At 37.0% G+C, this 142337-nt stretch overlaps 8 protein-coding genes across 10 annotated transcripts; 1 reads left to right on the forward strand and 7 right to left on the reverse strand.

Annotated features, from left to right (window-relative positions):
- Window positions 1-63366: 63366 nt before the first annotated feature.
- LOC131607399 (homeobox-leucine zipper protein HOX3-like) lies at window positions 63367-67213 on the reverse strand. The gene is made up of 4 exons (XM_058879407.1): window positions 67003-67213; window positions 66652-66812; window positions 66475-66554; window positions 63367-63928 (listed from the first exon to the last, which is right to left on the reverse strand). The coding sequence occupies exons 1-4, from the start codon at window positions 67202-67204 to the stop codon at window positions 63622-63624; spliced, it is 750 nt and encodes a 249-aa protein (XP_058735390.1). The 5' UTR covers window positions 67205-67213; the 3' UTR covers window positions 63367-63621.
- Window positions 67214-75079: 7866 nt separating this feature from the next.
- On the reverse strand, window positions 75080-75634 carry LOC131605475 (uncharacterized). The gene has a single exon (XM_058877823.1). The coding sequence runs from the start codon at window positions 75632-75634 to the stop codon at window positions 75080-75082; it is 555 nt and encodes a 184-aa protein (XP_058733806.1).
- Window positions 75635-79438: 3804 nt separating this feature from the next.
- LOC131602549 (uncharacterized) lies at window positions 79439-84318 on the forward strand. Of its 3 annotated transcripts, XM_058874694.1 has the most exons (7): window positions 79455-79593; window positions 80121-80206; window positions 81744-82171; window positions 82317-82462; window positions 82835-83111; window positions 83256-83528; window positions 83680-84318. In XM_058874694.1, exons 3-7 carry the CDS (start codon window positions 81863-81865, stop codon window positions 84169-84171), a joined length of 1497 nt encoding a protein of 498 aa, XP_058730677.1. In that variant the 5' UTR covers window positions 79455-79593; window positions 80121-80206; window positions 81744-81862; the 3' UTR covers window positions 84172-84318. The 3 variants fall into 3 exon arrangements, with proteins under 3 accessions (XP_058730676.1, XP_058730677.1, XP_058730678.1); XM_058874693.1 differs by lacking the exon at window positions 80121-80206 and having other exon boundaries at window positions 79439-79593; XM_058874695.1 differs by lacking the exon at window positions 80121-80206 and having other exon boundaries at window positions 79530-79554.
- A 2763-nt stretch (window positions 84319-87081) lies between these two features.
- On the reverse strand, window positions 87082-88260 carry LOC131605476 (uncharacterized). Its single transcript, XM_058877824.1, has 2 exons — window positions 88012-88260; window positions 87082-87891 (listed from the first exon to the last, which is right to left on the reverse strand). Exons 1-2 carry the CDS (start codon window positions 88258-88260, stop codon window positions 87082-87084), a joined length of 1059 nt encoding a protein of 352 aa, XP_058733807.1.
- Window positions 88261-88350: 90 nt separating this feature from the next.
- On the reverse strand, window positions 88351-88854 carry LOC131605477 (uncharacterized). The gene has a single exon (XM_058877825.1). It carries the CDS (start codon window positions 88852-88854, stop codon window positions 88351-88353), a length of 504 nt encoding a protein of 167 aa, XP_058733808.1.
- A 988-nt stretch (window positions 88855-89842) lies between these two features.
- On the reverse strand, window positions 89843-91322 carry LOC131607400 (serine carboxypeptidase-like 50). The gene has a single exon (XM_058879408.1). The coding sequence runs from the start codon at window positions 91265-91267 to the stop codon at window positions 89918-89920; it is 1350 nt and encodes a 449-aa protein (XP_058735391.1). The 5' UTR covers window positions 91268-91322; the 3' UTR covers window positions 89843-89917.
- Window positions 91323-92646: 1324 nt separating this feature from the next.
- Window positions 92647-93174, reverse strand: LOC131605478 (probable protein phosphatase 2C 8). Its single transcript, XM_058877826.1, has 2 exons — window positions 93051-93174; window positions 92647-92946 (listed from the first exon to the last, which is right to left on the reverse strand). Exons 1-2 carry the CDS (start codon window positions 93172-93174, stop codon window positions 92672-92674), a joined length of 399 nt encoding a protein of 132 aa, XP_058733809.1. The 3' UTR covers window positions 92647-92671.
- A 6087-nt stretch (window positions 93175-99261) lies between these two features.
- LOC131607401 (uncharacterized) lies at window positions 99262-101910 on the reverse strand. The gene is made up of 3 exons (XM_058879409.1): window positions 101570-101910; window positions 101036-101461; window positions 99262-100230 (listed from the first exon to the last, which is right to left on the reverse strand). Exons 1-3 carry the CDS (start codon window positions 101795-101797, stop codon window positions 99523-99525), a joined length of 1362 nt encoding a protein of 453 aa, XP_058735392.1. The 5' UTR covers window positions 101798-101910; the 3' UTR covers window positions 99262-99522.
- Between the last annotated feature and the right edge of the window lie 40427 nt (window positions 101911-142337).

A 142337-nucleotide genomic window follows, 5' to 3' on the forward strand; every position in this document is an offset into this window, starting at 1 on the left:
TTTGAATCCGTCTATGAAGGAAGTGGTTAGGAAAGAGGTGATTAAACTATTGGAAGCCGGGATGATCTATCCCATTTCTGATAGCGCATGGGTGAGTCCGGTTCAAGTGGTACCAAAGAAAGGTGGGATGACGGTCATTCGAAATGATAAGAACGAGTTGATTCCTACAAGAACGGTGACCAGGTGGAGAATGTGTATCGACTATAGGCGGTTGAACCAAGCCACAAGAAAAGATCATTTTCCACTACCATTTATGGATCAAATGCTAGAGAGATTGGCCGGTAAAAACTTTTATTGCTTCTTGGATGGTTATTCGGGATATAACCAAATCACGGTAAACCCGGCGGATCATGAAAAAACGGCTTTTATGTAACACCCTTCTAATACCCCGCATAATAATAGAAAATAATCAGAGTTAACATGAAAAAGGGCATTACAACTTCCAATTAATTCAAACAATAATACTCATGTCATGCCATAAAGGAGAACGTCAACCAAATTTATTCAGATTCATCATGTTAACACAGCGGAATTATCTTTAACATCTGAATAACAAACAGCCAAGTCACAGACTTAAAGCATCAACATACAAATCCATCCAAAATAAAAAGTTCAACAAATAATTCTAAACGACGCCCCCAGTGTTACACGACCAGAGCATGACACGGACCCAACTGACTCTAACGAACTACTTGACGAGCTAATCCTCACCAAGTACGAGAGCTACTCCTCAATCTGAAAAATAACAACAGTAAGGGTGAGTCTCATTCACATTTAACTAATGTTATAAGATATAAATAATAAAATATCATTTCACATGCCATACACCCAATCACAGTTATGATCAGATTCAAACCATACAATCAGTAAACCAACAATCAACAACACATATTATAACATTGGACAACCTTCCATTCATGTTATAATATCACAAACAACCTAATGCAATGCAACTACATGCATGTGGTACCAAAATCTGGGATATAACCCAACTCACCGATCCACCATCGTCAAGGATACGGTAACACCCACTCACTAATTCCTCACAATGGGAATTAGCTACTACTGATCCACCATCGTCAAGGACCAGCCACATAATGATTATGAATGCATGCATCAACCATAACATGCTCATCGCCCACATACATAGATTAATGTCATAATCATCAATAAGACACATATTTCATACCAACAATACATGTACAATAAACACCAGTTACAACCACAACATCATACAGGTAAACATTCATTAGTGTACCTATAAACATATCCTACCACAAACAATTAAGCTCGGTGTTTTAAAAATAGTTCGAGCCATAACTCAAAACACCATTTGATTATATAAATTATCTGATTAGCCTCACTGTACTCGAAACGGCACCAAAATCCGGTTTACGGTTTAAAAGTTACACCTCTTTAAAACTTTTCAAAATGGACAGTCGCAACAACTAACAGCACGCGGCGCCACACACGGTTCGCGGCGCGGAACGAATAGGAACTACGCCTTCGCGGCGCAAACAAAGGTTCGCGGCGCGGAACGAATAAAAACTACGCCCTCGCGGCGCGGTCATATGCTCGCGGCGCGTACTGAGCGCAACAAAGCTTCCTGGCCTTCTGCCAAGCTGTTCGCGGCGCCAACTCCTGGACGCGGCGCGAACTGGCGAATCCCAGCGCTCCGAATAGCAGAAAACAGCCTGCGATTTTACCCTTCCTTCACCAAATCATTACCAATTCAACCCATTCCAATCAGATTTCGCATACAGTACAACAAACACATATTATAGCACATTATAATACATTCAAACCATTCAAATAACATCATTACACGAATCAACATATTCATTACGTGTAAATCCTCCCAAAACCTAACATTTCTACAACCTAAGCACAACCCAATTGGTACGGATAACACGATCAATTCTATCATATTATCTATAATCCCATAATAGAAGATAAACGGAAGAGACCCCCTTACCTGAAGGTTGATTCTTCGTTCTTCCTCGGTCGCACTTCTCCGTTCCTCTTCTCTTTTCACGTTCAAACTTCTTTTCCCAATACTGTAACCTTCTCTATTCTACCACTCCTTCTATTTTATTAAGAATAAAATAAAATTATTTTAATTAGTACTAGGGCCTACCAATGCACCCCCTCCCTTACTAACCACAACTCAAGCCCAATTGCTTAATTCCTCATAATTCAATTAATTTAATTAAATTAAATTATGAAAATAAATGGAGTGTTACAACTCTCCCCCACTAAATAGTTTTCGTCCTCGAAAACATACCTTAGGCAAATAACTCTGGATAGGAATCCTTCATCTGACTCTCCAATTCCCAAGTCACATTCCCACCTGCTGGTCCTCCCCAAGCTACTTTGACCAGTGCTATCTCCTTGCCACGCAATTGTTTCAGCCTTCGGTCTTCAATCCTCATAGGCAAAGTTTCAACTGTCAGATTATCCTTTACCTGTACATCATCGACTTGGATCACATGAGATGGATCAGCAATGTATTTCCTCAACTGTGATACGTGGAATACATCATGCAGATTTGCAAGCGTCGGTGGCAACGCAATACGATACGCCACTTCTCCCACCCTCTCCGTGATCTGGAACGGACCAATGAATCGCGGAGTCAACTTCCTTGATTTCAGTGCTCTACCAACACCAGTTGTGGGGGTCACCCTCAAGAACACATGATCTCCTGCTTGAAATTCAAGTGTCCTCCTCCTTTTATCATGATAACTCTTCTGACGACTCTGAGAAGTCTTCATCTTCTCCTGAATCATCTTGATCCTTTCTGTTGTCTCCTGAACAATTTCCGGTCCAATCACGGCACTTTCGCCAGATTCATACCAACATAAAGGCGTTCTACACCTCCGACCATACAAAGCTTCAAACGGAGCCATACCAATGCTCGAGTGAAAACTATTATTGTAAGTAAATTCGATCAAGGGTAGATAACTATCCCAAACACCGCCTCTTTCCAACACACAAGCACGCAACAAATCTTCTAGTGATTGAATAGTTCTTTCCGTCTGTCCATCCGTCTGCGGGTGATAAGCAGAACTCAATCTCAGCTTAGTACCCAAAGCCCTCTGCAAACCTTCCCAGAATCTGGATGTAAACCTTGGATCTCTATCCGACACGATACTCGAAGGAATACCATGTAAACTCACTATCCTGTCAATATACAATTGAGCCAGCTTCTCCATTGGGTAATCCATTCTCATTGGTATAAAGTGAGCAGACTTTGTCAACCTGTCTACAATAACCCAAATAGCTTCACAATTCTTCACCGTCCTCGGCAAACCTGAAACAAAATCCATAGATATACTATCCCACTTCCATTCTGGAATAAATAACGGTTGCATAGCTCCATACGGTTTCTGATGCTCAATCTTCGACTTCTGGCAAGTCAGACAAGCATAGACAAATTCAGCTATTTCCTTTTTCATTCCAGGCCACCAAAACAGCTTCTTTAAGTCATGATACATCTTGGTAGCACCAGGATGAATACTCAATCCGCTATGATGTCCTTCTTCAAGAATACTCTTCCTCAATTCGGCAACATCAGGAACACAAACACGATTACCAAACCTCATTATACCATTCTCGTCGATTCTGAATTCACCTCCTTTATCTTGATTAATCAGAGTCAACTTATCAACCAACTCTACATCAGTCTTCTGACCTTCTCGGATTTCCTCAAGAATACTACTAGTCAGCTTCAGCATACCCAATTTAACACTGGTAGGAGTGTCTTCACATACTAAACTCAAATCTCGGAATTGCTCAATTAAATCCAATTCTCTCGCCATAAGCATAGACATATGCAAGGACTTCCTACTCAATGCATCGGCAACAACATTTGCTTTACCCGGATGATAATTCAGTTCAAAATCATAATCCTTGAGAAATTCTAACCATCTTCTTTGTCTCATATTCAACTCTTTTTGGTCAAAGAGGTACTTCAAACTCTTGTGATCACTAAATACTTCAAACCTTGAACCATATAGGTAATGCCTCCACAACTTCAACACAAATACCACTGCTGCCAACTCTAAGTCATGAGTCGGATAGTTTCTCTCATGCACCTTGAGTTGTCTCGACGCATAAGCGACTACCTGTTGATTCTGCATCAGTACACCTCCTAATCCTGACAACGAAGCATCACAATAAACAACAAAAGATTCCGCCGGATTCGGCAAAATTAAGATCGGCGCACTAGTCAACCTCTTCTTCAACTCTTGGAATCCTTCTTCACATTTCGAATCCCAAACAAACGCTTGACCCTTCCTAGTCAACTTAGTTAACGGTAATGCTAACTTTGAAAAACCTTCAATGAACTTTCTATAGTAACCCGCCAGACCAAGGAAACTACGGATTTCGGAAACTGACCTCGGAGCTTCCCACTGAGACACTGCTTCTACTTTCGTTGGGTCAACGACAATACCATCCTTAGAAATTACATGCCCAAGAAAGCTCACTTCGTTTAACCAGAACTCACACTTTGACAGTTTTGCAAAAAGTTTCTTTTCCTTCAATAGTTCCAATACCACTCTAAGATGATCCGCATGCTCTTCTTCATTCTTAGAATATATTAAAATATCATCAATAAATACTACTACGAACTGATCCAGATAAGGATGGAAGATCCTATTCATATACTCCATGAAAACCCCCGGCGCATTGGTTACTCCAAATGGCATCACTGTATATTCGTAATGACCATACCTCGTTCTAAATGCTGTTTTCTGAATATCGTCCGTCTTCACCCGAATCTGATGATATCCCGACCTCAAGTCAATTTTGCTGAACACACATGCTCCAACTAGTTGATCCATCAAGTCGTCAATCCTCGGCAAGGGATACCGATTCTTGATAGTAACCTTGTTGAGTTGTCTGTAATCCACACACAACCTCATTGAACCTTCTTTCTTCTTCACTAGTAACACCGGTGCACCCCACGGTGAGACACTAGGACGAATAAATTTCTTCTCAAGTAAATCTTCCAATTGACTCTTCAACTCATTCAATTCCGATGCCGACATACGATAAGGTGCCATCGACACAGGATTAGTTCCAGGAATTAGTTCAATAGCAAATTCTACCTCCCTCTCTGGCGGCAATTCTCTTACATCTTCTGGAAAGACTTCTGGAAATTCACACACTACCGGTAAGTCACTACTCACCGCTTTCTTTTTCACTTCCATGGATGCAATCAACATGAACACGACAGCCCCGTCCTTCATTGCTTCATCCACTTGTCTAGCCGTCATCGCTAAATCCTCAACACTGACATCTTCAGGAAAAATAACCGTCTTCGTGAAACAATTGATATGAACCCGATTAAATTGCAACCAATTCATACCCAAGATAACATCAAGTTGTTCCAACGGAAGGCACACTAAGTCCATTCCGAATTCTCTACCAAAAATATCAATTGGACAGTTCAAACAAGCGAACGAAGTAGTCACTGAACCCGACGCAGGAGTGTCAATGACCATACTTCCATTAATCTCAGATATTTCCAAATTCAGTCGTTTAGCACAATCCAATGAAATAAACGAGTGAGTTGCCCCAGTATCTATTATTGCAATTAAAGGAGTGCCATGGATAAAACATGTACCTTTAATCAACCGACCCTCTGGAGTAGTCTCTGAACCAGATAAGGCGAACACTTTACCACCAGCTTGATTCTTCCTCGGCTTAGGACACTTAGGACTGATATGACCTTCTTCCCCGCAGTTGAAACAAGTTACAGTGTTCCCTTTGCACTCAATAGCAATGTGACCTGCCTTTCCACATCTATAGCACTTCTTTTCCTCACTTTTGCATTCGTGAATGCGATGTCCAGGTTCTCCACACTTGAAGCACTTAATAGGGGCACTAGAGTCTCCCCCACTAGGCTTCTTCCAGCCTCCAGCTTTCTGGTTACCCTTACCATAAGGCTTACCACGATCCATATGCTTTTTCCCTTTCCTGTCGACTAACTCGCGAGAGTGCGACGACTTCAGTTTAATATTGTCCTCTTCAAAGATTCGGCTGCAGTCAACCAAATCGACAAACCTGCGAATCCTCTGGTATCTGATACCCTGTTTAATCTCATCGCGGAGACCATTCTCAAACTTAACACACTTCGAGAATTCACTAGCCTCATCATTATTGTAGTGGACATAATACTTTGCTAGCTCCACAAACTTGGACGCATACTCTGGCACAGTCATGTTACCTTGTGTCAGCTCCAAAAATTCAATCTCTTTCCTGCCTCTAACATCCTCAGGAAAGTACCTCCGCAAGAATTCTCTCTTGAACACAGCCCAAGTGATTGCAACACCTGCAGCTTGCAGTTCGTCCCTACTAGCCATCCACCAATCATCAGCTTCTTCAGACAGCATGTGAGTCCCATATCTCACCTTCAGATTTTCGTCACAATCAATCACCCGGAAGATCCTTTCAATCTCTTTCAGCCACTTCTGGGTGCCTTCGGGATCGTGAGTGCCTTTGAACAACGGAGGGTTGTTCCTCTGAAAACTATTCAGCTGCCTGTCAGCACCAATTCCAGCTCCATTGGCATTCCCTCCCAGCACACCAGCAATCATGCCCAGAGCCTCAGCGATAGCATCATCGTTTCTTCCTCCTCTTCCAGCCATTGTTCTGCTAAATATCAAACAATATCTATTAGAACAAGAAGTATCGACAGTGTCAACCTTACACTAATCGCATACGAGGGATTAACCGACACTAAGACTCTGACTCAAACGACCGACAATGCTCTGATACCACTATTGTAACACCCTTCTAATACCCCGCATAATAATAGAAAATAATCAGAGTTAACATGAAAAAGGGCATTACAACTTCCAATTAATTCAAACAATAATACTCATGTCATGCCATAAAGGAGAACGTCAACCAAATTTATTCAGATTCATCATGTTAACACAGCGGAATTATCTTTAACATCTGAATAACAAACAGCCAAGTCACAGACTTAAAGCATCAACATACAAATCCATCCAAAATAAAAAGTTCAACAAATAATTCTAAACGACGCCCCCAGTGTTACACGACCAGAGCATGACACGGACCCAACTGACTCTAACGAACTACTTGACGAGCTAATCCTCACCAAGTACGAGAGCTACTCCTCAATCTGAAAAATAACAACAGTAAGGGTGAGTCTCATTCACATTTAACTAATGTTATAAGATATAAATAATAAAATATCATTTCACATGCCATACACCCAATCACAGTTATGATCAGATTCAAACCATACAATCAGTAAACCAACAATCAACAGCACATATTATAACATTGGACAACCTTCCATTCATGTTATAATATCACAAACAACCTAATGCAATGCAACTACATGCATGTGGTACCAAAATCTGGGATATAACCCAACTCACCGATCCACCATCGTCAAGGATACGATAACACCCACTCACTAATTCCTCACAATGGGAATTAGCTACTACTGATCCACCATCGTCAAGGACCAGCCACATAATGATTATGAATGCATGCATCAACCATAACATGCTCATCGCCCACATACATAGATTAATGTCATAATCATCAATAAGACACATATTTCATACCAACAATACATGTACAATAAACACCAGTTACAACCACAACATCATACAGGTAAACATTCATTAGTGTACCTATAAACATATCCTACCACAAACAATTAAGCTCGGTGTTTTAAAAATAGTTCGAGCCACAACTCAAAACACCATTTGATTATATAAATTATCTGATTAGCCTCACTGTACTCGAAACGGCACCAAAATCCGGTTTACGGTTTAAAAGTTACACCTCTTTAAAACTTTTCAAAATGGACAGTCGCAACAACTAACAGCACGCGGCGCCACACACGGTTCGCGGCGCGGAACGAATAGGAACTACGCCTTCGCGGCGCAAACAAAGGTTCGCGGCGCGGAACGAATAAAAACTACGCCCTCGCGGCGCGGTCATATGCTCGCGGCGCGTACTGAGCGCAACAAAGCTTCCTGGCCTTCTGCCAAGCTGTTCGCGGCGCCAACTCCTGGACGCGGCGCGAACTGGCGAATCCCAGCGCTCCGAATAGCAGAAAACAGCCTGCAATTTTACCCTTCCTTCACCAAATCATTACCAATTCAACCCATTCCAATCAGATTTCGCATACAGTACAACAAACACATATTATAGCACATTATAATACATTCAAACCATTCAAATAACATCATTACACGAATCAGCATATTCATTACGTGTAAATCCTCCCAAAACCTAACATTTCTACAACCTAAGCACAACCCAATTGGTACGGATAACACGATCAATTCTATCATATTATCTATAATCCCATAATAGAAGATAAACGGAAGAGTCCCCCCTTACCTGAAGGTTGATTCTTCGTTCTTCCTCGGTCGCACTTCTCCGTTCCTCTTCTCTTTTCACGTTCAAACTTCTTTTCCCAATACTGTAACCTTCTCTATTCTACCACTCCTTCTATTTTATTAAGAATAAAATAAAATTATTTTAATTAGTACTAGGGCCTACCAATGCACCCCCTCCCTTACTAACCACAACTCAAGCCCAATTGCTTAATTCCTCATAATTCAATTAATTTAATTAAATTAAATTATGAAAATAAATGGAGTGTTACATTTTACATGCCCATTTGGTGTCTTTGCCTATCGAAGGATGCCATTCGGTTTATGTAATGCACCGGCAACATTTCAACGGTGTATGCAAGCTATTTTCTCGGACTTGATTGAAGAATGCATTGAAGTCTTTATGGACGATTTTTCCGTTTATGGTGCTTCTTTTGATCTATGCTTGAAGAATCTAGATGTGGTGTTAGGAAGATGTGTGGAAACCAACATTGTGCTTAATTGGGAGAAATGCCACTTCATGGTTACCGAGGGATTGGTTCTTGGTCATAAGATCTCATCAAGGGGCTTGGAAGTTGACAAGGCCAAAGTAGAGGTGATCGAGAGGCTGCCCCCTCCAGTCAACATCAAGGGAGTACGAAGCTTCCTTGGTCATGCGAGTTTCTATAGGAGGTTCATTAAAGACTTTTCAAAGATAGCCAAGCCATTGAGCAACTTGCTCAACAAAGGTATGACATTTAACTTTGATGAATCATGTTTAAAAGCTTTTCAAGAGCTAAAAGAAAAGTTGGTCACCTCACCCGTAATCGTTGCACCAAATTGGAAAATTGATTTTGAACTTATGTGTGGTGCTAGCGATTACGCGGTCGGGGCTGTTTTGGGTCAAAGAAGGTCCAAAGTTTTTCATGCTATTCACTATGCTAGTAAGGTTTTGAACGAAGCACAAGTAAACTATGCCACAACGGAAAAAGAATTACTAGCCATAGTGTACGCATTGGAAAAATTTAGGGCTTATTTGATCGGTTCAAAAGTTGTTGTCTACACGGACCATTCGGCTATCAAATTTTTGTTGACTAAACCGAATTCTAAGCAAAGATTAATTCGATGGATTCTTTTGTTGCAAGAATTTGACTTAGAGATCCGTGATAAAAAAGGGTCCGAAAATTTGGTAGCGGACCATTTGTCTCGTTTGGTCAATATAGATGTGACAATGAACGAAAGTGAGGTGAGAGAGGAGTTCCCGGACGAGAAACTCTATGCGATACAAGTGAGGCCTTGGTTTGCCGATTTTGCAAATTTTAAGGCAACCGGTTTGATATCGGAAGACCTCACTAGTAATCAAAAGAAGAAGTTCTTGTCCGATGCCAAGCAATATGTGTGGGATGACCCATATCTTTTCAAGGTGGGAGTGGACAACATTTTGAGAAGATGTGTCACGAGTGAAGAGTCCAAAGACATTCTTTGGCATTGTCACAACTCTCCATACGGAGGACATTATAGCGGTTTACGTACAGCCACGAAAGTCCTTCAATCGGGATTTTATTGGCCGCCATTATTTAAAGATGCCCATGAACACGCTAAAAGTTGTGATCAATGTCAAAGAAGTGGGGGAATAGGCAAACGAGATGAAATGCCACTAACCAACATGCTAGAAGTTAAAGTATTTGATTGTTGGGGTATTGATTTTGTTGGCCCGTTTCCTCCGTCTCTTGGTAATGAATACATTCTAGTTGCGATTGACTATGTGTCCAAATGGGTTGAAGCAAGTGCTTCACCTAAGGCCGACTCCAAAACGGTAATCAAATTTTTAAAGAAAAACATATTTTCCCGTTGTGGTGCGCCTAGAGTTTTGGTAAGTGATGGTGGTTCTCATTTTTGTAATGCACCACTGAAAAAAGTGTTAGAACATTATGGTGTCAAGAACAAAACCACCACTCCTTACCATCCTCAAGCTAATGGTCAAACCGAAGTCTCTAATAGGGAAATTAAACGGATTCTTGAGAAAACCGTTTCAAGTGCGCGGAAAGATTGGTCTACAAAGTTGGATGAAGCTTTGTGGGCATATCGCACTGCACTTAAGGCTCCAATAGGTTTGACACCATTCCAAATGGTCTATGGTAAGACTTGCCATTTGCTGGTTGAATTGGAACATAGAGCACTTTGGGCTCTCAAATTTTTAAACTTTGATTCCAAATTAGCCGGGTTAAAACGGAAAGATCAGCTTCATAGAGTTGAAGAATTAAGAGACACCGCTTACCACTCGAATAAACTTTACAAAGAAAAAGTGAAAAAGTATCATGATGGTAAAGTGAGGTCAAAAGAATTTCATGAAGGACAAATGGTACTCCTCTTCAACTCTAGGCTTAAACTTTTTCTGGGCAAATTAAAATTGAAATGGTCGGGACCATTTGTAGTAAGGGAATTTCGGAATTATGGAGCAATTGTTGTGGAGGACCCAAAGACTAAGGCCAACTAGACGGTAAATGGGCAAAGATTGAAGGTGTATCATGGTGGTGATTTCAATCGAGATGTAAGCGTAATTTCGCTTATCGAACCTTGAATCATCATGGACCGTCGAGCTCAAACGACGTTAAACAAAGCGCTTGTTGGGAGGCAACCCAACGTTATGTCTAAGCGTACTAAGACTTCAGCCCCCAGTAGAATGATGAGCAAATTTCTCAATGACAAATGTGAAGAGCGGTACAATGACCTGGTTCAGAGAACAATTGTGGCCGAAAGGTTGGTCCAATTCAACCCGAATGGCAAGTTCAGCATGATTGCCAGTATCATCGAAGGGCGTAAGTGGGGGAAATTGTGTGAGCCGGTGAGAGATATCAACTATGATATTGTGCGTGAATTTTACGCCAATGCCTTGCAAGTGGAAGAAGGAAGAGCATACCACTACAGGACCAAAGTGAGGGGTAAAATTATCGTCTTCAACAGAGACGCAATCAACAATTTTTTAGGAAACCCCCTACAGTTGGGAGAGGGAGAAAAATACGCTTACCGCATGAAGAACGATGCCGCCGATTGGGATTATGATTGGGTGAGCAACAAGTTGTGTCAAGAAGGTAGAACTTATGTGCTGAACGAGCAGGGGCATCCTAAAAATTGGAGAAGGGAAGACTTCACTTTGGAGGCTCGAGCTCTCCTTGTCTTAATTTTGAACAATTTCAGGCCACGTTCTCACACCACCATCATCCCAATAGAAGTGGCATGCTTGATGTCATTTATTATGGACGGACAATCGGTCGACATCGCCTCCATCATAGCCAATGAGTTGCGGAAAGTGGCAACAAGTGGAACAAAATTTGGTGGAAAGGCCGGAAATCTCATCTATCCAGGATTGATTATGGGGCTGTGCAAGAAAGCCAATGTACCAATCCCACAGGAAGTGCACTTCAATATTACCTCTGTGATTAATGATTATTTTTGTGAGCAAATTTTGTGAGGGGGCAACAAACAGGGCTGAAAAAGCAGGAACCTCCACTTCTAGGCAGCGTGCACACCGTGCGTCTGCTTTCAATCAAATGGAGTTTGCATCTTACTGCTGCGAGAACTTTGAGGCTTCAAGGAGGTCTCAAACTTTTCTTTTCGATGCCATGCAACAACAATTTCAGAACACCTTTTTGGCACCGGAGGCTCGCACCTTCCCTTCCCAAGCGGATTATGTGGCATATGCTAATTGGCCTGAGAGCAGACCAGCTTTTATGGGGGGAGGCAGTGGTCAGGCTAGTGGAAGTGGTGCTGCAAATGTGGATGCTCAAATGGAGGATGTCATAGGTCCGGTCGGGGGTGGTGATGAAGACGATGCTTGAAGAGGAGTTGGTAGCTTTAGAGTAGTTTTTTTTTAAATTTCAACAATTTTAATTCCTAGTATTTTAATTCTAGTACTTTAGTTAAAGTTAGTTTATTGTATTTTGATAGTGGTACTTTTGAAGACTATTTTGCATGTTTTACTTGTGTGTGATTTAAATGTGATTTGTGAACTTGAAATTTGATTTGCCCTACTTGCTAAAATTTTTTGTTGTTCATTGTAGTAAAGGAACAAAGTTGCAAGAGATTGAGTGCTTAATGGATGCAATTGGAGTGGTGATGATAAGAGTGGTATGAGGCAATTTCATGGTACATTTTTTATCGCTTACTAAACTTGGCAATAGTTGTGTGATGGTTTGTGCAATAATACATAGCATAAGTTCTTTGAATTACATGTCTTTTTTGAATCAATTAGAACTTAGCCATGTGTGAGGTAGCTTTCCATTGTATACTAAATTGCGGGATACCGAACATTATTTTGACACACTCTTATTATGTTTAATCATGCATTAATCCTTGTTGTGGACAATTGTGAAAATGATAGAGGCATTGATTGTTGAGAGGAACCACTTGGCCAAAATGTTGAATCAATCAACCTTGTGAGGAAAAATCTCTAGTTCCCCCTTTGAGCTTGTTGGGATTCATTTAAATTTATAATTGCATAAACCTTTTAATGAATGAGTCCTATTCTTTTGTGTGAGTGAACCTTCAACCAATTTGGTTGCAATTAATTTTCCTTAGGGAGCATTCTTGTTTATCAATGTTGGTGTAAAAAGAGCTAAGTTGGGGAGAAACACAAGTGTTGCGAGAAAAATAAATAAAGAAGTAAGTGGTCCATAAAAGAAATAAACATTCCTTGTGAAAAAGAACAAGTGAGTGTTTTTGAACCAAAATGGAGTCAAAGAAAAAAAAAGAAGAAGTAACACTTGTCACGAGTAATAAGAAAAGACTCCCGGTCGTGTGTTGTGAAAAAGTAAAGAAAATTGGATTACAAGGAGGTGTTATCGAGTGAATTGAGAAGAAAATGCTCCCTTAGGGTTTTGTTCGATTTTCCGAAATATTATCCCTTTTTTGTAACCCAAGCCACGCTATAACCTTTGAAAGACCTCTTGATTCTCATTTTGTTCACATAATTGGTGTTGTTTTGATGAATGCATAATTGGACTTGTTGTTGATTTAATTGTTCGGATGAGTGAAAGAAACCTTCATATCTTCATTGTTCACAAATTGTGTTTAGGTGATTCAAACTTGACATGTACTTGTTGGAACTTTTTTATGTGTATTTTTGTGCACAACCATTATGCCATAGTTGTTTTGTCTAGCTCGAGGTAAATGTATCGGGAAGAAGCCATGTACTTTTGAACCATCCAATTAGTTGAAAATTTGGTGAAATAGTCTCTTGCTATACTTTGTTTCCTTGATGATGTCATACCCCAAAATTTGCCTTCCATATTCCATTCACAATGATTCAGAGTTCGAGTTTCAAATCCAAAGCCTTGCTCACTCAATGGTCCAGATAACCCACAGTCAGCTGGTTTGACCTAAAAAGTCAACCATGATCAAAGCACAGTAAAAAATTCTCAATTGTGGGTCAACATAAAGTGAATAAGAATATAAACATCATTTGATCAAAGGTTGATCATGATCCATCAATAGAAACTCAGAAATGAACAAATGCAAAAGGTTCAAATTAGGGTTTCTTTAGGAGAAAGTCAACGCAACTTTGACTGACCATAACTTTCACATGGAGCATCAAAAATTCCCCACTCAAAGCCTATTATCAAGGAAATTTCATCCTCTACAATTTTTATGTTGGGTCCAAGGTCAAGAAATGCACCATTTAGGAGATATGGACAAAAACATTACAGGTCCTCCAAAAAGTCAACAAAAGACACCTTCTGGGTCAAAGCTCATAACTCGAGCATGGAAGCTTCAACTGAAACGAAACCAAAAAGGTCACTTAGAGGACTCTTTTAGCTTTCTAAAGAGTCCTGGAATGCATTCATATGATTAAAATTGAGAGGGATACACATTGCACAAGTTGGATTATTTTTGAGAAAACGCGGAAAGGCAAAGTGAAGAATTTCAAATTTTGAATAGTGGGCTTTAATATTTTGAGCCATTCACGAAATTTTGAGCCCAAAGGAGGTCCATTGGTCATTAAAACTATTACTATGACATTTATTTCATTTATATTGATTTTTATCAATTTAAATTTAATTATAATCAAATAAAGTCATAAAATATTATATGACTAAGGGTTCCAATATATTTGATCACTCAGAATTAATCCAATGGCCAAGAATGAGTGAGAAAGGTGCATGAAATAGCTTGAGGCTTAAAATAGAAAGATTTGATACAAAGACCATATCAAATTTTTCTTACAATAATTGGGTGATTTTCTTTTAAAAGATTTAACCCTAATTCCATCATATATATATATATATATATATATATATCTCATATGGCTGCAGCAAAGGGGGGACGAAAATTGGGGAGACAAAGAACTAGGGTTCACTTTGCAAAAGATAGAAAAAACTAGGGCTTGCGTGAATTTCTCTTGCAGGTGGTTTTAATCAATTCCAATCGTCCACTCAGGTTCTTGAAGGTGCCAGGTACGATTCCCAGTTATTTTTGGAGTGTGCAACATAGCAGATCGCTCTTACTCGTGTTGCACCATAGGTGAGAGTTTCCATAGTTACAAACTCGCATATCACGCGTTATGCTTCAGATTGAGCCCCATATTTACGCTCACAATAACGTTTAAAATCAATTGCAATCATTGTTTTTAAGTTCTAACGCAAAAACCCGGTTGTGCCATTGTTGAGACCTTGAGCTTCGGCTTCTTCGTTCTCATAGTTACAGACCGTTTTAATCGAAACTAATTGCACCAATGGATCCGTAGCACCCAAATCAGTGGATCTGGGCTATTTGTTTGCATGTTTTGGTTAATTCTCGCAGGGTTTAATCAAGGGTTCGCCGGAGAAGAAAAGGAAATCCGGCGCCGGCGGTGGTGTGATGTTTGCAGGGGTGATCAATGCTGGCGTGGCACGTTTGTGCATTCCGGTTGGGTGGTCAACGAAGCCAAGTTCTCTCTCTTCTTTTGATTCGTCTGTCCAATAACTCGTGGGCCCAGCTGACTCACGGTTGACTTCCCTCCAATGATTATTATTTTCCCTTTTATTTAACGCTGCCCATTGTTTTATCAGTAAATCCAGGTGGCTCGGTTGGTTAAGCATTGCAACTGATAAGCGTGAGGGTATGGGTTCGAACCCTACCCTCAACGCTAATTATTTTTATGAATTCAAAACGTATGTTCAGCTCTTGGATCCCACGCGCATGCATTCATCTGGCCCACCATACACCTTCACATCCAGGCCACAGGATCTCCTATATACCTAATCTAACGTCCAGGAGATGTATGTGTACCATGGACACTTCAAGGCCAACAACATGTGATCATAGCCAGGTTCTTTATATAATTTTTATTATTATTATTTAATTATTTAGAATTAGATGATTAGATGATAATTAAACATGGTTTAATTTAATTTATTTAAATTAGGATTAGGAAAATAGGATTAGACTTAGGTATTTAGCCAAACAATTTAATTTATTATTCGCTTCGATTAAATCAATTGATCGCGGTGGGTAATAATCAAATAATTATTTAATTCTTAAATATAAATTAAAATAACATTTATTTTGCTAAACGGTTTTAACCAAATCTATTGGTTACGATGATTAGCATACCTTTTAAAACTCGTTATTATTTGTAATCGAATCTATCGATTATGAGGGATAACGATAAATTAATAAATTAATAATTAAAATACATCAATTTGCTAAAAGTGATAATCGAATCAATCGATTAGAATTGCCAGCAATCCTTTACTAATCTGTTAACTATGGCGATCGAATCTATTGATCGTTGCGGTTAATAGTGCCATATTAAATCAGGGTTGTACGCCCAAAACACTTAAAATACATCTAAACCACGATACTACGGATTTTCATCCCTTCAAACACTGCGATGTTCACAACTACGATAAGGTAACTCAAAATACCTTCGAACATTCGCATTTCAAAACAAATTCAAATACATTCAATTAAATTCTAAGGCGTACAATCCTGTGCCCCGAACTACGTAGACTCTGATCCTCCATAAGGAGGTACGTAGGCACTTGGCAACAAGGCGAGTCCCCCTCTTCCAAACTCTAATCATGTTCAAATAATTAGCCTTTAACTTTATTTACTGTCTGTCATCTTTCTTTATCTTTTGCCACAAACCTTCATCTTTGCAATATTAACCTTTAGGAAAGGGTTTTGGGTGCCTAACACCTTCCCTTAACCCGAATATAGTATCTTACCCGATCTCTATACTGCGTAGGGTTTCCTATTCGCCCTTCAGAATAGGTGGCGACTCTCTAAGTTATTATTTTTAGGGCAGGTTGCTACAGCTGGCGACTCTGCTGGGGATATCAATTATGGTGAATACTATGCTCCTATAGGTTTTGGCAGGGTTTAGGTTTGACAACTTTTTAGGGTTTGGCTAATTCGCCTTTTTCAGGGTTTGCAATTTTTTTTTTGTCTAAAAAAATATTTAATTGTTTATAATATATTTATATTTAATTATTTATGTTAATATATTTATATCTAATTGCCTGTTGTTATATTTTTATATGCACTGCTGACATATTATGTTGTGTTAAACCCTAAGTGTGGGAGTTAACTTTGAGATCAATAGGGGAGTATGAATCGCCTACGAGTCTCATTGATAACTCCACTCGGAGTGGGTTGAATATTCGGAAATGTCCAAAACGAGGCTTGACTTTGTTGAGGGCAGGACGGGATATTTGGCTGATCTTTCCGGGAACCTATCCCAAAAATTCGAACCTCATGGATGAAATGAGTTGTTCTAAAATCCGAAGAGACAAAAAGTCTCGGAGGCTACGAACGACCCCATGAGACCTTCTAGAACCCCCCCTATAATAAGGTTGGCTCCCAAGAGCCGCTACGTCGGACCTATGAACCTATGTGATTATGTGCTATATGTATATATATATGTGTTGATCATTTTTTCTTATTATTTCTTTTTCCATTCATCATACATCAGGGGCATTCTTGCATCATATCTTATTCAAAAAAAAAAGAAGGAAAAAAAGATATCATACATATCATGCATGGCATACACATCATTTTCATGACATTAAGAGAAGATTCCTCTTCTATTTCCAGAACAAGGGACCATTGGGAAGGATAACCTAACATCCCGACCATATCATCCAACAAGATTTCAGCAGAAGAGATCAATGGATCAGCAAAAGCAACAGGGTGGCCAACGCACCTGGAGGTCCAAGCCAAAACGATCATTCACTCCGTTGTACACGCCATTGTCTCAAGCTTTGCAACGTTTGCTCAGTCAGAACTTGGTAACTTTGCTACCTCCATACTCAGCTCCAGCTAACCCCGCTCCTGGATACAAACATCATGCTAGGTGCGCTTATTATTCAGACAGTCCTGGCCATGATACAGAGGACTGTGGGCCGTTAAAGCACAAGATCCAAGATTTGATTGAAAAAGGGCTCATTGAGTTCGAAGATCCTCGGAAGTCTAATACCATAGGTGGCTAGAAGGAGGATTTCTTAGATCATTAGTTTTGTTTTCATTCGCAATTTCTTTCCGTTTGTTTAAACATTAGTCTTACGACATATACTGTGTACTTTACAACAATCATTAATGCATTGCTTACGTTTGTCTTGATTCATTCCTAGTGTTCTCACTATATTCAAAACTGTGTTTTTACTTGGTTTTCTCCTTTGTGATATTCAACTCTCGATTAAAGTCATACACCTTTAGAGGGAGAATGACGAAAACGATACCACAATTTCATACACTACGCTTTCGAACAGACCGTGTTGGCGATGTACAGGCATTTGTTCAATTCCTAAATAATGGAGATATAAGGATGTTAATCCCTCGTCAACCCCTTTGAGCCTAAAGAAGTAGGAGTTTTCCTTCATATAAAATAAAACCCTTCATATATAACCTGGGGTAGGGTAGCTGCTCAGTTAACTTAATCATTCCAAGTCGTTCCTTTGAACATAATCACCGATGGTTCCCCGTCATCATTAAGTCTGGCAGTCAGTATCCGCAAAGAAAAAAGAGAAAGCAATGCAAGGGCCTGCTAAGTCAAAACCTATTAAGGAGACTTAGGCAAAATTGGGGCATCCCGCTGGCTGTAGTTTTAAAATGAACAGTTCAGGCAAAAGTTAGGGATAACAAAGTCGAAAAGAGGTCACCACATACCCTCGACAAAAGAAAGATATTACAAAAAAGGAGAATGACTGCCTTTGCAGATAAACCTTTGGTTTTTGAACCATCAAAAATATCAATATCCCCAAAGTCTTTTTGGAGCTTAAACACATAGCTAACTGAGCATAGGACTGGAGAACATCACGAAGATTGGGATGGGTACAAATAAACTTTGAGCCTCTATCTTTTGTTTCTTTAAACCGTGAACCAGGCCACATTACAACCCTTAAAAGTCCTAACTCAAGCATGGTTAGTTCGAAAGCATACTGTTACCGAAGGTATCCCGACTCCTTAAGGTCTACTATAACTTTTGAGTTGATATCACTTTGTTACAAAAAAAAACTTCGTTTTATTCAAAAAAAAATGTTTTTAATCTTTCAAGACAGACATATTGTGGACCTCCGATTTTTTTTAATACCGGGCCATACCTCTGATCTGTAGAGATACGTGAACTGACTCTTTTTTGTCGCTTAATGCTTTCGCATTTTTTTGAAAATTCACAGAGTCGCCACCGACCTTTTATTTTATCCAATTAAGGAAAGGTTTATAAAAGAAACAGAAAAAAGACCTTTAAGAAATTCTGGGTAAGGGGGTAGGTTATACAAAGGGAAGGTGTTAGCACCCTTTGTATCCATGGTTATCCATGGGCTCTTAAGTTTGCTTAGCTCACTTGTTTTTCGATCACTTTTCAATTGCTCTGAAATTGCTCATATGTGGTTTCAAATACCTTTGTAAATTGAATTTTGTAATGATCCGTGTGTGGATGTATACAAAATGCTTGTTTATCTTTCGAAAGATGTTTTGAAAAGAACGTTAACTTTGTAATAACCCGTGTTTGGATGTATACAAAGTATTGTCTTTTTTGAAAGTTTTGAAAAATCAACAGTGTATGAGAATTTTGTTTGTTTTGATTTGAGCAAGCAAACTAGGAGGTCTACCCTGAGTTGTAAGGTCTTTATCCTATTTCCTTTAAAAATCTATCCTTTCATCGGATATAAAAGCAAGGTTCGATTTTGTACTCAAAACAGTGGAATTTGACTTTGATTTTGAAAGAATGAAAAGGATTACCTGAAGAGGTGCAAGTGTGATTGTGATTGGATTCAGATATTTATCTTTGAAGTTAGTGATCTAACGGTTCAATTTTATCTTTGACATACACGCAGTTTATATGTGCTGGAAATTAAAGTGCGGAAATGTAAAGTGCGGAAAGTAAATCTACGCTATTACATCGATTGTGCGGGAAATGTAAACTAGCCTATTTACATGAATTTGACATCCTATACATTTATCTAGGAATTTTAAATTGCAAGAAAAATAAAAAGCATGTTTTTGGATTTTTTTATGATTGGTTTTAATTATAATTAATGCATAATTAATTAAATTAAAATGAAGAAAAAAGATGAAAATAGATTTAAACCTAGAAATAAGTTCAAAAATATGTACAAAAATATTTGTCAATTAATTTTAAAACAAAACTAATTTTTTTGGGTTTTTTGAAATTGATTTAAGTTAATTAAAACATAATTATGCAAATAATTATACAAATAATTAAAACTTAAAAAGAAAATTATTCAAAATATGTACAAAATTAGTTTATAATATATAAACAATATTTAATATAAAGAACAATTTTTTTTATGATTTTTTGATTGGTTAGAATAATTAAAAAGCAAATATATAAATATATACTAATTAATTATGTAAAATATTGAAATTTTGAAGAAAAATAAAATATTTTTATTTCATAAAATAGTATATTATTTTAGAAGTCTAAAAATATTTTTTGTGTATTTTTTGGATTTTTAAAACTATTTTTAATTAATTTAACAAAGAAATTAAAATAAAATAGAAAATAAAATAGAAAATAAAAAGGATACTGATCCTGTGTGGTAATTTGTGAGGGAGCATGGTGTGGTGAGAGATCTGGCACGTTGGATCTGATTGGAAGTGAATCAGAGGGCTCAGATTTTGAGGAGCATGACAAAAGCATAGACAGCGCAACACAGGATCCAAGAATTTGAATAAAAGCTGGCGCGCGCATTCTGGCCAACCAGAGCCTGCCACGCCTTCATCTTCTTCCTCTCTCCGTTGCTATAGGCTCTGCAACTGTAGGTAAAGCCTTTAGTGACGGTTTTCGTCCGTAGCTACAAGACCTGCACATGTCAAAATTTCATACAAGCAATATAAATTACTTAGGAGACCATGGTTAAGCTTAAAATCGTCCCCTGAGTTCAAATATGTCATTGGTTTCTCCTAATTTTGCCTAAATCAGAGGATCCCAAATTTTAGCTTAAGAACCCTAAAATGGTATCTTCGTGTGTAAGCATCTAAAACTCAATTAAAGCTCCAGAAATGATCTACACACCACACCAAGTGCAAATATATGTCTACATCGTGTTAGATATGCTTAGGTTATGAGACACGAGTCAGTTTTAGTTTGGATGAATCGAGACCTGTAGCGTTCGATTCAAGGAGTTTCAGAGCTTGCAAATGATCTGGATATGTTCAGTGAAGCTCAAGGAACGTGTTTGAGTGTTTAGTTTGAATGGAAAGTGACTTAAATTTGGAATTCGAATTTCAAAATTCTTTGAATATTTTGAGAGATTACAAGTGTGTTACAAGCAAGAGTTTTGCTCTCTATCTCTGTCTCTATTTGTTACTGAAGTGCTATAGCCTATTTATAAGCATTAGAGTGCTTAGAAACTAAGCCAAAAGCATTGATGAGTTTTTTGGAATCTTGACTTTTCAAGCTTAAAACTTAAGCCACCATTGCTTGATCTCCACACCTTTGCTCTAGGCTTTCCTTGCAGCTTCCTTGCTGCATAATTGGAGTGATTATTTGATGAGTCATGCTTGGAAAATAAGCTACCCATTATTCTTCCATTTTCCTTTTTAAATTTAATCTTATATGTGATAAAATTAAATCAAAAATGGATAAAAATGATGTGGGCTTTGTCTTGGTCGTGAGAGGCCCATAATAACATGGAAATGATGTTTGAATGCTGAAAACTTGGCCCCATTTGGAAAAAATGCCATTTTGAACAATGTTGATTTCATGTATTTTCCCAAAATTTAGCCAACTTCAACAAGGTGTAAATCCTTCAATTTTTGTCATATGAAGGAGATCTTGCACTTTTTGGAAACCTCAAAGAGTCCTCTAACCAATGCCTTTGGTCTCATGTCAAAATGATTTTTGAAGCTCCTTGTGTGTCCTTTTGAAAAAAGTGTCTTTTTGTTGACTTTGAAAATGACCTGTAATGTCTTTGATCATATTTTTCAAATGGTGAATCCAATGACCATGGGATCAATGGCATTTGAAAGATAATTGAATTTCCTTCAAAACAAGCTTTGGTTTGAATTTTTTGGATGAAGGATGAGAGAGTTATGATCAGTCAAAGTTGAGTTGACTTTTCAGGCAAAAACCCTAATTTTGAATCTTAGGGTTTTGTTGATTTTTGATCTTTCCTTGATGAATTATGATCATCCAATGATCAAATGATGAATCCTTTGACAAAATATGGACTTTGACAAAAAATTTCATTTTTGACTGTCTGTTGACTTTTTTGGTCAAACGGGTCGTCTGTTGACTGTTTGAGCTGCTGACGGTGCGTCTGAGTGAATTGAAGTTTGAAAATTTGTATGATGGTACTTTGAGATATATGGATGTGTACGAAATCCATTTGAGCTCTCAAAAACTTGTTGCTCCTGTAAAAACAAGAAAAACCCTGATTAGGGACTGTTTGTGTAGGAGACAGTTAAGCGTACCTGATTTTTGTGCAATGTTGAGTCTCTGCTAATCGCGTGATATTCAGAAGACTTCTTGAACAAAAATCTTGGAATTTTGAATTGTGAAAGATTGATTTGATTGATGGTACAAAACACTGAGAATTGTACTGCCAGCAGTTTGGCTGTCAACTGACTGTTCAGGTATTGATGTAGCAGTTAGAGTGAAAAATCAACAGTCAAAGTTAATTTTCTTTTTTGTTGTTTTTGTTTTATGTTTTATGAGAAAGATGAAAGTTTATTTACATGACTTGTTAAAAACACAGACATAATAAATAACTAATATTTACGGTATGCGGGCAAAATTACCGATAATAACCCTGAAAATCATTTAATGCACAGAAATAGGAATATTTGACTGGCAGAAAACACACAAAATATTATCTTAGTAATTAAGCAATATTATGACAAATAGTACAACATTTAATACTGACAGTACAAATATTACATACTATATTGAACAGTACGACGAATAAACGGTACATTTAAGAAATAAGAAATACGACAAATTTTAAGAATGACGATTAATGACCCATGCTATGAACAATAACATGTAGATGATTGGGAGCATAACCATTGCAGGTCCACACTCCTCAGGACTATGCAGGCAGAAGAAAGTCATGATCACCGTAGCAATGGTGATGACTGCAAGAGACAGTGTCTCTATCCATTTTGCCATTCTTGTTAGGGAAGAAGAGAAGATGGATTATGAAGTAGAAATTTGAGAAAGGAATTAGAATTTGATGTGAGATTTTATGGAAGAATGAGAGGTATTTATTGAATGGAAAGAAGGATAGAGACGTTGGGGAATAGTGTGATTCCGTACAAAAGGAAAATTTGAGTGGAAGTAAGATTTGAAAGAAAGTGTATGATAGTGTTGGAAAAAAAGAGAGATTTGATTTTTGAAAAAGAGATTTGAAAAGATTTTTGCAAATAATGGAATATAGTACAAAAATTAGTGGGAAACAAAAGATAATAATAATCTACTTGTTACCAGTACAGTCTGAGTTTCCTGATTCTGCGCCTGCAAAAAGATTTAACTCTGTACCAATTGTGTCAGTACCATTTATCTGTAAATAAATAAATAGCATGTGTGAAGTAATAAACAGTATTTGGCGTTTGCGTAAGAATAAATTCAACTGCAAGCCAAATTACTGTATACGAAAAAATTCTAAAAACTAAGTGTTTCATATGTTAGGATATTTGTTGAAATAATCCATGATTATATGAGACCCTTAATTTTCAGATTGGAGTTTTCTTGAAAAATATGTGGGCAAATTTTGGGGTATAACAGTTGCCCCTATTCAATCTTCTTAAACCTGAAGAGATTGTCTGAAATCTGAAGGTAGAAGATGATTGAATATTTAGATGCCCTGAAAATTTGCACTTACCTTGATCAGAAGAGATGTTGGAAGATGCATTTGAATGTCGTCTGCGAAATGTTGTTGGCAGATTGAAACATTACCTGAGATGGGCTTTCAGATGCCACCTGGTAAATGGGTTGAGGGTTTGTTTATCAGAATGAATCCATTGATTATATCTTGATGAAGGATTTGAAAGTCTTTGTGTTGACTGTTTCGGAACCGTCCAAGGTTACCGCTTTAAGTCTTGGAAGATAATCGTTACGGAATTTGTCCAAAGTTTTTCCGATTTAGATTTTGGAAGTTGATCATTGTGGAACCGTCTGAGGTATCGCTTTAGATCTGCAACGTTAGATCGTTTTGGAACCGTCTGAGGTATCGCTTTAGATCTGCAATATTAGATCGTTCTGGAACCGTCTGAGGTATCGCTTTAGATCTGCAATGTTAGATCGTTCTGGAACCGTCTGAGGTATCGCTTTAGATCTGTGATGCTAGATCGTTTTGGGAACCGTCTGAGGTATCGACTTTGATCTGTGATGCTTGTTTTTGAGTTGGTAAGTGATCAGAATGAATCTTCGGCTTGATTATATCTGAGAGAACCGTTCATGGAATTCAGGTGAACACGGCATGTGATTGAGAACATCTTTGTTGAAGATATCTGCCTACCTGAAAAATCAAGTTAGTGATATGCAATGTTTATGATGCATGTAAATGTGAGATATTCCCGGAGAAATATGCATGTTATGTTGTGTATGAATATGCGCATGATGCATGATGTATGATGTATGATGTATGAATATGTGAATGTATGAATGTATGAATGTATGAATGTATGAATGTATGAATGTATGAATGTATGAATGTATGAATGTGATGTCAAGCTTCTAATTGGAAAAATAAATTCCCACTAGTCAGCTGGACATGAATGTATTGTGATCGTTGATGATCTTTTGTCTTGCTTGAGTACCCTCGTCTGGGGAAATTCTTTGAGAACCCGGGTATCCCGTTGAAGGATCTTTGACTACTGCTTGGGGAACCAAAGGTAACTGGAAGTTCTGATGCCCTTTCAAATGGGAATGAGGAAGATGCATAATCCTCCGATGCACTATCTGACCAAGTCCGGGTGCGGGGATCACATCTTCTGAAGATAGTAATCTGGAACAACCCTGCTGGGGAATAAGACTTCTTTTGAAGAGAAAATCTTTTTGAGGAATTTGCTGAGAAATGCGTTTCTCTTGGTGATTTCCTTCTGATGGAATGATGTCCAGATGATCGGGACATTTCCTGAATGCCATTCCTGTTTTTCCTGGTAAACATCAATCACATTCAAATGCATATGTTCATTCAAAATTATCATTGGGACGCTTACGTATTTAAAACAGAAAAAGTGAAAATAGTGATTTTTGAAAGAGCTGCATTGAAAAGAGCCATGATAGGCGGGTTAGCACAGGGAGACAACAATCCTAGAAGTAGGAAACTGTCAGAAAGTTTTGAAAAATATTTATGAAGATAAATAGCTATGTGAAAATGATCCAGTCAAGTTTCAACTCTGCTATTGCCAATCTGTCTTCGAGCATCTCATCCCTCACTTGTTGGAAGAAAGTGATTAGACTGATCGGTGTCTTTGAGGTGTTGAATCTTGATGGTGAGTAGGCAGCTGAACGGAACATAGTTGTATGCTTCATTCCCTAACTTTTGCCTAGGCCGCCCTTTCAGGTTTTCAGCCTACCGGGATAGTATTTGTTTAGTCTCTAATTTTTGCCTGGACCGCCCTTTCGGGTTTTCAATCCACCGAGACGCTCATTTTTGCCTAAGTTGCCCTTTCAGGTTTTCAACTTAGCGAGCTGTTTTTTTTTCTTTTTAAGAGAAGTATTTTTTGACTATGTCAGCATTCACAGGGTGTGGGAAATCCTCGCCATCCATGGTGGTAAGCAACATGGCGCCGCCGGAGAATATTTTCTTGATTATGAATGGTCCCTCGTAGGTGGGAGTCCATTTGCCTCTGGGATCACCTTGTGGTAAGATGATGCGTTTGACAACCAAGCCACCAGTTTGGTATGCTTGACTTTTGACTTTTTTGTTGAAGGCTTTGATCATACGCTTTTGGTATAGCTGACCATGACAAATAGCTGCGAGCCTTTTCTCATCAATCAAGTTTATCTGGTCCAACCGTGTTTGAATCCAATCGTCTTCGTCTAGATTGGCTTCTTTCATAATCCTTAGGGAAGGAATCTGAATTTCAATTGGAAGAACTGCCTCCATACCATAGACTAAGGAAAATGGAGTTGCCCCTGTTGAAGTACGCGCTGATGTGCGATAACCATGAAGAGCAAAAGGCAACATCTCATGCCAGTCTTTGTAGGTTACTGTCATTTTTTGTATGATTTTCTTGATGTTCTTGTTGGCAGCTTCCACCGCGCCGTTCATCTTTGGTCGATATGGAGAGGAATTATGATGTTTGATCTTGAACTGTGTGCAAAGTTCAGTAATCATTCTGTTGTTCAGATTTGTGCCATTGTCCGTGATAATCCGTTCAGGGATGCCATACCGACAAATGAGATTGTATTTGATGAACCGGGCCACCACATTTTTGGTGACAGAAGCAAATGAAGCTGCTTCTACCCACTTTGTGAAGTAGTCAATAGCGACCAAGATAAAGCGATGTCCGTTGGAGGCAGTAGGTTTGATTTCTCCAATCATATCAATACCCCACATTGCAAAAGGCCAAGGAGCCGTCAGGACGCTTAATGGAACTGGAGGTACATGTACTTTGTCAGCGTATATCTGGCATTTGTGACATGTTCGGGAGTGACGATGGCAGTCTGTTTCCATGGTAGACCAGTAATAACCTGCTCTCAGGATCTTTTTAGCCATTGTATGTCCACTGGAATGAGTACCGAAGGCACCATTGTGTATTTCTTCCATGATCTGTTCTGCTTCCTTCTTGTTTACACAGCGAAGTAAAGTCGAGTCATGGTTGCGTTTGTATAGGGTTCCATTGCTTAGAAAGAATTTGGCAGCAAATCTCCTTAGAAACTTTCTGTCGTTAATGGATGCCCCTTCAGGGTACTCCTGAGCTTCGAGATATCTTTTTACCTCATGGAACCATGGTTTTTCCTCGATTCCTTCGGTATTGATCTCATTGCAATAGGATGGTTCATCTTGCCTGTAGATGGTGATCATAGGCGCCTCGTTGTCCCACCTGACTTTGAACATGGATGACATGGTAGCTAAAGCATCAGCTAGTTGATTTTCCTCGCGTGGGATGTGTTCGAAAGTGATTTCTTCGAAGTAAAGAATCAAACTCAGCACATATTCTTTGTAAGGAATTAGATTTGGGTGCTTCGTGTCCCATTCCCCTTTGACTTGGTAGATTACCAAGGCCGAGTCTCCGTAGACTTCTAGGAATTTGATTCTTAGATCAATTGCAGCTTTGAGACCCAGAATACATGCTTCGTATTCGGCTATATTGTTAGTGCAATTGAAGCATAACCTGGCAGTGAATGGTGTATGACCTCCTGCGGGGGAAATGATCACAGCTCCGATGCCATTGCCAAGTGCATTAGAAGCTCCGTCAAAAACCATAGTCCACCGGGCTCCTGGCCCGGGTCCTTCTGCTGGTCCTGGTTGTTTGTAGTCATTGACTAGCATAACGTCTTCGTCCGGGAAGTCAAAGTTTAATGCTTGATAATCATCTACTGCTTGATGAGCCAGATGATCAGCCACCACACTTCCTTTGATTGCTTTTTGTGAAGTGTATTGAATGTCATATTCTGTTAAGATCATTTGCCATCTCGCTATTCTTCCAGAGAGAGCAGGTTTTTCGAACACGTATTTGATGGGATCCATCTTGGAGATTAGGAAAGTGGTGTGATTTAGCATGTACTGTCTTAGTCGGCGAGCTGCCCAAGCTAAGGCACAACAAGTTTTTTCGAGTAGTGAGTATCTTGTTTCACAATCGGTAAAATTTTTGCTAAGATAGTAAATTGCGTGCTCCTTTCGGCCGGATTCGTCATGTTGTCCTAGTACACACCCCATTGAGTCTTCTAACACAGTTAGGTACATTATCAGAGGTCTGCCTTCCACAGGTGGCAACAAGATTGGAGGTTTTTGGAGATATTCTTTGATTTTGTCAAAGGCTAACTGGCATTTGTCATTCCACCTTTCTACTTGATCTTTCTTCAACAGTTTGAAGATCGGCACACAAGTAGTAGTCATGTGGGCAATAAATCGGGCGATGTAATTCAGACGTCCCAAGAATCCTCTGACTTGTTTCTCAGTACGAGGTATAGGCATTTCTTGAATGGCTTTAACCTTGGCGGGATCAACCTCAATACCTTTGCTGCTGACGATGAAACCTAAGAGTTTGCCGGATCTTACTCCAAAGGTACACTTATTTGGGTTCAGTCGCAACTTGTATTTCTTGAGTCTGTCAAACAACTTGTGTAAATGACCCAAATGTTCTTCCTCGGTGTTGGATTTTGCAATCATGTCATCGACATACACCTCTATTTCTTGATGAATCATATCATGAAATAGTGCTACCATTGCACGTTGATAGGTTGCTCCGGCGTTTTTCAGACCAAAGGGCATTACTTTGTAACAAAAGGTTCCCCAGGGTGTTGTGAAGGTGGTTTTTTCCATGTCTTCGGGTGCCATCTTGATTTGATTGTACCCTGAGAATCCGTCCATAAAGGAGAATACCTTGCATTGTTCGGTATTGTCAACCAGTACATCGATGTGTGGTAAAGGGAAATCATCTTTGGGGCTTGCCCGGTTCAGATCTCTGTAGTCTACGCACATTCTGACTTTCCCGTCTTTTTTAGGTACAGGGACGATGTTAGCTATCCAAGGAGGATAACTTACAACTTTTAGGAATCCGGCATTGAACTGTTTTTCAACCTCGTCTTTGATCTTTTTTGACATATCAGGCCTACTTCTTCGTAGTTTTTGTTTGACTGGAATGCTACCTTCTTTGATTGGTAGGCGATGAACTACAATGTCCGTGTCAAGGCCTGGCATATCCTCATAGGACCAGGCGAATATCTCGACGTAGTCTCGCAGCATTTGAATCAGTCTTTGCTTGACGCTGTGTTCTAAATCAGCCCCTATTTTGACTTCTTTCATTTCTTCGTTGCTGCCCAAGTTGATGACCTCAATTGGCTCCTCATGAGGCTGTATGGCCTTGTTTTCTTGTTCTAGCAGCCTTGCAAGTTCTCTTGGCACTTCACAATCTTCCTCACTTTCGTCCTCAGTTTGGTAGATCGGATTTTCAAAGTCATGACGGGCAATAGCAGAATCGTTGTTGACTGGATCCAGAGTGTATGTGAATCTGCATGTTAATTATGTGAGTATGTGTGAAGAAAAAACATAGCTATTAGAAAGCGAAGAAAGAAGGAAAAAGGATCACAAAATTTAAATATGCAAGCGTCCCATGATTTTATTGAATGCACATGATCATGATATGATAAGCCCTTATAGAAGGACCGGTGTGCTAAGGCACACGGCTTTCAAGCTCATGGTTCGATTGTTCAGGAACCACTTTTATCTTTGCACATTATACACAAAGAAAACAGGAAATGGCATTTACTCCTGGTCAAAGGAGATCACATCCTCAGCTTTCCAGTTGTTCAATCCACTGTTGTGAGCAGGGGGTACCCAGCTGTTCCAGTTGCAGTTGTCTTTTTCATCTTCCACAGCATTGATTTCATTAGTGGGAAAATGAGCCGGTGATCCTTCGGGATAAGGGATATACTCTGCTGGATACGAGAGCCCAGGCTGAGATATCTCTGTTGGCTGAGCGAGATGCTCGATAAGGCCGTCCCATGAAGTCGGGATGATGTCTTGAATAGAGACTTGTGCATCTTGGTGAGGAGTGTATGCTGACAGAAAGCAACCCTCGTTATTTGGTATTTCCCTGGCTTTTTCAAGAGCGAAATTGTCATCGTAATGTTCATCCCATCCAGTTGGGACAATGTCCTCCATGGCAATTTGTGAGCTCGGAGGAGCGGAATATTTCACCATATAGTCATATTTGCCGCTGGGTTCTCCTAGCGTGTCCCATACTTCTTTGGGTGGATTTTGATATAGCTCAGTGACGGGATTTGTGAAAATTTGATCATTTCCAACTTCATCACCCCATCCAGTCGGGGTAAGGTCCTCCATAGCAATATAAGAATTCTGAGGTGTGGCATACTGATAATTATACCCGCCGTTTGGTTCTCCCACAGCATCCCACATTCCCATGGAAATGGGTGGAATTTCATCTGGATATGGCTGAATGATATGGTTCAAGAACACTCCTTCATCTTCAATAGCGTTTACTTCTTGGCTGACGAAGTGTGACATTAATCCTCCAGAACGAGGACTTTGATCATTCTTTTGATTTTCACTATCATAGCCCAGACCTAGCTTGTCAGATTTGTAGGGTATATCGGGAAGCTGTCCCCATACTGTGCAATCACCCTGTTCAATCATGGCTTTGGCATCTTTGAGAGAAGCCATAGTTGTAGTTGGAGTAGCAGGAATATGCTTGGTGGTAGAGACATCTGGAGAGACCACCTCAAATGATTGGTATGGAGTTTCGATGAATTCGTCCTCCAACTCAACATATTTGGAATTGCTTAGGTGACTAACCACATATTCCTCTTCGCCATAGACTGTGACAATCTTTCCTTTTACTGGATATTTTAACTTCTGATGCAGGGTAGAAGTTACAGCGTTTGCCCCATGTATCCAAGGGCGTCCAAGTAAACAGGAGTAGGCTGGGTGAATTTCCATTACGTAAAAGATAGAATCAAAGATTTGAGAACCCACTCTGATTGGGAGATTCACTTTTCCGTATACTGTTCTGGTTGACCCGTCAAAGGCTCTTACCACAACATCGCTTGGTTGTAACACAATTCCTTCGAAGTCAAGCTTTTCTAGTACTGTTTTCGGTAACACGTTCAGAGAAGAACCGTTATCTACTAGCACATGAGATAGAGTGGTGCCATTACATTCAATGGAGATATGTAAGGCTTTGTTGTGATTTTTTCCAGCAGGGGTTAGATCCACATCAGAGAAACCGAGACCATTGCTCACGGTTAGATTGGCAACACAATTCTCAAATTGGTCGACTGAGATCTCTTGAGGCACGTGCGCAGCTTTTAGGAACTTCATCAGAGCTTTGGCATGAGCTTCTGAATATTTTAGCAGAGATAGCATTGAGATTTTTGAAGCAGTGTGCCCCAGTTGCTCAATAATATTGTAATCACTCTTGCAGATGATTTTCAATATTTCCTCCATTTCTTGCTTTGATGGATCCTCAGCAGTGATCTCCACCGGGGTTTGAATTTGTTCAACTTGTGGCTCTTTGCCTCGAGCGTTGACATTTTGATTAGGAACTGGGACTCGGACTGGACCAGCAGCAACATTTGGAGAAATTTCTGGTGAAAAGATTCTTCCACTTCTCGTGATCTTGCTGGTACCCACAATATTACCCACAGTTGGAGTAGATAACTTTGCGGTCTCTTCAGTCGAGGTACCCTGCTTAACTCCATGAATGTAAACATTAGTGTCATATCCCCATGGGACAGCTTTGTCTGAGGAGTATGGAAATGGAGTTGGACTAGCAATGACTACTGTAACACGGTGAACTGACTTTTTATTAATCGAAATGTCGCGGTAAGCAAGAGTCGCCACCGACTTTTATTTTATCCAAACAATATTCGGAAAGGCAAAAAGAAACAGAAAAAAACCTTTTAAGAAATCTAAGTTCGGGGGGTAATTTATGCAAAGGGAAGGTGTAAGGCACCCTTTGCATCCATGGTTTTCCATGGGCTCTTAATTGCTTTGCTTGCTCGTTTGTTTAGAAAATGTAGATGAAAGAGATAGGGACTTTAGCTCGTAAATGAGCGTAGCCCTTTTGAAAAATTATGAGAAAGAATATAATGAAAGTTTGAGCATTGCAAGGCAATTAGGGGCAATTACCTTAAACTCAGATGATAGGTCTCTTTTTAGCCTTTCAGAATGAAAGGGTCTATCCTTGCCATAAGAGGGCAGGAAGCCTTTCGTTTGGAGGTTGAAGGGTCGTCGAAGCATCCTTTGCCATAAGACTGTCCCATGCCATAGAAGGGCAGGTAGTCTAAGGCAAGGATCAGAATAAGCCATTTCGTAGGCAGCCAGAAGATACCTCAGCCTTTTTCCGTAGGCAACTTCCGAGGGTCGAGGTCATTTTTGTGTATCGAAGGCAGCATCATTTAGGGTCGTATGACCTTTAGTATTCGAGGCAGCATGGCTGAGGTATCCTCGAATTCGAGGGACGTGGCTTATTCTGCAAAAACACAAAGGCAACAGGCAACAAGGCAACAGGCAACAGGCAACAGAGAGGGTTACCCAAAAAGCGTGCGTGTTTGCATCAATCACGTGATTCAATTCGGATATTTATCTTTTAATTAATTATTCTAAGTCAGTTTAAGGTTGCCACTCCCTATTTTACTAACCACGCAGTACGTAATAATATAAAGCAATAAAGGGAAGGGGAAAATGAAACCAGCGGAGGAGAGGGGAATTGTAACCAGCGGATCCCTTAATAGGGTTTGGCATAAGTAATAAGAAAATAAAAAAGAAGAAAAGATTTAGGGTTACCAATGACGTAGCTTTGGCATTTGACAAACCCTGAAAGAAAGAAAAATGGCAAATAAAAGAGAGTGAGTGCATTATCGGTTCGGGGACAATTAGGGCTAACCCTAATAAAATAAAAGATAAATAAATTAATAATGAATAATAAATAATACTTAGCTTTGATTTGGATTTGATCTGATATGGTTAATAGGGCGCTAGGCAAGGCAGAAAAGGGATGAAATGCAGGGCAAACCCTAGATTTAACGGAAACCAAATAGACTTTAAGAAAAAGAATAAATAAGGTACTTAGCTTCGAGTCTTGATCGGGCGCGTTGTCGGAGTGAACCATGTTGGTAACCCTGAAAAGACATAGAAAACAGAAGTATCTAGTGTATGGCATGACCTTCGTAAACCCTAATTAGGGTACGAAAAATGAGAAAATAATTTAATTAATTATTGGTCTGACGACCTAATTAATTAAATCGAGTTGAAAAAAAAGAATAAAATTGAATGTGAAATATATTTTTAGGAATTTTGTGGAGCTTAAATAAAATAAATATGAATTTAAAAAGTATTTTAATAATTAAATTAAATTAAATAACTATTATTATAAATAATATATATATAAATATCTATTAAATGTTATCAAATATAAATATACTTATAAATTTTTTATATAATTTACATATATGTATGTATAGAATAAAACAAATTATTTATATATATTAAAAAGAAAATAAGAAAAGGGGCTATATAATTAAAAGTAAAAAAATTATGAAAATCTTAACTTTTGATTCGGTGCTGCTCATCCATGATGGTTCATGATGCACCCTCGTTTTAGTACGCGTTGGATTGGAAAGGAGGACGATCGGACGGCTGCGATGATGAGGGCATACGACAATACGTGGATAGAGGCGCATAGGATTCATCATCTCCACTTACACGCGCGCGCGCCAAAACCTGTTTGAAACCGGCCAATGGAGTGCTGCCACGGTATCATCTTCTTCGCTGAAAAATCTGAAACACGTAGCTACGAATTTGCTACGACTCGGTTTCGTAGCGAATCAAATCTGCAAAACGAAAATCTTGTACACACAATATAAACTTGGCGCGACCTCATGGGCGTGATCGTCCAGGTCTCAGGAGTTCAGTAGTGCTAATTATTAGCCCTAATTTTACCTAATATGGGAAACCCCAATTTCGAGCTTGAAGAACCCTACAATGGCGTTAGGCTCAGATCGACACATAAACACAATTCAGTTTCCAGAATCCATCAGAACATCATTCTAAACACAGATATGCAATTAAAAACTATGAATGATGCATATATTTGGTGAATCGAGTTAAAAGAAAACTGAACAAACCGAGGGCCTTGGGGGTTGATTCTGGAGGTGTTTCTTGCGTGCACCTTTTGGAAAAGCTTCAGTGAGCTTCAAGGAATGTATTGAGGACAATAGAAAACCTTGAATCGGCCTCCAACCCCGAATTGGTATTTGAAACTTTCTTGAGTTTTTGTGCTCGGATTTTGTTCTCTTGAGGCTGCAAAACGTGAACCCTTGTGCTATGGCCTTGTTCAGAATATATAGAGGAGGATTAGGTTAACAAAATATGATCAAATCCTTATTGAATCTTTGATTGAATGTGGAGAAAATTGGATTGGAAATATGCCATGAAATCTTTCTAATTTTGCCTTAATTGAATCAATCTCTTCCCAATTTTAATATGCACGAAATTATATTGGTTTTGGGATATTATTGACAATTGAATTGACCCAAATTGATTCTATAAACCAAATCTTTGATTTTCTATTGAATTACTTAATTTTAATCATTTTTTAAATGAATAAAAATTAATAATAAATCAAATAGATCACACAATTTCGTGGCCATAGGTTTATGGGCTCTCAATGTCATGAGGAACAAGTTTGGATCTTAACAATATAGGCCCATTAGCAAGAAATTCAAAATTCCTCCACACTTTTCCCTCCAAAATAGTCCAACTTCGACAAGATGTATCTCCCTCAATTTTTGAGGTATGGAGGTGTTCTAGGACTTTTTAGAAACCTCAGAGAGTCCTCTAACCAGTGTCTTTGGTCTCATATCAAAATCATTTTCCATGTTCATTTTATGTTCTTTTGAAAAAAGTGTCTTTTTGTTGACTTTTGAGAAGGACCTATAATGTATGAAGCCATATCTCTTAGATTATTGACCTATGAGCTTTGATTCTTGGACCATTGGATAGAGGAATGAATTCCCTTCACAATGAGCTTTGGTGGGAATTTTTCTGATGAAGTATGAATATTTGGTGAATTTTCAAAGTTCGGTTGACTTTTTCAGTTCATGCCCAAAATAGTAACTTTTGACTTTTGACTTTTCTGATCTTTCTTTGCATCATCATGATCAACCCTTGCTCAAATGATGATTTTAGGATTATGAGGATGTTGTTGACCAAATATCTTGAATTTTGACTGTATATTGACTTGAAATGACTGTTTTGCCCTTGGGAGTCTACTGTTGACCTAATCAGGATTTGAGGGACTAAATTTGCTCTGTTTGACTTGAAACTTTATATGGAGATACTTTGGGATGTTAGTGACCCTATGGAACCACCTTGAGCCCTTGATTCAATGATTTTCCTCTGAATTATTCAAACCCTAGTTTAGAACTTCTGTGTGGGAGACTGTGTTTTGGAGCTTTGTCTTTTGATTTGGTTTTGTGTATGAAAAATAGCATGGGCAAATTTTGGGGTATGACAGCTGCCCCTGTTCAATTATCTTAAACCTGAAGATGTAGAGTGGTTTGCGCGCCAGTCGGTATCTGAAGGTGGAAGATGATTGAACATAAGAATACCAAGAAATTTGCCCTATTTGAAGTAGGGACCTTTGTCGGAGATGGGCTTGTGGATGCCATCTGGTAGTTGAATTTTGAGAAGATGTTGTTTGCGCGTTGACCGTGTCATCACCGTTCGTGGTAGATGAATTAGATCCTTGGGAATTGATCGTGTCAGTATCGTTCGTGATACTTGAATTAGATCTTGGAAGGATGATCGTGTCTTCATCGTTCGTGATGATAGAATTAGATCTGAGGAGATAATCGTGTCTTCATCGTTCGTGATGATAGAATTAGATTCTCTTGTCGTGTCAGCACCGTTCGTAGTGACTGAATTAGACTGGGAAGGCCAGTGATCGTGTCCACACCGTTCGTGATGATAGACTTAGACCTCTGAAATTTGATCGTGTCAGTACCGTTCGTAGTATCTGAATTAGATCTTCTGTCGTGTCAGTACCGTTCGTAGTAGCTGAATTAGACTGAGAAGGTCAGTGACCGTGTCTACACCGTTCGTGATGATAGAATTAGATCTCTGAGAGTTGACCGTGTCAGTACCGTTCGTAGTAACCGAATTAGATCTTTTGTCGTGTCAGTACTGTTCGTGGTAGCTGAATTAGACTTTGAAAGTGATCGTGTCATTACCGTTCGTGGTAAATGAATTAGATCTTCGAGCGTTGATCGTGTCAGTACCATTCGTAGTAGCTGAATTAGATCTTGGAAAGTTGGAGATTTCGTTCATTTGTCTGTACCTGTATTCTGAAAAAGGTAAGGTTAATTTTTATGCAATGTTATGATGTATGTATGATGAGTTTCTCAAAATAAATGAGAAACTTGTGTGTTATGTATGAATTCGTTATGAGGCGATGTATGCGATGTATGAATATGTTTATGCCATATGATATGTGAATATGATTTATGTTGCTTTGATCGAGAAAATAAATCTCTACGCCTTTGTGATTTTGATGTCTAATCTTGTTTTGAATATGCTCAGCTGGGGATTTGTGATTTCTGCTTGGAGATGATCGGTGACTTGATGTGCCTTGATTGGGAATAAAAGATATTAGTAAACTTTGTTGAGGAGGAGCGGAGTGTTGGAGAAACGATTGTGTTGAAGATGTAAACTCTATTGGGGAGCCATGTCTTTGTCGGGACACGAGTATTTGAAGATGTCTTCTTAATGATTACTCTGTGGGGATATGATCTTGTGAACCCGACTTTGTGGGGAGACATGGGTGAAAGTTGCCCCCAGTATTATAGTAACTATTACTTGATTTAGGACACGTCACTTAAAATGTCAAACTGGACATGTATAGATTTGCCCCAGTTAACAGGAACTTTGGAAAGATTCGCCTTGCGAGGACTTCATAAGATGTGCACTTTAGGAGACATGCCCCTAGTAATCATATGCTCAATATGATGTCCCATGTTGGTTGAGAAGTAGCTTCAGATCTTCTTGGATGCGTGCCCCTGATTATTTTGGCATCCTTGAGAGATTCTCGGAATCTTGGCTTGATTGCCCCAGATTGATTGGGCAAAGCATGCCATGCCCCTTGTATACGTACGAGACATTGCTTCTCGGAGTAATCTTGTCTGTTGGGATAACTTTTAGTCATTAGTTGTGCCATGTGCAAGTTCTTTCTGATGCTAGCTTTTGAAATTATGTAGCAGAATATGTTTAATAATGAATTCATGAGATGCAATGCATACGTTTGTCTTGAGTTTTTTGAAAAAACATTAAAGCAAGAGATGTAAAAGTGTGATGTTTGTAAAAAACATGATATTTGTAACGAAGTGATGTTTGTAAAACGTGCTATTTGTAATAACGTGATGTTTGTAAAAAAGAAATATCAACTCAGCATTTTTGGTAAACCTTAAGGAGTCAGGATACCTTTTCGGTGACAGTATGCTTTCGAACTAACCATGCTTCAATTAGGACTTTCAAGGGTTGTAACGTGGCTTGGTTCACGGTTTAAGAAACAAAAGATAATGGCTCAAAATTTATTTATACCCATACCCTTCTTCGTGGTGTTCTTCAGTCCTAAGCTCAGTTAATTCCACTTATGCATTCAGGTTCCAAGAGACTTTTGGATTTGCACCTTTGATGGTTCACAAGCAAAGAGAACTTTTTGAGATGGCAGTCACTTCTTCCTTTTGGTAGTCACAACATTGTGTTGTTCAGGAATTTATTGACTTCTCTGTTTTCATCTTTTTGATATCCCTATCTTTTGCCTGAACTGTTTATTTTTGAGATTACAGTCAGCGGGATGCCTTGATTTTTGCCTAAGTCACCTTTTTGATTTTTGACTTAGCAGGCTTTTCTTTGTATATATGTTTTTTTCCATCATTTTTTTTTGGAAGATATTGACTGCGTTGCTTAATGATTGATGAACCATCATTGTTTTTTGATTGACATCTCCAACACTTCTTTGAGGTGTATGATTGAACGTTTATGATTGAAAACCTTTGTTGAAAGGTGTACTGAATGATTCTCTTAAAATAGAATGCACAGCCAAATTAATTGAGAACTACCCTGCCCCAGGTTATGATCAAGAGTTTTTAATTAGTACAAGAAAGAAAACTTCTACTTCTTAGGCTCAAAGGGGTTAACGAGGGATTAACATCCTTATATCTCCACTGTTTAGGAATTGAAACAATGCCTGTACATCGTCAGCATAGTCTGTTCAAAAGCATACTATATGAGGTTGTGGTATCGTTCTCGTCATCCTCCCTTAAAAGGCTTACAGCTTAGCAGGAGTTGAGTACAAAACATATGCAGAGTAACGACATAATTTAAAATGAGTGATAGCGAAATAATTTATTCAAGACAAAAATATGCGATGCACTGATGATGATTATTAAAACATATAATGTCTATCATGATTCAAATGTTTAAACAAACAGAAGAGAAATATGCAAATGAAAGTAGATCTAATGTTCCAGAAGTTCGTCCGTCTAGACCTCAATCAGTCTTGTCATGGCTAGGCATAAGAGCGGTGATCACCACAGGTGTTTCAGGAGGGTTGAATTTGATTTCTCCGTCATTCATCAGATCTTGAATCTTATTCTTCAATGTCCAGCAATTGTTTTTTTTTTTGTAATGTCCAGGCATGTTGGAATGGTACGCGCACCTTGTATTGAGATTTATAGTATGAGTGGATTTTGTTGGCTCGATTGCCCTGAGCGTATGGATCATATGAGTGAATTGTTTGTTGTGACTCAATTGTCATGATTCCTTTATCGTGACTCAATTGTCATGATTCCATTATCGTGACTCAATTGTCGTGACTCAGTTGTCGTGGTTCGGTTATCGTGACTCAGTTGTCGTGACTCAGTTGTCGTGACTCAGTTGTCGTGAATCCATTGTCGTGGTCTTTTGAGTGGCATGATTAACTCTTTAATGGCACGCTTCAACGGTCTATCATCCTTTACACCATAACCAGGATTGTTCGAATCATAAGCACATCTCGCATTGTAATTGTACCCCAAGAATAGGAGTGCCTTTAATTCTTCTTTCCCCTTGGCCGGGTTAAGGATCATCCCTCGGAACTGGTTATTCTGAGCCTGAAGATTTATGACTGATTGCTCGAGATCTATTTGTGCTGAAATAAACAGCGAGGAAGGACGAGAGACCTGTTATGCTATGTTATGAATGCAAATGTAATGTTTTCAAGGATCTATAGGAAATTTAGATTGGTTGCATTTTCGTCTGAAGAATTCTGAATTCCGTTTTTGAACATCCTTCTTTGAGAATCGAGCTCACCATATCGAGTGGGTCATCGCCTCTGATTCGGGATACTTCTGAATTTGAAGATACATGGCCAGAGGAAAGTAAATCCTCTTGCCCCTTGATAGGTACTGAGTCTTTGAATTGGAAGGTATGTGGCTAGAGGAAAATAAATCCTCTTGCCCCTTGATAGGAATTTAGTCTTTGATAAGGGCACCTGAAATTATGCGCCCTAAATTCCTAAGATCCTTGAAAGGGTTAGTTAAATCATGTTATGCTTATGATGTCATGATGTCATGCACATGTGATGCATTAAGTAAGGCATAAGGTGATAAGGACGAGATGTCCCACAAGCAAATCCTGCAAGGAAATAGAAGGGTTAGTAGCACACACAAATAAGTCACACAAGTCACACAATTTTTGGCTTAAGGCTTGCATGGAGTCTGATCAGGTGTCCTTCCCAAGGGTATTTCTATGGATAAGGAGATTTCAGCAACGGGTTCTACCAAGTGACTCAGAATTGTCAGCCCCCTCTAAAGCACCCTCGAACATGGTAAATGCATACCACGCAATGATACTTTAGGAAGAAACCTATCTGAGCTGTAGTATCGGGTAGCGACCATAACTTGGCATGCACCAAGAATAGCCCTCCCACTACGTTCCTAAAAGCCAAGATGGGTTAAGGGTAACTAAAGGTCCTTGAGCTCCGACGCACCCAAAGATACATGCATAAACCTCTCTCATGCAAAAGAGGTACACAATAACCAGTGGAGGCCTAACTCAAGTGTGAACTTCATTTTGACCAACCCCAAGCATGCACAAGGGGGGTCTCCATGACTATGCCACTCCTAATCTTAAGTGTTCTTGAATCCGGGAATAGGATTCGTCCTTCAATTTTCCCAAAACAGCCCTGAAAAATAAAACAAGCAAAGCAAACAGTAGAAAACATTTAAGTGATTCCTAAACTTTTAAGGTAACCCCTCTTTTATAAGAAAATTCTCCCCAGCAGAGTCGCCAGTTCTGTAACACGGTGAACTGACTTTTTATTAATCGAAATGTCGCGGTAAGCAAGAGTCGCCACCGACTTTTATTTTATCCAAACAATATTCGGAAAGGCAAAAAGAAACAGAAAAAAACCTTTTAAGAAATCTAAGTTCGGGGGGTAATTTATGCAAAGGGAAGGTGTAAGGCACCCTTTGCATCCATGGTTTTCCATGGGCTCTTAATTGCTTTGCTTGCTCGTTTGTTTAGAAAATGTAGATGAAAGAGATAGGGACTTTAGCTCGTAAATGAGCGTAGCCCTTTTGAAAAATTATGAGAAAGAATATAATGAAAGTTTGAGCATTGCAAGGCAATTAGGGGCAATTACCTTAAACTCAGATGATAGGTCTCTTTTTAGCCTTTCAGAATGAAAGGGTCTATCCTTGCCATAAGAGGGCAGGAAGCCTTTCGTTTGGAGGTTGAAGGGTCGTCGAAGCATCCTTTGCCATAAGACTGTCCCATGCCATAGAAGGGCAGGTAGTCTAAGGCAAGGATCAGAATAAGCCATTTCGTAGGCAGCCAGAAGATACCTCAGCCTTTTTCCGTAGGCAACTTCCGAGGGTCGAGGTCATTTTTGTGTATCGAAGGCAACATCATTTAGGGTCGTATGACCTTTAGTATTCGAGGCAGCATGGCTGAGGTATCCTCGAATTCGAGGGACGTGGCTTATTCTGCAAAAACACAAAGGCAACAGGCAACAAGGCAACAGGCAACAGGCAACAGAGAGGGTTACCCAAAAAGCGTGCGTGTGTGCATCAATCACGTGATTCAATTCGGATATTTATCTTTTAATTAATTATTCTAAGTCAGTTTAAGGTTGCCACTCCCTATTTTACTAACCACGCAGTACGTAATAATATAAAGCAATAAAGGGAAGGGGAAAATGAAACCAGCGGAGGAGAGGGGAATTGTAACCAGCGGATCCCTTAATAGGGTTTGGCATAAGTAATAAGAAAATAAAAAAGAAGAAAAGATTTAGGGTTACCAATGACGTAGCTTTGGCATTTGACAAACCCTGAAAGAAAGAAAAATGGCAAATAAAAGAGAGTGAGTGCATTATCGGTTCGGGGACAATTAGGGCTAACCCTAATAAAATAAAAGATAAATAAATTAATAATGAATAATAAATAATACTTAGCTTTGATTTGGATTTGATCTGATATGGTTAATAGGGCGCTAGGCAAGGCAGAAAAGGGATGAAATGCAGGGCAAACCCTAGATTTAACGGAAACCAAATAGACTTTAAGAAAAAGAATAAATAAGGTACTTAGCTTCGAGTCTTGATCGGGCGCGTTGTCGGAGTGAACCATGTTGGTAACCCTGAAAAGACATAGAAAACAGAAGTATCTAGTGTATGGCATGACCTTCGTAAACCCTAATTAGGGTACGAAAAATGAGAAAATAATTTAATTAATTATTGGTCTGACGACCTAATTAATTAAATCGAGTTGAAAAAAAAGAATAAAATTGAATGTGAAATATATTTTTTAGGAATTTTGTGGAGCTTAAATAAAATAAATATGAATTTAAAAAGTATTTTAATAATTAAATTAAATTAAATAACTATTATTATAAATAATATATATATAAATATCTATTAAATGTTATCAAATATAAATATACTTATAAATTTTTTATATAATGTACATATATGTATGTATAGAATAAAACAAATTATTTATATATATTAAAAAGAAAATAAGAAAAGGGGCTATATAATTAAAAGTAAAAAAAATTATGAAAATCTTAACTTTTGATTCGGTGCTGCTCATCCATGATGGTTCATGATGCACCCTCGTTTTAGTACGCGTTGGATTGGAAAGGAGGACGATCGGACGGCTGCGATGATGAGGGCATACGACAATACGTGGATAGAGGCGCATAGGATTCATCATCTCCACTTACACGCGCGCGCGCCAAAACCTGTTTGAAACCGGCCAATGGAGTGCTGCCACGGTATCATCTTATTCGCTGAAAAATCTGAAACACGTAGCTACGAATTTGCTACGACTCGGTTTCGTAGCGAATCAAATCTGCAAAACGAAAATCTTGTACACACAATATAAACTTGGCGCGACCTCATGGGCGTGATCGTCCAGGTCTCAGGAGTTCAGTAGTGCTAATTATTAGCCCTAATTTTACCTAATATGGGAAACCCCAATTTCGAGCTTGAAGAACCCTACAATGGCGTTAGGCTCAGATCGACACATAAACACAATTCAGTTTCCAGAATCCATCAGAACATCATTCTAAACACAGATATGCAATTAAAAACTATGAATGATGCATATATTTGGTGAATCGAGTTAAAAGAAAACTGAACAAACCGAGGGCCTTGGGGGTTGATTCTGGAGGTGTTTCTTGCGTGCACCTTTTGGAAAAGCTTCAGTGAGCTTCAAGGAATGTATTGAGGACAATAGAAAACCTTGAATCGGCCTCCAACCCCGAATTGGTATTTGAAACTTTCTTGAGTTTTTGTGCTCGGATTTTGTTCTCTTGAGGCTGCAAAACGTGAACCCTTGTGCTATGGCCTTGTTCAGAATATATAGAGGAGGATTAGGTTAACAAAATATGATCAAATCCTTATTGAATCTTTGATTGAATGTGGAGAAAATTGGATTGGAAATATGCCATGAAATCTTTCTAATTTTGCCTTAATTGAATCAATCTCTTCCCAATTTTAATATGCACGAAATTATATTGGTTTTGGGATATTATTGACAATTGAATTGACCCAAATTGATTCTATAAACCAAATCTTTGATTTTCTATTGAATTACTTAATTTTAATCATTTTTTAAATGAATAAAAATTAATAATAAATCAAATAGATCACACAATTTCGTGGCCATAGGTTTATGGGCTCTCAATGTCATGAGGAACAAGTTTGGATCTTAACAATATAGGCCCATTAGCAAGAAATTCAAAATTCCTCCACACTTTTCCCTCCAAAATAGTCCAACTTCGACAAGATGTATCTCCCTCAATTTTTGAGGTATGGAGGTGTTCTAGGACTTTTTAGAAACCTCAGAGAGTCCTCTAACCAGTGTCTTTGGTCTCATATCAAAATCATTTTCCATGTTCATTTTATGTTCTTTTGAAAAAAGTGTCTTTTTGTTGACTTTTGAGAAGGACCTATAATGTATGAAGCCATATCTCTTAGATTATTGACCTATGAGCTTTGATTCTTGGACCATTGGATAGAGGAATGAATTCCCTTCACAATGAGCTTTGGTGGGAATTTTTCTGATGAAGTATGAATATTTGGTGAATTTTCAAAGTTCGGTTGACTTTTTCAGTTCATGCCCAAAATAGTAACTTTTGACTTTTGACTTTTCTGATCTTTCTTTGCATCATCATGATCAACCCTTGCTCAAATGATGATTTTAGGATTATGAGGATGTTGTTGACCAAATATCTTGAATTTTGACTGTATATTGACTTGAAATGACTGTTTTGCCCTTGGGAGTCTACTGTTGACCTAATCAGGATTTGAGGGACTAAATTTGCTCTGTTTGACTTGAAACTTTATATGGAGATACTTTGGGATGTTAGTGACCCTATGGAACCACCTTGAGCCCTTGATTCAATGATTTTCCTCTGAATTATTCAAACCCTAGTTTAGAACTTCTGTGTGGGAGACTGTGTTTTGGAGCTTTGTCTTTTGATTTGGTTTTGTGTATGAAAAATAGCATGGGCAAATTTTGGGGTATGACAACTACTGATGCCACTTTGAGTGTAGCAGAAATTTTGAATGGAGCCTTGGCAGAGATTTTGAATGGTAAGCTGGATATCACTGAGGCATCCTCTATTCTCATCCCGTTTGTAAAGACTTCGCATAGCACGTCCATAGAAGGGAGCCTCTCAAACATAATGATACGGCGATCCATCCATTTTTGAATTCCCATTCTTAGATTTTCACAACCATTGGGCAGGCAGGAGCAATAAAAGCAGTCGGGGTCACACCCTGGGAAGTAACCAGCTCGGATTAGCTTTCCTTTGACTTCGCATAGTGGAGTTGATAATTCGTTCACATCATAGATGTAAACAGTGTCCAGGATAGCGTTGACAGTTTTGTCATGCTTTGGCATAGGTGCTGTGATGACATTTGGAGTTTCTGGAGGATCGAACTCAATTTCACCAGCATCTATCATATCTTGTATTTTATTTTTCAGGGCCCAGCAGTGATCTGCGTCATGTCCTGGACAGTTTGAGTGATAGGCACATGTCGCATCAGGGCGATAATTCAGAGAGGAAGTGTTGACATTCCTTGGAGGACCTCTTAAGGTGATCAGATCTGCTTTTAGCAAGTGCTGCAATGCCTGAGAAATTGGCATGTTGATTTTGGTGAAATTTCTTCTTGGTGCATCTGGTCGATGCGTATATTTTGGCTGTTGATCTTTTTGAGGTGCAGATGCGGAGATCAGAACTGCCCCTACAGATTGATGCTGCTCACTTTTGCGACTTTTTTGAATTTGAGTTGCATTGACCTCATTTCTCCCACTGATGGGCCTTTTTGTAGTACCAGAGGTGGAACCTATTTGAATTTTTCCATTTTGAATGCCACTTTCGACACGTTCTCCGGTCAGTATCAGGTCAGTGAAACCTGATGATGAACTTCCCAGCAAATGGCTATAGAAAGGGCCAGTTAAAGTGCCCATGAACATGTCAACTAGTTCGCGATCAGATAAGGGTGGTTGAACCCTTCCAGCCATATCTCTCCACTTTTGTGCATATCCTTTAAAACTTTCTTTTGGTCCCATAGACATGCCCCTTAGTTGAGTACGGGTTGGCGCAAGATCAGCATTGTATTGGTACTGTTTGTAAAAAGCAGCAGCTAATTCTTCCCAAGTATGAACCTTGGTATTTTCCAGCTGGTAGTACCACTCGAGTTGTGTACCCGACAGACTTTCTTGGAAGAAGTGAATCCACAATTTGTTATCTGTTGTATGAGGTTGTATCTTCCTCACATAGGATCTCAGATGTAGTTTCGGGCAAGAAACTCCATCATATTTTGCAAAGACAGGAACTTTGAATTTTGGAGGGATAACAACATCCGAGATGAGCCCCAGATCATTGAAATCTAAGCCAGGTATTTTTTGTATCTCCATAGCTTTCATACGGTCTTCCAGCTGTTGGTATTTTTCATCATCCGGTTCGTCCCCAGAATGATCATTTTCTTCATTTGAAGAGAGAGAGGGTTTAGCAGAACCCTGGTTGCTTTGATTGTCTTCTTGTTCATCATCACCGACTGTTTCAGGGATCGGTGGCTTTGTGAACTTTTTGACTGGAATTTTGATCTTTCTTCTCAGGTGACTCACACCTACAGATCCTTTGGGCTTCTTTTTCTTCTTGATTATCAGGGCTTTCAGTTCTTGCTGCCCCTTTGCCAGTTCTAGAATTGCCACTTGAACTTGGGCATTCTGTGCTTCGAGATTCTTGATGCTCATTTCAGATTCCATCTCTTCTGACTGAAATAAACAGCGAGAAGATGAGAAATCCGTCATGTGAACCTGTTATGCAATGTGTATGACTGGATGCCATGTGTATGCAATGTATGAAGTGTATATGCAATGTATATGAATGCAATGTATGAAATGTATATGCAATACATGAAGTGAAATGTGTGTGCAATGTTTCAAGGATCTTAGAGTTTAGATTTGTTAAAGAAGAAACAAACGTTAGTTAATCAATTTATTTCTTTTTTTTGCTTCTTTTTTCTTTTTTCTTTGCCTCATTTGGGCTTACAAGACAGAAATAAAATAAATGATCCTTCAGGTCTCCCGTGGACGCTTTCTCTTTGCCCCCAGGAATGTGTTGATCTGCTGTTCTTCTTGAAGCTGTCCGGTGAGCTCCAATATCCTTCTCTCATAGTCCTGACAGTATGATTTGAAGGTGTCTCTTTCCTCTTTGAGTTGAACCCAAGATTTTTGCAACTCTTCTAGGTCAGTTGGCATCTCCGGGTGTAGAATAACTTGAGGTTCATATCCTTCGACCTCTGGTTCAATAGTCACAGGTAGAACAGCAGGATATGGCATAAGGAGTTTCTGAGCATGAGTGCGGACCCATCTGAGGTAGGGTTCCATAGGAATAGAATTCCATTGTCCCAGAGTTTTGCTTTCTATTCTATAGACACTGTCCCATGCATGTATGAACCTTCGTCGGTGTCTATGAGAATCACTCTCGTGATCAAACACAATGCCATGGATAATCATGTCATGAGGACCGTTGCTCCTTGCATATCCGAATTTGCGTAGAGCTAAAGAGGGATTGTAAGTGATGCCTCCTTTGATGCCAAGGAGTGGCACATTAGGGTACTCTCCACAATGATCAATGATAGTAATGTCTCTTTGAAAGAAGTTGTTCCACCGGATATCTGAATGAGACAAAGACATAATCCTGCGAGACCAATGCATTCTTTGTTCATTTCTCAACACTGATCGGGGAAGATGAAATGTAAACCACCTAGCCAGTAGTGGTATACAGCACATGAGAGTTCCTCGTTTCTTCATGGTACGAGTGTGTAGAGAATGTAGAATGTCTCCCAGCAATGTTGGTACCGGGTTACGGATTAGGAAAAGGTTGATGATGTGTACACTTATGAACTGGTCGGGATTTGGGAATAAAACCAACCCATAGATCAAAAGTGCCATAACTTCCTCAAAAGCTGGATAACTTTTGTTTTCTAGCAGTAGTCGAGCTTTTTCCAATAAGAATTTGGCAAGTAAACCCTTAACTCCACTCTTTGTTTCCCAATTGGACTCGATTTCTGATTTCCGCAGATGTAAAGCAGCAGCATTGACTTCAGGTTTTGGAATCCTTTCTAAACCAGTGAAAAGTAATTGATTTCGAACAGGCAATCCCATTAGTTCAGAGAATTCTTCCAAAGTGGGTACCAACTGGTAATCAGGAAAGGTAAAGCAATGATGTTCAGGGTCAAAGAACTGGAACAGGACCCGTATCATGTCTTCTTCAAATTTTGAGGTAACCAAATGGAGTAGGTGACCATGCCTTTCAGTGAATTGAACATTCCTGGGGAATTCTGACACTAAGTCTTTTAGTTCAGATGGTACCGTTGAGATGTTGATTCGGATGTAATCTTTGGTGGCGGGAGCCATTACCTGCAAAAACAAAGGTAAACTCTTTGATCCTTGAAGTGTTTGGTGCAAAAATGATATGCTTATGATGCAAACATGTGGCACACAAAAACAAATCAAACAATAGCCTTAGGTTTAAAGGCTTGCATGGAGCTGATAGGTGATACCCTCCCCACTGAAGTTGAGTTGGTTAAAACCTGTCCTAGAATTGGATTCGGGTTCTATGATCCTTGGAAGTAACATCTCAAAACGGCACTCGAGCGGCCGATCAAAAATATTCCTCGAGGATAACTAACTTCGATCAATTTCAAAGCTAGCCACTTAATAGGCCACAAGTCAAGTTCAACTAAAAAGGTTCTAAGACAAATTAGTGTTTAATGACATTTCGGAAGCCTAATATACTCCTTGATCGTTTTCAAGGGACATCAGTATAAACCAAAGTGTCGCACTAACGATGACTACCAGCTCAACCGTATCGGTACATGCCGTACAATTTCCTTGGTCTATTGTCATATACTTAAGGTATCTCGAGATTCGGGTTAGAATCTTTCACACAAGCAAAATACCCAAACAAACCTTTGAAAAATAGAGCAATCAAGTCAAACAATTGAAAACATCGGCCTATTCTCTTAAGGTAACCCCTTTTGAAAACATTTTGTTTTTGAAATTGATTTCCCCAGCAGAGTCGCCAGTTCTGTGGACCTCCGATTTTTTTTAATACCGGGCCATACCTCTGATCTGTAGAGATACGTGAACTGACTCTTTTTTGTCGCTTAATGCTTTCGCATTTTTTTGAAAATTCACAGAGTCGCCACCGACCTTTTATTTTATCCAATTAAGGAAAGGTTTATAAAAGAAACAGAAAAAAGACCTTTAAGAAATTCTGGGTAAGGGGGTAGGTTATACAAAGGGAAGGTGTTAGCACCCTTTGTATCCATGGTTATCCATGGGCTCTTAAGTTTGCTTAGCTCACTTGTTTTTCGATCACTTTTCAATTGCTCTGAAATTGCTCATATGTGGTTTCAAATACCTTTGTAAATTGAATTTTGTAATGATCCGTGTGTGGATGTATACAAAATGCTTGTTTATCTTTCGAAAGATGTTTTGAAAAGAACGTTAACTTTGTAATAACCCGTGTTTGGATGTATACAAAGTATTGTCTTTTTTGAAAGTTTTGAAAAATCAACAGTGTATGAGAATTTTGTTTGTTTTGATTTGAGCAAGCAAACTAGGAGGTCTACCCTGAGTTGTAAGGTCTTTATCCTATTTCCTTTAAAAATCTATCCTTTCATCGGATATAAAAGCAAGGTTCGATTTTGTACTCAAAACAGTGGAATTTGACTTTGATTTTGAAAGAATGAAAAGGATTACCTGAAGAGGTGCAAGTGTGATTGTGATTGGATTCAGATATTTATCTTTGAAGTTAGTGATCTAACGGTTCAATTTTATCTTTGACATACACGCAGTTTATATGTGCTGGAAATTAAAGTGCGGAAATGTAAAGTGCGGAAAGTAAATCTACGCTATTACATCGATTGTGCGGGAAATGTAAACTAGCCTATTTACATGAATTTGACATCCTATACATTTATCTAGGAATTTTAAATTGCAAGAAAAATAAAAGGCATGTTTTTGGATTTTTTTATGATTGGTTTTAATTATAATTAATGCATAATTAATTAAATTAAAATGAAGAAAAAAGATGAAAATAGATTTAAACCTAGAAATAAGTTCAAAAATATGTACAAAAATATTTGTCAATTAATTTTAAAACAAAACTAATTTTTTTGGGTTTTTTGAAATTGATTTGAAATTGATTTAAGTTAATTAAAACATAATTATGCAAATAATTATACAAATAATTAAAACTTAAAAAGAAAATTATTCAAAATATGTACAAAATTAGTTTATAATATATAAACAATATTTAATATAAAGAACAATTTTTTTTATGATTTTTTGATTGGTTAGAATAATTAAAAAGCAAATATATAAATATATACTAATTAATTATGTAAAATATTGAAATTTTGAAGAAAAATAAAATATTTTTATTTCATAAAATAGTATATTATTTTAGAAGTCTAAAAATATTTTTTGTGTATTTTTTGGATTTTTAAAACTATTTTTAATTAATTTAACAAAGAAATTAAAATAAAATAGAAAATAAAATAGAAAATAAAAAGGATACTGATCCTGTGTGGTAATTTGTGAGGGAGCATGGTGTGGTGAGAGATCTGGCACGTTGGATCTGATTGGAAGTGAATCAGAGGGCTCAGATTTTGAGGAGCATGACAAAAGCATAGACAGCGCAACACAGGATCCAAGAATTTGAATAAAAGCTGGCGCGCGCATTCTGGCCAACCAGAGCCTGCCACGCCTTCATCTTCTTCCTCTCTCCGTTGCTATAGGCTCTGCAACTGTAGGTAAAGCCTTTAGTGACGGTTTTCGTCCGTAGCTACAAGACCTGCACATGTCAAAATTTCATACAAGCAATATAAATTACTTAGGAGACCATGGTTAAGCTTAAAATCGTCCCCTGAGTTCAAATATGTCATTGGTTTCTCCTAATTTTGCCTAAATCAGAGGATCCCAAATTTTAGCTTAAGAACCCTAAAATGGTATCTTCGTGTGTAAGCATCTAAAACTCAATTAAAGCTCCAGAAATGATCTACACACCACACCAAGTGCAAATATATGTCTACATCGTGTTAGATATGCTTAGGTTATGAGACACGAGTCAGTTTTAGTTTGGATGAATCGAGACCTGTAGCGTTCGATTCAAGGAGTTTCAGAGCTTGCAAATGATCTGGATATGTTCAGTGAAGCTCAAGGAACGTGTTTGAGTGTTTAGTTTGAATGGAAAGTGACTTAAATTTGGAATTCGAATTTCAAAATTCTTTGAATATTTTGAGAGATTACAAGTGTGTTACAAGCAAGAGTTTTGCTCTCTATCTCTGTCTCTATTTGTTACTGAAGTGCTATAGCCTATTTATAAGCATTAGAGTGCTTAGAAACTAAGCCAAAAGCATTGATGAGTTTTTTGGAATCTTGACTTTTCAAGCTTAAAACTTAAGCCACCATTGCTTGATCTCCACACCTTTGCTCTAGGCTTTCCTTGCAGCTTCCTTGCTGCATAATTGGAGTGATTATTTGATGAGTCATGCTTGGAAAATAAGCTACCCATTATTCTTCCATTTTCCTTTTTAAATTTAATCTTATATGTGATAAAATTAAATCAAAAATGGATAAAAATGATGTGGGCTTTGTCTTGGTCGTGAGAGGCCCATAATAACATGGAAATGATGTTTGAATGCTGAAAACTTGGCCCCATTTGGAAAAAATGCCATTTTGAACAATGTTGATTTCATGTATTTTCCCAAAATTTAGCCAACTTCAACAAGGTGTAAATCCTTCAATTTTTGTCATATGAAGGAGATCTTGCACTTTTTGGAAACCTCAAAGAGTCCTCTAACCAATGCCTTTGGTCTCATGTCAAAATGATTTTTGAAGCTCCTTGTGTGTCCTTTTGAAAAAAGTGTCTTTTTGTTGACTTTGAAAATGACCTGTAATGTCTTTGATCATATTTTTCAAATGGTGAATCCAATGACCATGGGATCAATGGCATTTGAAAGATAATTGAATTTACTTCAAAACAAGCTTTGGTTTGAATTTTTTGGATGAAGGATGAGAGAGTTATGATCAGTCAAAGTTGAGTTGACTTTTCAGGCAAAAACCCTAATTTTGAATCTTAGGGTTTTGTTGATTTTTGATCTTTCCTTGATGAATTATGATCATCCAATGATCAAATGATGAATCCTTTGACAAAATATGGACTTTGACAAAAAATTTCATTTTTGACTGTCTGTTGACTTTTTTGGTCAAACGGGTCGTCTGTTGACTGTTTGAGCTGCTGACGGTGCGTCTGAGTGAATTGAAGTTTGAAAATTTGTATGATGGTACTTTGAGATATATGGATGTGTACGAAATCCATTTGAGCTCTCAAAAACTTGTTGCTCCTGTAAAAACAAGAAAAACCCTGATTAGGGACTGTTTGTGTAGGAGACAGTTAAGCGTACCTGATTTTTGTGCAGTGTTGAGTCTCTGCTAATCGCGTGATATTCAGAAGACTTCTTGAACAAAAATCTTGGAATTTTGAATTGTGAAAGATTGATTTGATTGATGGTACAAAACACTGAGAATTGTACTGCCAGCAGTTTGGCTGTCAACTGACTGTTCAGGTATTGATGTAGCAGTTAGAGTGAAAAATCAACAGTCAAAGTTAATTTTCTTTTTTGTTGTTTTTGTTTTATGTTTTATGAGAAAGATGAAAGTTTATTTACATGACTTGTTAAAAACACAGACATAATAAATAACTAATATTTACGGTATGCGGGCAAAATTACCGATAATAACCCTGAAAATCATTTAATGCACAGAAATAGGAATATTTGACTGGCAGAAAACACACAAAATATTATCTTAGTAATTAAGCAATATTATGACAAATAGTACAACATTTAGTACTGACAGTACAAATATTACATACTATATTGAACAGTACGACGAATAAACGGTACATTTAAGAAATAAGAAATACGGCAAATTTTAAGAATGACGATTAATGACCCATGCTATGAACAATAACATGTAGATGATTGGGAGCATAACCATTGCAGGTCCACACTCCTCAGGACTATGCAGGCAGAAGAAAGTCATGATCACCGTAGCAATGGTGATGACTGCAAGAGACAGTGTCTCTATCCATTTTGCCATTCTTGTTAGGGAAGAAGAGAAGATGGATTATGAAGTAGAAATTTGAGAAAGGAATTAGAATTTGATGTGAGATTTTATGGAAGAATGAGAGGTATTTATTGAATGGAAAGAAGGATAGAGACGTTGGGGAATAGTGTGATTCCGTACAAAAGGAAAATTTGAGTGGAAGTAAGATTTGAAAGAAAGTGTATGATAGTGTTGGAAAAAAAGAGAGATTTGATTTTTGAAAAAGAGATTTGAAAAGATTTTTGCAAATAATGGAATATAGTACAAAAATTAGTGGGAAACAAAAGATAATAATAATCTACTTGTTACCAGTACAGTCTGAGTTTCCTGATTCTGCGCCTGCAAAAAGATTTAACTCTGTACCAATTGTGTCAGTACCATTTATCTGTAAATAAATAAATAGCATGTGTGAAGTAATAAACAGTATTTGGCGTTTGCGTAAGAATAAATTCAACTGCAAGCCAAATTACTGTATACGAAAAAATTCTAAAAACTAAGTGTTTCATATGTTAGGATATTTGTTGAAATAATCCATGATTATATGAGACCCTTAATTTTCAGATTGGAGTTTTCTTGAAAAATATGTGGGCAAATTTTGGGGTATAACACATATGCATTCGCATTTCATTATAAAGTACACTTGTCTATATAGATTTAAATGTTAACATCAGGGAGAAGTTGCATGGGGCATGGCTAATGGCTAAAAAAAATCCTACTGACTGACGAAGTAGCTTTAAAAACTCGTCAAAAGAGAAAACATCCCTTACGCATGACTGGGATGGCTAATGTGTACACGGGGCATAACCCGTCATTATCCCATTTACATGGGGCAATCTGATCAAGATTCATAGAATCTCTCAAGGACGCTGAATAGCCCGTGGGGCAAGCCCATTACCTGGGGGCATGTTGCAAAGGTCACTCAGTATCAGATGGCATTAATACCACTCTCACATCCTTTCAGGAACCTTTATAGGATGTTTCTAAATCTGTCCATATAGTCTTCTCTAAGACATGTTCAAATACTTTTTACCCTTTCCAGGAGCCTTTTTCAGACAGTCTTTTAAAGACCCACCTTCTTATCCTTTCTATTTTCAAACCCTTTCAGACAGTCTTCTCTAAGACATATTCATTTCCAAGAACCTTTTCTAGGTAGTCTTCTGTAAGACATCTCTTAACTTTTTTTAGTTAGTCTTTTAAGACATATTCAAACTTCTCTTATGCTTTCAAGAACCTTGTCAAACTTTGTTTAAAGTACAGAGTCTTTTCTAAGACAGTTCACCATCCTTTTTAGGGTGATCTTCTTCAAGATGTTTTTCCTAAGTTTTGTTTAAAACCCCACATTCCTTAAAACAGTCTTTATCCTCTATAGGAATATTTTTGACCCTCTGTACAAACATATCCCTTCGAGCTTTGTTTAAAGCGCAGTCTTGTTTAAGACAATTTCCCATTCTTCCCAAGGACCTCTTCAGGTAATCTTATAGAAGACATCATCTCATTCTGAGTACTCAGCAAAATCACTGTCTGTCGGGCGCAACCGAAACGCAGGACTCATCCAGAAAAGCATCTGCTTCACATTTAAATCAACACTTACAATCAAGGATCCTATTGACTAGGGGCATATCTTTCAAAAAATCAAACACTGGGGCAATGCATATCAGACAAGACATGGTGAAGCTTGAGTTCCCTCTAAAGATCCCTCTTTCGGATTAAGGGGCACGTCTCTCAAAATTTCTGATATTCGGGAAGTCACACTAGTATCACATAAGGAGCATTGTTGCGTAATTGATCTTCCCACGCCTGTACTATTTACGTCCCGCAGTGTGGGACCGGCATACATGCATAATTCTCATTTATTTTGAGGATCTCATTACATGACACATGTATCATGACATTGCATAAAACTAACGCTGCCTTTTCAGGTCATTTCATAATCGAAAAGGATGTTATCATCCAATTACAGTGCAAATACGGTCGTATCAACGATTCAATCTTAACAGATACAATTCCAATACCTCATTCCAAGTCTTTCTTCAAAGACAATCCAGAAGCAATCAAAGAATTTCTTACCTCTCCAGGTAGTCTTGTCCAAGACAATTATCCTAACCTTTCCAAGCAGTCTTGTTTAAGACGTATCCTAACCTTTCTAGGCAATCTTGTTTAAGATGTATCCTGTCCTTTCTAGGTAGTTTTGTCTAAAACGTTTCATGTCCTTTATAGGAACCTTTCTAGGTGGTTTTGTTTAAAACGTCTTATGTCCTTTATAGGAACCTTTCTAGGTAGTTTTGTTTAAAACGTCTTATGTCCTTTATAGGAACCTTTCTAGGTAGTTTTGTTTAAAACGTCCCATGTCCTTTATAGGAACCTTTCTAGGTAGTTTTGTTTAAAACATCTTATGTCCTTTATAGGAACCTTTCTAGGTAGTTTTGTTTAAAACGTATTGTGCCCTTTATAGGAACCTTTCTAGGTAGTTTTGTTTAAAACGTCTTATGTCCTTTATAGGAACCTTTCTAGGTAGTTTTGTTTAAAACGTTTCATGTCCTTTGTAGTAACCTTTCTAGGAAGTTTTGTTTAAAACATGTCGTTCTCTTTATAGGAACCTGTCTAGGTAGTTTTGTTTAAAACCTATCGTTCCCTTTATAGGAACCTTTCTAAGTAGTTTTGTTTAAAACGTTTCATGTCCTTTATAGGAACCTTTCTAGGTAGTTTTGTTTAAAACGTCTTATGACCTTTATAGGAATCTTTTTAGGTAGTTTTGTTTAAAATGTTTCATGTCCTTTATAGGAACCTTTCTAGGTAGTTTTGTTTGAAACGTATCATGCCCTCTATAGGAACCTTTCTAGGTAGTTTTGTTTAAAACACGCCATATCCTTTATAGGAACTTTCCCAGATAGTTTTATCTAAAATATGCCATGTCCTTTATAGGAGCTTTCCCAGATAGTTGGGTCTAAAAACATTTCATACCCTTTATAGGAACCTCTATAGGTAGTTTTGTTTAAAACATATTGTATCCTCTATAGGAATCTTTCTAGATAGTTTTGTTTAAAACGTATCATATCCTATCTAAGAGCCTTTCTAGGTGAGTCTTATTTAAGACATATCATGCCTCTATAGGTAGCCTTCTTAAAATACTTATCCAATCTTTTCTAAGACACACTTAGTTCTTTTAAAGAACTCCTCAGTTAGTCTTCTCCAAGACATTCTTCCTAAGCATTGTTCAAAGCCTAAGCTCCTTCGCATCAACCTTCGACATACCCTATTCAGGAACCTCTTCAGGTAGTCTTATGTAAGACATTACTTCCTCTCTCCTCAGATACAATCAAATGATCCAAGTATGAAAAGCATGTGCTTTAGACAAATATCCTGCCAGGTAAATGAGTGGCATCTATAAGCCCATCTCCCGCGGAACTCCTTCCCTACGCAAGCAAATTTCAGGGCATTTCAGTGTCCAATCATCTTCTACCTCTTCAGGTTCAAGAAGATTGAACAGGGGCAGCTGTCATACCCCAAAATTTGCCTTCCATATTCCATTCACAATGATTCAGAGTTCGAGATTCAAATCCAAAGCCTTGCTCACTCAATGGTCCAGATAACCCACAGTCAGCTGGTTTGACCTAAAAAGTCAACCATGATCAAAGCACAGTAAAAAATTCTCAATTGTGGGTCAACATAAAGTGAATAAGAATATAACCATCATTTGATCAAAGGTTGATCATGATCCATCAATAGAAACTCAGAAATGAACAAATGCAAAAGGTTCAAATTAGGGTTTCTTTAGGAGAAAGTCAACGCAACTTTGACTGACCATAACTTTCACATGGAGCATCAAAAATTCCCCGCTCAAAGCCTATTATCAAGGAAATTTCATCCTCTACAATTTTTATGTTGGGTCCAAGATCAAGAAATGCACCATTTAGGAGATATGGACAAAAACATTACAGGTCCTCCAAAAAGTCAACAAAAGACACCTTCTGGGTCAAAGCTCATAACTCGAGCATGGAAGCTTCAACTGAAACGAAACCAAAAAGGTCACTTAGAGGACTCTTTTAGCTTTCTAAAGAGTCTTGGAATGCATTCATATGATTAAAATTGATAGGGATACACATTGCACAAGTTAGATTATTTTTGAGAAAACGCGGAAAGGCAAAGTGAAGAATTTCAAATTTTGAATAGTGGGCTTTAATATTTTGAGCCATTCACGAAATTTTGAGCCCAAAGGAGGTCCATTGGTCATTAAAACTATTACTATGACATTTATTTCATTTATATTGATTTTTATCAATTTAAATTTAATTATAATCAAATAAAGTCATAAAATATTATATGACTAAGGGTTCCAATATATTTGATCACTCAGAATTAATCCAATGGCCAAGAATGAGTGAGAAAGGTGCATGAAATAGCTTGAGGCTTAAAATAGAAAGATTTGATACAAAGACCATATCAAATTTTTCTTACAATAATTGGGTGATTTTCTTTTAAAAGATTTAACCCTAATTCCATCATATATATATATATATATATATATATATATCTCATATGGCTGCAGCAAAGGGGGGACGAAAATTGGGGAGACAAAGAACTAGGGTTCACTTTGCAAAAGATAGAAAAAACTAGGGCTTGCGTGAATTTCTCTTGCAGGTGGTTTTAATCAATTCCAATCGTCCACTCAGGTTCTTGAAGGTGCCAGGTACGATTCCCAGTTATTTTTGGAGTGTGCAACATAGCAGATCGCTCTTACTCGTGTTGCACCATAGGTGAGAGTTTCCATAGTTACAAACTCGCATATCACGCGTTATGCTTCAGATTGAGCCCCATATTTACGCTCACAATAACGTTTAAAATCAATTGCAATCATTGTTTTTAAGTTCTAACGCAAAAACCCGGTTGTGCCATTGTTGAGACCTTGAGCTTCGGCTTCTTCGTTCTCATAGTTACAGACCGTTTTAATCGAAACTAATTGCACCAATGGATCCGTAGCACCCAAATCAGTGGATCTGGGCTATTTGTTTGCATGTTTTGGTTAATTCTCGCAGGGTTTAATCAAGGGTTCGCCGGAGAAGAAAAGGAAATCCGGCGCCGGCGGTGGTGTGATGTTTGCAGGGGTGATCAATGCTGGCGTGGCACGTTTGTGCATTCCGGTTGGGTGGTCAACGAAGCCAAGTTCTCTCTCTTCTTTTGATTCGTCTGTCCAATAACTCGTGGGCCCAGCTGACTCACGGTTGACTTCCCTCCAATGATTATTATTTTCCCTTTTATTTAACGCTGCCCATTGTTTTATCAGTAAATCCAGGTGGCTCGGTTGGTTAAGCATTGCAACTGATAAGCGTGAGGGTATGGGTTCGAACCCTACCCTCAACGCTAATTATTTTTATGAATTCAAAACGTATGTTCAGCTCTTGGATCCCACGCGCATGCATTCATCTGGCCCACCATACACCTTCACATCCAGGCCACAGGATCTCCTATATACCTAATCTAACGTCCAGGAGATGTATGTGTACCATGGACACTTCAAGGCCAACAACATGTGATCATAGCCAGGTTCTTTATATAATTTTTATTATTATTATTTAATTATTTAGAATTAGATGATTAGATGATAATTAAACATGGTTTAATTTAATTTATTTAAATTAGGATTAGGAAAATAGGATTAGACTTAGGTATTTAGCCAAACAATTTAATTTATTATTCGCTTCGATTAAATCAATTGATCGCGGTGGGTAATAATCAAATAATTATTTAATTCTTAAATATAAATTAAAATAACATTTATTTTGCTAAACGGTTTTAACCAAATCTATTGGTTACGATGATTAGCATACCTTTTAAAACTCGTTATTATTTGTAATCGAATCTATCGATTATGAGGGATAACGATAAATTAATAAATTAATAATTAAAATACATCAATTTGCTAAAAGTGATAATCGAATCAATCGATTAGAATTGCCAGCAATCCTTTACTAATCTGTTAACTATGGCGATCGAATCTATTGATCGTTGCGGTTAATAGTGCCATATTAAATCAGGGTTGTACGCCCAAAACACTTAAAATACATCTAAACCACGATACTACGGATTTTCATCCCTTCAAACACTGCGATGTTCACAACTACGATAAGGTAACTCAAAATACCTTCGAACATTCGCATTTCAAAACAACTTCAAAACAAATTCAAATACATTCAATTAAATTCTAAGGCGTACAATCCTGTGCCCCGAACTACGTAGACTCTGATCCTCCATAAGGAGGTACGTAGGCACTTGGCAACAAGGCGAGTCCCCCTCTTCCAAACTCTAATCATGTTCAAATAATTAGCCTTTAACTTTATTTACTGTCTGTCATCTTTCTTTATCTTTTGCCACAAACCTTCATCTTTGCAATATTAACCTTTAGGAAAGGGTTTTGGGTGCCTAACACCTTCCCTTAACCCGAATATAGTATCTTACCCGATCTCTATACTGCTTAGGGTTTCCTATTCGCCCTTCAGAATAGGTGGCGACTCTCTAAGTTATTATTTTTAGGGCAGGTTGCTACAGATGAAAACTTTTGTTTAGGGACAAACAAAATGGCAAGTTGGGGAGAGTTGTTAGGGACCAAATAGTAGTAAAATTCACATATTTTTATTGGTCCCTTTTAACTAATTTCTATTCAAATCGTATCGTTTTAATCACACAATAGGTAAATATGTAATTAGTCTTGTTTTAATTCTATTTGAGTAGGTATTTCTCTTTCATTGCTAGTTTTGTAGAAATTTTCATCATGAATTGATCAAAGAGGATATAAGCGGAGATAACGCAAGGAAGCTGCCAAGAAACCAAGGAAGAAGTCATCATCAAGCCAGTTCGCGCCGCGTCCAGATGTTGGCGCCGCGAACTGAATAAAAATTAGAAATGTCCAAGTCAGCTCATTTGGCGCCGCGTCCTCCTGTTGGCGCCGCGAACTGAGCGAATCCTGCCAGCATGTTTAAGTGAAGATTCTGACTTTTGTGGAGGCATGTGAAGTGGTGGCAAGGTAGACAACAAAAGAGAACTTTTTGGGCTATTCACTTCTATTGGTCAATTAGGTGGCAAAAAGGGGATGGCAATCATTTCTCCTTTTGTCTCATTAGAAAGGAAATGAATGTAATTTTGATATATCTTTAGTTTTGGGATTTTAGAGAGACATTATTCCATTACAGAAAAACAGTAGAGAAAATTAGGTTAAAGGCAAAAACGGGATTTCATATCTTTGCAAGATTTCTGTCATGGTGATGAGTAACTAAGCACTTTTCTTTGCTAAGATTAGAGGTAGCTATTCCTCATAACTCTATGTATCTCTCTTAAATATTCATGTATGTGAATCTCTTATTGAGTGAATATAGTATGAATCTCTTGTTTTGAGCTCTTATCTTTAATTTATATTATTGTTGAAAAAGATAATATAAATATTGTTTTAGAGATTTATTCAAACAATACATAAATTGTAGAAATAGATCTATGTATTGTTTATCGCTTGTATTGCTAGATAATGATGGTTAGATGCATGTTTAGGTGAAGAAATTACCTAAAGTTTTGTTTAACAATTATTACAATGTTATTTAGGAATAAATGATATTGAGGCAATACTAGATGGTATTCATGAAATTAGAATTCATATACATGGTTTGAGGGAATGCATGAGTTTGGAATAGTGAACACTAATCTTGGCAAAGCACTTTTTATTTGAGAAAACCATATTTTACTATCTTAGTTTGTTTCTAAAATTCGAGATAAATTCCAAACATAAACCAAACCCATTTTTATTTATCAACTTAAAATGATCACAACTATAGAACGGCGGTAATATCACCCAATCTCTGTGGATACGATACAAAAATATTTGCCTTGAATATACTTTTCAATAATAAGCATATGATAGTCTAACATTTTTGCAGTATTACATGATTTTCCTCCTACATTTGAGAGTACATGCTGCCCCACATTTTTGAATTGTTGTTTCCTTTTTCATGTTTGTTCTTACCCTTCTGTTAATTTTGAGATAGAGTCCCAAAGCTTGCTTCCTACCTCAGAATCTTTCTTCACGATCCCTCTGTTACATCTAATTACTTATGAGTCAGTCATGGAATTTCCCAGATGTGAAGAGCTACTCGAAATGTCTTCATACCCTGAGTTTGCCACCTTAACCGATCCCGAATGGCTTCTTCTATTGGATCTGGGAGCCAAACAGTCATAAAAAGAGGGAACGACATTGACCTTTTCCCCCAATCCTTCCACTACCCTAGTTTTCTTTGAAATGATTTTGGAATCCACTATGTTCCTACAAGCCCCATCGAGAGACAGAAGGCCCTCACCCACCGAGAGACCCAACTTCTTCTTAGGCCCAATGTTGATCTTTTCAGAAACAAGCCCACTAACTGCCTTTTATAAAACAGACCCACAATTCTTCATATGACTACCTACCTCTGAAAAAGTCCCTTCTATTTGATCCTCTGTGATACGCTGCCACTTGTCTTCATTAGTTTCCCCCACACGGCTACTATTGAATGAGTCAACCTCTTCAGACTCGACAAAATTTGAAAAGACTTTCTTGGACTTTGAAGTCTTTTTTATTAAAGGATTTTCTAGTAGGACATAATGAGCCTTTTCAAGAGTAGACCCTATGATATCCCTATTATATGTAATCCCCTGAACCTCTCTCCTACCATTCTCTGTAAGCGCAGACCTAGGCGCCTCTTCACCATCATGTGTCTTCTCCTCATTAATGAAATCCAAGGTAGCCTTTGTCTTTTCACCCTTTTCTGACTCACCTTCCATATCCTCATCTGAACTTAATCCATCCACCGATACTTCCGACCCTGATTCATCAACACCATACCTCCTTCCTACCAGTATCTCCGGCAAACTTGGAGACTCCTCCTACACATTGATTCTAATCGACACACCATTTATAAAAACAGATAAAACTTCATTAATCAGAGCCAAACATGTAGTTCTTATCTTGATTCTTGCAACGTCCATATTGACTTTTGCCTGAGTTTTATCATCACAGTACATAAAAAAACCCATTGTTGCAGAAATAAACTCAAAGAATCTTCTCCCCCCAAGCATGAATAGGAATCCCATAACACCTTAGCCAAACACATCTTTCCCGATCTACTACCTCAGGGGACCAAGGCGTTATCTCCTTAAACCAATTCTTCCACCAATCCCTACGTTCTTCAATAAAAGATAATGCTTCTCCTTCAATCAAGTCTTCTAGCAGGCATGTGTTTGCTCCTAAAGAAGTTACTCTAACTGAAAAAACACCCTCTTCATGAAATGCTTTCTTCATGTTGTAAGCAAGTCCTGGTTCCTTCGTGATCCCCACAAACGCCTTCTCATAGTAACTCACCTCCTCCTCATCCGTTTCAAAACACAAGGAGCTGCTACTATCAAAGTTCCTGACGAAATCTTTCCTCCCCTCCTGCTTGTTAATAGTAACTTCAACAAAAGAACGAGAGTCTCTCTTATAAGTAAAACCTTTAAAGACATGTTTGAAAGGACCCTCCTTTCTCACTGACTTAAAGGTCTCGTCTGATCTCCCCTTCACAAAGTGATTTGATCTACCTTCCCCCTTGTTCCCTCTCTGGAATCTGGGAATGTTGGCAAACATCTTTCTTCCCTCCAGAAAAATATTATCAAGCTTCGTTGCTAACATCCTTTCACCCCCCGCATTAAAGAAGCGACCAAACCCGTATCTTCTTCCCCTCTTGTCTCTTCTCGGCAGAATAATCACCTCGTCGACAGGGGTGGCCCTGAGCAAGGGCTCGTGGGGCGGGAGCCCAGGGCCCCATAATTTTAGGGGCACCAAAAATATTTTTTTACCCCTATATATATTAAAAGAAAATTTTCTAATATAAAAATACTTGCTAGAATTTTATTTTTGATAAATACTGACTAACAAAATTATAGCGGCATTACAAAGTAAGAATTAATTAATAAAAGAATGTAATTTTCCATAAATAAAATAAAGAGTAGAATAAAATCAATTAATATTATGATGAAAATCCCCTAAAAACAACACTATGATGAAAATCTGTCTCAACTCACACAACTGAATCTTGAGTCTGTTGAAGAGTATTTCCGAAATAACTATTTCTTATATATGGCAGATCAAACAATTGGCTCACTTGATAGAAGATTTTAGCAGTATAGCACATATGAAAATATTTTTGAATTCTTGTTTAGTATTGAAAGGCTTAGATCATTATCTGATAGGGACTTGAAAGCATGTTGTAAACATCTTGAAACTTGTTAAAACATGACGATTCTGTTGATCTTGATAATGAAATTTTGTTTGAAGAATTTAAATTAATTAGAAAAGTTTTAACAATTGAATCAAAATCAAGCTATATGATATTGAGTTTTTTAAATACTTTTAATTGTTTTTCTAATACACGCATACGTTATAGAATAATATAGACTATTCCTACCAGTGTTGCATCTGCTGAAAGAAGTTTTTCGAAATTAGAATTATTAAAATCTTATTTTAGATCTACTATGTCACAAGATAGATTAAATAGTCTTGCATTGATTTCAATTGAAAATAATTTTTTGAGGAACCTTGAGTATGGACAAATTATTAATGATTTTGCAATAAAAAATATTAAGAGGACGGTATTTAAATAATTTAAAGGTTTGGTAAAAAAAATTATAGAAAAAAAATCGGATCAAGAAGAAGAAGAATAAGAAGTCTCTTTATAGTGATTTATGTTTTGATGTAATATAAACATTGATTCTAAGATCCATACTTATATTCTTTTTGCACAATATCAAATGAAAATGTGTTTTTATCCAATTATTTCTTTTATCCTTATGTATTTATTGTTAAAAACAATTTTTGGACACCACTCTTTTGATTCGCCCAGTGCACCCAAATTCAAAGGACCGGCCCTGCTCGTCGATCTCCCCCAGATTCTTGAACTCTTCATACAAATCCTTCGTTGTCCACTTATCTCCAAACTCAGTGGTGAAGAAGGAAGAAGAAGATTCTACACCCTTGCCTACTTTGGCATCCACTTTCCTAGTTCTCCCAGCAGCGTCCCATTTGACATAATTTCTCCTCCTATTTGAGATTGTACTTCATTCACCTCCGTTATGCATTGCTAACAGAGACTATCACCACATACTACTTTCTCTTGTTCTTGTAATAAAGATTTACGAACTTTACAGATTTTGGATCTGTCTTCCAATTTGTTGAACGGGTCACTAACTCAAGTTTTCGGCGGTGATTCCATTCGTTACTTGAATATTTCTTACAACAAATTCTCCAGCAAAATTCCGCCAGAGTTTGCTGAGAAAATTTTGAGAAACGCAACGGTTGATCTCTCGTTTAATAATCTCACTGGAGAGATACTGGATTCACCTGTTTTTTTGAATAAGGAAGAACCCTCTATTGATAATATACTATTTGTTTGATTGATTATGAGTTAAAAAAATTTAGGGAAATGTTAATGAGTGCCTTCAGGGTAATGGTTAAGACTTTAAAATAATAAATTTATCTCGGTAATTTACGTATTTAGTGACTTGAAAATTGAAATATTAAATTTTTTATAAAATATTTTTTTTAGAATGTTTAATCCTTGCCGTAAGGACACTCTTTAACAAGACCCAAAAATTTATAGGTACAATATTTATAAGCATATGATAGTCTAACATTTTTGTAAGTATTACATGATTTTCCTGAGAGTACATGCTGCCCCACATTTTTGAATTGTTGTTTCCTTTTTCATGTTTGTTCTTACCCTTTAGGAGAATCTGTAACACATTTCCCTTACATTAATTCTACCACACTAATTATTTAATGCGCCGTGCACGATCGCGTGTAGGAAGAAACGTGCTCAACAAGGTATTTCAAATTTGACGCAACTGCGTAGAAAGTGTTGCCACTTTAGGAGACAAAGTGACGGCGGCGGTGGCATTTTTGTCGGTGGCGATAACGGCGGTTACGTTGGTGGTAACACGTTTACATCGGGGACACATGGATAACGTTGAAGCTGGAAGTGGTTCGGAACTGTGAGGGGATAACACAGTTGGTGGACCCACTTTCATAGCCCTAAGTTCCTCAACTTCTCTTTGAAGCCTCCTGTTCTGCTCTCTCAAAGATCCAAACCACCTCTTCATGTACTCGCACTCCATCTCTGTCTGCTTCAACTTGCTCCTGCATGTTCAAATATTAATTTTGTTGATGCAACTGAAACAAGACAAAGATGATGATATGTCTTGTTGATGGATGATGATAACTCAGTTCATGATGCTTAATGCATGGTGTGGTGTAAAGGAGTAAATCGAGTGGTCAAAGGTGCACTAAGTGATAAGTGCAGTGAGTGTAGAGTGTAGCACACGAGGGTTGAATAAAACAACATTCACGGTGCTATGATTATTCACTTGTCTGCTTTATTTAGGACACTAATCATTATGTTTTTTCTCACACATGATCTTATTAACACTTGAACGACATCATTATTGATTGCTCATTTTGTACTAACCAGTTTCCTATTCTTACTCCATTCCACTTTATAAAATCATTTTATAAGATATCTTAATTCTTCAAAATTGTGGCAGTTTGTAACGTCAATGAAAAACGTTCAGTAACAAGTGCTAGAGAGAAAGACCGTTAAACAAGTGGGTTTTCATGTCGAGGACATACTATCACACTCTTCATCATATTTTTCATTGTCATTATATAATTGAACAACCATTCACACGAGACGTCGAATTACACATAGATTATTTTAATGGTCCATATTACATAAAGATAAGATCACATAATTTCAGATATTTAATTTATTTTCACACTCAAACTATTTTTCACTCATTCACTAACCTAAATGTTACAATGCTAACCTTGCAAATTTATCTACATTTTATCGTACTAAAAATTTACTGTACCACACCAAAACTTTATTTCAACAATTCAGTATCCATTTCTAATTCCTTATCAAAATAAATATCAAAATTCAGAAATACATTTAGTATTATTTATTTTCTAAACACATTTTTTTATTATGACTATTGATTCAACTTAAAATAAATGTTAATATATTATGCATAAAACTAATATATATATATATATATATATATATATATATATATATATATATATATATATATATATATATATATATATATATATATATTTCAACTCCATTTATCACTAAACTAATAGTCAGTTTTCCACGTAAAAAGATATAAACACTTAAAAGAAATGGTCATAAGAAAAACACAGGGTCAACACAAAGACAAACTCTACGCTCCACCAAAGTCATCTAGAGCAAAATAATTCACCAAAACACGAAACATAAAGGACTAAAAAATCATAGTTCACTTCTCTAAAAACCCTAATAAATTAAGCAAGTGTGAAATGAAAAGGAAGTTCAGAGTCACACATTACCTCGAAAAGATGAACCCAATAGCTCAAACTAAAAGGGGTGGCACATACACGAATTAGGAGGTAATGCAAGGAGATTGAAAAACATATAGGAGGTTGCAGATGCGGGAGAAGAGCTTTCAAAGATTCACAAATTGATAAAAGAATAACGCCATAATTCCAAAACTCCTGATATATTTCACAAGGAAGATGACCCATGTGATCCTCGCGTCACTAACATTTGAGATTTCATCGCACATTGTTCACGAGCACTCAAATGCCTTAGTACTAGGAGGGAATAATTATTGTCAGACGTAGAGAAGAGTGTTGAAACGTACTTGTGAAATCTTACTGATCACGAGGAAGACATTTAATGCACCTTTTACGAAAGATATCAATATCCTATCAAGACTCTTTTGTTTCCTTCCACCAGAAGTGTGATAAAGACAAGCCTAGAAAAGCCATCGTTATATGATGTAGGAACAAATTCTAAGGGACAACTATTTTGGACCGTTTGCAAGGCTCGTGGAGAAGGTCCATTAATTACAAGCATGGAAGGTTAAGACGCATCAAACAGGTGGACCATCATCCCTAGGACACACGATCACACCCTCCATCGCATCTCTTATCATTGATATATAATTGAACAGTTTTCAACACGGAGTACCGAATCGCATGCAGATGGTTTTAACCATCCATACTATATACATACTAGATAGCATTATTTCAGGTATTCAATTTATTCTCACTCTCAAATTACTTTTCCCTCAATCATTGACTTTAGCGTTGAAGGGCTAATCTTGCCAGTCCATCCCCTCTCTGAAGTACCGGAAGCTTGTTTCGTCGAACCAAAACTCTATTCTATCGCTCCACTATACACATTTCTAGTTTCTTAACGGAATAATGACGCCGTATGCGGGAACCAACTCTTGATTCCTATCGCATTTCTATTAAAATTAACCACCGTCTCTTCACCGAAGAGATCATTAATCTTTTTCTCTCAAAAAGACCTAATAACGAACTCGGGAAGCCATGGTAAGATCAAAGATGTCACTCAAATTCCTCCTCCGCCGACAATTGAGAATGCTCCAACTCTTTTGACCTCTTCGTTCGTTCATACTCCCGAATCGACCTACCGAACATAATTGTGATATATAATAAACTTTAAAAAAAATGCATTAAAAAGACGAATTTTTAAGGGCATAAATTGATTTGGCAAATTAATGAGATCTATGACAATTATGATTGTTATATTTTGAGTCAAGATATTCAATATATATTTTGAAAGTCCATGAGTCATAATGGTAAAGTGGGAGCAAAAATAGGATTAGCCTTACCTGGCCCTACGGTTTTGAAACCACACCTCCACTTGTCTTGGTCGGAGTTTCAGCTGCATTGCCAAACACTCTTTCTGCTTCTGCATATTAAATAAATATAGCATGCATCTCTTATGAACATGGTTAATATTAATATTGATCATGACACAAAAAGAAAGATTTTGGAGATTAGCATACTGGGTTTAAAGTGTGGTTTTTTCTAAAGCTTTCTTCAAGGAGACGAGACTGTTCCTTTGTAAGCCGGAGTTTTTTGCGAGGATTAGCGTTGCTTTCTTCTTCCTCTTCTAATCTCATCCATTCTTCTTCTATGGCTACTTGGTTCATGTCCAACTTTTTTGCTGTAGTAACACAACACCCAATTTATATTATAATCACACGTTATTATATATTTATATTTATATATGTATATGTATAATTTCAAACTTTATTGACCTAACAAAAAGGAAGATAGCATGATCAAAATCATGAGAAAACGATACAAAATTAAGGCAAATAAATTATGAAACTTGTACTGTGTGTGCTGCTTACCAGATGATGATGAGGTGAGAAGAGTGATTGGTGAAGAAGCAAAACCTGGGACAGATATGGTCAATTCTAAGCTGGAGGAACTTGTAGGTAAAACTGCCATAGAAGAAGAAGAAGAAGATCCCTTGATGAAAAGAGAGGAAAAAGGTAAATTGAAGCAAACAAAATAGGAAACAGAAGAGAGAAGCAGCAAAGGATATATCATATATATGATGTGATGAATGAATTGTTTGGAGAGAGAAAAACGTCAAGATATAGTATAGAAAACTCATATTATAAACAAATGAGGGATATTATATTATAAACAAATGAGGGATATTATAAATAAAACGATTTCTCAATACATCTCATGACTCTCTTATACACCGCACGACTTTTTAAAAATGCCTTCTGTTTCCGTAGATGTATCTCCGAAAACATTTTTTTTTAAAGTTTTTTTCGTAGATACATCTACGAAAACGTGTTTTAAGACTTCCGTAAATGCATCTACGAAAAGATTTTGTATGTGTATCTACGGAATAAAATTACGTTAAACAAAAAATAATACTTTCAGAGATGCATCTAAGAAAGTACGAGAGAAAATTGGTCAATTCGATAATGCATAAAAGACTCATAGGATGGGATGAGAAATTGTCTATAAATAATTGGTCGTAGAAAGGTTTATTGATAATGTATTGAAAATCAAAAGTAATATTATGTGAGGAAAAACGTATATATAAAGGGGTGCAATTGTTTCTGAAATATTATGAGCATGGTCGTCTAAGCACTTATTAAAAATAAAATAGTAATAACAAAAGAGGAGTGACAAATTGCCAAAACATTCATCAACTTTTACGGTGCAACAAATGAATTATGGTTTAAAATGTTAAAAGCTCGGTATGAGGATGTGAATCTCAAGTTGAGTTGTGATAATGCTAACGTTAAGAAGGAAAGGAAATCGTCGGTGTGGTGGACGGACTTATCCTCATTGGGAAAAGAGTTACCGGAGAATTTTTTTACTAACAATTTTCATTTTCAGGTAGGAGACGGTCACAAAATTTCTTTTTGGAAATCTCTCATTGGATTGAAGTCGGCCCATTGAAGGATTTTTTCACGAATTTATACAACATTTCTTTATTACAAAATGTTTCAATCGGTGCTTTAGGAGGGTGGTCTATTGGGGCTTGGTTTTGGGGAGACTTAGGCATTCCCGCTAATTGCTTTTTAGGTACTGTTGCTGGCCCAATAGAAGCTATTTCTACTGTTGGATATGTGAATGATGCTGCTGCCCCGAGTGTTGCTGCCACTGTTCCGTGTGATGCTGCCACGGCCCAGGTCACTTTTGATTTGTCGAGAACGCAGGAAACTATTGCGCAGGATGCTGCACCTGCTTCTCAAGATGCTCCTATTCAGTTCCGTAATGATACACTGGATGCAGCCACTGTTTTGAACAATGATTTTAACAAGCTTTCGAGGTTGCTTGCCGAGGTTAGGTTGGTGGAATCTCGAGTGGATTCGGCTAATTGGAGGTTCCAAAAGGATGGAGTTTACACAGTTGCTTCTTGCTACAATATTCTTTGTAGTTTTTTGGTTCCTTATGGTCCGGCCAATCGCTCCGATTCGGCTTTCTTAGATATTTGGAAGGTAGAGGTACCATTGAAAGTAAAGGCCTTTGGTTGGAGATGTTTCATCAACAAACTTCCGACGAAGGATTCTCTTTTGTCTAAAGGTATCATTGCTCATACCGTGAATTTTGATTGTGTTTTTTGTGACATTTGGAAAGAATCCCCATTACATTCGTTCTTATATTGTCATAATTCCGGTATGGTATGGAGGGAGATGGCCGAGTGGATTGATCTACCTTTTAAAAGAGGATTAGATTTCAAAGAGGATTTTATTTATTGGAGCTCCTATTGCCGGTCTAGGAAAGTCAAAAGAGGAAAAGTTGGTACCGTTTGGTTAGCAATTTTATGGAGCCTTTGGATGCGTAGGAACGACATAGTTTTTAACAACGGCACGTGGAATTCGAGGGATGTGGTTTGGAGTTGCAAGGCTCTTGTGTGAAGGTGGTCTTATATCGGGAAAATTAATCATTCCAATTATAACTTCTTCGAGTTTAGCAATAACCCATTGTTTTACTTAAGTTAAGTTTCATCGGTTTGTAATTTTCTTTTTTGGATTCCGGTTGGTGTATTTTCGAATGGTTGGCGATTTATAATATTTCTTTCAAAAAAAAAAAAATTCATCAACTTTTACGGGTTGATCTTGATTTTCACACAAAACAACTTTATTTTTTTTCCTTCGAAATTACATGTTTTAAATCATAACCGTCCAATCATAATCGAACGAGCTTAATGCGGGAATGAGGGCTTTTAACTGTAGCAAATCTGAATCCAAAATTGTAGACTTTAACTAAGAAGGTCTCCTGTCAAAAAAAAAAAAAACTAAGAAGGTCTCAATGTAAGGAAGGATAATCTCCATCTTTTCTTAATAAAAAATCTCATTAAAATAAAATGATGGAGTCACATAAAAAAGTTATGATACAACGGAACTGTCAAAATACACTTTAGCTTTTCCCTTTTAATAATCGTAAGAGGAGTTATGCTTACACCAATTTTCTTACACCTATATTTATATTCAGTGTTTTAAAACCTGGACCTGGCGGTTTAACAGTATTTTTTTATTTTTTTATTTTTTTTATTTTAAAAAATTAAAACAACGTCGTTTTGACTATTTTAATGAGAAATTAAAATAAAAAATAAAATAAAATAAAAAATAGTTGTAGATGCGGATGATTTTGTTACTGATAATTTTGATATCGAAGACGGAGATCCAAACATTGAAACAATTTTTCTTTTTTTTTAAATAAAATTTATTAAACAATTGAATTATTTTGTTATAAATTATTCAATTAGATTATGTTGCAATTAAACTTTTGTTTGCAATTATATTTTATAATTATGTACTATTTTATTGTGTGTAATACCTATGTGTAAAATTTAAATTTAAATTATGAACTTGTGAATTTATTTATAATATGATATTTTTAAAAAATTTAAGTGCTAGTTATATTTTATAGAGACTGAATCATCCGGTTCGACAGATTTTATACCTATATAATTTTGTTATAACGACCGGTCTATTCAACCGAGTTCTCCGGTTTAACCCGGTTTAGTCATGCAGTTCGACCAATGACTCAGTGGTTCGACCAATAAACCAGTGACTCAATACCCTCACCGATTTAATGTCCGGTCCGGTCCGGTCCGATTTTTAAAACACTGCTTACACCCTATAAAATACTACAACTACATATGTTTAATTGTATTGGAAAAAGTGAAGAAAAAAAATTAAAGCAAATAAAAAAAACAAACCGTATTAAAATACGGTGTAATTGTCAAACTTGGTGTACAAATATCATTCTTGTAATCATAAATCAATGTTGTGTTCGAATTTAATGAAATAAATATTGTATATATCTATCAAACTCAAATTCATTTACATCAAATTCTTAGTTAATTGTAGTTAATCTAAAAAAACTAACTACATATTCTCATATATCTAAGCCTTGAGTAATCTCTCTCTCTCTCTCTCTCTCTCTCTCTCTCTCTCTCTCTCTGTGTGTGTGTGTGTGTGTGTGATTGCGTTTAATGAATTGATCCATCTTTTGAAAGATGAAGGAATAAACTCGAGCTTGTTAGAAAAATCTTCATCAAGAGAATCCTTTGGAGAAGCAGTAGAATCACCCCCAAAAGTCTCCTTCGAACAAACAATCACAATAGATGAAAGATCATTTGATGAATTTGATGAATGAATGACATCCATAAGAAATGATGAAGAAGTCTCATGGATTTGTGAAGGAACTTCATCTATCGAAGTCATTATTGAAAAAGTTTTATCTAGTAGAATATTTGAAGAAGCTTAAGCAGAATATTTAAAAATAAAGATTATGAAGAAACAACATCCAGAAGAATTTATGAAGAGTCAACTTCTAGAAGAATCTTCAGGGACCCCTCATATCAGATCTCTAGTGAAGAAGATGTAGCAATTAATGATTAATTAATGAGATCAAGATATTCAAATGTATTCAGATATATATACCCAAGGATACATTAGAAAATTCTAATGAAGCGTTTTCTCAAATAAGAGAATTTGGTGAAGAAAATCATGTGTGCCTCAATGCTTCGTGTTTCTACAAAGAACATTATTTGGATATCCCTAGTGTGAACCATGCGAGACCGCAACATTACTGTGTTTAAGGGGTATTTTAGGTGGTTCTTTAGGGATACAAGGAGTGGCAGCCATTGTTGGGTTGCTCTCTGATCTCCCTGTTTTCATTTCTTTTTGTGTTATTCATGCGTTCTCCCCCCCCCTTTTACTTGGTCTCCAGGGCCTCTTTATAATGTCAACCCTCGTCCCATCTGAATAGTCATGATTAATAAGCTTTATGGTCATAACAAACGTAACCACCCATTTAACTATTTGCAACAAATTCAATAAGTACTTGTAACTGTTTCATGACTATTTTGTCGACCCTTTGTAACACACACACTTTTATTTGGCTTTTCATAATCCGAGGAATAACCCGGAATATACACAGACTATGACTGTTTATATATGTATGTTTCCTCCTTTTTTAGTAACATGGATGGAATAACTGCGCTACCACTTTTACTGCAGAGCGGGTTTCATCAAGCTTTCTCAATGTTTGCTGGTTGTAACATGATTTTAGCCATCGCTGCAGCTGCCCTTTGTGCCTACATTGCCCCTGCAGTAGTTGGTTATAACATGATTTTAGCCAGTATAGAGCTACTGTTGAAATAGTTTTGTTGCAGGTTAAACGACAGAAGCTATTATTTGTATTGGATTGTCATAGAAGAGAGCAGTAGTGAATTTATGACACCTTATGCATTTATCTTTCTATATGAGAACCAACTATTCTTGACATTTCAAAATCGAACTGTGATTTCCTGTGTGCAGAAAGGCCGTCTAACTGAGGAGGATGCCCGATTTTATGCAGCTGAAGTTGTTGATACTCTTGATATCAGATCTCTATGATGTTGTCGCCATGAGGCTTCTTGAGTGTGTTTTTGAACATTACAATGTTCGTTGTCTGGAAGTTTCTATAGTGCAAGCATTTGAAATATCGGTGGTTAGTATTTTGTCTGTTAATTTAAGGAAATCTATTATGGTATTGTATCATAGATGTGTAATCAAATGTGTAACTCCAGTGTTGGCTTGCAATTTCTTTTTTCAAACACGAGATTGATAGGAAGCATTCACTTGATCTTGTAAAACAACACTTGAATTTCAATTGCAAGGAGGAAGAGGCCACCTATGTTTACGAAAAACTGTAGAAGCATGACAAAGATTTTCCAAGTTTAATGAGATTTGTTTTTGGATATTGTTTTATAATTTCATTTTTTTGGTTAATTTGATGTTCATAAAATATTGATGTTAGTTTTGAATGGTTTACCATTGCAGCTTGTGTGGAGCAATCGTAAAATCGTTAACACCGTTGTGGGTTGATGAAGAAGCATATTAGTTTTGTTATCTGCATAAGAATTTCGCTAACATTATGCCTCTGAATTTTTGTTTGTCGAAACTTGGTTTGTACCATAGTTTGAAAATTTGAGGTATATCAATATGTTTTTTTTCTGCAGGTGCTTGTGCAATGGCATTTGACGAGAGCGTAATAGGCAAACCAATGAGCTAAGGCATGCAATAAACAATATTTTGTTTGTCAAATTTTATACACCTAGTTAGTCAAAGTAAAAACGTTATGTATTTGTTTTAAACATGCTAACAATTTTCATATATAATCAAATTAATGTTATTTCTAATTTTCATTGTTCTCACCAGTTACAACTTTTTGTGCTTATACAACAGCAGCTACGTCTGGTGTTCTGATCTTTCCTACTATGTCACTACTTGTTTCAGGCCAATTGAAAATTAAGTTTCATAGTTGGTTTATGTATTAGATTCATAATCAAATGCTAAAACAAACTGAAGTTACATAGGATGTATTAAGTGTGTAACTTGAAATGCCTGGTATTTTTATTGAAAATAGTAAAATAATAGTTTTATGCTGATTTGTTGATATTGTAAATCCGGACATCGTAAGTATGACCATGATGGTTCAAAAGTTAGGAATCTCGCGAGTGTATTTGGAATTACAGTCATCAGACACACAGTGAGTGATGCATTTTTTTCCTGTTGGTTCTTTAATTTTGTGACATTTCTACTGTAAAAAAACGTCTTACAAAGAAATTTTTCTTTCAAACGATGCACCTTTATAGTTTTCTTTTTTTAGGGAAGTGTTATTCATGAATTTTATATGTGTAGAGTGTGGATTCAAACTGCTACTGAAAGAGATGATTGATTCAAGGATTGAATTGGGTGACAGAGATTTCTTCAACTTGTGTAAATTTTGGTGCAGTTGGAATTTGTTGGCTGAAATGAGAGATTTGGGTTTATTATCTACAAAGGTGTTGCATGCCTTAAGTTGTGGCAGGCATCCTAAAAGTGTAAAGGCAAATTATATACACTGTGTTGAAGTTTTGGATTCATCAAGTTCTGAAGATATGTCAGATGTAGCTGTGTCAATTGATTTTAGAATGTCTTTTGTAATGTGATTTTTTAAACAAGTTTGATGTAAATGTTAACGATATTGTAGTTGGTTTGGTAGCAGAGAGAATGACATCTATGTATTTAAGCCAATTTTGATGTTGAAGTTGGTTTGGTTGTGATACAAGTCAAGTGAATATTGCTGGAAAATAATGATATTGGATGTGTTTTTGTGGCTGCCCGGAATCATACAACCATCTCTTTTGGAAATATGGACGTGGTATATTGTGAGCAACATTACAAAAGTTCTATGATGTTAGCTTATATTTTGATTTTGTTATAATTGAAACAAACAGGTGGCTATAAGTACATGCTAGGAATGTAGTGCAAGGGATAATTATGCAATAGTAGTTGACTTGGAATAATTTATTTTGAAGGATAGATTGTATAATAGTTTATTATTATGTAAGATATTGGTCTATTTCTATTTGTATGGCATATAACCAATCATAAAAATTCCCTTCACATATTTGAAAGATAAACACAATTATAAGTAGAGTTGTCCAAAAAAATCATGAAACTGAACCGAACCATAAAACCGAATCGTTGTTAAATAACAGAACCATTCTCTTTAATTAATGAACCCAACCATAATTTATGAAACAGTTGAATAACCGGCCCAAATAGAACCATAATTAATCGAACCGAAACCAAAAAAACCGAACCATAATTGTTAATGATAATGATATTAATGTATCATGCATTAGCGTCATTCCATTGGTGATATTATTGTGAGTGCATATATTTTAATACCTTACTGTTTCACTTTTATAAACATGAAAAGCTTCAGGTTTATTTTAAATAATAAAAGTTACTTAAATTTAAAAAAATTATTTAACAGTTACTAAATAATTTTAAATTTTAAATTTTACATTACGTGCTATTTTGAAGTAATAGAGTATAAGTTATTTCTTTTAATTTAAGTATGATTTGTTTTCAAATTTTTATTTAAAAATAATTTTGATAGCTAATTATAATTGTGTATACATTTTTTAAAAAAAATTGTTCACTAATGGTTTGGTATAGTTCAGAATTCAAAACCGGTGTACCAAACCTATAATTTGGTTCAGTTCGATTCTGAACAAATTAAAACAATTTAGTTTGGTTCGAGTGAACTTTTATTATGGTTCAGTTTGGTTTGATTCAGTTTTTTTACAAAACTGTACCATAAACCGCCTTAATTACAAGGGAGATACTACATGTGTTTCAGAAGCACAAGCATTCGAATCATCATTCTGTAAGATATTGGTCTATTTCTATTTGTATGCATTGGAATTACTTGATGGCATTTGACAATAATTTTATCAAGTTAATCAATGCCTCTTTCTACTACACATTACTATATTTTATGCACAAACCCTGTTTGATAGGGAGACACCAACTTTGACATATATGGCTTCATTCTTCCAACTATAACTTTAGTTATAACTTTATACATCATATTACATAAAGAAATGGGGAGAAACAGAGTAAATTTTTAGGGTTGATCAACTTTCGGGATAAGACATATATCTGCCCTATTAATGTCTGTAATACTGCTAGGGTTCTGCCAAGTTTCCTTAACAAACTTACTTAAATCAACACCCACCACATCCCAAGCTTTCTGATAGAACCCAACTGGAAAACCATCTGGCTCTGGTTCCTTCCACAGTTTCATAGAAAACAGAGCACTCTTGACTTCATCAATACTAATGTCCTTCCCTAATTGGTGAATCGCATCCATACTCAGCTCCAGGAAATTGATATCAGTTTGCTTCCAGTTACACCAGTTGTTGTTGCGCGCAAACAAAGCTTTATAAAATTTTGTGACATGATCTTTTAACTCTTCATGCTTTGTAATCCAGTTGCCATTATCATCCCTCAGCATATTAATACGATTTCTCTTCCTTCTAGAGATGGTTTGCATATGGTAATATTTGGTGTTACGATCCCCATCAACTAACCACCTAGCTCTTGAATAGTACCACATAAGCTCTTCCTGATTCAAAATACTTCTCAGTTCCTTTTGTAACTTAACTTCTAGCCTCCTCATTCCGCCTATATTATCACGCTTTTAAAGGTTCCTCTGAACTCCATCAAGTTTTCTAACAATATCCTTTTTAGCTTTCTTGTTGTAATCAAAGGACTGAATTTTCCATTTCTCAATTCCCTCCATAACATTCTTCAGATTCAAGACAAAGGAATTATTTTCTTTCCACGATTCCTTTAGCATGTTATCATACGTATCATTTGTAAGCCATGCATTCTCAAAGCGAAAAGGCTTATCCTGAAAGACAAAAGCTTCTTCCTTCAAGTTGATGAGGATATGATGATGGTCCGAAAACTCCACCCGCATCAGCACCTTAACATAAGCTCCAAAGTACATTAATCTCCAATCATCACTGCTCAAAGCTCTATCCAATTTTTCATAAATTTGTTGACCACCATGAAAAATAGGACCTCTCCACGTAAACAAAGATCCACGAGCCTCCACATCACTAATTATGCACTTGTTCATACTCTCACTTAAAATTTTACACTGATTCCAAGAAGCTGGCACTCCCCTTCTTTTTTCACTAGCACGAGAAATGTCTTTAAAGTCCCCTGCCAGCATCCAGGGACATATCGTATTACTGGAAATCGTTTACAAATCTTCCCACAACCTCTTTTTCTTGGCTTCTTGTGGACTCGCATAGATTGCTATAAAAATCCACGCAGGCTCTTTATCAATTTTAATTCTAGTATGAATGTATTAGCTATCCTTTTGGAGAATTTGATGATCTTTTCCCTAACTAATCAGTCAAAGAGTTTCACAAACCTCTTCCACTGATCCCTCCTCATCCTCTTCAACACACATATCATCCACCTTCCCTTTGTTTATCATCTCCAATATGGGACCATTAATACCAAGAGAAAAGGTAGTTTTTTTAACATCATGAACGTTAGTATAAGGAGGCTCATCTAGCTCAATAGTGTTGTCCAATTTTGCATGTTATTCTCTCAAAACAAATCTTTCGTTTGTTCGCCCCATATTGTCTCCCTGTATCTCCTGTCCCCCACTTCACCAACACTTTTTTTTTAAAATAAAAATATTGTCTTTGTCTACCATAAGTAAGTCACCGGGTTTATACTTCTCCAATAAACTTTCCACACCTTTTAAATTCACTCCACTAGCCTTCTCTTTCATGTGTATGCCTCCACATGTTGCCAATGATAACTGCTTGTTTTTCTGGACCTCCTGGATATGTCTCCTTCCTCCCCGACCAGTAACATTCACCTTTTTATTCTGATAGTTTACTTCCTATTGCTTCCTTACGCAGTCATATCTTTTCCTTTCTCTTTTATCGTGCATCCTTCTTTATAATGCCCATACCTCCCACACACAAGACAAAGAAGGTGCAAACCTTCATATTCTACCTTGTAGCTACTGCCATTAATCTTAAACATCCCAAGTAGAAGTTTAGATAAATTAACAGCGACACAAATGCGCGCATATTTCCCTATTTCTTGCTTGGTAGTCGTTTTGTCTACCTTAATAGTACGACCTATTATGTTGCCAAATCCTGTCAAAGCTCTTGTATCATAATACTCTATGGGAAAACCAGTTATTCTCACCCATACAGCCACCTCATCAATAGTATTAATCTACGGTTGAAAATTCAAAACCCAATCTTTCACAATGAGATAATGGTCGTAAATGAACCAAGGACTATTCGCCAACGCCGCCTGCTTATCATCATCATGAGAAAATGCTACCGAGTAATAGTTATTACTCAACTCAATAATAGTGATTACACCTCTTCGCACCCACATCTGGTTCAATCTGTTTCCAAGCGCTTTGAATCTGATTCGTCTCCCAAGCAGCTTAACAATCACACCTTTTCTCCAAGGTTTCTGAATTCACTTATCCTTCTCAATAAAGAAAATAAAATTAGGGCATTCATAACCTCCATTTATCTCCTCTTCAATCCTTATGTCTCCAATCGTACCGTCATCTTCATGATCATCAGCCCTTTCCTCCTCCATATCACTTGCATCCCGTCCCATCATAATATCTCTGAATGAGGTCGTTTGTTTTGCATTCTTCTGAGATATCCCAACCTTACTCCCTACCGAAGCCTCTTTAACCTTCTTTATGCCCTGCTCCTATAAATCAATTTCTGTTGTACTTTTTCCCAGTTCTGCATGCATTTTCACAAACCCTAGCAGCGCGCTTGAGTCCATTGGTCAATCTTGAGTAAAAAGAAAAATTATCTTGAAAAAATTATTTTTCAACCGATGTATCAATTTGAAATACAATAATTAATATAAGGTTTAATTAAAATTTTGATTATTTATTTTTTATTTATTTTTTTCAGTTTTAATATCTCTATTTTTAATTTTTAATTTTTAATTTTTTTAAGATTTAAAATAAAAAAATCAAAACTTAAAAAAATAAAAATATCTTAGAATGAATATTGAATAAAATCGTAATTAACTCTTAATATAAATATCTTATAATATTTTTATATGATATTTATTTTTATTTCCTCTCAACAATTTTATTTCCCATTTTTTTACTTAAAATTAAAGTTTAGTAAATTGAGAGCTAAATAGGAAAGAGAATTTCAACATTGGTTCATTTGTGAAACTTAACTTTCGAATGCGAACTAAGAAAGAGGAACCAAATTCCTAAATCTGAAACAAGCGAATCAGAAACTCACTGAAATTTGAACAATGATCGATTCACCAATCTCAAACTCCTTTTCTGCGATTTCAGAAATCCTAACAAATTCATCAAACTCTTCTCAATCGATTCATTTGCGAATCTTTTTGCGTAGGAATTTGTCGTCAATTGTAAGTCCTTCGAATCTCAAATCATCAAACCATTCCTAAATTGCATACGAGTTAGGATCTATAGCACCAATACCTAAAAAAGACGTGTATGTGTCAGACACCTAGAGAATTGACATTATTTATTTTTTTTAATTTATTTATTTTTGTATCTTTGTAGTTGTTAATTGTTATACTGCATGTGTTGGTTTGTTGAAATTGTGTTGATCAGTGTTTTAAAAATCGGACCGGCCGATCTGACTGGTCGAACCGGGAACCGGACAGATAATCAGTCTGGTTTAATAGCTGGATCGGAAATATCATTGAACCAGTGTGAACCGGTCAAAACCAGTGTAAATCGTAAAAACCAGAAAAACTGACGGTTTTTCTGGACTGGCGGTTTAAATGCATTTTTTTATTTTTTTTTATTTTAAAAAATTAAAACGCCGTTTTGATTATTTTAATGAAAAATAAAAATAAAAAATAAAAAAATGTTACACATTCGGTTTATTTTGTTACCGATGATTTTGATATTGAAGAAGAAGATTCAGAAATTGAAACAATTTTTCCTTTCTTGAAATTAAATTTAGTAAACAATGAAATTATTTTGTTATAAATTATTCAATTAAATTATGTTGCGATTAAACTTTGTTTACAACTATACATTATAATTTTGTACTATTTTATTATGCGTGATACCTATGTTTAACATTTGAATTTAAATTATGAATTTGTGAATTTATTTATAATATGATATTTTCAAAAAATTTAAGTGTTAGTTATATTTTGTAGAGACTGAATCATCCTGCTTGACAAATTTTATACCTATATAATTTTGTTATAACAACTGGTCTATTCAGTCGAGTTATCCGGTTTAGTCATGCGGTTCGACCAATTATTCAGTAGTTCGATCAATAAACCAACAACCCTTCCCAATTTAATGTCCTGTCCAATTTTTAAAACACTGATGGTTGTTGACGGTTGTTGGGCCCTGCTGCCAGCTCTGGGGCCATTTCTTTTTTGGGTAGGAGTATTAAAAAGAAAAACAAAAAAAAATTAAATAAAAAGGAAAACATAAAGAAAGGAAAGAATATTTTCGATGCTCACTGAGTCACCACCTGCTGCGGCTGCTCCACCACCCGTCTCCTCCATCCGTCTGCGGTATTGCCTCCCATTCCCATCGTTCTCTCTGTTTTCAAGGTATATGTTTCTCCCGTTGCGAATTTTTCGTCTTCGATTTCGTCCATTATTGATTTCGATTTGGATTGCTTTGCTCTGATTTCGATTTCGATTTGTATCGTCCATTCTTGATTTGGATTTGAATTTGCAGTTCCAATTAAATTTGCTCTCACTTGAGGGAATTTCGATTTCGATTTCAGTAACAATTAACCGTAACAGAAAATCAAGACTTATAGAAACTTATTGAAATAGTAACAGTAAGAGCAATGCAATTCAAATAAGTTTATTCAACATTTTCAAATCAAGACTTATTGAAACTCATATAACCAGACTAATTTGTTGCATTTGCATAGAATATATAAACATTTAGAGAAATCTATGTAGAGACTTATTGAATGAATATTAGTAAAGAACCTAGTTAGTAAGTAGCACACAAGGCACTTGATGAGAATGTTTCATAGAAACATATGAATTTTCACGTACACCTACATTATGTTCTGTATTATGCATCCCTGGCATGAGATCTATTGGGATCCCTCCTTTATCAGGGCTCTCAGAGGGTAATTTTGCAGTGAACTTTTTAGTTACTGGATACGATGTATATCTGAAACCTCTGTTCAATAAAGAAAAAAAGGTGACCACCTTGTAAATTCCTTACTAGTTTAGGGATTCAAATTGATGATTACATTAATATTGATATAGTTGAACACAATATAAGTTCTTTTGTTTACTTAGTTTGGTAAGATTTATCGTGTATATTTATGATTTTTTTTTCCCACTCATACTAGCTAAGCAAATCATAAGATCAGTTTGAAAGACATGTATTAAGAGGGGGTAGATGCTGTTTATTAAAGTTTGGTCACATGTCTAAGTGAATTAATGAAATAAAAGTAATTTCTTAGAAGATATTGTGGTTTTTGCTTCAGCATGCTGAACTATTCTCTTGAGAAGTTTTTTGGTAATTGAACTGGACTTGTACCAAATAAATCTAAGGCAGAGTATTTCTTTGTGTAAACTGACATGCTATGGGAAGGAAAGAAATATATTTTGTTTGTTTTTGGGCGCAAAAGTTCAATATACATTTGGATGATATTCAAGTTGTTATTTGTTTGTTATTTTTATTTTAAACTATACTTTTGTTGACAAAATGACGAGTCTCTTTTATTTTGATTGATGATTATTTATATATTATATACAATGAATTTGCGGTCTTTGAATTTTTGCCCAGGTTTTATAATTTTTCTGGCTCCGCCACTGTGTATTCATATGCCATGAATTCAGTAAAGTCTGTAGGTTTTTATGGATATGCAGTTGATGTTCTGTTACTTGATATTTGATTAGTGATTGTTGTTGTTTTGCTATTTGGATATGAACATTAGAGTTGTGTGTTTTAGCTATGGCCAAACTTTTAAAACATTAAAAAGTTTAGATACTTATATAAACTTAAAATTATATACTAGTCAAATCATTGTCCAACAATAACAAATTGAATTTGCAAAATTTGATGATGGATAAAAGTGAGAGAATAAATTGGTGCATCACAAATTACATAGGAGAGAGAAGAGGTAATTAGAATTTAGAGGGGAGTAATTAAGGAGGGGGAAATTTGATTCTTGTTATAGAAAAATAAATAGTCACGAGGTAATTGAAATTGAGAGAAGAGTACTTGAAAAACATGAACAGTCATGTGATAAACTAGCCGTATCACGTATTGGAGTAGTGTTGACAACGTATCTTGGCGTGTCTCCGCCGTATCAGAATGTATCAGATTTTTTGTTTTTTTTTTAAATAATAAAATTGGGTACAACTTCGATACGTATCGGACACGATTCTGCGACGATTTTGATGTATTCATGCTTCATAAGTGGTATTATATACTCTTATGACTAAATAGTGCATAAGTGGTATTAATATATAGTAATAATGGTACCTTTTTTTTTTAATTTTAATTTTGCTTGTTTTTTTAATCTTAACAAAATCATTTGATGACAATGACTAGTGTTCACTTTAAAATAATGAAAATCTAATATCAAAGAAATAAATTAAGCAGTTACATGAGATGAAATTCTGTTCTGTTCTGCAGAAAACTCAAGTTTAATTGAGACAACTCATTTTTACTATAAGATATTTTATAAACATATATGCGTATTGAAGTGTATTTATGGTGACAGGAATTTGGTAATACGCTGCTTGTGCTATTACTATTAGTGAAGACACCGTGAGTGAAGTTGCTGAGTATAGATATTAGGGTTTGTTATTTGCTGTTTAACCCTGCTGCTTAAAGAGATTAATGGGTAGTCCACAATTTCCGAAGAAAAGAGTGGCCTTTGTGTTAATTGATGGGTTGGGTGATGTGTCGCTGCCAAGATTGAGATACAAGACGCCTCTTCAGGCAGCAAAACTTCCCAATTTGGATGGGATAGCATCTGCTGGGGTTAACGGATTGATGGACCCTGTAGAAGTTGGCTTAGCTTGTGGAAGTGATACTGCTCATCTTTCTCTGTTGGGTTATGATCCTCGAGTTTATTATCGTGGTCGAGGGGCATTTGAATCCATGGGGGCTGGATTGGCCATGTCGCCTGGTGATATTGCTTTTAAGGTTTGTGCAGAACTCTGTTTTGTTATTATTTTTATGCAGTATTAAAATAACTTCTCATTAACCCAACTTTTCAAAAGCATTATTCATGCTAATAGCTTGATGAAATATTTGTCGAAAAAAAGTTTGATGAACTGTCTTCCTGCAGTCAAATTTTGCAACTCTTGATGAGAAAACCGGAATTGTTACTAGTAGGAGAGCTGACAGGCACTTTGAAGAAGAAGGCCCCATACTATGTGCTGCCCTTGATGGAATGAAGCTTCCATCTTTCCCTCAATACGAAGTCAGAGTCAGGTGAAGATGTCTAAGGTTGCTATAACATTTAAGGGTTAATTGTTGGCGTAGGTGATCACTCATTATGGTTAATAGTAAGTTTCCAATGTTTGCAGTCTCCTATTTGTTTGTGCAGTATCAAGTCTAACATGGTTCTTATTAGAAAAATTGTTTTAAATAATCTGTTAGTCATATCGTAAATTTTGGAGGACTTTGGATGGTTGAGCTCTATTTTGTCTGGTTTAAAGATTTCATTCCAAAAATTTAAAATTCAAACCTCAAAGTTAAGTTGATATGTAAAGGATTGATTACAAGTTCATGAAGACATGAACTCGTGATTTAAACAGACTAATATTAACGTGTCATTCTACATCTTTGTAATTGTTTTCATAGGTATGCTACTGAACATAGATGTGGAGTGGTTGTTAAAGGACCAAATTTGGGTGGAAATATATCCGGGACAGACCCGTTAAAGGACAACCGCTTACTCTTGAAAGCAGAAGCTTTAGATGAGTCTCATGAAGCAAGGAACACTGCTGATGTTGTTAATGAGCTGTCCAAGGAAATAACAAAAATTTTGGTTTCTCATCCTGTGAATGCTCAACGTGCTGCAGAAGGGAAGAATATTGCAAATGTTGTCCTTTTAAGAGGATGTGGCATTCGAATCGAGGTTTGTTCTTTAAGTTCATAACATAATCTACACAATTATCTTTCAAATATTAAATAGCACAACAATTAAGAAAACCAATACTTAACCGGTTATGCATCTATGTGATAGCTTTTGCATTTATTGCTTTTGCATTATATATTTCAGGTTACGCCATTTGCAGATAAACATGGTTTGAGGCCATGCATGGTAGCTCCAACAAAAATAATTGCTGGTCTAGGCTTATCACTTGGTATTGATATCCTAGAAGCTCCTGGAGCAACCGGAGACTATCGAACTCTACTAACTTCTAAAGCAACAGCAATAGCTAAGGCGCTCTCGGCTCCTTCGCAGTCTTGCCCCCGAGTTTTTGTACCTGGAGAGGATGAGCATAAAGCTGGCCCCTCAGATGGCTATGACTTTGGATTCCTTCATATTAAGGTTGAAATTTTAAGTTTTGGTTTCTTTATCTGTTTTTACTTTTCAGCATTTTGCCTGAAAACTTCATGTTAGCATGTTCTAATCTACATTTACTTCTAGATTTTCAAACCATTTCGTTTTAAATGGATCTTATATGTTATCGTTACTGCAGGCAATAGACGATGCAGGCCATGACAAAGCAAGCATTCTCAAAGTCAAAGCATTAGAAGCTGTCGATACTGCTATAGGGCAGTTAGCAAGATTACTCTGGGAAGCAGAATCAACCGGAAAATTTCAGTTTTTCCTTTGCGTCACAGGAGACCATTCTACGCCAGTAGAATATGGAGATCATAGCTTTGAACCAGTTCCGTTTTCTATTTGTCGGTTGAAGGACTTTGTAGGTGCAATTGGCGAATCCGTTATTCGCAAAACTTCTCTCGATCCATTTCCTCTTCCAAGTGTCAAGTCTGGCAAAGACTTGACTTATGATTTGGAAACAGAAGATAGAGGCGGCAAATGCTCTCAATCTTATAGCGGCGATTCAGTTTATGAATTACATGAAATTGCAACTGCAAGGGGATGTTTGGGGCGTTTCCCTGGAGGAGAAATGATGGGAATTATAAAAAATTTCCTCAACCTAGATGCAAAAGCTTTTCCAAGTTAAAGCTTTTCTGTTTTGTTCTGTAAGCAAGTGATATGGTTGGTTGCAAGAGAAAAAAATAATCAAATTTTGAGCTTTTGTACTATTGCAAGTTTTTTCTACAAATAGAAGATGTAAACTCAGCTTAAATAAATGTAACTCTTTTAGTTACGCTTTTATTTATTTACTTTATTGTTAACAAGATTAGCAAGAGAAAACAAGCAAGACAAACAGTGGAGTCTCAAAATTTAGAATTACGGTAATGTCAATGTAAATTAATTTCACTCTAATACTACATTCAGTAAAAAATTATTATAGAGTCATATTATCCCATTCACTTTGAAATAAATGGGTGACGAATTACTTTTCTCAATCTCCATTTTTTTTTCTAAGTTGTAGAACAAACGGCAACGTTTCGGCGTTGAGGCTGAGGAGTGCATAATGTGTGAGAATCTAGGCACAGTGAGGACATGCTCATTACTGAAACACTGAAGAGCAAAAACAGACATTGTTCAATAGTATCAGTCTTAAGAGAAGGAGCTGAGAATAAGTTAGATTCTGAAAGGGAGTATCGACAATATGGACAACTATTGTTGCCGCACTGTAGATTTTTCAGAATACTCGGCAGAAAAAAAGAGCACAACATATGATGGGAGAAATTAGTGGTGTGCAAAATATCCGGTTTTGATGTCCAAATCCATAACCGAACCTAAACCACTTTTAAATATCCGGATATAATTGAATGGTTATCAACCGGTTTAGTTATTAATGGTTTGGTTATCCATTCATATAATCCGGATATGATTAAATGGTTATTAACCGGTTAAATTATTTTGGATTCGGTTATAATCCGGTTATTATCCAAATCCAAATATTTTAATTCTCAAAATATTAATTATTTTTTTGAAAAAGAATATTTTCGAAAAAAATAATTTTTAAAACTGGATTTTTTTTAAAAACCGGTTATATAGTCATAACCAAATTTATAACCGGATTTATAACCAGTTTTGATTAAAATGTGGTTATGGTTATAAATCCAAACCATTTAAATGGTTTTAAAATGGTTATGGTTTGGTTTTTGAAAATAACCAACCATGCACACCCCTAGGAGAAATAAACAAATTGGGGAATCAAAATCTTGACAATCTCGTAGCATCCCAATTAATAATGTTTGCAGCAATTCAGGATTCTTCAAAAGAACTTCAATTTCAGTTGAAGAAAATAGACATGACTCTAAATCCAAAGGGCACATCGATTAATCAGTGACCGTATTTCCTCTTTAACCTCGTCATAGAGTTTACACTCTTCACATGAAAGTTTTAGCCTCTTCACATGAAATTTCAACATAACAGGTCTCTACAATCTTAGGACGTCATCAAAACCTGTAATCCGTTGAGCCCCATCTGTTTGCCTTGATTAAGAGGATGTTTAACCAAGCTCTGCCAATAACTTTTGATTAAAAAGACATAAAATGTAAAACATATTCTCTCTCATCCCCTCCTCTCTCGAGGTAGGGGGAGGGGGAAATATTTTTAATGAAATGTGTTTGATTCAATTTTTAGGAGGGGAGGGGAGAGAATATGAGTTTTAATATTAATTAAATTAGTATATTTATTAAAATATTCCCCCTCCTCCAAATGACACTTTTTGCGTCTCTCGAATCGGAGAGATTCGGAGGGGAGGGGAGGGAATACGAGTTTTAACATTAATTAAATTAGTATATTTATTAAAATATTCCCAGTTTTATTTTATTATTTTAAAAATATTATTTTCTTTCATGTTCATGCTTTTTTTTTGTGATTTTTTTTCTATTGTTTCTATCAACTTATTATAATTATTCTTCACCTTCCCCTTCAAATTATTTTTTTATTTTTTTATTTAATAAAAATTATAATTACTGTAATTTTTGTTTTTTATTATAATTTATTTTATGTATTCAAAAGTTGTTATCAACGTATAGTTTATTTTGTGCGAGAGTTATAATACGAATCAAGTGTACTTAAATATTATGCGATAAGTTATGACTTTTTAATCATTCAATTATACAAATATTAGTTTCAAAAAAATATTTATGAATTTTCCACCTTTGAATATCATATCACTTATATAAAATTACAAGGATAAAATTGTAAATTATTATTAAAATTTCTCCCCTCCCCTCGTGAACCAAACATATTTTAAACGAAATCCCTCTCCTCCCCTCGTTTGAACCAAACATATATATAATTACAAAAAATCTCTCCCATTCTCTTTCCCTCCATTAAAATCCCTCCCGTCCTCTCCCCCTGATTTGAACTAAACAGACCCTAAGAGAAAATAAATGATATGAACATTTCTATATGTTCCAGTAACAACCCACCTTCTCTTAACATTCAAAGCAATAACATCCTGACTTTGTCTAGCATTAATATTATTGCTTCATCCAACACAATTCTCTTCCACCCCAATCCTGTTACTATTGTATCCAGCCACTGTGCAGTTCAACTCCTAAAAAATATCGTATGTTGGCATTTCATCGGCATCTTGAGTTCTTCGATCACCATAATATATATAAACCTTTAATGCACCATGGTTAATATGCGCTTCCAATTGAGTAATCCAAGTTGAAATAACAAAAGGAGGACACATAATTAATGTAGCATTTGTCTCAGTAGTTCTCCCTACCAAGTCTAGCGCCAATCACCACTAGACCAACTAACGATTGGTACACTCCTACCTATTTTCTTTCCCCCTTTCATTTTCATTTTATCATAAGCAATAAATGAAAACAGTGTTAAAGTCTTCCTTAAACTCATATGTTCTCCCGGAGTGGCTCCTGCAGTGTTTTGGTTTGGTAAGTTGTCAACACATGGACGAAATTGCCATCCTTCTCTTCCCAAAATTGTTGTAAATCCTTGGAACTTTCACGATTTTTCTTGATAAAGCAGAAAACATCTATATGGTCGTTTTTATTGCAACAATTGCATTTAATAGTTTTGAATTTGAGGATTTTATGATCACGACAAATTTTATCAAATTTCTTAGCATTATTAGCCTGTTCATGGGAGAAGGAGAATCCAGAAACAATGGGCTGCCACACCAATGATCAAACCAAAAGCTGATATCTTCCCCATTTCCAAGCTGCCAGACAGAATTGTCTATGAAAGTGGTGTGTTCCGATTTGGCACTAGTCCATAAAGAGGAAAAAAGGTGAGATTTACGAAGCCGGTTATGCTTAAGAATCCGTTGTTTGAGAATATAGGTCCAAGCTTCCTTAGAGTTGAAAATATCCCAGCAAAGTCTAAGATTGGTAGCCTCATTAAGACCAAGAAACGATCGAATACCCAATCCACCTTTTGAAATAGGTTTGCAAATATTTTTCCAATCCACAGTAACTATTTTCCTTTTAGCAGTGTCCCCACTCCAAATAAAATTCCGAGAAGCTCCTTCAAGATCCCTAAGTAACGACGTCGGCCAAGAGTAGACCGACATAGAATGAGTAAGCATACTTTGGATAGTCGACTTGACCAGCTCAATACGACCTGCAAAAGATAAAAGTGCTCCTTTCCAGGAGGCTAATTTACTAATGATCTTATCAGCAATCGGTTGGAGATGTAAAACTTTAGGACGACCCTTGAAAAGAGGCACACTGAGATAAGTGACCGGCAATAGACCAGCCATGAAGTCGGAGAAATCCTTCAGAATACTCATCCTAGAACTCGACATCGCACCACCAAAAATAGATGACTTAGCACAGTTTATAACCTATCCCGACGCCAACGAATACTCCTGGAATGCCAAGGCAAGAGATTTAACATTTGAGAACTTTCCTTTACAAAAGAGCAGGATATCATCTGCGTAGAAAGAGTGAGACGAAAAGCTGACATTGTTAGGCGCTTTGATAGTTTCCAGCTGGCCCGAAAGAACAAGATTGGAAATGTGTCTACTCAGGACATCTTCGGCTAAACAGAATAGCAAAGGGGATAACGGGTCGCCTTGACGCACCCCATTAGTACAATTGAAATATCCCTTAGCAGAACCATTAACAGAGATTGACAAAAAGGCTGACTTCAGGATGCACAAAATCCAGTTGCAAAAGGTACTGTTAAAGCCATATTGTTTTAGGAGTTTCATATAGATTGGATTTTCCACACTACTCGTTATAGCAAACAATATTCTGGGTCTCCAATATTCTTGAGACAAACCAAAAAACCGAACCCAAACCTATGCAGAAGAGTTATGTTGAGCAGCTGGGTTAAAATCGTTTGACCAAGCAAAAAGTTTCAGAGTTCCAGGGTTAAGGTTGAGAGAACCATGTGCTCTGACTTTCCTCAAATCTTCGCCACTGGAAAAAGAGAATTCAAAATAGCCCTTGCCAATAGATTGGACTCCCCAACTTTTGATATCCGACCACACTCTTGAGAGTTTGTTTTTTAGGGCAAGAACTGTGAGTGGAGTGGAACCCTTGGGCCATATGATCCTGCCATGGAGGTTATTTTTGCAATCTAGAAGACCGTCTTTGTATTCTTCTTCCGGTATAGTGATAGAGAGCCTGTCCCCTTTGATGATGACAGGGGGAAGCTGTGACACAGGAATGTCACAGACTCCATGGAGAGCTTGGGCAAAAGATTTCTTAAGAGGTGGATGAGTAACCGGAGGAGACAGCGGTGGGTGCGAAGGAGAAGAAGTCTTCGGAAAGATTTCAGGAAACAGATCGCAGGAATCCATAAGAGAAATTATAGAGCAGAAAGCATGCTAATCGGAACGGGGAGGAGACCACCTAAAGGCGCCGCGGCAGCAGGAAGAAGGTTTTCAGATTTGTCTTGATTCAACTAAAACTTCGTGAGGAGGGGAAAAGACTTGAGTTGAGACACTTTGTCTTTCTCTAAGAGCTTCCATTTCTTTCATAAAATTTTGATTTTTAATTTCAAGAAAGAAGATAGTTTCTTAAGATTTTGAGACAATTTATTTCAGCTTACTTATTTCTTTATTTAATTTCTTGCAAATATAAAACAAATCATGGTAAGAAAAATAGAAAGTTACTTGTTATCTTTGTGGTCTTCCATAACACATATATTTGCTTTTTCATACAAGGATTTTAAATCATTGTCGTCCTATGCGATGTAAGCTTTCTTCTCTTCCTTATGAGGTTTATTTCCTTTTTCTGAGTTCCATCTTCCTTTTTGATTTTGGGAGCATTTGATCTTATATGCTCTTTCTTTCCACACTAAAAGCATATGAGAATGTTGATTTTTCTTTGCTTTGCTTTGCCTTGTCTTTTTGTCTTTCATGCTTCATGTGTTTCTTGAAGTTGTTCATCATTTGCGACATTTCTTGTTAGGTGTCAAAATCCTTCTCTTATTCAACCTATCAGGGTGCTTAGGATTTCATTATTCCTTGTAATTTATTCACATTGCAATCATACATAATTTATGGTGTTTAACATTTCATTTGCTTTAAATTTAGTTCCAATTTGTTAATGATGTAGTTTAGGACTGAGGCATATAGCCATATAGGGGAGAGCACAAATAAACTTTGGCTCTGAAATATCAATAAGTTCTTTATGAGATGCCATGTCTTTCTAGCCCTTGAGGCCTGATTTGATAAATGAGGCACTATATTGATACTCTAGAAGTATTTTACAATAAAGACCATGTTTTAACGGCGAGAATTGAAAATAGACTAAGCAAACTATGCATTTTGACATTCATTACAATTTCGACAAAAGACAGTATCATAAAAACTCACAAATAAGACATAACATAAGAGCTAATCTCAAATAGTTAGTTAGTTAGACATCATCATGTACAGAATTTGTGGACACATTTGGATACAACCCACTTCCAAACAAACCCTTTTCCAAAACCCAATCTTCAATCATAGCTTGAGAATTCAAAGGTTGATCAGTAGGCAAAAGATGTCCAGCCCCCAAAACAACAACATTACTAAGAGTCTTCCATTTCTGCACATAACCAGCTAAATCTCCATTCACCTTCCAAATCTCTCTCTCCGCAGTCAAAAACTCATCAATCCCTTCCCATTTCATAGTCTTCACCCAAGCCTCAACTTGAACCACACCATCTCTCAAATCACGCTGTCCTTGATACAACAACACCCTAGTCCCCTCTTTCAACAACTTCTCCACCATAAACTTCACACTCTTCATCACATCAGCCTGCAATACATCACCAACAACATCACTGCATATCTCATAAACAAACGATTCATCGACGTTCACTCCTAAAGCCTTCTTCACTTCAGCAATGTTCAAGAACTTTTCAACCAAGTCATCTTCATAAGGAACTTTCCTTGAGTAATCATACAAAGTAGCCAACCCTGTCATGCTACTCAACCAACTCAACGCATTGTTTCTCGCATCAGTTGCCTCACTCCAATTCCCTCTTTCAACCAATCTAACTGCTTCAAGTTGAGCTTTCTCCAACTCATTCTTTTGCTTCTCGTTGATTAATCCAACGTAATAAGCATTAGCAGCATGAGTAACAACTTGTGTTACCGGGTCTGTTAATCCATCGCCAATCGCCAAACCAGCTAAATTCACTCTCTCAGAGTCTTTCAACTCAGCGTTTTTCTCCAATATGTAGTATCCAATCGCAGGAACATATTTTCCAGCATAGCTTTCACCGGTGATATAAATAGGACGATGTTTGAAAACAGGATCAAGTTGAACAAACCTTGTTATAGCAGCGAAAAGGTGTTTTGCAACTCCGGTTTGATCGGTTGGAATCTCTTGTGTTGTTGAGGCTACACTGAAGCCAGTTCCAATTGGACTATCGAGAAAAAGAAGACCAAAGATTCTGTTCCAAGAACCATGGTTGGGTTGAAGGGTGAGTGATTTGGTGACACGATAGGGTCCGAGTTCGTAGAAGTTGGCGATCATGGAGGAGCAGCCAGGGCCACCTTGAAGCCAGATGAGAAGTGGAGTTTGGGAGAGAGGTGAGGTTGAGTTTTGGGCTTCATAGAAAGTGTAGAAAATGGAGGAATTGGAGGTGGGACTTACTGGTAGGTAACCTGTTTTGGTGGGAAGTGCTTCTTTGGGGAATGATGATGAAGAATCTGAGAATGAGAAGCATAAGAAGAAAACAAAGGTGTTGACGAAGAGGGTGGTTGAATCTTTTTCCATGTTGATTTAGTTTATTAACGGTGTTATAGAAGGGGGGAGTATGCAGTGAAATAGTTTAAGTTTGAAGGACAAGAAATATGAACCACATGTGATGTGAAGGTGTCTTGTTATCTCCCCATTGGCTAGCAGACAAATAGGACCTTGGAAACATCAATTTATCATTAAAAAACATTAACTTATTGAAAACTTTTTATATTTAATATTAGAAATTGCTTTTATTAATAATTCTTTTTATAAATTTGCAAATTTGCGATGAATTGGTTTCCATAATCTGGTTTCATTGATTTGTGGTGTGTTTGGTTTCACGTTTGGAATAAAAAACGTACGTTTGGGGAGCATTCTGCCGTGATTTTGTTGAGTTTTTAAGAAGCTAGAAATTCTAGCTTTTAGTGGACGTGCGTCTGGGCATCATTCCACCGTGAATCCAAACGTACCATTGGTTGACTGTGGATTTGGGACACATTTTTGGTGTGTGAGGATATCTAATCAAAAGTATAGTTGTTGTTCTTCAAGACATTTATAATGGAGATGTTAAATAACTTATTAAATAATTAAATGGATGTAACGGGATATTGAACTTAGAAACTATTGTTGATAGTCTAAAATTGAGAAGTTGACTTACATTGGTGTAACACAGAAGAGAGCGGGTAATGTGAATTTATTAAGAAAGCTTTTAAAAGATATATGAGATATAGGATTTATGGCACATGCTACAAATATCATATTCATTCACAAAAACAATGTTTTTGCAAATTTGACAAGACAAACTATTGGAATTCTTTCATATTTTAGTAACTATATATGGTAGTAACTTTTTTATTAAGAGTTAAGTAGTTTATATACAACTGTGTTTGTATTTTTTTTCTTTTATAAGAACAACTTGTATGTCAAAGTATGTTTTTCAAGAAAGCTAAAATTTATTTAGGGTTAAATAAGTTTTTAGTCCCTATAAATATGACAACTTTTAATTTTAGTCCCTGCAAAATTTTTCTTCAAACAATGGTCCTCGTAATATTTTCCGTCTCTATTCTTAGTCTCTCCCGTTAAATTTCACTAACGGAGGCTTACGTGGCACGCCACGTGTAACGCCACGTCAATTAAAGTCAATATTAATTAAAAATAGATAGATTGCGGGGGTTTTAAACCCCCTCTAAATAACTTTAAAAACCAGAAATTTTCAGTTAGACACTCTGATGACAAAATTAAAATACAATCATGTACTGTTTTTTTTTTACTAAAATACAATCACTTTATATATATTATATGCATTTTTATCTCACAACTTTGTGGAACTATATACCATTTTCATGATGCTAATTCAGCTTTCATATTATTATTATAAAGTGATTGTATTTTAGTAAAAAAAAAAAAAAGGGAAATAAAAGCAAACAATTGGATCAGATATCAAATGTTAGTGTTGTTGAGTTGGATGACTATAACACTGATGTTGTCTTTGCTTCCCTTAGCCATAGCCAATTCAGCTAGAATTGCAGCAGCATCACTATGATTCCTCCTCATATGACCTTGGAGACAGCTTTTTACCACTTCACAAACAAAACTGTTTGATACAACATCCCAAAGACCGTCACTTGCCACCACAACAAACTCATCTGATTTTGTTCTTCCATGCACGTTGATCTCTGGTTGAGATATCACAAATGGCTTCATGCAATGATCCCCTGCATATTCCCATTAATTAATATATTTGACTCGAAAGATTAGCCTCGGTCACATTACGTAAAAATAAATAGTGATAAGTGATAACATAATATGCATTACATACCTATGGATCTAGAAGTAGCAAGAATTCCTAGAACGCGACTTCCATTCCAATTAATCACTTTTCCACCAGCTGCTTCAATCCTCTCTCTTTCATCAGGAAGAACTGGCTGATCATCATTATTCATACACAAATTACAACCAAGAAATAAACTTTGAAACAAGGACACCGACACTATAGACAATTATTTTTATTAAAAGAGGTGTCAATGCTAAATAAAGTGATTGTATTTTAGTAAAAAAAAAAAACAGTACATGATTGTATTTTAATTTTGTCATCGGAGTGTCTAAAAGAAAATTTCTGGTTTTTTAAGTTATTTAGAGGGGGTTTAAAACCCCCGCAATCTATCTATTTTTAATTAGTATTGACTTTAATTGACGTGGCGTTACACGTGGCGTGCCACGTAAGCTTCCGTTAGTGAAATTTAACGGGAGGGACTAAAAATAGAGATGGAAAATATTACGAGGACCATTATTCGAAGAAAAATTTTGCAGGGACTAAAATTGAAAGTTGCCATATTTATAGGGATTAAAAACTTATTTAACCCATTTATTTATTTCATTGAAAGTGCAATGTCTACACTGAAAGATGTGAATGGTTTGAGGCATTTGTTTCTATGTATTGTAGAGTGATACTAGGGAAGGCTAAAACTGTTCCTGATGGTTCAAAACAAAGCTAACCTAATTGTAATGAATTTGACATAGGGATTTATATGGATTGTTTTATGAATACACACATTTAGCCAAACTATATCCTATGTTTCAAGTATAATCATATCAAACGGTAACTCGGGTGGTTTTTCTCATAACCATCCACTTTTTACATGTTTTACCAAATATTATTATTTATTTATTTTTAACACATCTTTTTGTTTTGAATAAGAACAGTATATTAAAATAGACTAAAATGTATTTTTTGTCTCGTACTTTGAAGTTTTTTAATTTTTTGTCCTCAATTTTAAATACCAATTTTTTTATCTCTAAATTTTATTTTCTTTGAAATTTTTATATTTCCTTAACTTTTTCACACTTGTCATACTCAATAATGACGTGGCAACGTCTATGTGGATCCATGTCGCTTTTGTTGAATATTTTTATTGCATTTATTTATATTTTATTTTACAAAACATTTTTAATTGATGTAAAACATTTTATTTTAATTTTAAACAATATAAAATGTAAACTCAGAAGCCACAATCATCTAAACGACTAAACCTAAATCCTTTTTTACTTTCTCTCCTTGGAGAAGAACACGAACAATCCTAACCCAGTTTTTCAAGACCAATTCAAACATTAAATTCAGAAGCGCTTGAAATAGACTCATAAACGTTACTCGAAGCTCACAGTTGTAGCATTTGGTACATGGGATTTGCGAATATGAGTAGTGGACAAGTGAAGTTTTGTTTAAGATATGTTTTATTGTCCTCTTTAGAGTGTCACCATGTCCCACTTGTTTTATTTTGTCTGTTGTATCTTTTAGTTGTGGTTCATTGTCATTTTCATGTGAACTTGTGGTCTTAGAGCTATTTTCTTGTTTGCTTGTCTTATTCAAATGTTGTGTTCTGCCATGTTTATTTTATGTTTTTTTGTGGTCCCAATGAATGTTAACTTATTCCATATTTGTTCGATTAATTCTCAGGCAACTCATACTAATAAGGCCGGTTATGAATACAGCATAAGGGGAGATTAGTTTCTGAACCTATTAAGTGGTATGTTGATGGAGAGGTAACTAAGATGAATTGGAAGTGAGAAGTGGATTTCATGTCATACATGGATGTGGAGAGATTAATTAAAATTGAGGGTTATGTAGACATAAAGTGTATGTCGTATTAGAACCCTGTATTCAGCTTTTCATGTGGTCTTAGGCCATTGAATAATGATAAGGATGTGTTGCAGTTTCCAAATACGTTGTAAGACATGGGGTGATATATATATATATATATATATATATATATATATATATATATATATATATATATATATATATATATATATATATATATATATATATATATATATATATATGTGGAGCACAAAGTATCTGAACCTCATGTGATTGTGGATCCAAGTGAATTAGATAACTACATTGATGATGATGATGTCCAATGTACTAGTTTTAGTGAGTCTAATGTTGAAGTGAAAGAGTCTAATGTTGATTTCAATGATGAACAACTAAAGTTAGTGAGCCTAATATTGAAGTAAATAATGAACAAGATGAAGGAGCCTAATGATGAAGTTAATAATGAATAAGTTGAAGTTAGTGAGCCTAATACTGAAGTTATTAATGAACAAGGTGAAGTGAATGAACCTAATGTTGATTTAAATGATGAACATGTTGGAGTGAATGATGAGGATTATATTGAGAGTGAGTATAGTGAGTAAAGAGAAGGTGATGAAGTTAATGGGGCCAGTGAATACTTTGAGGATAAGGACTGGACCAAAGTACTACCCCTTAGGACTTTAGGTGAGGCTAGTGGAAGCAAAGGACTAGCTGATATGCAACATGAAGAATATGACAATTATGATCATTTATACACACCTCCTGGGAGTGAAGATGATGAAGATGTAGTTAATATTCCAACTTATAAGAGTGGTGAGGGAAGTGGATATCATTTAGGAATGGTGTTTACAAACAAGGAGATGATAAGAGATGCTATCAAAGAATATGGAATGGAAAATCAGAAAAATGTGCTCATTAAGAAGAATGATGCCAAAAAGATGGTAATTAGGTGTATGGATGGTTCTAAGTTCTACTTAAGGATTACTAAAAGGAATGGGCAACAATATTGGTAAATTTTCAATTATGTTGATGAACATATATGCCACAGAACTGCACATAATAGGAATGCTAAGACTACATGGCTTTCTAAAAAATTTGCAAATGTCCTAAGGCATAGTCATTATATTAAGCCAATAGGTCTAATGGTTGAATCCCTTGAGAGGTAGGGAGTGAAGACATATCAAGATCAAGCATACAGGGCAAAGAGAAAGGCTACAAATTTATTCAAGGTGCCCAAGATGCATGCAGGTAAGTTTTCGGAGATGCATATCCGAATTCACCCTAGAAATTTTCGCAAATGCATCTCCGAATCAATTTTGACAAAACAGGTGGATGATTAATTTAAAAATTATGAGGAGATTTAAGGTGCATCCAGAGATGCATCTCCGAAAATACCTAAAGGCAAGTTTGGGTTTTCAAAAGTGTGAGTCACACCATAAAGATAGGAAAAGAAATTTTCTTGTCCTAATTAATTTTATACTTGTAATAAACATTTTTATGAGACCCGTTATTATGTGTTTTTTATTATATTTATGCATGGCAACAAGACGGGTCGGGGACGATTTTTACCTTCCCAAATCCAAACCCGAATTTCCAAACAATCCACATTATTCGCGTCAAACCCCAACAGGGTGGAGAATGAAAACTCAAACTCATCCCAAACAGGTCCGAGTTGGGTTTGAGTATCCCCGCCCCACCACCATCTGTTTAGTGAAATCAATTTTTTAATAAAAATATTTAGTTTTCCCAAAATAAAATAACATTACGAATCTATTATCTATCTATTAAAAATTAATTGCATGAACTCCCTAAATTGTCATTTCATCACAAATTCTTTACATTAAGAAAATGATATTTAAGTAATCAAGTAATGTTTACTTTTTGTCTTTTTCCATTCTCATCTCTTATTTCAGTATGAAATGTGACGTTCATTTTTCAACCTTCATCAATTAAATCACAAATAAATATTACACACACGTTCTTTCTCTCGATTAAAATTTTAAATTTCTCTCACATTTTTTTCCACACTTTCTTACTTTCATTTTAATTGTTTTCTCTATTTATTTATTGTCACTAAAAATACTAATAATTTATTTTTTAATTTAAATAAAATTAAATTTTCATTTTTCTCACGGGTCACTGTCAACACGATATCTGTTTTATTTTAATCAATAATTGTCTTAATTTTATAGATAATTTTTTTTTCTTTTTTCATCTCACGATTCCTTTTTTTATGATTATTTAATATAATTAAATTTATATGATTATTGTTTATTTTACAATTAAGTGAATCATTTCAAATTTTACATTTGTGTCTAAATCAGTGTTTTAAAAATCAGACCAAACCGGTCGGTCGGACTGGGAACCAGAAGGGTTACTAGTTTGATCTGATTGTTGGACCGGATATGTTGTTGAACCGGTAAGAACCGGCCAAAATCGATCAAAACCGGCAGCGGTTCAAATACATGTTTTTTTCAACACAAAACGACACCGTTTTCATAATTTTTTTTTAAAAAATAAAAATAAAATATTATTAAGCTTTATTCAAATTGTATTTGAAATAACTTTTTCCCTATTTGCAATTATACCTAGTTCAAAATTTTGTTAAATTTATATTTTGCGTTATTTTATTGTGAGTGATGATTATAATTAGAATTTGAATGTAAAGAATAAACATGTGAAATCATGATATTTTACAATTTTAAAATTTTGTAGGTGTCATGATATTTTTTAGAGACCGAGTCATCCAGTTCGACCGATTTAATAAATATATAATTTTACAATAGAGACCAATTTATTCAACCGAGTTATCCGGTTTCGTCATGCGGTTCGACCAATGACCCATTGATCCAGTACTCTCACCGGTTTGATGACCAATCCGATTTTTAAAACACTGATCTAAATACATTTTATATCGCATTAAATAATTTTTTTATCTCACGAATCATTATTAGCCCAATATCTATTTTATTTTAAATGTTCAAATTTCATTTTTTTTCTTCTTCTCACATGTCCTTTTTCTATATTGATTATTTAATACAATTGAGTTTACATGATCATTATTATTCATCTATAATTAAGTCACTCATTTCAAATTTACATGTGTCTAAATACATTTTATATAATACTACCTCTGTTCCTTTTTATAAGAGATAAGTGACTTTTTAAGTTCATTGAATAACTAATGTATTTGGTCTGTTTATAGACTAGATACATTGATTATTTAATGTACCTAAAAAGCAAGTTGTCTCTTATAAAAAGGAACAGAGGTAGTATCAAATAATAAGTACAAATCAAAATATTAAAACATTGACCACATATTTAATATTCTAAATTATTAAAACTAAATAATAAAGTACATCACAGAGAGAAATTAACCTGTCACCCCGCACCTTGTTCAAAGTTTTCACCAAAAAAATTAAAAATTTCTAGGCAATACCGAAAATTTCAAGCACATACAAGAAATTTTTATCGAAAATTTTGAAATCTCCAGGAGATTTTACTAGAAACTTTGAAATTTCCAGTAGATTTTATTGAAAATTTTGAAATTTCCTAGAAATTTTACCAAAAATTTTAAAATTTCTGAAAAATTTTACCGGCAATTTTAAAATTTTCAGGATTTTACCACAAATTTTAAAATTTCCGGAACTATTTGCAACTTACCGGAAATTTCATACATACCAAAAAATTTCGTTCGAAGAAAATTGTTTCAATTTCACCGAGGGCATTTCTAGAATAATGAAAAAGGCGGGGTGTCAGGTGTAATTTGGGGGTGGCAAGTAAATTTCCGTGAAATAAACAGGGCAGGTTCGGGTGGGTACAAGTATCATCATTACTCAATCCGTCCCCATAATTTGTAATTAGAGAAAATCCAAACCTGAACCTAAACTCAATCAAAGCGGATTTTTCCCATCAAATTTAAAGCATTTTCGGGTGGGTATCCGCCTATACAAATTATGTTGTCATGCCTATTTTTATTTTTTTATGTATCAGTTAGGAATATGTGTTCTATGTTTATTAATATTTGTCAAAGATAAACATTTGATTCGTATTCGATAATAGACATTTATTTGTTCCGCATTAAAAAAAATGTGAACACTCCGGTACCCTTGAGTTTTGTTGGGTACCGATACCTTCATCCAATCAAACAAGGTTATTCATTGCCATGTCATCTTTTAAATTATTTTTATTTTAAAATAAATTAAAAAAATTAATTAATTTGCACTAAAGGTACCGGTACCCAACTACTTATCATGGGTACCAAGAATTTTTCTTAAAAAAAATTATCAAATCATAAATCTTTTAAATTCAAATTCAAATGTGACTAGCTCATTAAGATTCAGTTAGTACTAATTAATTCTATTCCATGGTGGGACTCATTTTCTAAATAGTAGAAAAGTCACTCAATCATAGAATACTTGTTAGAAAGAGAGTATTAAAGTAACTCTGCTTAGCATTCCTCAATAACCCCAAAAACATGGTTGTAGTTTGGCAAATGTGGTTATCCAAACGTAACATTTACACAAGATATAGTTTAATGCTATAACACATACATATGAGAGCTTACTGAATTCCTACAAGCAGTCCTAACAATCTGAACAAATTATCAAAAAATGATAAATAGATCCACTGTCAAAGCAGGAGAACATATATGGAACTTCACATGGTTGTCGCTTCAGCAACTGGTGCCTCAGTATCACGCCTCAGTATCACATACCTTGGGCTTAGGAGTCCTCCCTCGACCTCGACCACGACCTCGACCACGCCCTCGTCCACGACCAGCTTGGTTTTCATTCTTTAATTTCTCTTCACGATCATGCAACTTAGCTTCATCTTTTTTCTTTAATTTCTCTTCACAATCATGTGGCTTAGCTTGATCTTTTTTCATTAACTCTTCTTTTTTCTTCAACTTCTCTTTTGTCCTTAACTTCTCTTCTTTCTTCCTTAACTTTTCTTCTTTTTTCTTTAGCTTCTCTTCACATTGTTCATTTTCTTGAATTACCTTAGGAGGCCTCCCTAGACCTCTAGTTTGACCCTTTGGATTCCTCTTGTTTTTGGTTGGTCCCCTCGTAACCAGCAATGGCTTCTCTTGCCAGTCTTCATCATCAGTTTCTGCCTTACAAGGCCTGCCTCTGCCTTTGGCACGCTTTCGCATTGGCTGTATCTGATCAAGACACTCGATAATCGGATTCTCATCAAGGCTTCCATCAGTATTCCCTTGATTGTAATCCTGAGGAAGCTCACCATCATCTACATTCGCACAAACTAGTGCAGCTGTTACATCTGTATCAATGTCAGCGGATTTTTGAGGTTGCAACGGTGTTTGTGATGATAACTCTTTTCCTGAACCAGTAGATATCATGTCCTCTGGTGACCCTTCTGCACAAACTATGCTACTTACCATCTGCACCAAATGAATTTTAATAGTAAATGTTCATTCTAACCAAACAGCTTAAACAGTTACAAACTAGTGCTAAAAGGGGCATGGAGTGCAGGGCAGTGGTAAAATAGAAAATTTTGCATTAATGAAATCCGGAATCTGACACGGATACAAACACATGAAACAATACGGAAAAAGGCCAGTGTCCATAGCTAAAAACACAACTAATTCTGCTATTTGGTGCTTCATTGTATAACCGAAAAATAAAAACATGTCTCTATTTGCAGTGTAGCGAAGTTGACATACTGTATCAATTGTTGTATTGGCTACCCCAAATTCCAATACATTATAGCAGCATAGCATTGCTAACACCTATTTTTTAACAACACTTGTATTGTAATTAAATAAAATATGATCATTATTTGTAGAAGATCTAAATTGAGAACCAATATCAATATAGATAGACGTCTACACTGATCAATTTGTTCATTAGAAAAACTCTAAAATAAGATATGATAGTCTTTCACATTCATTCATCCATCTGATACCAAAACGCTAAAATGATGTAATCAAATATAATGTCTTTAACCCCTGGATCATCGTCATTGTTTCAATGCATTTTTTAACCACGTAGATATGTCTAAGGTTTGTTTCATTGAGTTGTCTTGTAGGCCAAATATCCTAGAAGTGTTGACACACAGACATGTGTCGAACACTCACGCCTAACCTAGAGTCATCAATGCTCGATATGACCAAATACTCAAATGAACCCGACAAAATTAGACCTAAGCAACATCAAATGCCATAAATTACCAAAACAACAAAGTACCTGAACTTGAACTCCCTTTTCAGATTGTAGTTTTGCCTTTTCCTCAACACTTCCAATCAAATGATCATCACTCTCAGCAACCTGCGTCGAAGCCTCCTCGGTCCCGCCACTATCTAACAAAGCCAACTGATCCTCTCTCTCAGTATCTTCACGATTACTCCTACAGCTCCTCCGCCTCTTCCTGCTACCCTTACACCGTCCTTTCTCTTTCTCCTCTTTCTTTTCCACGCCACCAACAGGAAACATGTATCTACCATTCTCTGTGCACGCAATCTCCCCAATCTCACACATTCTCCCTAGATGAATACTCAGAATCTTCGAATGAGCCCACGGTAAATCCTCGTATTCTCTTTTAATAAACTCCGAAATCGCCTCCGAGGTCGATCCATTTTGTTCATTCAATTCCACAATTGCCTTGTTTATCATCTAAACACAAAAACAAAAACACAAATCAACATCATCATTATCTATCAATTTCAATTTTCAATTACAAATTAGCAATGTAGATTATTGAAATTGCAAATAATTACTGACCAGAGCATAAGGGGGGTGAGTGGGGGTGTGAAAATTATGGAAAAGGTGTTGAAGGCGAGATTGAATGTAAGACTCGCGTTGAGCGAGGGTGGAAGGAGGAAGAGAAGGATTGAGTTGGGTGAGTTGAGAAAGGAGAGAGTGAGTGAGTTGAGACATGACTCGGTGGTTTCTGGAATCGGTGCCTTCAAGGAGAAGAAGGGGTTGTTGTTGTTGTGGAGGTTCCGCCATTGTGGTGTGCGATCAAGGGTTTTGTTTCGTAGTTTTGAATAGTCAAACGATTTTGGTCCACTGCACCATTTTCGCTTTCAAAAACTAACTACTTGTAGGTTGTACGTGTACACGAGAAATGAACTTGAATTTAAAAGGCAATAGTAAAAAAGTTGTATAGTAAAGTTATTAGATATATATTCCTTTTAAATCTGTCTTGTTGCATAAAAGAATGTTTTATTTTGGGGTTATTTTTTCCGAATGTTTGGATTGATGGGAGGGAGTAAAATGAAATGGTATAAATTTATGTTTTATTGTTTAGATTCATTAAAAATTAATAGAAAAAAATGGAATCAGAAGGAATGTATTTCATCTCATTCCATCATTTTTTACACCCTCTAATTTGGGCGGAATGATAAAATCTCTTTATTCTGCCATGAAATACTCAAACTCACTGCATCTTTCTTCCATTCCGCTCTCGTCCATTCAGCTCCATTCATTTTACTCTATTCAAACCTAACCTAAGAGTTTCTCACGTACTTATGTGAAAATTCTAAAATGTCTCTCAAATTTAAAAGTATATTTTTGAACGCACCTAAGTGTATGTTTGGTTTGGCTTTTAGAAAGGTCAAAAGCAATTCTAGAGGTTTAGAATTGATTCTGAATGATTTTAAGATGTTTGGTTAGGCAAAAGTAGAATTGATTCTGTCTCCAAAATTGATTCTACTTGAAGCTAAAATTTGTAGCTTTTGCCTCCAGAATTGATTCTGGATGATTTTTACACTATAATTTATTATTCAACTCACTTTTACATAAATGTATCTAAACATAAATTAATTCTGCTAAATTCAATTCTAATAAAATCAATTCTACCATACTCAGTTCTGCTAGAATCAATTATGTTCACCGTCAATCCAAACACACCATAAATGTATTTGAATTTAAAAAAATTCAAAAATATATTTTTGAAAACTGTTAGAGTAAAAAAAACAAAAAAAAATGCAGAAAATATAACTTAAAGTAACATTAATCATTGTTATGACAAACATTAAAAAGGAAATAGTACATATATAATTGTTAGCGTAAATCTAACAATACATTTTATAATCAAGTAGGATGTTTCAACAACTTCAGAATATCTTTGGTCAATCTTGTAATCTTCGCATCCACCTCGATCAGACCTTTTATTTTGTAACAGTGAAATGTACTTCACATATCAGTTAAATTTTTATCTCTCTTTAGCTCAAACTTGTTGAATTTTATTTTTCTTTCATTGTCAATTAAAGGTGAACGATATCAGAGTTTCACAAATCTTCGAATGTCTAGATACATATTTTCTAGTACTGATTTTAGATAGATAGGATGAGTGGTCTCTATGAACCTGATGTAACTTGTAGACAAAAGTAAGATATGCATATTGAGATATTTTGTGTGTGTTGTATGTGTTTTTGCTAACAAGTATAGTAATGACACTCATATTTATACAAGGTTTGAATTAATATGGACCTTAGAAACGCAATCTTGTCTTAGAGACTATTTCGAAACTGTATTTCCAGGTACACCATATTTCGTTTTATTAAAATTAGAGTGAGTCCAAGAATGTATATCTAAATACACCTTTGTTAGCATTTTCTTAAAAAAAATGAGCTGCCTCTAAAAATGTATATACGAATTTACCTTTAACTGTTCACACAACACTTGTTATAGAAACATAATATGTTATGAAAGACAAAAATGTTAAAAAAATATAGGAAACTGAAATATACATTAAAATGTATCAAGTTTATATTGTTAATATCAACTCAACATTAAAAAGATGTGACATCGAATAATTACATTGTTAAATAAAAAAAAACTAAAATGAACTTAAACATGTGTCACCATCTAAATTGATATCTATGGGTGGTTGCGCCTTTGACTTTTGTCTATTTGATTCTCTTTCAATCTCGCTCAACTTGGTGAAATTTTTGCATCATATAAAAAAAATGATATGTACAAGTTTCAGCTTCCTTTGTTGAATGAGTTGTCTGCTAAGGTGATGTCAGTGGTATAGTGCCTCTCGGTTTCAAATAAAATGTAGTGATTTAGAAAGCCACACAATACACATAATTTGATCGGTTGGATTTGGATGTGGAGCACTCCGAAGTGGAAGAAATGTTTTCGAGAAATCGTATCTTGTCAGATCAACACACATCCTATTATGTGCACTTGCTATAAGATGACTTATTTTAGGGAAATACATTCATTTTCCTCTAGTGTCGGACCGCTAACACAAGGAATAACATAAACGTCATATTGTGGACCTCCGATTTTTTTTAATACCGGGCCATACCTCTGATCTGTAGAGATACGTGAACTGACTCTTTTTTGTCGCTTAATGCTTTCGCATTTTTGAAAATATCACAGAGTCGCCACCGACCTTTTATTTTATCCAATTAAGGAAAGGTTTATAAAAGAAACAGAAAAAAGACCTTTAAGAAATTCTGGGTAAGGGGGTAGGTTATACAAAGGGAAGGTGTTAGCACCCTTTGTATCCATGGTTATCCATGGGCTCTTAAGTTTGCTTAGCTCACTTGTTTTTCGATCACTTTTCAATTGCTCTGAAATTGCTCATATGTGGTTTCAAATACTTTTGTAAATTGAATTTTGTAATGATTCGTGTGTGGATGTATACAAAATGCTTGTTTATCTTTCGAAAGATGTTTTTGAAAAGAACGTTAACTTTGTAATAATCCGTGTTTGGATGTATACAAAGTATTGTCTTTTGGAAAGTTTTGAAAAATCAACAGTGTATGAGAACTTTGTTTTGATTTGATTTGAGCAAGCAAACTAGGAGGTCTACCTTGAGTTGTAAGGTCTTTATCCTATTTCCTTTAAAAACCTATCCTTTCACCGGATATAAAAGCAAGGTTCGATTTTGTACTCAAAACAGTGGAATTTAACTTTGATTTTGAAAGAAATGAAAAGGATTACCTGAAGAGGTGCAAGTGTGATTGTGATTGGATTCAGATATTTTATCTTTGAAGTTAGTGATCTAACGGTTCAATTTTATCTTTGACATACACGCAGTTTATATGTGCGGGAATTTAAAGTGCGGAAATGTAAAGTGCGGAAAGTAAATCTACGCTATTACATCGATTATGCAGGAAATGCAAACTAGCCTATTTACATGAATTTGACATCCTATACATTTATCTAGGAATTTAAATTGCAAGAAAAATAAAAGGCATGTTTTTGGATTTTTTATGATTGGTTTTAATTATAATTAATGCATGATTAATTAAATTAAAATGAAGAAAAAAGATGAAAATAGATTTAAACCTAGAAATTAAGTTTAAAAGATGTACAAAATATTTGTCAATTAATTTTAAAACAAAACTAATTTTTTTGGAATTTTTGGAAATTGATTTGAAATTGATTTAAGTTAATTAAAACATAATTATGCAAATAATTATACAAATAATTAAAACTTAAAAAGAAAATTATTCAAAATATGTACAAAATTAGTTTATAATATATAAACAATATTCAACACAAAGAACAATTTTTTTTATGATTTTTTGATTGGTTAGAATAATTAAAAAGCAAATATATAAATATATACTCATTAATTATGAAAAATATTGAAATTATGAAGAAAAATAAAATATTTTTATTTCAGAAAATAATATATTATTTTAGAAGTTTAAAAATATTTTTTGTGTATTTTTTGGATTTTTAAAACTATTTTTAATTAATTTAACAAAGAAATTAAAATAAAAATAGAAAATAAAATAGAAATAAAGGATACTGATCCTGTGTGGTTGTTTGTGAGGGAGCATGGTGTGCATGCGTGATCTGGATCATTGGATGATTCATTAAATGAGATCAGGTGGTCCAGATGGTGAGGCACGTGGTAAAAGCTACACCTGCAAAGCACAGAATCAGAGGACAATTTAAAAAAAAACGCGCGCGTCTGAACCAATGAGGTGGGGACACCTCATCATCTTCAACCTCTCGCCAGGGCCTTTTACAGCGTTTTTATGAAAAAAGCGCTATAGTAAGTGAACCTCAAACCTGCAAAATAGCGAATAGGGGTAAACATGCAAAGATTTTTGGCGCGATGGTTCCATTCGTTTCGTCTTGTTCATGCGAATCTAATGGTGCTAATCAGAACTTCTAATTTTGCCTAATTTGGAAAGCCCTAAATTTGAAGCTATGAACCCTAAAATGGTAGTTTCGTTTATACGTGTCCAAACTTCAATTAAGTTTCCAGAAATGATCTACACCTCAAACCAAACTCAATAGTATGTCTACATCTTGTTAAACATGTGTGAATAACCAGATACGAATTGATTTTAGTTTGAACAAATTTTGACCTGTGTAGCTCGATTCAGTGAGCTTCAAGGCTTGTAATTGATTGAGATAGTTTCAGTGATGTTTAAGGAAGGTGTATGAATGCTTAGTTTGTATTGAAATGGACTGAAATTACAAATTCGAATTTGAGTTTTTCTTTGAATTTTTTGAAGTGATTACAAGTGTTATATGCTATGCTATGCTTCTGAATTCGTGTCCTCTTCTTTGCTGAACTAAGATAGCTTATTTATAAGCTATGTGTGCTTAGAAATGAAGCTAAGATGTGTCTTAGTTGCCTTTGTTGAAACTTTGCATTTTTTAATATAAAAAAGCTTGAATTCTTGACCAAGTCATCTTGCCTTCAATGCACCTGCCTTGCCCTTCAATTCTCTGCAGAAAGATGAAGATTCTTTGAGGTGAGTCATGCTTGATTTGTAAGCTAACCTTTATCCATGCATTTTCCTTTTAATTTTAATCTTAAAGTAAGATAAAATCATGCAAAAATGGATAAAAAAAGGTATGGGCTTAGTCTTGGTCGTGGGAGGCCCATAGTAACATGGAAATGATGTTTGAATGCTGAAAACTTGGCCCCATTTGGAAAAAATACATTTTTGAGCAATGTTGATTTCATGCATTTTACCAAAATTTAGCCAACTTCAACAAGGTGTAAATCCTTCAATTTTTGTCATATGAAGGAGATCTTGCACTTTTTGGAAACCTCAAAGAGTCCTCTAACCAATGTCTTTGGTCTCATGTCAAAATGATTTTTGAAGCTCCTTGTGTGTCCTTTTGAAAAAAGTGTCTTTTTGTTGACTTTGAAAATGACCTGTAATGTCTTTGGTCATATTTTTCAAATGGTGAATCCAATGATCATGGGATCAATGGCATTTGAAAGATAATTGAATTTCCTTCAAAACAAGCTTTGGTTTGAATTTTTTGGATGAAGGATGAGAGAGTTATGATCAGTCAAAGTTGAGTTGACTTTTCAGGCAAAAACCCTAATTTTGAATCTTAGGGTTTTGTTGATTTTTGATCTTTCCTTGATGAATTATGATCATCCAATGATCAAATGATGAATCCTTTGACAAAATATGGACTTTGACAAAAAATTTCATTTTTGACTGTCTGTTGACTTTTTTGGTCAAACGGGTCGTCTGTTGACTGTTTGAGCTGCTGACGGTGCGTCTGAGTGATTTGAAGTTTGAAAATTTGTATGATGGTACTTTGAGATATATGGATGTATATGAAATCCATTTGAGCTCTCAAAAACTTGTTGCCCCTGTAAAAACAAGAAAAACCCTGATTAGGGACTGTTTGTGTAGGAGACAGTTAAGCGTACCTGATTTTTGTGCAGTGTTGAGTCTCTGCTAATCATGTGATATTCAGAAGACTTCTTTGAACAAAAATCTTGGAATTTTGAATTGTGAAAGATTGATTTGATTGATGGCACAAAACACTGAGAATTGTACTGCCAGCAGTTTGGCTGTCGATTGACTGTTCAGGTATTGACGTAGTAGTTAGAGTGAAAAATCAACAGTCAAAGTTAATTTTCTTTTTTGTTGTTTTTTTGTTGTTTTTGTTTTATGTGAAAAATGAAAGTTTATTTACATGACTTGTTAGAAAAACACAGACATAATAAATAACTAATATTTACGGTATGCGGGCAAAATTACCGATAATAACCCTGAAAATCATTTAATGCACAGAAATAGGAATATTTGACTGGCAGAAAACACACAAAATATTATCTTAGTAACTAAGCAATATTATGACAAATAGTACAACATTTAATACTGACAGTACAAATATACTATATTGAACAGTACGACGAATAAACGGTACATTTAAGAAATACGGCAAATTTTAAGAATGACGATTAATGACCCATGCTATGAACAATAACATGTAGATGATTGGGAGTGCAACTATTGCAGGTCCACACTCCTCAGGACTATGCAGGCAGAAGAAAGTCATGATCACCGTAGCAATGGTGATGACTGTAAGAAACAGTGTCTCTATCCACTTTGCCATTCTTGTCAGGGAAGAAGAGAAAGGATGGATTATGAAGTAGAAATTTGAGAGATGAATTGGAATTTGATGTGAGATTTTATGAAAGAAAATGAGAGGTATTTATAGAATGGAAAGAAGGAAAGAGACGTTGGGGAATGATGTGATTCCGTACAAAAGGAAAATTTGAGTGGAAGTAAGATTTGAAAGAAAGTGTAGATAGTGTTGGGAAAAGGAGAGATTTGATTTTTGAAAAAGAGATTTGAAAAGATTTTTGCAAATATTGGAATATAGTACAAAAATTAGTGGGAAACAAAAGATAATAATAATCTATTTGTTACCAATACAGTCTGAGCTTCCTGATTCTGCGCCTGCAAAAAGATTTAACTCTGTACCAATTGTGTCAGTACTATTTATCTGTAAATAAATAAATAGCATGTGTGAAGTAATAAACAGTATTTGGTGTTTGCGTAAGAATAAATTCAACTGCAAGCCAAATTACTGTATAAGAAAGATTCTAAAAACTAAGTATTTCATATGTCAGGACATTTGTTGAAATAAAAATCCATGATTATATGAGACCCTTAATTTTCAGATTGGAGTTTTCTTGAAAAATATGTGGGCAAATTTTTGGGTATAACAGTTGCCCCTATTCAATCTTCTTAAACCTGAAGAGATTGTCTGAAATCTGAAGGTAGAAGATGATTGAATATATAGATGCCCTGAAAATTTGCACTTACCTTGATCGGAAGAGATGTTGGAAGTTGCATTTGAATGTCGTCTGCGAAATGTTGTTGGCAGATTGAAACATTACCTGAGATGGGCTTTCAGATGCCACCTGGTGAATGGGTTGATGGTTTGTTCATCAGAATGAATCCATTGATTATATCTTGATTAAGGATTTGAAAGTCTTTGTGTTGACTGTTTCGGAACCGTCCAAGGTTACCGCTTTAAGTCTTGGAGGATGATTGCTACGGAACTTGTCCAAAGTTTTTTGCTTTAGATTTTGAAAGTTGATCATTGTGGAACCGTTTGAGGTATCAGCTTTAGATCTTTGATGTTAGATCATTCTGGAACCGTCTGAGGTATCGCTTTAGATCTGCAATGTTAGATCGTTTTGGAACCGTCTGAGGTATCGCTTTAGATCTGCAATGTTAGATCGTTTTGGAACCGTCTGAGGTATCGCTTTAGATCTGCAATGTTAGATCGTTTTGGAACCGTCTGAGGTATCGCTTTAGATCTGCAATGTTAGATCGTTTTGGAACCGTCTGAGGTATCGCTTTAGATCTGCAATGTTAGATCGTTTTGGAACCGTCTGAGGTATCGCTTTAGATTTTTGATGCTAGATCGTTCTGGAACCGTCTGAGGTATCAACTTTGATCTTTGATGTCTGTTTTTGAGTTGGTAGGTGATCAGAATGAATCTTCGGCTTGATTATATCTGAGAGAACCGTTCATGGAATTCAGGTGAACACGGCATGTGATTGAGAACATCTTTGTTGAAGATATCTGCCTACCTGAAAAATCAAGTTAGTGATATGCAATGTTTATGATGCATGTAAATGTGAGATATTCCCGGAGAAATATGCATGTTATGCTGTGTATGAATATGCGTATGCATGATGCATGAATATGATGAATGAATATGTGAATGTATGAATGTATGAATGTATGAATGTATGAATGTATGAATGTGAATGTGAATGTGAATGTGAATGTGTGTCAAGCTTCTAGTTGGAAAAATAAATTCCCACTAGTCAGCTGGACATGAATGTATTGTGATCGTCGATGATCTTTTGTCTTGCTTGAGTATCCTCGTCTGGGGAAATTCTTTGAGAACCCGGGTATCCCGTTGAAGGATCTTTGACTACTGCTTGGGGAACCAAAGGTAACTGGAAGTTCTGATGCCCTTTCAAATGGGAATGAGGAAGATGCATAATCCTCCGATGCACTATCTGACCAAGTCCGGGTGCGGGGATCACACCTTCTGAAGATAGTAATCTGGAACAAACCTGCTGGGGAATAAGACTTCTTTTGAAGAGAAAATCTTTTTGAGGAATTTGCTGAGAAATGCGTTTCTCTTGGTGATTTCCTTCTGATGGAATGATGTCCAGATGATCGGGACATTTCCTGAATGCCATTCCTGTTTTTCCTGGTAAACATCAATCATATTCAAATGCATATGTTCATTCAAAATTATCATTGGGACGCTTACGTATTTAAACAGAAAAAGTGAAAATAGTGATTTTTGAAAAAGCTGCATTGAAAAGAGCCATGATAGGCGGGTTAGCACAGGGAGACAACAATCCTAGAAGTAGGAAACTGTCAGAAAGTTTTGAAAAATATTTATGAAGATAGCTATGTGAAAATGATCCAGTCAAGTCTCAACTCTGCTATTGCCAATCTGTCTTCGAGCATCTCATCCCTCACTTGTTGGAAGAAAGTGATTAGACTGATCGGTGTCTTTGAGGTGTTGAATCTTGATGGTGAGTAGGCAGCTGAACGGAACACAGTTGTATGCTTCATTCCCTAACTTTTGCCTAGGCCGCCCTTTCAGGTTTTCAGCCTACCGGGATTTTTTGTTTAGTCTCTAATTTTTGCCTGGACCGCCCTTTCGGGTTTTCAATCCACCGAGATGCTCATTTTTGCCTAAGTTGCCCTTTCAGGTTTTCAACTTAGCGAGCTGTTTTTTTTCTTTTTAAGAGAAGTATTTTTTGACTATGTCAGCATTCACAGGGTGTGGGAAATCCTCGCCATCCATGGTGGTAAGCAACATGGCGCCGCCGGAGAATATTTTCTTGATTATGAAGGGTCCCTCGTAGGTGGGAGTCCATTTGCCTCTGGGATCACCTTGTGGTAAGATGGTGCGTTTGACAACCAAGCCACCAGTTTGCTATGCTTGACTTTTGACTTTTTTGTTGAAGGCTTTGATCATACGCTTTTGGTATAGCTGACCATGACAAATAGCTGCGAGCCTTTTCTCATCAATCAAGTTTATCTGGTCCAACCGTGTTTGAATCCAATCGTCTTCGTCTAGATTGGCTTCTTTCATAATCCTTAGGGAAGGAATCTGAATTTCAATTGGAAGAACTGCCTCCATACCATAGACTAAGGAAAATGGAGTTGCCCCTGTTGAAGTACGCGCAGATGTGCGATAACCATGAAGAGCAAAAGGCAACATCTCATGCCAGTCTTTGTAGGTTACTGTCATTTTTTGTATGATTTTCTTGATGTTCTTGTTGGCAGCTTCCACCGCGCCGTTCATCTTTGGTCGATATGGAGAGGAATTATGATGTTTGATCTTGAACTGTGTGCAAAGTTCAGTAATCATTCTGTTGTTTAGATTTGTGCCATTGTCCGTGATAATCCGTTCAGGGATGCCATACCGACAAATGAGATTGTATTTGATGAACCGGGCCACCACATTTTTGGTGACAGAAGCAAATGAAGCTGCTTCTACCCACTTTGTGAAGTAGTCAATAGCGACCAAGATAAAGCGATGTCCGTTGGAGGCAGTAGGTTTGATTTCTCCAATCATATCAATACCCCACATTGCAAAAGGCCAAGGAGCCGTCAGGACGCTTAATGGAACTGGAGGTACATGTACTTTGTCAGCGTATATCTGGCATTTGTGACATGTTCGGGAGTGATGATGGCAGTCTGTTTCCATGGTAGACCAGTAATAACCTGCTCTCAGGATCTTTTTAGCCATTGTATGTCCACTGGAATGAGTACCGAAGGCACCATTGTGTATTTCTTCCATGATCTGTTCTGCTTCCTTCTTGTTTACACAGCGAAGTAAAGTTGAATCATGGTTGCGTTTGTATAGGGTTCCATTGCTTAGAAAGAATTTGGCAGAAAATCTCCTTAGAAACTTTCTGTCGTTAATGGATGCCCCTTCAGGGTACTCCTGAGCTTCGAGATATCTTTTTACCTCATGGAACCATGGTTTTTCCTCGGTTCCTTCGGTATTGATCTCATTGCAATAGGATGGTTCGTCTTGTCTGTAGATGGTGATCATAGGCGCCTCGTTGTCCCACCTGACTTTGAACATGGAGGACATGGTAGCTAAAGCATCAGCTAGTTGATTTTCCTCGCGTGGGATGTGTTCGAAAGTGATTTCTTCGAAGTAAAGAATCAAACTCAGCACATATTCTTTGTAAGGAATTAGGTTTGGGTGCTTTGTGTCCCATTCCCCTTTGACTTGGTAGATTACCAAGGCCGAGTCTCCGTAGACTTCCAGGAATTTGATTCTTAGATCGATTGCAGCTTTAAGACCCAGAATACATGCTTCGTATTCGGCTATATTGTTAGTGCAATTGAAGCATAACCTGGCAGTGAATGGTGTATGACCTCCCGTGGGGGAAATGATCACAGCTCCGATGCCATTGCCAAGTGCATTAGAAGCTCCGTCAAAAACCATAGTCCACCGGGATCCTGGCTCGGATCCTTCTTCTGGTCCTGGTTGTTTGTAGTCATTGACTAGCATAATGTCTTCGTCTGGGAAGTCAAAGTTCAATGCTTGATAATCATCTACTGCTTGATGAGCCAGATGATCAGCTACCACACTTCCTTTGATTGCTTTTTGTGAAGTGTATTGAATGTCATATTCTGTTAAGATCATTTGCCATCTTGCTATTCTTCCAGAGAGAGCAGGTTTTTCGAACACGTATTTGATGGGATCCATCTTGGAGATTAGGAAAGTGGTGTGATTTAGCATGTACTGTCTTAGTCGGCGAGCTGCCCAAGCTAAGGCACAACAAGTTTTTTCGAGTAGTGAGTATCTTGTTTCACAATCGGTAAACTTTTTGCTAAGATAGTAGATTGCGTGCTCCTTTCGGCCGGATTCGTCATGTTGCCCTAGCACACACCCCATTGAGTCTTCTAACACAGTTAGGTACATTATCAGAGGTCTGCCTTCCACAGGTGGCAACAAGATTGGAGGTTTTTGGAGATATTCTTTGATTTTGTCAAAGGCTAACTGGCATTTGTCATTCCACCTTTCCACTTGATCTTTCTTCAACAGTTTGAAGATCGGCACACAAGTAGTAGTCATGTGGGCAATAAATCGGGCGATGTAATTCAGACGTCCCAAGAATCCTCTGACTTGTTTCTCGGTACGAGGTATGGGCATTTCTTGAATGGCTTTAACCTTGGCGGGATCAACCTCAATACCTTTGCTGCTAACGATGAAACCTAAGAGTTTGCCGGATCTTACTCCAAAGGTACACTTATTTGGGTTCAATCGCAACTTGTATTTCTTGAGTCTGTCAAACAACTTGTGTAAATGACCCAAATGTTCTTCCTCGGTGTTGGATTTTGCAATCATGTCATCGACATACACCTCTATTTCTTGATGAATCATATCATGAAATAGCGCTACCATTGCACGTTGGTAGGTTGCTCCTGCGTTTTTCAGACCAAAGGGCATTACTTTGTAACAAAAGGTTCCCCAGGGTGTTGTGAAGGTTGTTTTTTCCATGTCTTCGGGTGCCATCTTGATTTGATTGTACCCTGAGAATCCGTCCATAAAGGAGAATACCTTGCATTGTGCGGTATTGTCAACCAGTACATCGATGTGTGGTAAAGGGAAATCATCTTTGGGACTTGCCCGGTTCAGATCTCTGTAGTCCACGCACATTCTGACTTTCCCGTCTTTTTTAGGTACAGGGACGATGTTAGCTATCCAAGGAGGATAACTTACAACTTTTAGGAATCCGGCATTGAACTGTTTTTCAACCTCGTCTTTGATCTTTTTTGACATATCAGGCCTACTCCTTCGTAGTTTCTGTTTGACCGGAGTGCTACCTTCTTTGATTGGTAGGCGATGAACTACGATGTCCGTGTCAAGGCCTGGCATATCCTCATAGGACCAGGCGAATATCTCGACGTAGTCTCGCAGCATTTGAATCAGTCTTTGCTTGACGCTGTGTTCTAAATCAGCCCCTATTTTGACTTCTTTCTTTTCTTCGTTGCTGCCCAAGTTGATGACCTCAATTGGCTCCTCATGAGGCTGTATGGCCTTGTTTTCTTGTTCTAGCAGCCTTGCAAGTTCTCTTGGCACTTCACAATCTTCCTCACTTTCGTCCTCAATTTGGTAGATCGGATTTTCAAAGTCATGACGGGCAATAGCAGAATCGTTGTTGACTGGATCCAGAGTGTATGTGAATCTGCAAGTTAATTATGTGAGTGTGTGTGAAGAAAAAACATAGCTATTAGAAGGCGAAGAAAGAAGGAAAAAGGATCACAAAATTTAAATATGCAAGCGTCCCATGATTTTATTGAATGCACATGATCATGATATGATAAGCCCTTATAGAAGGACCAGTGTGCTAAGGCACACGGCTTTCAAGCTCATGGTTCGATTGTTCAGGAACCACTTTTATCTTTGCACATTATACACAAAGAAAACAGGAAATGGCATTTACTCCTGGTCAAAGGAGATCACATCCTCAGCTTTCCAGTTGTTCAATCCACTGTTGTGAGCAGGGGGTACCCAGCTGTTCCAGTTGCAGTTGTCTTTTTTATCTTCCACAGCATTGATTTCATTAGTGGGAAAATGAGCCGGTGATCCTTCGGGATAAGGGATATACTCTGCTGGATACGAGAGCCCAGGCTGAGATATCTCTGTTGGCTGAGCGAGATGCTCGATAAGGCCGTCCCATGAAGTCGGGATGATGTCTTGAATAGAGACTTGTGCATCTTGGTGAGGAGTGTATGCTGACAGAAAGCAACCCTCGTTATTTGGTATTTCTCTGGCTTTTTCAAGAGCGAAATTGTCATCGTAATGTTCATCCCATCCAGTTGGGACAATGTCCTCCATGGCAATTTGTGAGCTCGGAGGAGCGGAATATTTCACCATATAGTCATATTTGCCGCTGGGTTCTCCTAGCGTGTCCCATACTTCTTTGGGTGGATTTTGATATTGCTCAGTGACGGGATTTGTGAAAATTTGATCATTTCCAACTTCATCACCCCATCCAGTCGGGGTAAGGTCCTCCATAGCAATATAAGAATTCTGAGGTTCGGCATACTGATAATTATACCCGCCGTTTGGTTCTCCCACATCATCCCACATTCCCATGGAAATAGGTGGAATCTCACCTGGATATGGCTGAATGATATGGTTCAAGAACACTCCTTCATCTTCAATAACGTTTACTTCTTGGCTGACGAAGTGTGACATTAATCCTCCAGAACGAGGACTTTGATCATTCTTTTGATCTTCACTATTATAGCCCAGACCTAGTTTGTCAGACTTGTAGGGTATATTGGGAAGCTGTCCCCATACTGTGCAATCACCCTGTTCAATCATGGCTTTGGCATCTTTGAGAGAAGCCATAGTTGTAGTTGGAGTAGCAGGAATATGCTTGGTGGTAGAGACATCTGGAGAGACCACCTCAAATGATTGGTATGGAGTTTCGATGAATTCGTCCTCCAACTCAACATATTTGGAATTGCTTAGGTGACTAACCACATATTCCTCTTCGCCATAGACTGTGACAATCTTTCCTTTTACTGGATATTTTAACTTCTGATGCAGGGTAGAAGTTACAGCGTTTGCCCCATGTATCCAAGGGCGTCCAAGTAAACAGGAGTAGGCTGGGTGAATTTCCATTACGTAAAAGATAGAATCAAAGATTTGAGAACCCACTCTGATTGGGAGATTCACTTTTCCGTATACTGTTCTGGTTGACCCGTCAAAGGCTCTTACCACAACATCGCTTGGTTGTAACACAATTCCTTCGAAGTCAAGCTTTTCTAGTACTGTTTTCGGTAACACGTTCAAAGAAGAACCGTTATCTACTAGCACATGAGATAGAGTGGTGCCATTACATTCAATGGAGATATGTAAGGCTTTGTTGTGATTTTTTCCAGCAGGGGTTAGATCCATATCAGAGAAACCGAGACCATTGCTCACGGTTAGATTGGCAACACAATTCTCAAATTGGTCGACTGAGATCTCTTGAGGCACATGCGCAGCTTTGAGGAACTTCATCAGAGCTTTGGCATGAGCTTCTGAATATTTTAGCAGAGATAGCATTGAGATTTTTGAAGCAGTGTGCCCCAGTTGCTCAACAATATTGTAATCACTCTTGCAGATGATTTTCAATATTTCCTCCATTTCTTGCTTTGATGGATCCTCAGCAGTGATCTCCACCGGGGTTTGAATTTGTTCAACTTGTGGCTCTTTGCCTCGAGCGTTGACATTTTGATTAGGAACTGGGACTCGGACTGGACTGGCAGCAACATTTGGAGAAATTTCCGGTGAAAAGATTCTTCCACTTCTCGTGATCTTGCTGGTACCCACAATATTACCCACAGTTGGAGTAGTTAACTTTGCGGTCTCTTCAGTCGAGGTACCCTGCTTAACTCCATGAACGTAAACATTAGTGTCATATCCCCATGGGACAGCTTTGTCTGAGGAGTATGGAAATGGAGTTGGACTAGCAATGACTACTGATGCCACTTTGAGTGTAGCAGAAATTTTGAATGGAACCTTGGCAGAGATTTTGAATGGTAAGCTGGAGATCACTGAGACATCCTCTATTCTTATCCCGTTTGTAAAGACTTCGCACAACACGTCCATAGAAGGGAGCCTTTCAAACATAATGATACGGCGATCCATCCATTTTTGAATTCCCATCCTCAGATTTTCACAACCATTGGGCAGGCAGGAGCAGTAAAAGCAGTCGGGGTCACACCCTGGGAAGTAACCAGCTCGGATTAGCTTTCCTTTGACTTCGCAGAGTGGAGTTGATAATTCGTTCACATCATAGATGTAAACAGTGTCCAGGATAGCGTTGACAGTTTTGTCATGCTTTGGCATAGGTGCAGTGATGACATTTGGAGTTTCTGGAGGATCGAACTCAATTTCCCCAGCATCTATCATATCTTGTATTTTATTTTTCAGGGCCCAGCAGTGATCTGCGTCATGTCCTGGACAGTTTGAGTGATAGGCACATGTCGCATCAGGGCGATAATTCAGAGAGGAAGTGTTGACATTCTTTGGAGGACCTCTTAAGGTGATCAGATCTGCTTTTAGCAAGTGCTGCAATGCCTGAGAAATTGGCATGTTGATTTTGGTGAAATTTCTTCTCGGTGCATCTGGTCGATGCGTGTATTTTGGCTGTTGATCTTTTTGAGGTGCAGATGCGGAGATCAGAACTGCCCCTACAGATTGATGCTGCTCACTTTTGCGACTTTTTTGAATTTGAGTTGCATTGACCTCATTTCTCCCACTGATGGGCCTTTTTGTAGTACCAGAGGTGGAACCTATTTGAATTTTTCCATTTTGAATGCCACTTTCGACACGTTCTCCGGTCAGTATCAGGTCAGTGAAACCTGATGATGAGCTGCCCAGCAAATGACTATAGAAAGGGCCAGTTAAAGTGCCCATGAACATGTCAACTAGTTCACGATCAGATAAGGGTGGTTGAACCCTTCCAGCCATATCTCTCCACTTTTGTGCATATCCTTTGAAACTTTCTTTTGGTCCCATAGACATGCCCCTTAGTTGAGTACGGGTTGGTGCAAGATCAGCATTGTATTGGTACTGTTTGTAAAAAGCAGCAGCTAATTCTTCCCAAGTATGAACCTTGGTATTTTCCAGCTGGTAGTACCACTCGAGTTGTGTACCCGACAGACTTTCTTGGAAGAAGTGAATCCATAATTTGTTATCTGTTGTATGAGGTTGTATCTTCCTCACATAGGATCTCAGATGTAGTTTCGGGCAAGAAATTCCATCATATTTTGCAAAGATAGGGACTTTGAATTTTGGAGGGATAACAACATCCGAGATGAGCCCCAGATCATTGAAATCTAAGCCAGGTATTTTTTGTATCTCCATAGCTTTCATACGGTCTTCCAGCTGTTGGTATTTTTCATTATCCGGTTCGTCCCCAGAATGATCATTTTCTTCATTTGAAGAGAGAGAGGGTTTAGCAGAACCCTGGTTGCTTTGATTGTCTTCTTGTTCATCATCACCGACTGTTTCAGGGATCGGTGGCTTTGTGAACTTTTTGACTGGAATTTTGATCTTTCTTCTCAGGTGACTCACACCTACAGATCCTTTGGGCTTCTTTTTCTTCTTGATTATCAGGGCTTTCAGTTCTTGCTGCCCCTTTGCCAGTTCCAGAATTGCCACTTGAACTTGGGCATTCTGTGCTTCGAGATTCTTGATACTTGCCTCGGATTCCATCTCTTCTGACTGAAATAAACAGCGAGAAGATGAGAAATCCGTCATGTGAACCTGTTATGAAATGTGTATGACTGGATGCCATGTGTATGCAATGTATGAAATGCAAATGTATATGAATGCAATGTATGAAATGTATATGCAATGCATGAAGTGAAATGTGTGTGCAATGTTTCAAGGATCTTAGAGTTTAGATTTGTTAAAGAAGAAACAAACGTTAGTTAATCAATTTATTTCTTTCTTTTTTTTTTTTTGCTTCTTTTTTCTTTTTTCTTTGCCTCATTTGGGCTTACAAGACAGAAATAAAGTAAATGATCCTTCAGGTCTCCCGTGGACGCTTTCTCTTTTCCCCCAGGAATGTGTTGATCTGCTGTTCTTCTTGAAGCTGTCCGGTGAGCTCCAATATCCTTCTCTCATAGTCCTGACAGTATGATTTGAAGGTGTCTCTTTCCTCTTTGAGTTGAACCCAAGATTTTTGCAACTCTTCTAGGTCAGTTGGCATCTCCGGGTGTAGAATAACTTGAGGTTCATATCCTTCGACCTCTGGTTCAATAGTCACAGGTAGTACAGCGGGATATGGCATAAGGAGTTTCTGAGCATGAGTGCGGACCCATCTGAGGTAGGGTTCCATAGGGATAGAATTCCATTGCCCCAGAGTTTTGCTTTCTATTCTATAGACACTGCCCCATGCATGTATGAACCTTCGTCGGTGTCTATGAGAATCATTCTCGTAATCAAACACAATGCCATGGATAATCATGTCATGAGGACCGTTGCTCCTTGCATATCCGAATTGGCGTAGAGCTAAAGAGGGATTGTAAGTGATGCCTCCTTTGATGCCAAGGAGTGGCACATTAGGGTACTCTCCACAATGATCAATGATAGTAATGTCTCTTTGAAAGAAGTTGTTCCACCGGATATCTGAATGAGACAAAGACATAATCCTGCGAGACCAATGCATTCTTTGTTCATTTCTCAACACTGATCGGGGAAGATGAAATGTAAACCACCTAGCCAGTAGTGGTATACAGCACATGAGAGTTCCTCGTTTCTTCATGGTACGAGTGTGTAGAGAATGTAGAATGTCTCCCAGCAATGTTGGTACCGGGTTACGGATTAGGAAAAGGTTGATGATGTGTACACTTATGAACTGGTCGGGATTTGGGAATAAAACCAACCCATAGATCAAAAGTGCCATAACTTCCTCAAAAGCTGGATAACTTTTGTTTTCTAGCAGTAGTCGAGCCTTTTCCAATAAGAATTTGGCAAGTAAACCCTTAACTCCACTCTTTGTTTCCCAATTGGACTCGATTTCTGATTTCCGCAGATGTAAAGCAGCAGCAATGACTCCAGGTTTTGGAATCCTTTCTAAACCAGTGAAAGGTAATTGATTTCGAACAGGCAACCCAATTAGTTCAGAGAATTCTTCCAAAGTGGGTACCAACTGGTAATCAGGAAAGGTAAAGCAATGATGTTCAGGGTCAAAGAACTGGAACAGGACCCGTATCATGTCTTCTTCAAATTTTGAGGTAACCAAATGGAGTAGGTGACCATGTCTTTCAGTGAATTGAACATTCCTGGGGAATTCTGACACCAAGTCTTTTAGCTCAGACGGTACCTGTGGACCGTCCTTTCGGGCCATACCCCTCCGTGGGTGGGATACGTGAACTGACTCTTTTTTTGTCGATCGGACGCTTTCGCGTCACTTTTGAAAAAGTTTACAGAGTCGCCACCGACCTTTTATTTTATCCAATGAAGGAAAGGTTTATAAAAGAAACAGAAAAAAGACCTTTGAGAGATTCTGGGTAAGGGGGTAGGTTATACAAAGGGAAGGTGTTAGCACCCTTTGTATCCATGGTTATCCATGGGCTCTTTAGTTTGCTTAGCTCATTTGCTTTACTTTTCAATTGATTCGGAATGCTTTACCTGTGTTTTTGAAATACCTTTGCAAATAGAATTTGTAATGATCCTTGTGCGGATATATACAAATGCTTGTTTATCTTTCGAAAGATGTTTTGAAAAGATCGTTAATTTTGTAATGATCCGTGTTTGGATGTATACAAAATATTGTCTTTTTGGAAAATTCGTTTTAAAAAAACAACAGTGTATGAGAATTTTGTTTGTTTTGATTTTGAGCAAGCAAACTAGGAGGTCTACCCTGAGTTAGGAGGTCTTTATCCTTGTTCCCTTTAAAAATCTATCCATTCGTCGGATATAAACAAAAGGTTCGATTTTGTACTCGAAACAGTAGAAATGTAACTTTGATTTTGAAAAGAGTGAAAAGGGGTTACCCTAGGAGGTGCAAATGTGATTGTGATTGAATTCAGATATTTATCTTTGAAGTTAGTGATCTGACGGTTCAGTTTTATCTTTGACATACACGCAGTTTATATGGGTGCTGGAAATTAAAATGCGGAAATGTAAAGTGCAGAAAGTAAATCTACGCTATTACATCGATTGTGCGGGAAATGTAAACTAGCCTATTTACATGAATTTGACATCCTATACATTTATCTAGGAATTTTAAATTGCAAGAAATAAAAGGCATATTTTTGTATTTTTGTGATTTATTTTAAATATTATTAATGCATTATTAATTAATTTAAAATAAAGAAAAGATGGAAATATGATTAAACCTAGCAAATAAGTTTAAAAATATGTACAAAAGGTTTGTTAATTGATTTTAGAACAAAACTAATTTTTTTGGAATTTTTGAAATTTGTTTTTGGATATTTTAAGTTAATCAAAACATAATTATGCAAATAATTACACAAATAATTAAAACTTAAAGAGAAAATTATCCTAAATATGTACAAAATTAGTTTATGATATATAAACAATATTTAACACAAAGAACAATTTTTTTTATGATTTTTTGACTAATTAAAATAATTAATAAGCAAATATACAAATACATACTAATTAATTATGAAAAATATTGAAATTTTGAAGAAAAATAAAATATTTTTGTTTCATAAAATAATATATTATTTTAGAAGTTTAAAATATTTTTTGTGGAATTTTTGGAAGTTTTTAACTATTTTTAATTAATTTATCAAAGAAACTAAAATAAAAATAGAAAATAAAATTAAAAATATAAGGATACTGATCTGGTGTGGCAATTAATGAAGGAGCATGGTGAGCTTGCATGTGTGAGGCGTTGGATTGGCTTTGAGATTGATCCAAGGGCACAGATTTGTAGGTGCATGGTAAGATGGTGTACACTGAATCCAAGGGGATTCAAAGTCTTTGCAGGGGCCCACGCTGGATTGACCAGCGAATAATATTTGAGGGAAGGGCCACCTTGGCGCGCTGAAAAGTCAGACGAACCACGCTTGGACGCGTGGTCGTCTTCAACCTCCAGAAGTGAGGTTTTCAGCTTCAAATAGCGGGGGTTTTTAACCTCCCCTATTTGGACGTTAAAATTCCAGTTTTTTAACAACCTATGAACCTGCAAAAAATACGAGTTAGCAATAGAAACAAGTGACCCAGATCCACTAATTAGAGTGTCCTGAATCCAAATATGTCATTTGTTTTAAGGTTTGAAGCTCCTAGCTATGGATACGAAGAAGATGAGGCTTAAACACTCATGGACTCGTTTTAATGGTGGAGCCTGATCCTCACGTTGGAACACTCATGCTAAGGCCCAGATCACACATATAGGTCCCCATAAGGATGTTAGGGTGGTTAGTTTGCAGTGAAATTAGTTGCATATACAAAACAAAAATAAAACTCATATGTACATGAAGAGCTTTAAGTGCTTTATACGACTCTCATATGTCTATATTTAGAGCTCAATCTTACTCTATAATGTTTGAGGAGATGATTAGAAGTGTTTATTGGTATTGATATTGATTGGAAATTTGAATTTGAAAATTACAAAGTATATGCAAATTTTGAGAATTTTTGTGATATTTCTTGCTATGCTCTTGCCCTATTTCGTGTGTCTCTTTTGCTGAAGTATGATGCTTCTTTTATAGCCCAAAGTTGCTTGGAACTCAAGCTAAGAAGCTTTGTTGTCTTTGTTGAAAGTTTGATTTTTAAAATATTAAAAATCTTTGAATTGTTGACCAAGCTTGACTCCATTCAATGCTCTTGTCTTGCTCTTCAATTCTTGCAGAAAAAATGAAGATTCCTTGAAGTGAGTCATACTTGGAGGCCAAGCAACCATTATCCATGCATTTTCCTTTTAATTTTAATCTTAAAGTAAGATAAAATTATGCAAAAAATGGCCAATAAAGATGTGGGCTTTGTCTTGGTCGTGGGAGGCCCATAGTAACATGGCAAAGATGTTTGGACCATAAAAACTTGGCATCTTTTGGAAAAAAAACATTTTTGAGCAATGTTGATTTCATGCATTTTCCCAAAATTTAGCCAACTTCAACAAGGTGTAAATCCTTCAATTTTTGTCATATGAAGGAGATCTTGCACTTTTTGGAAACCTCAAAGAGTCCTCTAACCAATGTCTTTGGTCTCATATCAAAATGATTTTTGGTTCTCCTTGTGTGTCCATTTGAAAAAAGTGTCTTTTTGTTGACTTTGAAAATGACCTGTAATGTCTTTGGCCATATTTTTCAAATGGTGAATGCTATGACCATGGGATCAATTGCATTTGAAAGATAATTGAATTTCCTTCAAAATGAGCTTTGGTTGACATTTTTTGGATGAAGGATGAGAGAGTTATGATCAGTCAAAGTTGAGTTGACTTTTCAGGCAAAAACCCTAATTTTGAATCTTAGGGTTTTGTTGATTTTTGATCTTTCCTTGATGAATTGTGATCATCCAATGATCAAATGTTGAATCCTTTGACAAAATATGGACTTTGACAAAAAATTTCATTTTTGACTGTCAGTTGACTTTTTTGGTCAAACGGGTCGTCTGTTGACTGTTTGAGCTGCTGACGGTGCGTCTGAGTGAATTGAAGTTTGAAAATTTGTATGATGGTACTTTGAGATGTATGGATGTATATGAAATCCATTTGAGCTCTCAAAACTTGTTGCTCCTGTTAAAACAAGAAAAACCCTGATTAGGGACTGTCTGTATAGGAGGCAGTTAAGCGTACCTGATTTTTGTGCAGTGTTGAGTTTCTGCTAATCATGTGATATTCAGAAGACTTCTAACACAAAAATCTTGGAAATTTGAATTGTGAATGATTGATTTGATTGATTGTACAAATCACTGTGAATTGTACTGTCTGCAGCTTGTCTGTCAACCGACTGTTCGTGTACAGTACAGTGTGAGTTTCCTGCTTTTGCGCCTGCAAAAAGATTTAACCCTGCATGAACTGTGTTAGTACTATTTATCTGTAAAATAAATAAATAGTATTTGTGAAGTAAAGAACAGTATTTGGCGTTTGCGTAAGAATAAATTCCACTGTAAGCCAAGTTACTGTGTAAGAAAAATTCTGAAAACCAAGTTCTTCATATGTCAGGATATTTTGAAAAAATCCATGTTTATATGAGACTCTTAATTTTCATATTGAAACTTTCCTGAAAAAAGAAGTGGGCAAATTTTGGGGTATAACAGTTGCCCCTATTCAATCTTCTTAAACCTGAAGAGATTGTCTGAAATCTGAGGGTAGAAGATGATTGAATAAATAGATGCCCTGAAAATTTGCACTTACCTTGATCAGCAGAGATGTTGGAAGTTGCATTTGAATGTTGTCTGTGAAATGTTGTTGGCAGATTGAAACATTACCTGAGATGGGCTTTCGGATGCCACCTGGACAATGTGTTGATGGTTTGTTCATCAGAATGAATCTGTTGATTATATCTTGATGAAGGATTTGAAAGTTGATCATTGTGGAACCGTTTGAGGTATCACTTTAGATCTGCAATGTTAGATCGTTCTGGAACCGTCTGAGGTTTCGCCTTAGATCTGAAATGCTAGATCGTTCTGGAACCGTCGGAGGTATCGCCTTAGATCTGAAATGCTAGATCGTTCTGGAACCGTCTGAGGTATCGCCTTAGACTAGCAATGTTAGATGATAAATGAGTTGAGAATGAGAGTTCTTCAGAGTGAATCTTTGGTTTGATTGTATCTGAAAGGACTGCTTGTCTGAATAAGATTCAGGATGAACACTGCATGTGAGTGAGAACATCTTTGCTGAAGACATCTGTCTACCTGAAAAATCAAGTTAATAATATGCGATGTCTATGATGCATGTATGATATGAGATCCTCGAGCTAGAGGAGAAATATGCAAGTTATGTTGTGTATGAATATGCGTATGATGCATGATTGTGAATGTGAATATGAGTGTGAATGTGATGCATGGTTTATGCAGCTTAGAGCGTGTCAAGCTCTTGATTGGGAAAATAAATCCCAGCTTAGTCGTCAAGAAATGAAGGCATTGTGATTGGGAAAATAAATCCCTGCTAGCCATTTGGAAGTGAAGGCATCGTGGTTGTTGATGATCTTCTGTCTCGCTTGAGTACCCTGGGTTGGGGAAATTCTTTGAGAACCAGGATGTTCTATTGGAGGATCTTTGATTACTGCTCGGGGATGAACAGTAGTTTTGAGAGTTCGGACTGTGACGCCCTTTGGAGTGGGAATGAGGAAGATGCATAATCCTCCGATGCACTATCTGACCAAGTTTGGGTGCGGAGATCACACCTTCTGAAGACAGTAATCTGGAACAACCCTGCTGGGGAATAAGACTTCTTTCGAAAGAAAAATCTTTTTGAGGGATTTGTTGAGGAATGTGTCTCCATTGGGGAAACTTCCTTCTGATGCTGGTTTAGGATAATGTCCAAATAATTGGGACATGTCCGGAATGCTATTCCTGTTTTTCCTGGTAAACATCAATCATATTCAAATGCATATGTTCATTCAAAATATCATTGGGATGCTCGCGTATTCAAAACAGAAAAAATGAAAATGTTAGTTATAAGCTGCATTGATTTTTGAAAAGGTGCCGTGATAGGCGGATTAGTATAGGGAGACAACAATCCTAGAAGTAGGAAATTGTCAGAAAGTTTTGAAAAGTATTTATGAAAAGAAATAGCTATGTGAGAACGATCCAGTCAAGTTTCAATTCTGCTATTGCCAATCTGTCTTCGAGCATCTCATCCCTCACTTGTTGGAAGAAAGTGATTGGACTGATCGGTGTCTTTGAGGTGTTGAACCTTGTCGGTGAGTAGGCAGCTGAGCGGGACATAGTTGTATGCTTTATTCCCTAATTTTTGCCTAGGCTGCCCTTTCAGGTTTTCAGCCTACCGGGATTGTATTTGTTTTGTCTCTAATTTTTGCCTGGATCGCCCTTTCGGGTTTTCAATCCACCGAGACGCTCATTTTTGCCTAAGTTGCCCTTTCAGGTTTTCAACTTAGCGAGCTGTATTATTTTTTTTTTTTTTAAGCAAAGTACTTTTTGACTATGTCCGCATTCACAGGGTGTGGGAAATCCTCGCCATCCATGGTGGTAAGCAACATGGCACCGCCGGAGAATATTTTCTTGATTATGAATGGTCCCTCGTAGGTGGGGGTCCATTTGCCTCTGGGATCACCTTGTGGTAAGATGATGCGTTTGATAACCAAGCCACCAGTTTGGTATGCTTGACTTTTGACTTTCTTGTTGAATGCTTTGATCATGCGCTTTTGGTATAGCTGGCCATGACAGATAGCTGCAAGTCTTTTCTCATCGATCAAGTGTATTTGGTCGAATCGAGTTTGAATCCAATCGTCTTCGTCTAGATCGGCTTCTTTCATGATCCTTAAGGAAGGAATCTGGATTTCGATTGGGAGAACTGCTTCCATACCGTAGACTAACGAGAATGGAGTTGCCCCTGTTGAAGTACGCGCAGATGTGCGATAACCATGAAGAGCAAAAGGTAACATCTCATGCCAGTCTTTGTAGGTTACTGTCATCTTTTGTATGATTTTCTTGATGTTTTTGTTGGCGGCTTCGACAGCGCCGTTCATCTTTGGTCGATATGGAGAAGAATTATGATGTTTGATCTGGAACTGCGTGCAGAGTTCAGTAATCATTTTGTTGTTTAGATTCGTGCCATTGTCAGTGATGATCCTTTCGGGGATGCCGTACCGACAAATGAGATTGTGCTTGATAAACCTGGCTACCACATTCTTGGTGACAGAAGCATATGAAGCTGCCTCTACCCACTTTGTGAAGTAGTCAATAGCGACCAGGATAAAGCGATGTCCGTTGGAAGCAGTAGGTTTGATTTCTCCAATCATATCAATACCCCACATTGCGAAAGGCCAAGGAGCCGTCAGAACGTTTAATGGAACTGGAGGTACATGCACTTTGTCGGCATATATCTGGCATTTGTGACAAGTTTTGGAATGATGATGGCAATCTGTCTCCATGGTAGACCAGTAGTAACCTGCTCTCAAGATCTTTTTAGCCATTGTATGTCCGTTGGAATGAGTACCGAAGGTACCATTGTGTATGTCTTCCATGATTTGTTCTGCTTCCTTCTTGTTTACGCAACGAAGTAAAGTCGAGTCATGGTTGCGCTTGTACAAAGTTCCATTGCTTAGGAAGAATTTGGAGGCAAATCTCCTTAGAAACTTTCTGTCGTTAATAGATGCCCCTTCAGGGTACTCCTGGGTTTCGAGATACCTTTGTATTTCATGGAACCATGATTTGTCTTCCATTTGTTTGGTATCGATCTCATTGCAATAGGCTGGTTCGTCTTGCCTGTAAATGGTGATCATAGGAGCTTCGTCGTCCCAATTGACTTTGAACATGGATGACATGGTAGCTAAGGCATCAGCTAGTTGATTTTCTTCGCGTGGGATGTGTTCGAAAGTGATCTCCTCGAAGTAAGGAATCAAACTCAACACATGTTCTTTGTATGGAATTAGATTTGGGTGCTTTGTGTCCCATTCCCCTTTGACTTGGTAGATTACCAAGGCCGAGTCTCCGTAGACTTCAAGGAATTTGATTTTTAGATCAATTGCAGCTTTGAGACCCAGAATGCATGCTTCGTATTCGGCTATATTGTTGGTGCAATTGAAACACAATCTGGCGGTGAAGGGTGTATGACCTCCTGTGGGGGAAATGATCACAGCTCCGATGCCATTGCCGAGCGCATTAGAAGCTCCGTCAAAAACCATAGTCCATCGGGATCCTGGTTGTTTGTAGTCATTGACTAGCATAATGTCTTCGTCTGGGAAGTCAAAGTTCAATGCCTGATAATCATCTACTGCTTGATGAGCTAAATGATCAGCTACCACACTTCCTTTGATTGCTTTTTGCGAAGTGTATTGAATGTCATATTCTGTTAGGATCATTTGCCATCTTGCAATCCTTCCAGAGAGAGCAGGTTTTTCGAACACGTATTTGATTGGATCCATCTTGGAGATCAGGAAAGTGGTGTGATTTAGCATATACTGTCTTAGTCGGCGAGCCGCCCATGCTAAGGCACAGCAAGTTTTTTCGAGTAGTGAGTATCTTGTTTCACAATCGGTAAACTTTTTGCTAAGATAGTAGATTGCGTGCTCCTTTCGACCGGAATCGTCATGTTGTCCGAGTACACACCCCATTGAATCTTCTAACACAGTTAGGTACATTATCAGAGGTCTGCCTTCCACAGGAGGTAACAAGATTGGCGGTTTTTGAAGGTATTCTTTGATTTTATCAAAGGCTAACTGGCATTTGTCATTCCATCTTTCCACTTGATCTTTCTTCAGTAATTTGAAGATTGGTACACAAGTAGGAGTCATATGGGCAATGAATCTGGCTATGTAGTTTAGACGTCCCAAGAATCCTCTGACTTGTTTCTCGGTACGGGGTATAGGCATTTCTTGAATGGCTTTGACCTTGGCAGGATCAACCTCAATACCTTTACTGCTGACGATGAAACCTAAGAGTTTACCGGATCTTACTCCAAAGGTACACTTGTTCGGGTTCAGTCGCAATCTGTATTTCTTGAGTCTGTCAAACAGCTTGTGTAAATGACTCAAATGTTCTTCTTCGGTGTTGGATTTTGCGATCATGTCATCGACATACACCTCTATTTCCTGATGAATCATATCATGAAATAGTGTTACCATTGCTCGTTGGTAGGTAGCTCCAGCATTTTTTAGACCAAAGGGCATTACTTTGTAACAAAAGGTTCCCCAGGGAGTTGTGAAGGTTGTTTTTTCCATGTCTTCGGGTGCCATCTTGATTTGATTGTACCCTGAGAATCCGTCCATAAAGGAGAATACCTTGCATTGTGCGGTATTGTCAACTAGTACATCGATGTGCGGTAAAGGGAAATCATCTTTAGGGCTTGCCCGGTTCAGATCTCTGTAGTCTACACACATTCTGACTTTCCCGTCTTTTTTGGGTACAGGCACGATGTTAGCTATCCAAGGAGGATAACTTACAACTTTTAGGAATCCGGCATTGAATTGTTTTTCAACCTCGTCTTTGATCTTTTTTGACATATCAGGCTTACTCCTTCGCAGTCTCTGTTTGACCGGAGTGCTTCCTTCTTTGATTGGCAGGCGATGAACTACAATGTCCGTGTCAAGGCCAGGCATATCTTGATAAGACCAGGCGAATATCTCGGCGTAGTCTTGCAACAATTGAATCAGTCTTTGCTTGACACTGTTTTCTAAGTCAGCCCCAATTCTGACCTCTTTCTTTTCTTCGTCACTGCCCAAGTTGATGACCTCAATCGGCTCTTCATGAGGCTGTATGGCTTTTTCTTCTTGTTCTAGAAGTCTTGCAATTTCTCTTGGCACTTCACAATCTTCCTCACTTTCGTCCTCAGTTTGGTAGATCGGATTTTCAAAGTCATGACGGGCAATAGCAGAGTCGTTATTGACTGGATCCAGCGTGTATGTGAATCTGCATGGTAGATATGTGAGTGTGTATGAAGAGAAAAACATAGCTATTTGAAAGCGAATAAAGAAAGAAAAAGGATCACAAAATTTTGAACATGCAAGCATCCCATGATTTTATTGAATGCACATAATCATGATATGACAAACCCTTTTTATAGAAGGACCGTTGTGCTAAGGCACACGGCTTTCAAGCTCATGGTTTGATTGTTCAGGAACCACTTTTATCTTTGCACAATATACACAAAGAAAACAGGAAATGGCATTTACTCCTGATCAAAGGAGATCACATCCTCTGCTTTCCAGTTGTTCAATCCACCGTTGTTAGCAGGGAGCACCCAGCTGTTCCAGTTGCAGTTGTTCTTTTCGTCTTCCGTAGCATTGATTCCGCTAGTGGGAAAATGCGTAGGTAATTCCTCAGGATAAGTTGGATGATTTGTTGGATATGAGAATCCAGGTGGAGGTCCCTCTATTGGCTGAGCGAGATGCTCGATAAGGCCGTCCCATGCAGTAGGAATGATGTTTTGAATAGAGACTTGTGCATCCTGATAAGGAGTGTACTGTGACAGAAAATAACCTTCGTTGTTTGGCATCTTCCTGGCTTCTTCAAGAGCGAAGTTGTCGTCGTACTGTTCGTCCCATCCAGTCGGGACAATGTCTTTGATGGGAGTTGAAAAGCTCGGAGGAGCGGAATATTTCACCATATAGTCGTATTTGCCGCTGGGTTCTCCTAGCGTGTCCCATACTTCTTTGGGTGGATTTTGATATTGCTGAGTGACGGGACTTGTGATACTTCCGTCATTTTGATTACCCTCTTCTGTTGGAGTAAGATCTTCCAGAGCAATGTAAGAATTCTGAGGTGTGATATACTGGTAGTTGTAACCGTCATTTGGTCCTCCCACAGCATCCCACATTCCCATGGTAATGGGTGGAATTTCGTCTGGATATGGCTGAATGATGTGGTTCAAGTATGTCCCTTCATCATCAATGGCGTTTACTTCTTGGCTGGCGAAGTGTGATATTAACCCTTTAGAGCGAGGATTTTGATCATTCTTTTGATTTTCACCATTATAGCCCAGACCTAGCTTGTCGGACTTGTAGGGTATATCAGGGAGTTGTCCCCATACTGTGCGATCACCCTGTTCAATCATGGCTTTGGCATCTTTGAGAGAAGCCATAGTTGTAGCTGGAGTAGCAGGAATATGCTTGGTGGTAGAGATATCTGGAGATACAACCTCAAAAGCTTGATACGGAGTTTCGATGGATTCGCCCTCCATCTCAACATACTTGTCGTTGCTCAAGTGACTGACCATATATTCTTCTTCGCCATAGACTGTGACAACCTTTCCTTTTACTGGGTATTTTAACTTCTGATGCAGGGTAGAAGTTACAGCGTTTGCCCCATGTATCCAAGGGCGTCCTAGTAAACAGGAGTATGTTGGAAGAACGTCTATTACGGAAAAGATAACATCGAAAGTTTGAGAGCCCACTCTGATTGGGAGCTTAACTTCTCCGTACACCGTTCTTGTTGACCCATCGAAGGCTCTTACAACCACATCACTTGGTTGTAGCACAACTCCTTTGAAGTCAAGTTTTTCCAGTATTACCTTTGGTAACACGTTTAGAGAGGAACCATTGTCTATTAGCACATGAGACAGAGTGGTGCCGTTGCATTCGATAGAGATGTGCAGGGCCTTGTTGTGATTTCTTCCAGCAGGAGTTAGATCTACATCAGAGAAACCAAGACCATTGGGCACTGTAAGACTGGCGACACAATTCTCAAATTGGTCGATTGGGATTTCTTGAGGCACATGCGCAGCTTGAAGGAACTTCATTAGAGCTTTAGCATGAGCTTCTGAATATTTTAGCAGAGATAACATTGAGATTTTTGAAGCAGTATGCCCCAGTTGTTCGACAATATTGTAATCACTTTTGCAGATGATTTTCAATATTTCGTCCATCTCTTGCTTTGATGGATCCTCAGCAGTGATCTCTACCGGATTTTGAACTGGTTCGATCAGTGGCTCTTTGCCTCGAGTGTTGATATCTGGAATAGGAATTGGAACCTGGATTGGACTAGCAGCAATATTTGGAGAAATTTCTGGTGAAAAGATTCTTCCACTTCTCGTGATCTTGCTAGTGCCTGCAATGTTACTTACAGCTGAAGTAGTTAGTGTTGCGTCCTCTTTAGTCGAGGGATCCTGCTTAACTCCATGAATGTAAACATTAGTGTCATATCCCCATGGGACAGCTTTGTCTGAGGAGTATGGAAATGGAGTTGGTCTAGCAATGACTACTGATGCCACTTTGAGTGTAGCAGAAAGTTTGAATGGAGCCTTGGTAGAGATTTTGAATGGTAAGCTGGAGATCACTGAGACGTCTTCTATTCTTATCCCGTTGGCAAAGACTTTGCCCAACATGTCCATAGAAGGGAGCCTCTCAAACATAATGATACGGCGATCCATGTGTTTTTGAATTCCCATCTTTAGATTTTCACAACCATTGGGTTGGCGTGAGCAATAAAAGCAGTCGGGATCACAACCTGGAAAGTAACCAGCTTGGATGAACTTTCTTTTGACTTCGAGGAGTGGAATTGATACTTCGTTCACATCATAAATGTAAACTGTGTCTATGATAGCATTAACAGTTTTGTCATGCTTTGGCATAGGTGCTGTGATGACATTTGGAGTTTCTGGAGGATCGAACTCAATTTCTCCAGCATCTATCATGTCTTGGATTTTATTTTTCAGGGCCCAGCAGTGATCTGCGTCATGTCCTGGACAGTTTGAATGATAGGCACATGTTGCATCAGGGCGATAATTCAGAGAAGAAGTATTGACATTCTTCGGAGGACCCCTTAATGTGATCAGATCCGCTTTAAGCAAGTGCTGCAATGCCTGAGAGATTGGCATGTTGATTTTGGTGAAAGTTCTTCTTGGTGCATCTGGTCGATGCGTATATTTTGGCTGTTGATCTTTTTGAGGTGCAGATGCGGAGATCATAACTGCCCCTACAGATTGATGCTGATCACTTTTGTGACTTGTCTGAATTTGCGCTGTATTGACCTCATTTCTGATGGGCCTTTTTGTAGTACCAGAGGAGGATCCTACTTGAATTTTTCCATTTCGAATGCCACTTTCGACACGTTCTCCGGTCAGTATTAGGTCAGTGAAACCTGATGATGAACTTCCCAGCAAATGGCTATAGAATGGGCCAGTTAAAGTGCCCATGAACATGTCGACTAGTTCGCGATCAGATAAGGGTGGTTGAACCCTTCCAGCCATATCTCTCCACTTTTGTGCATACTCTTTGAAACTTTCTTTTGGTCCCATAGACATGCCTCGCAATTGAGTACGAGTGGGTGTAAGATCAGCATTGTATTGGTACTGTTTGTAAAAAGCAGCAGCTAATTCTTCCCAAGTATGAACCTTGGTATTTTCTAGCTGGTAGTACCATTCGAGTTGTGTACCTGACAGACTTTCTTGGAAAAAGTGAATCCACAATTTGTTATCTGTTGTATGAGGTTGTATCTTCCTCACATAAGATCTCAAATGTAGTTTTGGACAAGAAACTCCATCATACTTTGCAAAGGTTGGAACTTTGAATTTTGGAGGGATGACAACATCCGACACGAGTCCCAGATCATTGAAATCTAAGCCAGGTATTTTTTGTATTTCCATAGCTTTCATACGATCCTCCAACTGTTGGTATTTGTCATCATCCTGTTCGTCTCCAGAATGATCTTCTTCTTCATTTGAAGAGAGAGAGGGTTTAGCAGAACCCTGGTTGCTTTGATTATCTTCTTGTTCACCATTACCGACTATTTCAGGGATTGGTGGCTTTTTGATCTTTTTGACAGGGATCTTGATCTTCCTTCTCAGGTAACTCAAGCCTGCCGATTCTTTGGGCTTCTTCTTCTTCTTGAGTATCAGGGCTTTCAGCTCTTGTTGCCCCTTTGCCAGTTCCAGAATTGCCACTTGAACTTGGGCATTCTGTACTTCGAGATTCTTGATGCTTGCCTCAGATTCCATCTCTTCTGACTGAAATAAACAGCGAAGAGATGAGAAACCCGTCATGAGAACCTGTTATGAAATGTGTATGACTGGATGCCATGTATGCAATGTGTATGCAATGTATATGAATGCAATGTATGAAATGCAATGTATGAAATGCAATGTGTATGCAATGCATGTGAATGCATGTGTGCAATGTTTTCAAGGATCATAGAGTCTAGATTTGTTAAAGAAGCAACAAACGTTAGTTAATCAATTTATTCTTTTTTCTTTGCCTCATTTGGGCTTACAAGACAGAAAATAAAATAAATGATCTTTCAGGTCTCCCGTGGGCGCTTTTTCTTTGTCCCCAGGAATGCGTTGATTCTTTGTTCTTCTTGAAGCTGTCTGGTGAGCTCGAATAGCCTTCTCTCATAGTCCTGACAGTGTTCTTTAAAGGTGTCTCTTTCCTCTTTGAGTTGAACCCAGGATTTTTGCAACTCTTCCAAGTCAGTTGGCATATCCGGGTGTAGAATAACTTGAGGTTCGTAACCTTCGACTTCTGATTCGATAGTCACAGGGTAGAACAGCGGGATAGGGCATTATGAGTTTTTGAGCATGAGTACGCACCCATCTGAGGTAAAGTTCCATAGGAATAGAATTCCATTGCCCCAGAGTTTTGCTTTTTATTCTATAGACACTGTCCCAAGCCTGTATGAATCTTCGTCGGTGTCTGTGAGAGTCATTCTCGTAGTCAAACACAATGCCACTTGCATATCCGAATTGGCGTAGAGCTAGAGAGGGATTGTAAGTGATACCTCCTTTAATGCCGAGTAGTGGCACGTTAGGGTATTCTCCACAATGATCAATGATAGTAATGTCTTTTTGAAAGAAGTTGTTCCATCGGATATCTGAATGAGATAATGACATGATTCTGCGAGACCATTGTGCTCTTTGTTCATTTCTTAGCACTGATCGGGGAAGATGACATGTAAACCACCTAGCCAGTAGTGGTATACAGCACATGAGAGTTCCTCGCTTCTTCGTGGTACGAGTGTGTAGAGAGTGTAGGATGTCTCCCAGCAATGTTGGTACCGGGTTGCGAATTAGGAAAAGGTTGATGATGTGTACACTTATGAACTGGTCGGAATTAGGGAACAAAACCAACCCATAGATCAAAAGAGCCATAACTTCTTCAAAAGCTGGATAACTTTTGTTTTCTAGCAGTAGTCGAGCCTTTTCCAGTAAGAATTTGGCAAGCAAACCCTCAACTCCACTCTTTGTTTCCCAATTGGATTTGATTTCTGACTTTTGCAGATGTAAAGCAGCAGCAATGACTTCAGGTTTTGGTTTTCTTTCTAAACCAGTGAAAGGTAATTGATCTCGGATTGGTAATCCAATTAATTCAGAGAATTCTTCCAAAGTGGGTACCAACTGGTAATCAGGAAATGTGAAGCAATGATGTTCAGGGTCGAAGAACTGGAACAGGACCCGTATCATGTCTTCTTCAAACTTTGAGGTAACCAAATGGAGTAGGTGACCATGCTTTTTAGTGAATTGAGCATTCCTGGGGAATTCTGCTACCAAGACTTTGAGTTCAGATGGCACCGTTGAGATATTGATTCGGATGTAATCTCTGGTGGCGGGAGCCATTACCTGCAAAAACAAAAGTAAACTCTTTGATCCTTGAAATGTGTAGTGAAAAATGATGTGTTTATGATGCAAACATGTGGCACACAAAAACAAATCAAACAATAGCTTAGGTTTAAAGGCTTGCATGAGGTTGATAGGTGATACCCTCCCCTCTGAAGTTGAGTTGGTTGAAAACCTGTCCTAGAATAGTATTCGGGTTCTATGATCCTTGGAGACAACATCTCAATACGGCGCTCGGACGGCCGATCAAGAATATTCCTCGAGGATAACTAGCTTCGATCAATTTCAAAGCTAGCCACTTAATAGGCCACAAGTCAAGTTCAACTAAAAGGTTCTAAGGACAAATTAGTGTTAATGACACTTCGGAAGCCTAATATACTCCTTGATCGCTTTCAAGGGACATCAGTATAAACCAAAGTATCACACTAACGATGACTACCAGATCAACCGTATCGGTACATGCCGTACAGTTTCCTTGGTCTATTGTCATATACTTAAGGTATCTCGAGATTCGGGTTAGAATCTTTCACACAAGCAAAGTACCCAAGCAAACCTGTGAAAAGTAAAGCAATCAGATCAAACAATTGAAAACATCGAAATGATCTATACTCTAAAGGTAACCCCTTTTGAAAACATTTTGAATTTGTATTCCCCAGCAGAGTCGCCAGTTCTGTGGACCGTCCTTTCGGGCCATACCCCTCCCGTGGGTGGGATACGTGAACTGACTCTTTTTTGTCGATCGGACGCTTTCGCGTCGCTTTTGAAAAAAAGTTTACAGAGTCGCCACCGACCTTTTATTTTATCCAATGAAGGAAAGGTTTATAAAAGAAACAGAAAAAAGACCTTTGAGAGATTCTGGGTAAGGGGGTAGGTTATACAAAGGGAAGGTGTTAGCACCCTTTGTATCCATGGTTATCCATGGGCTCTTTAGTTTGCTTAGCTCATTTGCTTTACTTTTCAATTGATTCGGAATGCTTTACCTGTGTTTTTGAAATACCTTTGCAAATAGAATTTGTAATGATCCTTGTGCGGATATATACAAATGCTTGTTTATCTTTCGAAAGATGTTTTGAAAAGATCGTTAATTCTGTAATGATCCGTGTTTGGATGTATACAAAATATTGTCTTTTGGAAAATTCGTTTTAAAAAAACAACAGTGTATGAGAATTTTGTTTGTTTTGATTTTGAGCAAGCAAACTAGGAGGTCTACCCTGAGTTAGGAGGTCTTTATCCTTGTTCCCTTTAAAAATCTATCCATTCGTCGGATATAAACAAAAGGTTCGATTTTGTACTCGAAACAGTAGAAATGTAACTTTGATTTTGAAAAGAGTGAAAAGGGGTTACCCTAGGAGGTGCAAATGTGATTGTGATTGAATTCAGGTATTTATCTTTGAAGTTAGTGATCTGACGGTTCAGTTTTATCTTTGACATACACGCAGTTTATATGGGTGCTGGAAATTAAAATGCGGAAATGTAAAGTGCAGAAAGTAAATCTACGCTATTACATCGATTGTGCGGGAAATGTAAACTAGCCTATTTACATGAATTTGACATCCTATACATTTATCTAGGAATTTAAATTGTAATAAATAAAAGGCATGTTTTTGTATTTTTGTGATTTATTTTAAATATAATTAATGCATTATTAATTAATTTAAAAGAAAGAAAAGATGGAAATATGATTAAACCTAGCAAATAAGCTTAAAAATATGTACAAAATGTTTGTTAATTGATTTTAGAACAAAACTAATTTTTTTGGAATTTTTGAAATTTGTTTTTGGGTTTTTTAAGTTAATTAAGACATAATTATATAAATAATTACACAAATAATTAAAGCTTAAAGAGAAAATTATCCTAAATATGTACAAAATTAGTTTATGATATATAAACAATATTTAACACAAAGAACAATTTTTTTTATGATTTTTGATTGGTTAGAATAATTAAAAAGTAAATATATAAATATAAACTAATTAATTATGTAAAATATTGGAATTATGAAGAAAAATAAAATATTTTTATTTCAGAAAATAATATATATTTTTAGAAGTCTAAAATATTTTTTGTGGGATTTTTTTGGATTTTTTAAGTATTTTTAATTAATTTTGCAAAGAAAATAAAATAAAAATAGAAAATGAAAAAAGATACTGATCCTGTGTGGTGAGGAGCTGAGGCTCCACGGTGTGCATGCATGTCAGATGCGTTGGATTGGAATATTGAATGAGATCAAGGGCTCAGATTGCAAGACACATGATGTAATGATGGGATTGCATGTATTGAATTGGTGGGGAGACCAAAGTCAGACTGGCCCCACCTCTTTCTTGCGTGGACAACGACCGGTTGACTGACGAACCACGCTGGGACGCGTGGTCGTCTTCAACCTCCAGACCTCACGTTTTTATATACAAATAGCGGGGGTTTTAAACCTCCCCTATTTTTACGATAAAATGCAACTTTTGAATAGCTTCATCAACCTGCAAAGATAAGCATTAGTAGCAAAAGAAGGCAACCCAGATCCACTAAACATGATGTCCTGAGTTCATTGGTGGTGTCAGTTTCTTTGTTTGAGGGCCTGTAGCCATGGGTTCGAAGAGTTTAAAGTATGAACACTCATATGCACTTGTTAATGGCATGAGGTGATTCTCACGTGGTAACTCTCATGTTAAAGCCCAGATCACTCCTATAGGACCTTATGAACATATTAGGATGGTTAGTTTACATGGAAATTGATTGCATATAAGAAAACGAAAGTCAAGTGCATATGTACATGAAGAACACTATGCTCACTATACGACTCTCATGGGACTATGTTAGGAGTTCAATCTTACTCTATATGATTTGAGAAGATGATTGGAAAGCTTTGTTTGTATTAATATTGCTTGGAATATAGAATTTGAAAATTACAAAGTGTATGTATTTTTTGGAGAATTTTATGATAATGATAGCTATGCTCTTGCCCTCAATTCGTGTCTCTCCTTGGTGCTGAAGTAGAATAGCTTATTTATAAGCCAAAGGCTGCTTGGAAGTGAAGCAAGAAGCTTTGATTGCTCTTGTTGAAAATTTGATTTTTAAAATATTAAAAATCTTTGAATTGTTGACCAAGTCTTCTTCTATTCAATGCACTTGTCTTGGGCATCAATTTTCTGCAGAAAAATGAAGACTTTGGAGGTGTGTCATACTTGGAGATCAAGCCATCAATTATCCATGCAATTTCCTTTAATTTTAATCTTAAAATAAGATAAAATTATGTCAAAAATGGATAATATAGATGTGGGCTTTGTCTTGGTCGTGGGAGGCCCATAGTAACATGGCAAAGATGTTTGGACCATAAAAACTTGGCATCTTTTGGAAAAAAAACATTTTTGAGCAATGTTGATTTCATGCATTTTCCCAAAATTTAGCCAACTTCAACAAGGTGTGAATCCTTCAATTTTTGTCATATGAAGGAGATCTTGCACTTTTTGGAAACCTCAAAGAGTCCTCTAACCAATGTCTTTGGTCTCATATCAAAATGATTTTTGGTTCTCCTTGTGTGGTCCATTTGAAAAAAGTGTCTTTTTGTTGACTTTGAAAATGACCTGTAATGTCCTTTGGCCATATTTTTCAAATGGTGAATGCTATGACCATGGGATCAATTGCATTTGAAAGATAATTGAATTTCCTTCAAAATGAGCTTTGGTTGACATTTTTTGGATGAAGGATGAGAGAGTTATGATCAGTCAAAGTTGAGTTGACTTTTCAGGCAAAAACCCTAATTTTGAATCTTAGGGTTTTGTTGATTTTTGATCTTTCCTTGATGAATTGTGATCATCCAATGATCAAATGTTGAATCCTTTGACAAAATATGGACTTTGGCAAAAAATTTCATTTTTGACTGTCAGTTGACTTTTTTGGTCAAACGGGTCGTCTGTTGACTGTTTGAGCTGCTGACGGTGCGTCTGAGTGAATTGAAGTTTGAAAATTTGTATGATGGTACTTTGAGATGTATGGATGTATATGAAATCCATTTGAGCTCTCAAAACTTGTTGCTCCTGTTAAAACAAGAAAAACCCTGATTAGGGACTGTCTGTATAGGAGGCAGTTAAGCGTACCTGATTTTTGTGCAGTGCTGAGTTTCTGCTAATCGCGTGATATTCAGAAGACTTCTAACACAAAAATCTTGGAAATTTGAATTGTGAATGATTGATTTGATTGATTGTACAAATCACTGAGAATTGTACTGTCTGCAGTCTGGCTGTCAACTGACTGTTCGTGTACTGAAGCAGCAGTTAAAGTGAAAAATCAACTGTCAAAGTTAATTTTCTTTTTTGTTGTTATTTTTGTTTTTGTTTGGTGTGAAGCATGAAAATTTATTTACATGACTTGTTAGAAAACAGAAACATAATAAATAACTGATATTTACAGTATGTGGGCAAAATTACCGATAATAACCTGAAAATTATTTACTGCACAGAAATAGAAATATTGACTGGCAGAAAACACAAAAAATATTATCTTAGTAATTAAGCAATATTATGACAAATAGTACAACATTTAATACTGACAGCATAAATATTACATACTATTGAACAGTACGACGAATAGACGGTACATTTAAGAAATAAGAAATACGGCAAATTTTAAGAATGACGATTGATGACCCATGCTATGAACAATAACATGTAGATGATTGGGAGCATAGCCATTGCAGGTCCACATTCCTCAAGACTATGTAGGCAGAAGAAAGTCATGATCACCGTAGCAATGGTGATGACTGTAAGAAACAGTGTCTCTATCCATTTTGCCATTCTTGTTAGGGAAGAAGAAATGATGGATTATGAGGTAGGAATTTGAAAGATGATTTAGAATTTGATGTGAGATTTGTGAAAAGAATGAGAGGTATTTATAGAATGGAAAGATGATAGAGACGTTGGGGAATGATGTGATTCCGTACAAATGGAAATTTTGAGTGGAAGTGAGATTTGAAAGAAAGTGTATGATATTGTTGGGAAAAGAGAGATGTGTAGAATAAAGTTGAGATTTGAATTGGAAAGAAGAGATTTGAAAAGATTTTTGAAAATAATGGAATATAGTACAAAAGTTAGTGGGAAACCAAAAACAATTGTTACCAGTACAGTGTGAGTTTCCTGCTTTTGCGCCTGCAAAAAAGATTTAACCCTGCATGAACTGTGTTAGTACTATTTATCTGTAAAATAAATAAATAGTATTTGCGGGTGTGAATATGAACAGCATTTGGCGTTTGCGTAAGAATAAATTCCACTGTTAGCCAAGTTACTGTGTAAGAGAAATTCTGAAATTTAAGCACTTCATATGTTTAGGATATTTGAAATAAAAATCCATGTTTATATGAAACTCTTAATTTTCAGATTGAAGTTTTCTTAAAAAAAGATGTGGGCAAATTTTGGGGTATAACAGATACCATGTCAACACTTTGTTCTTTCTTCTTTGGGAAACCACTTCCAAACTTTTTGGTTCCACTCGAAGATCCACCTTCTTTAGTCAGGCGTCCGGTTCGGACCCCTTCTTCTAGACGCATCCCCATGTTTACCATTTCGGTGAAATCACTTGGAGCACTAGCAATCATGCGTTCATAATAAAACGGACTGAGAGTATTCAAGAAGATCTTTGTCATCTCTTTCTCTTTTAATGGTGGATTAATCTGAGCAGCAGTTTCTCTCCATCGTTGGGCATACTCTTTAAAAGCTTCATGGTCTTTCTGAGTCATGGACCGAAGCTGATCTCTGTCCGGAGCCATATCCGAGTTATACTTGTATTGTCGGACAAAGGCCTCACCTAGGTCATTGAAAGTCCGAATATTGGTGCTATCCAAACCCGTGTACCACTTCAGTGCGGCACCAGTCAAACTGTCTTGAAAGTAATGGATAAGCAACTGATGATTATCTGCATAAGTAGACATCTTCCTGGCATACATCACAAGATGGCTTTGTGGACAAGTACTACCTTTGTACTTCTCAAAGTCAGGGACCTTGAATTTAGCAGGTATTTGTACACTGGGAACCAAACATAGCTCCTGGGCATTCTTTCCAAACAAATCTTTGCCACGAATAGCTTTGACTTCCAGTTGAATCTTGTTGAACTGTTCTTGGAGATCTTCCACAAGGTTACGCTGATTTGTGCTATCACCTTGATCATGATAAATCTCATTGCCATCATAAGGAACAGTGTGAACCGTAGGGGTCGGAACTGTCATAGTGGGTTGAGAAAGTGCCATAGTGATTTGGGAAAAAGTTACCCCTGAATGTGGAATAAACGCCGAACCTTGTGCAGCAGGCGCTTCAGTTGTAGCTGTTTGAACCCCAGAAACATTATGGCGGAAACCTGTACCAAAGCTGAAAGGCGGGGCCCTAACCTTCTGGCATGGAGAAAGATGGAATACCGAATGCAACTGTAGAAACTGGAGTAGTGACTTCAGATGTTACTGTTGCTTGACTGTTGGGTGGCGGCGGCTGATTCTGTGCGGCCATTAAGGAGTCAACCAGAGTCGTGAGACTTTCCAACTTTTCCTGAAGGGTGGTCACTGTACCACGAAGCTCAATATTCTCTTGTTCAGAGTGTTCCATTACTCTTCTTCTGCTTGAACGAGTATTGTATCTGTGATCTGATTGCGAGCGCGGTCGAGAAACTTTGAGACGCGACAGCTTGACGATCTATTGGAGAAAGATCCAAAAGATGAGACTCTATACAACAGACTCGATATGCGGAATGATGTATGTAAAAAGAAATTTATGATTTTTCCAAATATTTTAAAGATTATTTTCTTGCAAACATTTGAACACAAACAAATCTTTTATTCATTTTATTTTATTTTATTACAATAATGGGAAATGTTACAACATTGGAGCGTAGCTCCTTACAAAAGCAAATGAAAAATAAAAAAGCTAAACAAATCCTAAGCATCTTCATCAGACGAAGAACCAAATGCATTGTGCAGCTTGAGCTTCATGATTTCTTTCCCATAATAAGCTTTCAATTCGGCCTTTTCAGCTCTCAGCTTGTCAACAACATTCTTCCAATCATCAGGAGTCGGAGCGTTGCTTGTCGAGCCTTCCAGATTTTTCTTGCTTTCTTTGATGTACCTCTTGATTGCAGCGTCTTTCTGGCGAATCTTCTCATCTTTGCTCATGAGCCATCCATCTTGATAATAGAGAGTTTCTTCGTGATCTTTCACTCTTTTCTTCAACTTTCTATTTTCCACCTCAGTTCTACGAAACTTTTCTTCCCAAGCATCTTTTTCTGTCCTCATTTTAGCCAAAGTGTCTTGGTATTCCTCCATAGTGGGAATGTTGGGTCGTTGAGATTCTGCAGGAAACATGGGTTTTTCATAAGCATAAGGCATTTGGAACTCTTGGCTCTTTCCTTTACCCAGCAGGTGTAGGCGTCCATGGCAATGCAATTTCTTTCCTCGCCTTTTTCTTTCCATCGGACGTCGTACCAAGCTCTCATCATTCTTGCTTTCAACTTTTTAGGATTATCCCCTTCTCGGTAAAAGTATCCTTCCACTGAGGGACCAGCAGGTTTAACTGAATTTGCATACCCGAGTTGTCGTCGGGCTAGGACCGGATT

The sequence above is a fragment of the Vicia villosa genome, linkage group LG5 (assembly GCF_029867415.1).
Source record: "Vicia villosa cultivar HV-30 ecotype Madison, WI linkage group LG5, Vvil1.0, whole genome shotgun sequence".
Classification (NCBI taxonomy): domain Eukaryota; kingdom Viridiplantae; phylum Streptophyta; class Magnoliopsida; order Fabales; family Fabaceae; genus Vicia; species Vicia villosa.

Coding starts and splice junctions, on each gene's coding strand:
- LOC131605476 (XM_058877824.1), bottom strand. CDS start 88,260: ATGAAACTCCTAAAACAATATGGCTTTAACAGTACCTTTTGCAACTGG. Junction 87,892..88,011: donor CTATCAAAGCGCCTAACAAT/GTCAGCTTTTCG, acceptor GCGTCGGGATAG/GTTATAAACTGTGCTAAGTC.
- LOC131607399 (XM_058879407.1), bottom strand. CDS start 67,204: ATGATATATCCTTTGCTGCTTCTCTCTTCTGTTTCCTATTTTGTTTGC. Junction 66,813..67,002: donor TCTCACCTCATCATCATCTG/GTAAGCAGCACA, acceptor GTGTTACTACAG/CAAAAAAGTTGGACATGAAC. Junction 63,929..66,474: donor TTTCAAAACCGTAGGGCCAG/GTAAGGCTAATC, acceptor TTGAACATGCAG/GAGCAAGTTGAAGCAGACAG.
- LOC131607401 (XM_058879409.1), bottom strand. CDS start 101,797: ATGGCGGAACCTCCACAACAACAACAACCCCTTCTTCTCCTTGAAGGC. Junction 101,462..101,569: donor CTCACCCCCCTTATGCTCTG/GTCAGTAATTAT, acceptor TTTTGTGTTTAG/ATGATAAACAAGGCAATTGT. Junction 100,231..101,035: donor AAAAGGGAGTTCAAGTTCAG/GTACTTTGTTGT, acceptor CATTTGGTGCAG/ATGGTAAGTAGCATAGTTTG.
- LOC131605477 (XM_058877825.1), bottom strand. CDS start 88,854: ATGGATTCCTGCGATCTGTTTCCTGAAATCTTTCCGAAGACTTCTTCT.
- LOC131605475 (XM_058877823.1), bottom strand. CDS start 75,634: ATGAGGAGGCTAGAAGTTAAGTTACAAAAGGAACTGAGAAGTATTTTG.
- LOC131607400 (XM_058879408.1), bottom strand. CDS start 91,267: ATGGAAAAAGATTCAACCACCCTCTTCGTCAACACCTTTGTTTTCTTC.
- LOC131605478 (XM_058877826.1), bottom strand. CDS start 93,174: ATGAATAATGATGATCAGCCAGTTCTTCCTGATGAAAGAGAGAGGATT. Junction 92,947..93,050: donor TGCTACTTCTAGATCCATAG/GTATGTAATGCA, acceptor GGGAATATGCAG/GGGATCATTGCATGAAGCCA.
- LOC131602549 (XM_058874693.1), top strand. CDS start 81,863: ATGGGTAGTCCACAATTTCCGAAGAAAAGAGTGGCCTTTGTGTTAATT. Junction 83,112..83,255: donor GATGTGGCATTCGAATCGAG/GTTTGTTCTTTA, acceptor TATATATTTCAG/GTTACGCCATTTGCAGATAA. Junction 83,529..83,679: donor TTGGATTCCTTCATATTAAG/GTTGAAATTTTA, acceptor TCGTTACTGCAG/GCAATAGACGATGCAGGCCA.